General features: G+C 41.6%; 1 protein-coding gene across 7 annotated transcripts; it reads left to right on the top strand.

Moving 5' to 3' along the window:
* Positions 1-40,804: 40,804 nt before the first annotated feature.
* Positions 40,805-109,580, top strand: IKZF1 (IKAROS family zinc finger 1). 7 transcript variants are annotated; one of them, XM_075084336.1, is made up of 8 exons: positions 40,805-41,012; positions 54,174-54,227; positions 61,386-61,505; positions 91,038-91,298; positions 96,980-97,147; positions 99,161-99,286; positions 103,707-103,841; positions 108,077-109,580. In XM_075084336.1, exons 2-8 carry the CDS (start codon positions 54,188-54,190, stop codon positions 108,781-108,783), a joined length of 1,557 nt encoding a protein of 518 aa, XP_074940437.1. In that variant the 5' UTR covers positions 40,805-41,012; positions 54,174-54,187; the 3' UTR covers positions 108,784-109,580. The 7 variants fall into 7 exon arrangements, with proteins under 7 accessions (XP_074940437.1, XP_074940439.1, XP_074940435.1 ...); XM_075084334.1 differs by lacking the exon at positions 40,805-41,012 and adding an exon at positions 41,490-41,593; XM_075084338.1 differs by lacking the exon at positions 103,707-103,841.
* Positions 109,581-121,233: the final 11,653 nt, after the last annotated feature.

The following is a 121,233-nucleotide window of genomic DNA, read 5'->3' on the forward strand; positions in this document are numbered from 1 at the left end:
GTCTTTAAGAAATCCCAGTCCAAAAACTTTCAAAAGCAGTAGAGAAAAAACTATGAAATTCAATGGGCCCTTGATCAGTATCCCTAATTGTACTTTCTGAATCTTTTTCTACCTTAGGCAGTCTGGATGGGAACTTGGCTAGTGTATGACATCCTAGCGGTGCCTTTGCTGAGCACGGCATCGCCTTCTCTTAGGTGTGTGATTATCTATAGGCACCTTACAAACTTACATATATAGTATCTGTATGGAGCACAGTGCACACATACACATTTTTACTATATATATATAAACATATATAAAACTATACGTAGTGTAAAAAGTATATACTTTATACACTACATATATAAAAAATTATATAAACACACACTTCAGCTGTTTACTAAGGCATGCACAGATGCATGTCTCTGTCAAGTCCAACTCAGCAGCCTTCGAGCCTGGGAAATATTCTGCTCTTTTACAAGACTCTTCTTACAAAGATTTTTTTTTTTTTTCATCTTACACCATCCCCAGGGCTGTGAAAAAGTAGTGAGATTTTTTAATTCTGTTTTGGGGTTTTTTTTTGACACAGAGAGGTGTGTTTTCCTTTCCCCTTATACTCAGAAGGCAGTTTTACCTCACATTTCCAAAAAGTTGTAGTTTCATGCAGAGGCCAGGTGTGGAAATTTTTAACCTGAGGGATGAAAGTTTGAGCAAGCGGTTTAGGTGGGTGACTGAGAAGAGTGGGTTAGAGTGGAAATTATTGCACAACATTAACAGAGACACATAGGGGGATACCACTCCTGTAATAGACTGGTTTATTAATGAGAATATGTAACAGGGCATGCTGTACCCTTTCAGCATCTAAAAAAACCCTAACTTCCACTGAAACATAATCAGAGACCATTTTTTAACCTGGTGGGTACCCTTGTCATCTTCCTTCCTTTTTTTTTTTTTTTTTTTTTTTTGTTGTTGTTGTTGTTGTTGGCTAAAAGAGTGAGCAGTTTGGTGTCGCTTTTTTTAGTTAGGGAAGGAAATATGACATCCCCTACACCTGCGCAGAGCCAGGACTGGAGTCCCAGGGATTTCCCTGGGAGAGTTGAGTCTCTCCTCTCTGAGGTCTTTGGGCTCCTGGTGTTCAGAAGACACCAGGATATCATTCACAAAGCAATCCAACAGGGTAAAAACCCATGGTCCAGGTACCCTTTGGCTAGAGACACGTGAGGCAGAGCCTGTCACTGCACACTGGGGACAGCCAGGGCCACGTCTGGAGGGAGTGCCATTTTGGGTGGAATATGGATCTGAAAGGCAGATTTAGAAACTGATAAAGAGAATTGCCTGTCACTCGGGAGACAGGCAGACAACTTCTCGTCCTGCTTCTTTATAAGAAGACAGCAAATATGCTGGCTCTAGGATAAGCTCCCTCCTTTGGTAGAAATGGCAGGCCTCCCTCCTGCCTTTCTGCTATGCCATGACTGTCCAACTCACCCTGCAGGGCCCTGGCTTCCAGGGAGCTGTTGAGACAAGCACACAGCCATGACAGTGACATTTCACTGCTGCCACCTCTGGAGCAGTACCACAATCAGGGCACTGCGAGGCCACCTGGGCTCCCCTGCTGCCCTTGGGGGCAGCCATCTTGCAGCAGTCACAAATTCCATGCTGATATTCTCCCCTTGTGGGAGTCCCTGTAAAATGACATCAGGGCCCTGAGAGCACTAATGAGTTTTAATGGCCCTGAGCAGCCTCATCTGGGGTCTTCACCACCCCTGTGCCTACAGCCCAGGGGTCCATTACAGGCACCCAGCCTGCCCTGCGCTGCTGCCCCACAGCAAGCTCAGGCCTGTGGGGCCCAGCCTCCCTTTGTACCAGGCCCCAGCAAGGCTGCCCCTCAGAGCTCTCTGCCCGGAGGTCTGTGTCGGGCACAGCCACCACTGGGCGCTGGGTGGCCTCATCTTCCAAAGCTGCACAAAGCCAAGGTGCAGTTTGGGGGGCAGCAGGTGAGTCCCTGCCAGTCCTCGCTCAAGTGTGGTTGCACTGGAAAGCACAGGGTGGGAGGCTTCATCCCAAGCAGCACAGATCTTCAAGCTGTCCAAAGGTATGTGCTTTATATTGTTTTTTTTAAAGCATGGGGTTGTGAAAAGGTTGCTTAAAAGTTAAAATTAAAAAACAAAAAAGATTACACTGTAACAGATTTTTCCTTAAGGCTTTCCCTGAGTTAAGTTAATTTCAATTCTGCTTTTCTTGCCATTAAGTAAATGAGTTTGTGGCTTTTGATTTAATAATTATGTTTTATTGTAGCTGAGGCTGTCTAATATAATAGAGGATGGGTTGGGGTTTTTTTCTTCATCTGAACCCTGTGTTGTTCCTGGAGCCTTCTGCAGCAGTCGTGCCAGGGAAGTGCAGGGCAGCGCCGCCGTTTTCCAAAGAGGCAGCAATCACTGTCCCACATTCTACGAGTAATCATGCGTGCACTTACCTTCATCACGTTTGAGGTTTCTGTTAATTGCAATAATGTTGCTCGTTCCAGTAAATATGTACATAAGCAGGCCTAGCAAATGGCTAGATAATGCCCTTTTCTGATATTTCAACTTTGCTGGAGAGGAAGAGGTGAGGGAAAGGGGTAGCCCCGATGAGGCTGCAAGGTTGCCTATGGGAAGGGAGCTTTCCCAAGTGCTGGGGAAGCTTGATACTGGGACCCGTTGCTGCTCTCCTCCATCACATTATCAGCACAGCCAGGCTGAAAAGCCTTCCCGTGCCGTACAGTTGCTCCAGGAGAACCCTCCAGAGAGAAAGATTCAGCTGTGCCCCACATTTGACATAGCCTTCATCCCTCAATTGTAATTGCTTGTCTGCAAATTCCCTACTCAAGGAAGGTGCAGTAAGGGAAGATCGAGGTTTCAGAAGGACAGGAAATGAGCATGCTGATGGTCTGGGAAAAATTGCAACTGAAATGGTGAACCTTGAAAACTTTTAGAAAAAAGGTGGGGTTGGAAAATACAAAGACTGGGGGAAGAAGCGGAGATGAGGATAAAATGGCTGGTGACAGCAGGGGAACAGTAAAGGGAAGGGGCATAGAAGTGTACATGAGTCAAGGGGCAGAATGCAAATATCTGTCAGAGAAGAGAAGCAAGTGCCTGGGTGTATAAACAGGTAGGAAAGGATAGGTGTATAAGGGTATTAGGTAAAAATGTCTTTCTACTAAGAACAAAGCCGAATTTCCCTTGGCTTTATAAATAGGTAGTCTTGGGTTTGCGGAAAAAATAAGAAAAGCTAGGGAGAAACTTTTCTACTACTGGATTCATTGATAACCACTGGGTGCAGAGCTGGGTAAATACTAACCATCTGAAAATCCCACACACATTATCTAGAGACAATTCTACTCAAAAATGTGAGAGTCCCTCCCTTCTATTCCCCAAACCAAAACAGAAAAAAAACCCCAAACCCCAACCTCACTAAGCAGTCTGAAATATCATGAAGCTAGAGACAGGAACTGGTTTGGGGTTTTGTTTTGTCTTCTACTTTGGACATTAGCCTCAAGAGGTGGAGGAAAAGAATATCATACATATAAGAACTAAAAGTGGAAGAGACTTTGCTTCTGTCCCTGTAACCACCAAACTGGTATGAACTTCTATAGTAACTTGTGTACTTACCGTTCTGAACTCCACCTGCTGATATGAGCAGTGGGTTATTTGATTATCACCTTGCTATTTTTAAGTATTTGTTTTCATGAATCAAAGCAAAGGCTATTAGGGACGAAGTAGTCTTTTTTTCCTGTCATGTACTGTAGTTAGGAGCTGGAAAAAGAATTGTTCAGATAAACTGTATGACTAATACTTGGATGTAAGGTAGACTTACACTGTTGTGGCCTAAAGCCTTACCTCTTCTTCTTCAAAGACATGATTTTGAAATGGTGCTAAAAGATCCTCCTCAATAGAGGTCTGTCCTTATTTAGCATTATTACGTCCAGTTAAATATTCTGATTTATTTATGTTAGAACTTGATTTAATTATGATGTGGCCAACCAGCGGGAATGCTGTTGCTGACTTCAGTGGGCTTGAGATAGGCCCATTTGCTGGCAGGTAGATCAGGTACTTGAACCATGTCTGCATTGAAAACAGAGCCAAACTATGATACCAATCGACGAAGACGACTGCCCAGCTAGTTTCTCACTAAAGTCACAGAATTAGGGCAGTAAAATCCCTGGAACAGGTAGTCTGCTGCAAGCTGTGTACGGAAGAGCTATGGTTTGATATTGAGTGCGTAAAAAAGAATCAAACTAGTGGATTGTAGCTAGGTGCTAGAGAGTATATAGATAACTGCCTAGGATAGTACTTTCATGGAAAACTCAGTTATCTTTAAAGTAAATCCATCTTTGTAGCCAAATAAAGGAAAAGATAAAAAAGTACTGAAATTCTTCTTGCTTTCTGTTTCTTCTACTACTTCCCTTTTATATGGGAATTCGCTCACACTTACATTCACTTTCTTCCTCTTCTGTAAGCAACTTGATATCCCAGTGATCTGTTCATAGATATCTTATTTTCCAAGAAATTTCCTGCAAGTGAAGCAATTAAAATGAATCATCATAGTCTTCAGTTTGTAGATACCTAAAAGCACATGGAAAGGTTTCTCGTGTAAACTGGAGTTGATAGTTTAGAGCTTGATAGGAAAGGATCTAGTAAATGAATGTTCAATTATTTTTTATTTAGTTGCCATTGCGATTTCTCCCCAGCTTCGAGACGGAGGCTCCAAGTTGGGGAGACATCTTTTGACCCACATTTATTTCCCTAGTCCATTGAAAATGGAACATGGGATTAAGACAGCTTTAGATACAAATTGACCTACAGTCTGATCAATAAGGGACTTTCACCAGAGAAGCAGGCTCAAGTCCTCACAGATGGAGAAAACTTCCACATTCTGAGAGACTCCTGTAAGCATGTAGTTACAAGTAAGGTTGCTCACATTCTGCAGAGATACTTGGCTTAGATCCCTAATTCACAACTAGGTAGTGTATTAATGTACTCACTGAGCACAGGGAGAGGTTTCTCTTTGTAGGAAAAATGCCTAATCCTCTCCTAGCTGGGGCTGTACCTGCACTCCCCTCCTTGGCAGTTTTTGCATGCTCTAGCCAGCTGGGGGGTTCTGTGCTTGAGCACTTACCTTCTCTGCATTGTGTAGGGATGTTGAGTACCCAGGTCAGAGCAGTAAACTCCACTAGATTGCGAGGTGAATGATTCAGTGCCTTTGTTCTGCAAGACTAGCCTTTTGTCTGTATGTCCTAATTCTCCATCTAGGAATAGAAGTACTTTCCGGTGTCAGGTATTTTTCTGAAAGATCCTGATTCCTTCCTGAGGGCTTTCAAACAAAAACTAGACTACAGATGTAGGATAAATGTCCCAGACAGTGACTCATTCCAGTTAGGCACACAATGAGGAGTAGCTTGCAGTTCTAAATATCAGTCATTTGTATCTAGTAATGAATATTTCTAGTTTCAAGTTGACTAGTGTAAGGGCATCTGTGTTTAATTCTAGAGCAAAGAGAATCAAAGGGATGTAAAAGAATAAGAAAAAAAAGAGATATATTTAGCAATACCTCATTTGTGTTCATTTGACTATGAAAAAATTACATATTTATGCAAAGCACAAATGCCCAGGGCCACCCGGCTTCACAGCTGACCTAATCTGGCAGGGCTCCCTGTGAAGCTGTTCTGATAAGCACCTTGCCTTCACATGGGATGCAAGAAGAGATCATATGAGATTGAGCTGGTTTGCATCCCTCTGCACCAGAGCACCAAAGAAAGCCTGCAACTCAGCAGTTCCCTTCACGTCAGAGGAATCCTTGGTTGGAGTGGAGCCAGCAAAGTAGCTCTGTTGTGCTGTCTATCTGGCAAAAGAGAGGCCATGGCCGGAGAAGTGCTGTACAAAGAAGATTTCTCCCTACTAGCAGAGTCAGTTGAGCCCAGAGCAAGCTGTATGGACTCTGTGCACTGCACTTGGGACGTGTTGTGCGTGAGCACAGCTCTAGCTCTGCCTTGATTCAGTCAAGCTTGTGTACCCAATGCCACTGTAACCAAGTCAGCAAAATGTCAATCAACGCAGGCTGTACAGATCTGCCTGAAGTCCCAGGGGCAGCCAGAGCAAGCCTGCGCTATAGGCTGTGCTGTTGTTGCTGCACTGCTAGGCTGAAGCTGTCTTGGTTAGGTCAGTCCATGGTAAAGGGCTGTATCTCCACCTGCAAATGCAAACATGCCCTGCGAGCTGTTAGAGGGGCTGACCAGCTCCCTCATACCAGCAGATCAGTAGTTCCTCCCAGCTGTACTCTAGCACAACCTGACCAAAGGCCAGAGCCTGCACTGCAAAATCTCAGGTGTGCTGGAGACATATTGCTGTATCAGAATGAAGTGTACTCTTACATTTTCTTTTATTATCTCAAATTCAGTGTTGAAGAATTGTAAACTTCTTGGTTTATCTCTAAGATTTGGCTTTCTTCTCTGTCACTGTGTTTGTTCTTGGTAAATCATAGGAATAGAAGCTCTTGACAATGAACTTGTCCTTCCTAGTTTTTAAATACAAGTTTCCTCCAAATGCCTCTCTTTTTAAGATCGACTTGACCTAAGTTCAGAGCTCATAGTGAACAGTAGTTTTTTTCTCTCTGTATATATTGAACAGGGAGAGAATTAATGAGGAAAAGCCTAGCTAAAAGGCTCGCTGGGACTTTTATCGGAACACTATCTAAATTTTAATAGTAGAAATCTTTCAAAATCCTGCTACCTACTGAGATTTTCAGTACTTCCTTCTTTCAAACACCCTGATATATTTCTAGAAAAATCTTTCCCACTGTATTTTTCACATACGCTTCCTATTCCAAACTGAAAAGAATGCAGCATAGATTTCTTCTCGATAAGTGTGTGCGAAGGTAAGTTCCTTGGCCTCCATTTCAAGGAAATCTCTGCCTTTGTATAAAATCACGTTTTCAGGGTGCCATCTGCACTTTATCTCATAATTCCAGGAAGGGATGAGGTACACTTAAATGTGTGTGTTAAACTTTCAAAACTTTAACATGTAAGAGTGTCAGGCAGTTCTGTCAGTGAAAATTTGAGATTTTTCCACTTACAGAAAAATGCATTTTATCTGTAATCAAGTTTGATTTTTTCATCATTTAGATAAGTATTAATGATAACCAGAAGTAAAACCAAACAATTAAATTGATTCATATCTCAGCACTTGGAGTACTTGACCTGAATCCAGCAGACTCAAACCCTGTGGTCATGCCTTTGTCCTTGGTTAGACTTAGTTTTCATCCAGAGTTTCTTGGTGCCCTGTATTTATGATACAAGGGTGATAAGAACCTCTTCCTCTGATACTGACCTACCTCTGCAAAGCAGCTGTTTAAAATAGTTCTCTCACAGCATGTGATTTGAGGGGGAGAAAACAAAGAGTGCTTGAGAATTTGATTTCTCTTATTTAAAGAAGGCTTTGCTGTTGTTGAACTTATATATACATATATAAATTGAATTTCACAATGCTTCAGACAATATATTGGCTTTAAGGCACTGAAAAAATGTGATTTAATTCAAAGGGGGGTTCTGTTCATGAAATGAAATCATATTTCCCTTTTCCATTTGTTTTAGCATCCACCCTCTGCAGTACAGGGACAGTTTTCAATATTGTGATTTTCCTATTGTTAGCTCTCTCACTCAACAAAACTACCGTATGTGAGAACACTTACTGTAAAATAGAAGTTACTGAGCATCATCATAGTCAAGAATTAGGCATGCCTATATAACGAATGTCTCTTAGTGATCTGATGTTCATTACTGTTGCAATGGAGGAAATTACTATATTCCTTACTCAAAACATTCCTACGAAGTCAAGCTTGACTATCAACTGTACATTTATTCATGCAAAAGAAGCCTACAAAATGTAGGTGTTCCCCTTACATCAGCTTATATCCTGTTGACAACTCAAATGACACTAGGCCCATTTATTAGTTTCTAGTGGTTTAACTGACAACTTTTGGTCTCATAAAATGTACTATAAATACTATCTGTAGCACAGCTTTGCTGTTCAGTGGTACACCAAGTGTTCACATGGTTGAGAATGCTGTTTCCCAATGGGAAATGTGGCATTTGGCAAACGTTTATTCCAGTTTCCTTTGAGGATATGAGGGAAAGGTTTTACCAAAGTAATCCCTGAGTAAAAAACAAGCAACAAAATTATTAATACTGAAGCACTGGACTATGGAATGAATGCTAAAGTGCAAACTTTATTATACCTTAAAAGTAGATAGGGTGATTGCATACTTCTACCTCTACAGGGAAATACATGTTTGTTCTTTCCACACATGAGGTTGGTGGGAAAATTGCATGGGATTGATTTCATGAGTTTGGAAGTGCGCCCTGGTGTTCAGAATGACTTCACAGCCCCAACTCTGAACTCACTTGGCAGCATGGATGTAGGAACCTCTTGCTCCCAGTGAAGTCAGTCCTGCCAGTGGTTTCAACACAGAGAGTTTGGCTTGGAAAGGACAAGTTGTGATATAATGAAGTCCCACCGTGGGGTGAAGAAACCTGGATTTGTTTTCATCTGGAACAGGACAGTTTGTAGAGAGGGATGAAAAAACAGCCTGTGCACTTATTCCTCTTGGTTAATCTAGAGCTATGCTGCTCCTAGCTTGTCAGGAAAAGCAAGGAAATTAAGAAAGACTGTGAAGTGCAGATTTAGCCAAGGTAAGTTTAACACATTTGCTGATCTTTAATCTCACTTTTCCAGTACCTAAGCGTATCACGTTCCTCATCTGCAGAGAGTTTATAGTTGATCTTTTTTCTTCTTGGCCTCCTTCTTAAGGACATGAGGGTTATGGGGCTTTGCTCTTACATCACCTTAGGCAGATGGCAAACTGGTTGGTGACTTTCAGCTAAACTTGATATGACATACTCATCACAGGTATATTAAGTTCCTACCAGCCCTTCTAGAGAATTCATATCTGTGTGGAGAAAAAAGCCTAAACTGAGAGAAGGCGGAGAGAAGTTGGCCCCTGTCCAGCCTGATGGCAGAGGGCAGCCAGCGTGCTCATATCGCTGGGCTGCCAATATGTGTCACTCAGAGGCAGCCACCCAGCACGCTGCCTCCCTCTCGGCTAACTGTGCAAGGGATGTGGGAAAAGAGCAGGGGAGGGGAGAGTGAGAGAGAGGCACATGGGAAGGTCAAGGCAGCATATGGGGGGCTGGGGTTTTTAGGAGTGGGGCACATGAAGAATGGGGTATTTCATTCCAGAGGAAACAACGCTTCATACTCAAATACTTCTTTTTTTAACATCTAAACGAAACATTCTGTTTCTTTTTCACAGTTTTATTTTTTACATGACCTTTCCCTGCCCACGCTCATTAACCAAGCCTGTGACAGCATGGAGTTAGCAGTTTGGGTGGGCTGTACATTTTCTTTGGGAAGATATTAACCATCACTTAGAAAAATGAATTAAAACTCTTGTGTGAAGGTGCAGATTCAATGAACTGAAACAGTTAAATGCTGATCTCAGAATAAGAATTGAGACCACAAAACCATTTTTTCAGCCTCAGAATAATAGTCTCCCTGCTGAAGCAAACAGAAAATGTGTTGCCTGTGCAGATAAGAGAACCTTAGGGTACCTTTGAAACTGTGATTCAGCACACTGAAGTTACTACTGTTTTACAAGAAGGTGCTGACTCATTTACTAATAGCATGTCAATGGCAAAACAATCAAAAAGCGTCACTCTTCCTCCAGAAAAATTTTGACTTTACTCTCAGTAGTGAACATGTGCAAAGTAGGGCCAGAAATGGCTTTTGGGAAGGCAAATGATTCTGCGCTCTCCAAAGCTGACTGGCCCATGTTGGGAATCACAGACAACTTTCAGTAACAAATATGATCACTGGTAACAAGAGAGGTGCTGGTTCTTCTCTGGTTCTAGATGCTTGGTCTCTTGTAGTGTGATGAGGAAAGTCTTACTTTGAAGGGGATCGATCAAACCTTGAACATCACCCTGAAGAACCAGAGAGAAGACAGTCACAGACTGTTTCATGCTTTTTAAGGCAGACTGACAGGTTAGATCAATGACCAGCTTTTTTTTTTCCTTCTTCAGAGCAGCAAAGAGATAATGTCTGTCCCTGCAGAGACCTACTGAATTCAGTTAATGTCTTTAGCAATGTAGTTGCTAAGATTTTTTATGTGAGGCTAATACTTTTCCATCAAAAATAACATGCTAACTGAGAGTTAATTTTATTTAGATTTCCTAACGGTGGATGCACTAAAAATCAAGGAAATGCCAGTTAAACAGACTTTAGTATCTGGACAGTCAGTCCCAGTTGATGTAATGTTCAACATTGCACTCTGATTTTATCCGGGACAAGTGATACTGCACTTCCAGCACATGGCGACCCATGCTGCAAACCTCCAGTTTCTTCCACGCACGCCCAGATTGACTCCAGCTTCAGTAACGTGAGATGTTGTATGGAAACATGGGCTTACACTGTATGAACACACAGTGTACCTGCAAGTTTTGAGCTCAGTGTTCAAATTGGAAGGCAGTACTATGGAGTCCTCCCATCACCTGTGCCTTGCTTCCTGATTTCACACTTCCTCACAGGTTAAATACTTGTTCAGTAATTTTGAAGCCCTCCTGTGGCCTCTCTTTTACTAGAGAATTTAGTAGAATGGGTGCCAGAGCAGCACTGTAGAGAGATGCTGGCTCCACATTTCTGGGTTTGTAGACTTGGTGAGGGCACTTTCTTGAAACTGACATTGTGTCTATGTGAGACATCTGTGATTCAGTTTGTGTACAAGGATGTCACCCTAACTCTAGAAATTCTTTGGAGAGAAATGAGCTTACTTTTCTAGATAACTCTTTTGGCCAAAATGCTTCAAGAATCTGAAAGCAGAGACACTGGTTAAACTGGTATTGATATAACCTTCTCAGATTGCTCAAGATGGGAACAGATGGTGCAACTGCCCCATGCTCCTTCTCCAAGAGTTAAATACATCAAACCCAATTCTCTTTCTTGTAAATTAAACCAAAGCAGGGCAGGTATGGAAACCATGAGCAATGACCAACTTGCAAACGTCACTCTCATTCTTCCTCTAGACCAACATATGTGCCTCACATCCAGGAAAACTGTCTCCTCAGCAGACCTCAGCAGTGGATTCAAAGTGCTTGCTCTGCATCTCTCAGAGTAGGGACCAAACTTGCATTTTCTTTATTCTAGCTGAGCAAGTTATTTAATATGGGTAAAATGATCCTACTACTGCCATTTCTTCTTTTGTATAGGACTCACTGTACTAAGAGCTGGTGACCTAGAAGTAATATAAATTCCACCATGGCTTGGCAGGAGTGAAGTGGTTCACTGCTCAGAGGAACTGGGACTCTAGCAGTTGTATGGTGTGCCTGGAGATCAGGAGTTTGCCTGGAAGAAACAAAAGTACCTGTAGGGTTAGGCAGCTGTTGAGTGGAAGGGATACCAGTAGTGCATACATGCTGGATTTGTGTGCCCCAGTACCTCTTGTGAATCTAGCCCAAAGTTTTCCTACATTGCCCTGCCAAGTGCCTCAAGTCTAGCCAATTGAGAGATGAGAATCTATATCACTTTTTATGCTTTATGCTTTTTGCTTACGGTTCCCTGAAGGATTAATTAGTATGTAGCAATAATATCTCCTTGGTCTATTTACAGTACTTTTCATCAATAAAGCCCAACATTAGTTTTAGGGACACTAAGGCAAAAAGCAGATATTTGCCCAAATTCACACATCTAGTGAGGCTTAACACTAAGGGCAGCTCTGCTTTGTGTATTGACTTTTCTTTCCATGTGCCCCCAAAGTCTGACTTTGGAACTCAACACTTAAAATTCGCCTGTATTGCACATTCCTGAAGACTTGTACTAGCTAAAAATGATAAATACCACAAAATATTGCAGGGGAAAAAATCTCTCCATTGAAATTGGAAGGAACTTGGACAGCAAATTCATTGGAACAAGATTTTAATCCAAAATTTAAAAATGCATACTTTCCCATGAGTATGTATAAGATATATAATTGTAATTGAATGAGTGTATGGCGTTACACAGCCACATGATACAGTATATAATCACCTAATCCACTATAGGAAATACATAAGCAGAGGACAGTCTCCATTGGAAGTATTTCTCACTCAGGTATTTGCTAATACAGACATAGCGCTGCGCACACTCTCCTCTGCATTTGGTTTTCATAGGGTCTATTAAGAAACAAGACAATGGGAATTGTAGCCCTCCTCCATGTGCTCAGGATAGTCACAGAAATATTTAGTATTAAATCTGTGGCATTATGACTTAATGTGGGGGGAGGGGAGGTCAGGTTGATTTGGAGGTGCATCAATGTCCTCTTTCCATGACTTATTTTGAGAAAACTTGTTAAGCACTGATTTTTGAGTCTGACCTGTAGCTAATTCCTCAGGTGTATGGCTATAATGAAGCTTATTGCATCATGCCCTTGGTCTTATCTTCCTATGGCAAATTTACTTTTTTTAAAAAAATTCTTTGCCCATCATGTAGCATTTCAATATTGTCTCTTTAAATATGCGAGTCTGCTGTGGTTCTTAGGATTATTTTAATTTTGCTAGCTTTCAGGAACTGCTCTAAATATCTGCTAAAGCCTGATTATTTTTTTTTTTTTTTGGTCTGTGCCTTGAAAACAGTTAGTTACAGCTGTGTGGCTTCTGCACATTGTTTTTGTCATATAAAGACCTAAAGGTACAGTGCATTTTCTCCTCTAGTGATCTGCTAACTGGACTTTTCATTCTCTTTTCCTTTGGAAAGCTTCTGCCTCTGCTTCCTCCTGAAGATGCTTCCTCCCCACATCCCTGGCACATAGTTTCCCACTATGCCTTGTAGCATTCGATCCATCACAGGAGGCAGCAAAGTTGCTGTAGGAACAGGAGAAGCTGCTGCCAGGTACCCTGCTGTGGAGGATCTCTGTGGAGAGGGGGCTCTCTGTGGAGGAACCACAAGTGCTCATGGCTCCCTCTGTGCTGCACAAGGAGTACCGAAGGATGTAGCTGGATGGATAACCCAGATAAGTTTTATCTTTTTGGAGGAATATCTGTTTGAAGAATAACGTGGTGGCAATTCAGAATGTACCTCACCTTACTGAGCTGCTTTGGCTCATGCCTCATGGTTGAGTTTTGCTTTCCCTACTGTTTCACATGGTCTCTGTGTGACACTCACACAGGCAAAAATGAGGTGTTGCTCGCAAAGAATTTCCAGAGCAAGAGTAATGGGGGGTTTTGTTTCCTGGAGATTGATTTATAGTTGGTGTGACTCAGTCCTGATAAGATCAGCTTATAAGAGGGTAGCTGATCATGATTTCTGGTTGGTTTTTAATTTATGTTTTTTTAAAATAGGTCTATTTTTGACCCAGAGTGCTATTTTATGGCTTGCATTTGTTCCTAGAGAAGCCAGAATGTTATTGCAGTCAACAGCTGAAGGGTTAGATTTTAAATGATGAGTCTTCATAATCTGTTTATTGCACTGTCTTTGTCACACGGCTCACTGAGATGATACTGCCAATGTGCTCCTATACGTACTGTACCTATGCTTCAGAGAAAGTCTGTGTCTGAATGTCTCTGATCTGCAGATCACTGGACAGGCTTTCGCTTTCTACCTCAAGAAAAAGGGTTGCATTCGGAGACAAGGGTGTAGTCTCAAGCTATGTAGGACCAGTAGCTGGGTACTATTAAAATCCAGGCTAGGGCTTCTTCTTCACAGAATCACAGAATGGCAGGGGTTGGAAGGGACCTCTGGAGATCATCTTGTCCAACCCCCCTGCTTGAGCAGGCACACCTAGAGCAAGGGGCACAGGACCACATCCAGGCGGGTTTTGCATATTTCCAGGGAAGGAGACTCCACAGCCTCCCTGGGCAGCCTGTGCCCCTGCTCTGTCACTGTCTTTCTCTGTTGCTTCATGTAAGGCTATATGTATGAAGTAGGGGAGTTAAAGGTCCATGTATAATGATGAGAGGAGGACTCTCAGACTGGGAAAAGATTCAGTGAAGATAGTGCAGAACTTTGTTTCAGTGGGAGCACTTTTGGGCTGAGAGTAATATTGCTGGTATTGCTGCATTAGTTAGAGGTGAGAAATTAACCACAGCACTGCCACACATATATGCCAGGGTGCTGTAAACAACCAGTGCAGTCCTTTTTCTGGCAATGTATGTGGTGTCTGAGGAAGGTGGTTTAGGAGTGCTAGCATATGGGCTCTGTCAGCAGAGAGTGTTTCTGGTGCAGTTGGAGGATTTACAAAATAGTCAAAAGAATTCTGGGGAAAGTGGTTAAAAAAAAAAAAAATGTGGATTCCTGTTGCTGAGAGAAGATATTTTTGTGAAAAATGTCCATTTCTGGTGAATATTTGGAGCACAGAGTAAGTAGGAGGGAATGACTGAAAAAAGGAAAAGCACAACATATGAAAAATTCCAAAATTTTAAATCTGTTTTGAAAAAGCTTTGAGTTTATGGTGGGATATTTTTTTGGTTGCTTTGGGGTTTTTTATTAGTTCCTCAAGAGGAAAACAGTTTTCCCAGAAAGGTGTATAGCTGAGTGGTACTGTGAGAATTGGCATCAGTTATATGACAGGTGTCGTAAATGATGTTTAAGATATGCTTTAAAGAGCAATTTCAAATTTAGAGAAATATGTAGTTTTTGTTATAACTACCTTTTCCCTTTGGAGATAATAAAACATTGCATTAATAATTAAAAGACCATTCAGACATGCATAATGGTTCAAGTTTAAGAGTCACTCCATAGATGAGGGTGTACTCTGAAGTGTTTACAGTAAAACTGTTGATGCTTGGGAAGAACAACTTTTTCTGAGACAAGTCTGAATGTGCTCCCTACCCAGCAGGGTGCAATGCTCAATGTTCTCTTCTCCCACCTGCTGCCCACCCAGATTATGTGAGAAATGTTTGAGTGCCTTACTATATATAGTCACAACTTTATTCTCTCCTGCTGAGGTCAGTGGGAGGAGCTGAAACCGAAGTGGGGGAGGAAATGAGCCATGTGGGAGTGACTTGATGCATCCTGAACCTGGGAGGCACCGGGAAGAGATGGGTCAGCTTGGGCTGTCACATCCAGCAAACCTGTCAGTGGGAGTGCAAGGCAAAGCGATGGTGCAAAAATAAAAGGTGCTAATGCTTGTGTGGAGGTGGAGTGGGGCATTTGCTTTAGATGAGAAGCTTGAGCTGTGTGAGTGAAGCTGCAGGGGAAAAGTAGGACTGAAAGACACGGGTTAGAGGAAATTGTGAATATGCTTGCAGCTCCCCTTTGTGAGCTGGCAGAGCGTGTGCTGGGACCATCTCCATATGGGTTGTGCAGGAATGACGTAGAAAGAGTCATATATTCCAGTAGCCATATGTGATAGGAAAGTTCCCATGGCTGAAAGATTTGTCATGGTTGGGTTAATCTGTCACTTGCAATAGGCATTATTGTTGTAACATATATAGCTGACCAGATAATATTCCTAAACTCTGAGAACTTTCCTCCCCTCAAATTGAAATCTGGTAATGGAGAAAGGCACAAATTTCAAGTGAACAATGTGTTTCTTTTTTACCAGTTTTTTTTTTGTTTGCAGGTTGGTTTTTTTTTAACTAAGTAAGTTTTTTAAAAATTGAAAGTTTCTACCTGCACTAATGATTAATTCTTACCTGCGCTGAGGTCTCCTAGCTTGAAGGGCTGAGCAGTTCACAAAGAGGTGCAAAGGAGTCCCTGCTCTGAACAGCTCTCAGCCTCAGAGGCTCAGAGACAGATTCTGCATCTACTTTGGGGGGGGACTGAGTGGTGTGTTAATATTTTTTTTTAAATAAAGGGTTTAAATTAAAGACATATTAAACAGCGAAATTGCAGGGGAAAACTGACATAGCTTTGAATAGGAACTGCAATTTATTCTCCCTGTAGATGATAAGTTTGATGGCTAACAATGATCACTGAACAAGGATTAAAGAAAATTCTACATAACTTGGCACGTGCATTTCAAAAAATTCTTTCTCTTGGGTAGGTGAGATTCCTTCTGTGAGGAAGGAATGTGCATCATCTTAATTTTACAATGGGAAAATGCTTGTGGTCACAGAGGAAAAGATAAGTGAGGGACTGAATGCAGGTTTTCTTAGCTAAAAACCTTTCTTTGCTGGTTTCTCTTAGAATTCGAGGAACATTTTTTAGTTTATATATGAACCAGGCTCCACTGGGTTGGGTAGTACCCACTTCCAAGTCAAGGAATCTTAAGCAGCTTTAGGATATCAAACGGGCAAGATTTATGCGTCATTTGTATTTCAGAATGCATGTGACTAGTATATTCATTGGGTGAATTTTTCTTTCAAACTCAATGAATGAAAAACGGGTTAATGTATTGGACAAAACACTGTGTTTTGGAATTAAAAAAGAAAAAAGGAATAGTAGGGTGGAAAAGAGGAACTATTTTATTAGGCTGCAACTTGCATTCTTTATTTGGCATCTATTTAATTATCTCCTATTTCCTGACGATAGCGTAATGTCATCTCTTTTCCTGTTACCCAAGCACTTTGCAGAACATGTGTTGCATGCCTACTGGCAATCATGGAGAATTTGACATTCTCAGCTCCTTTTTACATGAATTGACCGCGGTTCTTTTTGATAATAACCCCACCACCACCAGCAGCAGAATCTCTCCCTTCCCATTGCTGCATTATACGCTGAAGAACAGTAGATGTTGTCTGCAACAAATTTTAAGGCTACAGATCCATTTGTGTGCACTTGGACTGAGCTACTGTCGTTGGCCATTACCCTTTTGGAAGTCAGAGTGCTTCTGGTGGTCCTGGGGGCATGGGACAGACTACGCTTTCCAGATGTTACGAGGAAACGACCCTGTTCCAACCTCGTCTGCAGGTGGGTTTTAAACATCAGATTTAGACAAGCTGTAAGGTCTTCTGCAATCACTGTAGGTGTCTCAGAGTTTCATGGGCAGTCTGGACAGGTTCTTTGTGTGAGACCAAGAGACATGTTCCCTAGCTCATGTCAGGCATATTTCCATATGTAAATATAATGCCGAGCTGACACCTGCTCTTAAACCTGCTGAGATGTGTTTCTCTTCACCCTGGAGACCCAATTACTTCCCAAGCACAGGTCCACCCGTGCTGGGCAGCAGGCAGGTCCCTCCATTCAGCAGACACAGATCTTGGAAACATCCCTAGCTCAGAACTGCTCCAACTCTCCCACCTTGTGCTTGGTTGCACTGTCTGTCCTGGGCCCTCAGTGAGGGACAGAGACACATTGTCACAAGATAATGCACCCATGCTCCTTTTCCACAGCTGTCTGTTTCTTGACTGGGAAAGCATGCCATTCTCAGAGCATCTGTCATCACCGCTGGCTTGGGCTGACATGGCCTCACCCCTGCATCATAGCATTTTGTTTCAAATGTCTGGGTTGTGCCACCATTGTGTGGATCCACTCCACAGGGACCTCTTTATGACACTTTCTTATAGGTAGTGACATCACTTCTGAGGTCAAAGGCAGGACTGCTGAAAATATTACCTCAATCTATCCCTTCGCTATCTTTTTTTCAGCGTGTGACCAAGCAGATGCTTAGTATCTCATCCTCTCATCTCAGCTTGTCATCATCTTTGATGTAACAGGGAAGATACAAGTATCTTATCATTGGTAACAATCAGTGACTTCTTTTCAATGATTGGTGGCTTTAGGTCAATGCAGGTTCATAGTCAACGTCAATATTTTCTGACAGATGCAAGTTTTCTGAGTTCAGTGACACATTTTCTTGCCCGGTTTGACATTTTGCAGTTCATTCTGCAGGGACTCCAGTGCAGGCCGTGAAGTGGTTAGATATCCTTTGTCACTTCCACTCCTGCCTTATGTCCAGGTGTTTTTCTTTCCATGTTTCATTATTTGTTCCACAGTGTATATACTGGATTGGGATTGTCGTGCAGGTGTTCCTTGCTGTTCTCTGTTTGTCTTTTTTTTTTTCATCTGGACTGAACTAGTAGCTATTAGGGTTTGGTTTGCAACTTCTTGATCAGTAAAGATGAGCTTGTTAGCTGGAGTTTCTCTAGAGTAAGGCTTGTTTCTTGTATGACCTTTAATTTTAGGAGGAGTCTTTCTGATGTCTTCAGCAATGCTGAGTGGAGATCTGTGTGAATGCTAGTGTCCTCAGGTATCTAACATAAGTAGCTAGTCTGCTTTTTTTAACTTTGGTTTTCAGGCTAAAATAACAAATCCCAAATCCTGTATTTCTCAGATGTCTAATTCTGCCAGCGGTCACTCAAGTGATCAAAACCAGCTACCAGGATTTCCTGCTTTTCAGGAACCAATATTGGCAGCGTTCACTACAAAACTGCTATGGTGGTTATTTAACTAACTGCCAGTAGGCCCTAAGTGAGATGCTGAAGACAACACTTCCTGTAAAGATGTTTTAAAGAATTAATATATGGCTATCAGATATTACTAAGCAGAGCAAGAAGCTGATGTACCCATAGCCATAGAAAACTGATATTTTATCTGAAATGTATAGAGCATCTATTAATCAGCAATGGTTCCTGAATTGCTAGTAAGTAGAATTTAACTATAATTAAATATACAGTGGGTTCTACTAAATTCCCCAAATTCTCCCTCGTTTAAGCTACTTTCAGGGGGGAATTGCGGTATGTTTTTACTTGGGTAAGTCCATACTTTTGTGTATGTAGATATTAATACATACCTTCTCACTTATGTTTCTTATTGAAGGAAGTGATTAGATGTAAGAAACACTTGCATGGGAATGGGGAGAATGACTTGTGATCTTGAGTGTTTTCCAGGCAGAATCCTAGGGAAAAAAAAAATTGTTATATTCCAAGATAATATCACTTTACAATATCACATTATGTATAAGCTAAACTAGCAAACCTCCTTTTACAATGCCATACATGCATATGTGGGTTTTTTTAATTAAACACCGTCCTGGATAAAAATGTTGCAAAGAAACAATTCTTCTGCCTTATGATAGTAGGGTTTGTAGGATTTGTCTTGTAACCTTGCTGCACATGAAATCTGCAGTGTTTCAAGGCACGGGCCTTAGCTGAGGGAGATTAATGTCATGATGATGAAGATGATAGAAATGGTCTCCTAACAGCATGTCCAGCCCTTGCAGCCAGGGTGGCTTTCACACATGAATCCTCCATTGGTTCCTAAATCAGCAAGTGGGTGTGAGTTTGAGATGATCTGGTCTAAGAATAGAGACTGAAGAACAAAAAATTCCTGTTCATCAGAGGTTTATGTCTCATCTGGAACATCTAGTGCTTCAGAGGGGGGAAATACTATGGCAATAAGGAGGTGGAGGAGGAGGGGTCTAGCTGCCTACGCTTTTCCCCATAAAAGTACACCAGCTGAGTGCAATGTTAGGAATGTGGGAGACCTGAATAAAAGAACCTCTCTTGTCCCTTTTGAACTGTCTAAGCATGGATCTTTGGCTCAAGCACCTATTGTATTGAACAGTGAGCAGCTGCTGCTGATTTGCAATTGAGAACCAAAATCTATTTAGAGAAATAATTGCTTTAGTTTCCAAGATGCTCCTGGAAATAAGATCTAAATTTCTCATTATAGTCTTACCTGGCAAAATACAGTATGTTCTAAACAATAATTAAAAATTCTTAAATTAAAAATTCTTAAAGAATGTGAGTTAGTCTTGCAGGTTTGTAATGGAGAAAAAAGTAGGAACAAACAATCCTCTTGTAACAGGGAGAATACTAATTTTGTCCTGTTCTCTCATAGGAGTGAGAAATGGAACACCTGCGCTCATCCTCTCCTAAGTAGTGCTTGGGACTGTATTTTGCACCTGGAGTATTTTTTCTAAAGAAAAAAAAAGGAGAGGAGAGGAGAGAAAAAGCAAAAAAGAAAGAGAAGGAATCTGGATATCTTTTTTTTCCCAGTCTATCCCACAGAATATGATGTAGAGTGCTGTCTTGCCAAAATTTATTCCAGTTAGCTAGTGCATTTGAGTAATTCTTTCTTAAATTGTGCCTTCTTAAATGGCTTTTAAGGGATAGTGCTTTTAAAATGCACACAAAATTACAAGTAACTTTTAGAAGTGTAGCCAGCTAGCATATTTCTTGCATCTTGCTATTAAGTGCCTTTTTTCCTTTCTTATGCTGATGATCTTCAGGATACTTTTGGCAGAACTGACAGCGTACACAATGGAGGAATACAGGTAAGGCCCTAAATACACAAAAAAATGTTCATATAAATATTGTCTTAGAGTCACTTCCTAAATACTATCTAATACTGGGAATCAGGACATTGGTTAAGAGGTTACTAATTCTGAGAATTCATCTCCTGCATTTTATAGTTAAGAATTTCTTCCCTTTTTTTGAACTTTACAACAAAGATTGTAACACTTGCAATCTCCCTTTTCAGTGTGGTAGCAGAACTAATAATCTTCTTTAAGGTAGTCCAGTTGAAAAACAAACTTTCGTTACATGGCACCCAAGTTTTGAACCAACCTTATTTACACTATCATTACTTTATCAAATAAAAATAGATGGCATGGCTTAGCATTTTAGGGTGTCACCTCCTACCTTACTTTTTCTTTTTTTTCCCCCTGTTCCTACTAGCTCAGATGGGCAAGAACTGAGAACTGGAGGATTAATTCATCACAACAAAAGACTTATTTCCAGGATTTTAATTTTGTTTGCACAGCTATCCTTTTGAAAGTCTTTATTTTTAAATTAAAATCCTACCGTGACTTCCTGACAATCCCGTCTTACACTGAGTGTTCACCTGACTTTTTCCAGAAGCATGGATCACTCACAGGTCTCATGGTTCTCAGCTGAAATGAAGCCTTGTGAGTGATTTTTAAAAAACACTGTTTTTGCTGAGTGAGTTAATAAATGTTCAGCCTTTATCTCTTAATCCACTGGCTGATGCCATGCAAAGATGTAAATATCAAGGAAGACCGCCAACTGGGCTTCTGCCTCACGAAGCGCAGTTGTTCTCTTTGCTGTTTATCACACAGGAGTAGTAAGAACCACTGTACCATCTTCCTCTTTGCAGTGAGACTCCTGATGTGCTACCAGCTGAACACTGGTGCTGGCAGGGGCCTTTGGGGGCTCCTATACCATAGAGGCTAACTGTGGAGAAAGAGTTAACATCTGCTGTCTGGATTCAGACATTGCTCTGGGATTCCTTCAAGTGCAAGGGGACTAATCCTGAAACCTTATTTCAAACAAACCATATCTTCTGAAGGCCAGAAAAATGCAGATAATCTCCAAGTAGACTAATGACATTGGAAAAACAGCCTCCCACTACAACACATCTGTTCCTGTGACACTGTCTTGGGGAAGGACAGTGACTATTCCTCTTTAGTAGTACAGCATCAATGTTGAGTGTCAGTGGAGCTGAAGAGCTGAAGAGATATAAACTGTGTTATATCACAAAGCATAATTAAGTTATTGGAAAAAGAGAGGGAGACAGAATAATTGATAGCATATTTTTATGGGCCATCTCAGTTATGAAATTTTTTTTCATGGCTTAAATGGTTGCCACCAATGCAGACAGATGAGGCAGATGGCTTACAGCCTGTTTTAAAAATTGCTGGAGAAGTACTTCCTTCTGTGAGTGAAACTAGTCTTCTCAAAGACTGGACAAACGAGCAGAAAATTTTTTGGATGCCTGATCAGTTTCCCACCATAGTAGTACCCAGGTCTCCTGTGCCTGAAAGATAGGAAAAGGAAAAATGTGCAGACAGTTATGGGGGAGCTTGTCCTGAACAGGGAAAATCTAAGGGAAACAGGGTCTTAAACTAGTGACAGGAAGGTAACCTACTGGCTCCCCGATCTCTGGTTGGGTTGAAAATCTGTGAGTCTATCAGGCATTAAACCTGTTCTGTAATTTTTTATTATTTCCCACACATGCACACTTCATTTTTCATATCTCAAACCATTGGAGCGTATTGGAGGGATGCCTGCAGGAGTGGTGAGTTACCTCAGATAACAGTAAGAAGGGTGGGTGATCAGCATCTCATAGGTTTGGGCCCTTCTACCAAGATTTCTATGATTGGAGGCAGAGAACAGGTGGAAACCACTTTCACCACAACCTGACATGGAGCGCTGACTGCTTTGAGTGATGCTGATAGGGGGCAGAAAGTGGCAAATCCACCCTGTGCCTCACAACTCTACTAGCAAAATTGCATCAGTTTACCTGTGAGCTAAGAAAGACTCAAGAGCAGTTAGTGATAAGCAAGGTGATCTATAATTACCCTAAGAACTAGTTTGAGACCATTATTACTGTTACAAAATGTAATAGCAGAATGGCATAAGCAGAATAGCAATACTACATCTCTAAATGGTTGCAGACTGCCTCTTCTGACAGCTGTGGTAGAAAATGGATCACCGGATGGTCATGAAATGAATATTTTCCCTAATCAGAATGGAGAGCTTTATTACCCTTATAATTACTTGTTTAGCAGTCACTTATTAATTTTTTTAAATCCATGAGTAATAAAATGGGTCTGTTTATTAAATAACATTTTAATTAGGAATCATTTTTAACATGTGCCAAGTTCTTAATGTTTTCTCCTATGCAATTACTTAGATAAATGCTTGTATTTCTGATAACTCCATTGACACCATCAGCCAAACTAAGCCTTCCCTGGTATACAGCTCATATTAAATAACAGGATCCAGATGCCTTAGCTCCCCCAAACAGCTAATTTTTAACATACTGCAATAGAATATTGCTTGTTTTACTAAATAGGTTTTACATACTCCTGATAGATGCTGTGTATTTACAGCTCATTTGAATTCAAATGTACTACTTTTGCTCAGCTAAATATCTTATTGACTGCCCTGGAAAGCTTACATTTAAACATTTTTTTTTAGGAAATTTCACATTTTCATTAAAACACACCTCAGAGGCAATGTTGACAAATTGTTCTGCAAATGTCTACTTACTATTTGGCCATGCATAAAACTGGTTTAAAACATTATGGATGTTGATGTAATGTCAAGTAAATATTTTAAGTGTTGATCTCAAAATGGAATAGTCATGATCATTCTGATGAAATGAAAATGCCTGTCTTTTGTCTCTCTCACAAAAGCTGAACTACTTTTTCGGTTTTGCTTTTTGCTACTGTTTTTTGAATGAGGATCAGCATCATCAGAGTGCCTGGCTGTTTGCACACAAAATATTGGCACAGCTTCTTCTCTTGTCCTGAGGCTGAAACCTTGCTCAGGTCAAGAATAGAGATGGCTGTCTTTTCACTAACATGGAACATGAGTAGATGAAGCACCCTGTGCTTGTTTGTGCAAGTAAAGCCCTATTTGGCCAGCTAATACACCTAATTTTGGCATAGGAATTAAGCTGATGAAGTATGAATTCTGGTAATAGCATGGGACTACAGATTCCTTGCACAGTGCCACCTGATTTTAGTAAGCCTTTGCTGATTTTTGTTCTCCAACAATTTTGCTCTTTAAATACGTATTTTCCACATGCTTCTCTGTTGCTTCCCTAGCTCTTCTGTACAGGTTTTAGGCTAAAACTTGCCATCATAAATAACAATACAAATTGTCTTATGAGTCTCATGTCAAACATGGGCTTGTATTTCAGTCCTTTGTTATTTTTAGGACTTTCAACCTTGTGTCCCAGAGCTATCTGGAATACTAGCCATTCCAAAGTCAATGCAATTTCACCAGAACAATTCAGCCACTGTGAGGCATCCCTATATAAGGCATGAAATATGTACCCTGCTTTTTCATTAAAACCTTCTCTTTGGAATTATTCAAGTGTGTGTTAGTTACTATTTCTCAGCAAACACTGGATGCATAAATCCTTGTTTACAAGTGTAAACCCAGTTTTGAAGGAAGACTGAAATGGGCTAAGGGTTCAAGCTGACTGTGAATGAGAAGCGCATTCTGTTCTGAAATGCATATTTCCCTTCACACACAGGAACAAAAGAAAGAAAAGAAGAAATTGTCCTTTCCTATGGAAAATGTCTACAGTATTTTTCACCATATGACATTATCAGTGATAAGAACATAATCTGTGAAAGATCTACATTTTTTTTTATTTATGGATTTTGGAGAGCTCTAAAGAGAGCAGTCTTAGCTCACTTGTATACCTCAGATTCTATACCTTCATCACTACGAGAACAGGACTTAAAAGACAAAGTAAAAACAAGTCTTTGATCACATCTCCAGGTAACAAAGAGACGTTGGAGAATGAGGCTTCTCAAAAATGTAAGAACCAGGTGAATTTAACTGAGGACTGGTCTGTAGACCCAATTGATGGCTTGTCTGCATGTCAGATAGATGAAGCAATTTGCAAAAATTGAGGGGGTTTCCTTGATTTTTTGATGCAGATTCTTATTCGTGCAGCTTGTTTCTTCTCTGCTTTCACTTGGGTTGGGTTCTAGCCAGTCTTGGGTGGTCAGTCTTATCCATATGACCTTGCTGAAGCTTTCTCTGCTTACGGTTGTATACCATACCTCGTAGTAGAAGCTCTAGACCCAATAAAATTACCTTTGATTCTCACAAAAGGATAATCCTTTGACTTGCACAACTTACAAGCAAAGCCTTGAATATATGGGTATTTCTGTGTAGTTTCTCCCAGTTTATCTCATGCTAAACTATGGTGGAATTGAATGTATGATTTTCATGTAGTTAGAAATGGGATTTGAGATCCATATCTGAATCCTGTGCCTTCTTTGACCTCATTGGAAATTCTCTCCAACACAAAGAGGTTGCAGTGATGAATTAAAATGACAGTTCAGAAGTTCCCTAGAGTGCTGGCAGGTTTGGAGGCTTTCTAAGTTGACTCAGAGGTTAATCAACGTTAGTTTTAGGGGAGAGCTGTAGTGTCACTTGAGTGCAAAAGCCACGGATGACTTGGGCAGTGTTGCTAAACTTCTCAGAACAGGATCCACCTAGGTCAGTGCACGAGGAGGGAAGCACCTCAGCTCTGCTCATGTTGACTAGCTTATGGTCCTTCTTTTAATCTGTCATATATATAACTCTAGCCTGCTGGGAAACACAAGCTGGTACTTGATAGTCACAGACCTGAAATCTCTTTTGGTAGTTTAGTTTTACCTTATGATATCTGCTTTTTTCTGACAAAACACAGCAGAAGTTCTTCCTCTCACCCTGCTTCCTGCTCTCCCCACACAAAGTTTTATCTGATAGTCCTTGTTACAGCTATAGGAGACCTGGGTTCAAGTTCCCCATCTGCCTGTAGGAAGGAGCCTATATTTGCCATAAGAGAACATTGCCAGTTGATTGAACTGCTGAGGTATTGACCAATTGGGGTAATGCTGTCTCTGTCTTGCCTGTTAAATCCTAACAGCTTTATACAAGTGAGGAAGAGGCTTGAAGCTAGGCCCTGTAGCTGAGTACTTTTCTTGACTCCACAGGAGTGCATTCACCCTCCACAGGAGGGATTCAGCTAGCAAGGAACACAAGTAAATCTGACTTTGCTCAGGCAAAGATAGATGTCTATGTGGATGCACAATCTGTGTGCATGGTCTAGCTGCTGGCTTGTGGGGTAAAACAGGGTGCTGACTTCACTGGGGAAACACAAACTGAGGGGCTGCCAGACTGAGGGGGCAGATGAGTCTTGGTCTGAGACTCTGGGTTGTTCTACAAACATACCTAAGCATGTAACGGCAACATAAATGTCAGTTTACAACCTTTTGTGCATCAGCTTCCTTGACAGTTGGACCTGAGGCTTGGACCCTGCCTGTATCTGAGCTTCTTCTTCCTCTCTGAAAAAGCCTCCTGATGTGAAGATTGCCTTATCAGGGCAACCTCAACTCGGCTGAGTGTTTGGAAATGTTCTTTAGACAAGATAAGTTTCCTTTTTACAAGGAGAAAAAAAAGAAGAAAAAAATTGAGGAACACTGGTGCACTAAGGATTAATAAAAGCATTTCTACTTAATCAGTTTTAAAGTCTAAGAGGCTTGCTAGCATGTCTAGATGTTCTGGTTTCAAGGAGAGAGGCAAACAATGCTTGTCAAACTTGACTCTGAAAAGACACTAGCTTTTTCCGTGGTGGTACTCCTCAGTTTCCATTGCACTGGCTTGTCCTATTTTAAATTTGTAATGAAAGAAAAAATTCTAAAGCTGGTAATCATGCGCCTTCCTTGTATAAAAACACATCTTGTTTTTATCATCAGTAACCTGTACTACACAAGAGCTCTGACACATACATTTCAGGATAGATTAGGAATTGCCTGCTGCATTTACATAACATTAAAATCACTGTCTAGATACACAAAATAAAATGAATACCTTCCTGATTCTCTAGTATGGGCTTGCATGAAAACGATTTTACCTTGCTTCCTTTTTTTTTTTTTTTTTTCAGAAATGCAACAGCCCCTCTCTTTATTTAGTATGTTGGAAGAGAAGGATTTGATAGCTGAATGAGGGGACACCTATGTAATTCATTTTTCTAGCAGACTTGGACAGCATGCTTACTGCATTTAAAAAAAAATGGGGGGAAAAGTGTTGCAAAAAAGCATATGGAGTGTATGACAGCCTGGCCCTATCTGACTCCCCATCATTCCTTGCAGCTGCCGGAAGCCAACCGCTCGTCTTTCCAAACCACAGGCTCATGTGGGTAATGATATGATTTCCTCTGTCTTGTGTTTTTTGTGTGTGCTTCAAGAAAAGTAAACCCCCCTAAAACTCTACACACCCAGTTAATCAAGACATTACTGTCTTCTCTCAACCTCCTGAAGTGATTCTTGCAGTGCTGGGACAAGCAGCTGGAGGCTTCGTCATGTGTCCCAAGCAGAGTGTCTGCCATCAGTCATGTTTTTCTTGATTGCTTTGGGCTTTGTCCTTTACCTCACTATTAAATAGTGCCCTCACCAACTGAAAAAAAGGAAGTGGTGTTCATATAATCTGGTTTCAGACTAGTATAAAATCATTAGTATTTCACTTTGTTGGGAAAATCATTCACATAGTACAAGAAAAAAATGCAAAATCAAGACTTTTTTCTTGCATTTATCATCACTGTTCTCTCTTGAGGACCTTTAAAATGCTGCCTGTATGTCTATAAATGTTGGAAACAATAGAAGTTTTAGCAAGAGAAGTCAGGCTACACTTATCTTGTTGGATGTATCTGTATACCAATTTCTTATGATGGGAAATAACATACAGTTTATTCTCCAAACAACCATCTTGTAGTCCCCATGAAGCCTTTCCTGCTATGTTATAACTGTAGATTTTGGTGCTTCTATGACTGTTGAAAACAGGCTGTTTGTTTTAACTTTAAGAAACAGTAATTCTGGTTTCCCACAAGGCCATAGGTGAGAACTTCGGAACAGTGAAGGAAAGGATAGAATCAGGAGCCATTTTCAATGAGGAGCAGCATGGGAGAGAGAACAAAGGTTCTTGTCTGAAAAATAAATTGCTGGATGGTAAGGCCCACTAAATGTCAGAACTTATATTTTGATAGGCAATGAGGGATTATAGGCCAGAAAGGACTAAAAAAACCCAGATCCCTTCCTTTTTTAAGTGATAGAATGAATATCTGATGGAGGTATCTAGGAAAAGATCTAATTTGGTCAAAGGGGCAGGCAAGCATAATGATCTCTGTAGCCATATTCTGAAAGAACGTGACTGCAGCTAGATGGTTTTGGCCGTGACTAGAAGAAGGAATACTGCAGTAATCCAGATACTTGGATTTAGCTGTTCTAACTGTTGGATGTATAGCTGAGATAATTTTTAGAAATGTTCTAAGATAGTTTTCAAGTATTGGCAATAGTATGAATGTGAAAAGCATGAGAGAGTTCTGAGTTGAGGATGAGGTTTTTGGGTGACAGTCTGAGTAAAGAGGCAGGATGCTGATTTGGTGTAGTATGATTCAGAAGGAGGTCACGGTCAGAACTGAAGGGAGAGGAATGACACCTGTTTTCACACTGTCGAACCTGGGCTTGGAGAAATATTCACAAAGACATGTTAAAGCCTGAAATTTCAGTTTGGATAGAAAATAACAGAAACCAGACAGGAAAGTCTGGTTGATAAATCTGTCGATAATCAACATGGAATTTTTAGCTGAAATTGTAATTGCAACAACACCTTGCATCTTCTTATTTTTTGGGGGATGGGGGAGAAGAAGATGTCTAGGACAGAACTCAGAAGCCTCCCCAGAAAAAAAATGGTTAAAGAACAAGAGGGGCTTCCAAAAAAGCGTGGTGAAGCTAGGAGGAGGACCGAGAATCAGGACTGGTTTTGAAGTCATCAAGAAAAAGGAGATTATGTAAAAGGATGCAAACAGGACAAGAAGGAAAAGAATAAGCAACTTCTGGCTCTGAAACTTTCTGGAAAGGGGTCGTTAGAGATTTTGACCAGAACAGCTGGGGATGGTGGGGAGAATATCACTATATCCTTGCCCATTCTGATAACACTTCACAGGCATCTGTTTTCGGCCACTGTATAAGACAGAATATTGGGTTAGATGGTCCTCTGGTCTGACCAAGTTCAGCTGTTCTTAATTTCAGTGGAGTAAAAGGTGCAGAAACTAGATTAGACACTTTAGGGTGGAAATGGAATACAGGAAATCTTATCGGTGCTTGCAGACAGTACGCTCAATGTATTCAGATATGAAGGGGAAATATAGGAGGTAACTGGACAGGCAAAGGAAGTCAAGGATGGGAGAGACTGCTGCAGAACTGGCATGGGAATGGGGGAGATGGGATTATACAGAAAAGTAACAAAGGGAGTGAGAATGGGTGTGAGGGAGATCAAAGGATGATAGGGTGGATGGGGTTACTGGGGAAACTGGAAGAATTAGAGGGAAATAATTCCAAAATTCCTATGCCTATGGGAGAGGTGAAGGAAAGTTGTAGGACATAAAGGAGGCAAAGTGGTGCTATTGGGAGTGTAGAGGTCATACTGGGCCGATTGGCAACTGTTACACCTTTGCAAATTGTGAACAGGAACAGTACAGTGAAGTGCAGTTGAAGTCATCTGTTAGTTTTCATGCTTTTTATTCATAACAGAGAAATTACGCATTCAATATAAGGAACGTTATGCACTTACAACTTACAGTGTTTTGGTCAAACAGCTGTACACAGAGGTGACCAGATACTTCAGTGGCTTCAGAATAGGTGAAGAAAGTGCAATTCCCTCAGTGCTTTCCCACTCACCCTGAGGACTGCCAGAGAGGATCCTCTTCCTATGCCCCCACCGCAGCAGCAGCAGCCAGCTTTCTCTCCACTCAGTCTGTACCTCCCTGGTCAGTGGGAGACTGGGCGCATAATTTGCTCAGCCCTGCACAGTCTCACTCAGAGCTCAGAAGTCCAGGGTATAAGAGGGATTGTCAAGTGCTGGAAGGTGTGTATTATATTTTGCTCTTCCACTGGAAAAAAGTATTTTGGGGGACTATTTCCCCCCCAAATGGCCTAAGTGATTCAGAAAGCCTGTGTCACCATACACTGGCCTTACTTTAGACAGTCTGAAAATTCCATCCTGGCAAAAAAAGGCAACCTAATGGCACACTAGTCCTAATCGAGAGCACCTTAATTGCCACACAGCAGTCAATCAAACCTATGTAAAATCCATTAAGATCTCAACTCACTAGGGGGATACAAATTTCAGTGTAGTAGCACAAATGTATCAGATGAACTGGAAGGTGTTTTCACCTGGTAATGCTAGAAATTGAAAATAGAGGTTTTCCCTCAAAAGCCAAACTCAGCAGACAGCTTCTGAATTTGGTGATGTATTACTGCAGAAGGAGAGATGAGAATCCTAACTGCAGCTCTTTAGAGGGTAAAAGTAGGTTTTTATTATTTTACTTAGTTATGCATTTATTCGTAAGATATATTACAAGGTGTGTATGTTCATGAATCTTTTTACTTCCCCCACTTTAATGTAGTTAGTAATCTTAAGTTACTCTATTTCTGTAAAGCATTTCTCTTCTTACATTTTCAAAATACAGTAATGCTTCTGATGTTTATTTCTTTTCCTAATTCTGCATGGAAAGAAAAACAGGAGCTGCCAGAATAACTATAAAGAGTTTTTGTTATTTTGTTTGGTTTTGCATATTTAGATAGTAATCTTAACTTTGTTTCCCTATGCATTTTTTTCCATGAAATATTACTATTCTCAGACTGGGATCTACTCAGCCAAATTCTCACTTAGTATAGATCAGACTAGCACTTTTGCAGCTGGCTAGTTTGCCTTATTGAAGTGTGGAATTTATTTAAGTGATGGAGTTTGGGAGTGGCAAGTCTGAGTTTTGTTTTTCATTCTTTACTAACAATAACCTGTAGCAGCAACCACAAGAACAATAAAGTGGCAGGAAAAGCTTTTGTAGTAAAGGATTTCTGCACGTGTTTGAAGTAAAAAAGAAAAAAAAAAAAAAAAAGATGAAAATTCCCAGATTCTGAAAATGCTGAGGTTCTGAAATAATGGTCAAATTCTCATTTCCTCTCTTATTTCAAAGTCAGGCTATCAGTTGCAACTGAACAATAGTTAGGATGCAGAGCTTGAAGATATATAAACACAAAACAGGTCCTAGGATTCCCTGGATGTTCGGACCAGTTGTTTAAACATACACTCAAATAAATACTCCAAGAAGTTAAAAATAACCAAAAAAGCACGCAGATGTATGTGGAATATTGACTGCTTCAGCTGAGTTCAGTAAGCACCATTGTTCTCTGGTTAGAAAACTGGGTCATATATGTGGATGTTTATTATATTAGCTCAGCAGATGTGAGTGATAGTATTTTCTGCATCTCATATTCAGCATTCTACATGTTCAGTCTGACTTTTTTTTAAAGCCCTGAGCCCCACAACTCTTGGAGGTAAGCAAGAAAAATGTTTTCATTTACTATATACCCAATTTTATCCAATTATGAGCCAAACTTTTCCTCTATGTAAGAATAAGTACTTATTGATTTAACAAGAAACAGGCATATTGATCCAAAGGGAAAATACACTGTACATGTTGATCAATATTTACCTTGCAGGACAAAAGATCCTGATATTCACTTCAAGGCATCAATATATACATATCACTGCATGTTTGTGTCATTAAGTCAGGTAACTGGGCTAGATTTCCATCTAACAGTATAAACTCTCTTAATGATTACTTTTCTAGTCAAATGTTAGTCTCTAAAGGGAAGAAGGAGTTAGAGAACCAGAAAAAGAATAATTGTTCACCTCCCTTGAGATAAATAATACTTTTCATTAAACTCAGCTGATGCCTATTAAAAGCCACCAGACTGATTATATAAAATAAGCAGTGAGAAGTCCTCCAAATTCCTCCTGAAAGTATTTACCTGTACCAAGATAAAATTGGAAATCTAAGCATATGTATCTAAAGATATTTAGGTGCCTAGCTTGTAATTAGTTCGATGTCAATGAACTTGTACAAGGAGCTGTTTCCTTTTAATTTCTAAAGACGGAGCGCATCTGAGTTCCCAGAACACCTTTAAAAATTCTGAGCAATCCAGGCATCACCGGCTCTTCTCTTTCAGCCTCGCTGCAGGCCAGGGGTTTCTTCTTGCTGGAATTCATTGACATAGAGCTAGCCATAAATTATACAAAGATAAACTAATTATAGAGTAATGGGGCAGTTGTGGTACGCATTTTTTTTCTCTGACATTTCTTTTCTGTCCCATAATAGCTCTAACACTGGGTTAATCATTTTTATTTAAATGTTTTCTTTATGGCTAATTTCACCCTAATATCACCCGTCTCCATCTTGAGTCTCCTGAGGCGCTCGCTACGAAGGACACACCCAGGGAAGGGGCAGGCATGGGACAAAGAGAAGCCATGACAGCTACACAGTTAATATGTATTCTTGATGTGATCAACTCCATGATGAAAATGTAAAATACGTGTTGCTTCAGACCAAAATAAATAATGCGGCCCTCCCAACCATTTAAACCCTCTAAAGAATATGCCTGAAAGCTGTAGATCCTTTCTGCCTGACTTTGCCCAGGTGAGGCCCTTCCTAAGCCTGCCCATAGCTGAAATTCATGTTTGAATTCTCATCACCTAGTGTCTCAGTCACCTCTCACCTTGTCTCTCACCCTTGGCAGAGACAACCCTAGCTATCCTGTCCTGCTCATGTCCATTCGAAATGCTGGAAACATCATTGCCTTAGCACATGGTTTGGGAGTTTGTATCTACTCCTGGCTCTCCATCTTCAGTTTAATTTAAGATTTACGTACTGTATTTCTGCTGGGAAGCTCTTGTATGCCTGACCACTTTTCCCAGCCTGCTCATTCTCTTTTCAAGTAGGCACTCTCTCTGGTTACTTGTGGGACTGGGAAGGATGTCTCTTTACGTACCATCCTGGCTACTTCATTTTCTCCCTTGAACCTGTTCATAGCTGTTAACCCTACAAACTTGATAACAACTACAGTAATGTTGCACTTCAAGCCCTGGCCTATTGATTTGCCTCATAATATCTCACCATTTCCTTGAGTTCCATGAGCTGTGCGTAGCTGTTGGTTATCTGTTGTCTGATTAAATATAGGTCATGAACTGTTTGCACACTCCCATACATGATGGAGTCCTAGACCCTGAATGGCATCTGCTTGTTTTCAGGTAATGCAAATAATAAAAATAATCTGATGTACAGCTTTTTAGAAGCCCACGTTGTAAAAGGCAGCTCACTTGCCAAATGGGCATGCCTGCACCTGGATGAAGGGAAGAGATACAATGTTCCCTACCTATGCTGTGCGTCTGCTGGAGTAAGCAGCTCTACACTGACAGGCAGCTGTGCTGGTATCTTCATGCTAGCATCAGTGTAGCTATTTGCCTTACAGCTCTTTGGGTTTACATGGCATGTTTTTGGTAGTGAGGGGAGCTGTGGGGATGCATTCTGTGAGCTGCCCCATGTTGGACAGAGCCAGTTCTAGCCAGCTCTAAGACAGACCTGCTGCTGGCCAAAGCTGAGCCCATCAGCAATGCTCGTGGCACCTCTGTGATAACATATTTAAGTAAGGGTAGAAAATGCTGCCCAGCAGCTGGGAGCAAATGTGAGAGAACCAGCCTGCAGACACCAAGGCCAGTGAAGAAGGAGGAGGAGGTGCTCCAGGCACTGGAGCAGAGATTTTCCTGCAGCCCATGGAGAAGACCATGGTGAGGCAGGCTGTCCCACTGAACCCCATGGAGGACCTCAGGGGAGCAGATACCCACCCTGCAGACCATGGAAGACCCTATGCCACAGGAGGTGCATGTGCCCTGAAGGAAGCTGCACCTCGTGGAGACCCCATGCTGGAGCAAGTTCCTGGCAGGAACTGCAGTCTGTGGAGAGAAGCCCATGCTGGAACAGGTTTTCTGGCAGGAACTGTGAATCTGTGGGGGACCCAAGCTGGTGTAGTCCATTCCTGAAAGACTGCAGCCCATGGGAAGTATCCATGCTCGATCATTTCTTAAGAACTGCAGCCTGTGGGAAGGACCCATGTTGGAGCAGTTCGTGAAGGTCTGTGTCCCATGGGAGGGACCCCTCACTGGAGCAGGGGAACAGTATGAGGAGGAAGGAGTGGCAGCAGAGATGAAGTGTTATGAGTTGACCACAAGCCCCATTCCCCGTCCTCCTGCACTGCTCAGGGAGGAGGTAGAAGAGTCAGGAGTGAAGTTGAGGGAAGGAGTTTTTTGGGGTTTATTTTATTTTTTATTTCTCACTATCCTATTCTGTTAGTAGTTGTCAACAAAGTAAATTCATTTCCCCAAGTTGAGTCTGTTTCACCCATCATGGTTGTTGGTGAGTGATCTCTGTGCCCTTATCTTGACCCATAAGCTTTTTCATCTTATTTTCTCCCCCTGTCCTGCCGAGGAAGGGGAGTGAGGAAGTGGCTTGGTGGGCACCTGGCAGCCAGCCAAGGTTAATCCACCACAGGCTCACAGCTGGCTTGTCATCTGGCCAGCTCAAAGTGAAGGCAGAGACGCTTCAGTCTGCCCTGTAGACATGCCCTTATAATGGATTCTTTTATCACACTTCCTGAAATTTTGAAGATCTTTATGGTGTCCTCTGAATACCCTTGTGAAATAAAAAGGGTTAACATTGCCGTTTTGTCCATACAACTAAGGTACAAAGAGACTGAATGGTTCACTCAAAACTGCACAGCAAACACTGTCCAAGCCTCTGCTTGTAAACTGCAGCACTGATCTCCAGACCTTGCTTTATTTCTGTGTTTGTTATAGAGGAAAGCTCCCCTTTGGACTCCTTCACAGAAAGTCTTAACTGCTATTAAACAAAAAAGGTTTCCAACAAGTGATAGAGATCACAACGGCACTCTGACCACAACGGCACTCTGACCACATACCTGTCATAATTAACTATGCGTAAAATAATCCAGAAAGGAGATGTACGCTCTCAGCAATATTGAAATGCATTGGAATAGAAAGGCAAAAAGATAAGGAATCTAGTTCACTTAAAATGGGTTTGTTTCTCCAGACTCAGGATATTTGGCACAAGTGTGCAGCAAAAATCAGAGGTTATAATTCATCACTAAGTATATGCAGGAATCTTAATGGACAGTCTCCTGAGCAAGGTGGGGCCTGTAGAAGATGGCAGACCTCATAGACACCGGTGTTGTTTTCTAGGGCCAAATGAGTGTACTTATTGTAAAGCTGAATTGAATTTTATTAATAGACATGTTCAGTGAAAGTAAATCTCTCACAAAATGAATACTAGATTCAGTAGAATGTGGATATTCTTGCCACCGTCTGGCAGTTCAGAAAGACCGTTATACGGTTCGCATAATCAAATGAAACAATTAAATGTTGAACACCATATTGCAAGTGTTTAGAGTTCTTCACTGAATAATTATGAGTAATAAATTAAATTGGAAAAAACAGGATTTGTTATTGAAGCTTTGGAAGCAGAGACGTTGGATAAATCCTTCAAGTGTTAGCAGTACTATTAGTAGCCTACTCTTTCTGCAAATCGAGCGTAACATATTTCTGAATCTTTCTCATCTGACTTCAGTAGAGCTTTGTGATTTGGAAAAAAAGCCAAGAGACTTTAAGGGATGGATTTAAAAGAAAATGAAAAAGCAAACCTCTATGACCAATACTTTGGTTCATTAAAACAACTTTCCATTGCTTCCTGCTTCTTAGTAGACAACACTGAAATGTCAGCAGACTTGTTTCATTTCACCTTTACCAGAAAATCAGACAGATATCTCCATTCAAGTTTCTTAACCTGTCCGTATCAATTTTTAGGGAGTAATCATAGGAGTAGTTGAGGAAGAGGATGAACTATCCATTTGCCAGTCAACTATCATTCTGAATTTCTAATGTCTTCCTTATCTTACTAAGTTGAGATTAAGGCCGTACAGAAATGGACCTCTATCTTTTTCCTATTTCCAGCTGCCTTCTCAGATGGGATTAATTTTGGCAGTAGTCTCTCAAGAGGAGTATTTGTCAGCTCTTACACAACTCTAATAGTGGAGAAGTGGCTGATTAACAGTGTGGATCTTGGAATAGATCCAGTATCTGACTAGGCTCAGGGACATCTTCATCGCTGCCTGGGTGGATTAGGTCCCAGCCACTGTGATCTTCAGTCTGTAGACAGACAGCCATAGCACCTCCATTATATAATAAATGTGAAAAAAAAATTAATTCTTTGGACCTCAGACGCAATGGATAGCACAAAGGAAGTGTGATAATCCCTCTTAGTTGAGCTTCTTTTGTATACATAGAAAAGTTTTACCACTCTTTTCCAAAAGGAAAATTACTTGAGAAATTTTAACTGAAGTATAGCTGTAGCTATACTTTATGAATTCACAAGTTTGGAAGGAATCAGTAACGGGAACTAACATGATAGGACATTTGTCTTTTTAAATTTATACATAAATTTAATGATCTCTGAAAAGCAGGTGATTGCCTTTCCTAATCACAGGCTCTTGAGATCATCTTGTCCAACCTCCCCCCGCCCAAGCAGGGCCAGTGAGACCGAGTTGTCCAGGACCAAGTCCAGCTGGGTTTTGAATATCTCACAGATGGAGACTCCACAACCTCTCTGGTAAACCTGTTCCAGTGTTTGAACACCCTCACAGTAAAAGAAGTACTTTCTTGTGTTCAGGTGAAATTTCCTGTGCGCGTTGTCTCTTGTTCTCTCAGTTAACGCCACTGAAGGCAGCCTGGCTTCCTCTTCTTCATTCACTCCCATCAAGTTTTTAGACACATTGATAAGATCCCCCCAGGCCTTCTTTTCTCTAGGCTGAACAGTCCCAGCTCTCCCAGCCTTTCCTCATAGGAGAGATGCTCCGGTCACTGCATCATCTTTGTTGCCCTGTGCTGGACTTGGCATGTTTTTCCTCATGTCTGATCAAAGGGTTCTGGAAACCTTATGGATATGTATCTGTCAGAAATGATTGTGGTCCTGTTCTGAGGCATTTTAAGTAAAAGAAACATCAATTTTAAATGTGTAACTCTGATTAAAGCATTTCTGTTCTCACTTTCAATGTTGGAAACCTTGAGTAACTATTGGTCTTCAGAAGATACCTCCAGAAGTAACTGGAAGTTGAATTTTGTGTATATTCTATGTAAAACTAGCAACAGAAAGGAAGCATAAACTAGACCTGTCACTTAAAATAGCTGAAGCAGCAAAACTTCTTTTTTTGCGTAGGCCATAGGGGGCATTTCAGAACAGAGCCAGAATTTTGGTTTCAGTTACACTAGACTAAATCCTACAGGCCATGTTTTCACATGAATAGTGATTGCTGGGTGATCTTCGAAGCAAGAAGTGTCGTTCCTGCAACTCTTTAATTGTATCGTAGCTGAGGCTGCTGCTGCTGTTGCTGTTGCTGTAGCGCCTTAGTCTTCTGTAGTCAGAAGTTTCTTATTGTAGAAGGAAATTGTGTCCTTCCCTCCTCCCCCAACACACAGATATTACTTTATGTAACCAAGTCCCTGACAAGACTGCTTAGTCTGTAATGTCCCGTTTTGCTAGATAGGCTAGGCAATTCATGCTGCCTGAGAAGACAACAGATTCCTTGGAACAGCTTGTAGTAAAGTGACACCTATTAACTAGCACCTCTGTGCACTATTTAAACATAACTAGCAATAATTACAGTGTGTCTACCCTCTGAACTAGAGTGGTGGTGTGGCTGGTTCCTAACTCCACCGTACTTGTCCTGTAGACAGACCCACTGGCCAGTTGTTCCACCGACAGGTTCTTCAGGTTACCAGAGCTGTCTGAGTGAAAATGCCAGAGATGATCCAGCAAAACAAGGAGATAACAGGCTGAATGCAAGTGAGGGGTCCTGGATTTGTCCTGGGTCCACATTTAGCTTTGGTCCAGATGTGATTACGAGCAGCAAGTTTTAGGAAGGACACTTTTCAACCAGTGATATGATGCAACGTGTGGGACTGATGATGTCTTTGGTACCCCTCTTCCCAAGTGTTTTGTGCATGGGTGCATGTATGTGAGCATGTGTACACCCATAACCAGAGTGTTTAATGCCACTAAAATCGTAAATACGTATAAACTTGAGACACTCCTTGCTGAATAGCATGTTATTCAACTTCATGGTTCAGCTTCAGTCAGTCACCAGTCATACAATAGGAACCTATCCTTGATGCCAAAAAAAGTCTGCATATTCAGTCTATTACATTCCCTTACTGTAAAATATTATTCTACCTTTTTTAAAAAAACAAACCCTCCTCTCCTTGCATTTACTATTCCCAAAACAGAAAGAAGCTAACAAAGGCACTGATGACAAACTGTTAATTCTTCTCTCTTTTCACCTACATACAGATTACAATCTTACCTATCTGATCAGCTGTCATGCACATTTCCCTGCGTTATTACAACAATTATTTATCTTGTGCTTCTGGTAGTGTCTAGAAGGCACTAAGAGGTTTTCTAGTAAGAAGCTCACAAAGAAAGAATTGAGAGGCTGAGATACAGAACACAGCGAGGAGGGCTTTCTAATTGTAAGCAGGTGACTCAAAACCTGTAGTACAGTAGAAGTCAGTGACAAATACATAGCCTGGGGAGAGCAAGGGACTTGTAGTTGAGTTCAAGAAGGTCAGTCAGTGAAGAAAAGTTTTGTGGGAAAAAAGCCTAGAGGCAATTACCTGAAAAGCTTACATGTAAATGAGAAACGAGAATGATGGGAGAGATCAAGTAAAGGACAGTGGAAGTGGATGCAAGGTAAGTTAGGAGGGAGGTGAGTAATAAATATGTTGCAACGGTGGCTGAGGAGCCAGCACAGCAATGCAAAGAGGAAAATGACATGAACAGATTGATGGGAAAGAAAGAAGATTTTGGTGGTGATATTTTGTATTTATATGTCAGCAGCGCAGGTGGTATTTCCCATGGCATGTAAGGAGAGGAAACCATGGACCTTCAAGACGCTTTTGAGGTAAAAGCGTCAGAGCTTTGCTAAAAGGTGACAGAGTTCTTTTCTGAAGGTAAAAAATCTGAGACCACAGTTTAATGGATCAAAAATTTTAAACAAAGGAAGATCTATTAAATGCTAGACATTATGTGGAATGGGAACAGTGATCTGTATTTCCTATGTTATATCCAAATAACTGCCAAAGTTAGTTTAGTGTGTTTAGTGTGAGGTCCATGGTATTCTCTTAAGCACTTCTGGCACTGCAAAGTATGAAGAGCCATCTGAGAGCAAAATAGCACTGTGGGGAAGGTCTCTTGGGATGAGGGGACTAGGTACGATAAGGATTGTGAAACAAAGCTGGTCACACTTAGTATTATAGTAGAGATGGTGGTTTGGGAGAGATTTCTGGCTGTACAAAACAACATCCATTACCCTTCTGTGCCTCTGGAAATTTACCACGCTTCAGGTCATAAATCTTCACTATCCTCATCTTGATCAGAACTCCCATTTTCCAAACTGAATGAGAACTACTCACCCAACAAGTTCATAATCCTGCAGGAAAACCTTCTGGACACTGCACCCAGGCCATTCTTTGAAGATTTAGGACTAGGACATAAATCTTGTGGTGGAAAGACAAGAGGAACACCTGCCTGGTGCACCCCCACTGTTGTAGAGGATATGCGTTTTCTGTGCTTAAAACTTTTTTGTTGGTTCTCCATTTGCAAAAGTTTTCTGCTGTATTTTTGTATTTAATTATCATCACCTGCCTGGTAATGGACTGAAGCAGCATGAATGTGGCATGCTGTCCATTTTGAGCATTCAGGTTGGTAAGACTGCTATAGGAAAGCAATAAATAGGGAACGGTAATAACAATTACTATTTGCATTTAAGAATGAATCTGAAGGAAACCATTCACTGTGCAGCCTTGTTAGATGCTTCCCACAATAGAACTGACAGCAGTGGAATAGTTTCTTTAGTAGATTTAGTCTGAGGTAATATTTAGCTGGCAACGAATGAGACAACTGTAAGGCCACGTGGGTTTTTTTTGCTATACATTGCTCTACCTTATATCTTTAAACCCACTTTGGCTCATCCAAAATTCCCATTAATGTCAGTGGAAACGCTGCAAGAGAAAGATTGCGGAATCTGTCTCCTCAGGCAAGTGCCAAATGTATCCCTGCAACTATACCATAACAGATCTGCTCGGAGGAGCTCTAGCCTTGGTAAGCATCGCTGGGACAGTGGAGCTCTCTCCAGGCCACTCACTGCTGCTCCCCCAGTAAGAAACTTGCTGTACACGAAAGCAGGCTGCCAGCGGTGAACTCAGTGCTGCCGTGACTATACCGCTAGCAATTCTCAAGGGTGTCAGCCATGGAAGGATCTTCACAACATCTTCTATGTCCTGAGAGCTCCTGTGAGCTCTTAACAAACCTCAGCGCAGCAAGTTGCAGAAGGTGCTTAACATCTCACAAGATTTGACTTCAGCAGGCTCAGCTCACCCATCCCCAGCAACTTGATTCTGGCCTTAAAACTCTTATCAAATGTTTATTGAGAAATCATGGCTTGCACAGTGTGAAATCTGCTTTTAAAAATATGTGCCAAATCAACTGCCCCCTGGTAGGCTGGGGCACACTCGGAGCAAGCAGCTCCTGAATGTGCCGTTCCTTGGTGGAGTACTGGTCCTTTTACTTCAAAGTACCTGGACGCACGTATCTGTGGAAAGCTGCTGCGTTCCCTTGAGTTCACCAGATTCCGCTTTCATCGAGGGGGCTGGTGAAGCTGTCCCTGCCTGTATTTCCCAGACTCGCTGAGGCAGAGCTCTTTGGGATTTCCTAGAGAAAGGTATACTAACTGCTAAGTGTATGCTGGCACCTTTTCGTGGGTCTGTCTTTCTTTCTTTCTTTCCTTCTTTCCTTCTTTCTTATGCAGGGGTGTGATTCTACTGATCAAATGCTCCTGCTTATCTTTATGCAAACCTGCTGGAAGATGTGGGGGTATTCTGGAATAAATAAGAGGGGAATTCAGCTCTGGGTTTCAACCCTATCAGATCCATAAGGTCTGCTTGCAAGTTGTAGTAACAGGAGGGTTCTGCATCTCTCTAAAGACCTCTGTAAAGTGAGAAAAACCCAAAAAATGGGAAGGACTAAGTATACCTAGTTCATCTCGAGTGTACCCAGGTATTATCCTAGCTCACGAAGCACACAGCAATCATGTCTGCAGAGCTTCTCCGAGGAAAGGTGCGCCTGGAATAAATCCCCAGGTAGAGCCTTGCCATTTCTGTTTTAAGAGTAGCCCAGCTTAGTGTTGGAGAGCTCATTTCATTGTACAGTATAAACTTTTAGTAAGTAGTAGACAATTTCTGTTCCAAAGTGCTTGCATTATGAGGCCCTGATCTTTCCAATGCTTACATGCTTGCTTAACTTTGCATGTCTGAATTGTCCCTTCTCAGGCAATGAGATTGCTCACGTGCATAAAGTTATTCATATGCCTAAATTTCTTCTAATGTGAGAGCGCAGATAAAGATAGGATGTGAGTAAAGGAAGTATCATTATCCTCATCTTGCAGATGAGGAACTGAAGCACAGCAAAAATGAGATCCTGATCCTCCACGGCGTGTATGTGCGCTTAATTCGTACGAGTAATTTCCGCCAGGTTAGCCGTGCCCTCTGGACTGGAGCGTAAGGTCTGGATTTCGGCGACTGGCTCCGCCACCGATTTCAAGTAAGTTGCTTCAGTTCCGATCCCGCGGCATTAGATTCAAGTGCTTAAAAAGCGTGGGTCACGCCTCGCATGGGCTGCGATGACCAGGCTGAGATAAAGGAGGATGCCTCGACCCCTTTAGCCTTAGCTCCGAGGCGTTACAGGTGGGCGCCGGCACCTGACGGCATGCGACACCCGGCCGCACCGCTGCCACAGGCTGTCGCCGGCCCTGTCGGGGGCCCGGGCGCTCCCGCCGCCGCATGAGCCCACACCCGGCAGCGCCCGCCGAGCCCGGCCCCTCTCCCGCGTCCCGGTAAAACACCTCGCCAGGTAAAACCCCTCGGCGGGGCCGCCGGCCGCCCCGCTGCCCGCCCGCCCACCCTGCCGGGCGCCGGCGGAGCGGAGCGGGCGCGGGTGCGGAGCGGAGCAGAGCGGGCGGCCGCGCCGGGCGGAGGGAGGGCGGGCGGGAGCGGCGGCGGCGGGGGAGGGACCGGGCGCGGAGCCGCCGCCCGCGGGGCAGCGCCGGCACATGGAGCGGCGCCGAGCCGCGCCGCCACAGCAGCCGCCCGCCGCCGGCCCCGGCCCCGGCCCCGGAGTAGCAGGTACGGCGGGGTAGGGGGTCTCTGGCGGGCAGGCGGGCGGGCACCTGCCCCGGCGCCGGGGGCGGGAGGGGGGTCAGCCCCGAGCGGCTGCCGCACGGGGGTGAGTGAGGAGGGTCCGCCCGGGGTCGGCGCTGCCGGGGAGAAGTTGCCGGGAGCCTAAAGTGGGAGACTCCGGAGCCCGACAGGCAGGTCCTCCCATCCCACCCCATCCCATCCTCCCCGTCCCACCCGTTTGATGGTTTTTTTTTTTTTTTTTTGTTAATATGAAAACGTTGCGCCGCACCGTGGGTGTCATCCAGGCGGTTTGGAGCGCTTCCTTAAAATTTCGGAGATGAGGAGCCTTGAGGGGCTGGTCATCGATCCAAAGCCGGGGGGAAGCGGGGGAAGCCGTGCCCCCGGACGGGAGCGGAGCCGTCTGGTCTCCCCTCCCCGAGCGGCCCCGGCACTTCGGTTCATTCAAAGCCCGAGCACAAATTGCCTGCGCCTGTAAATTGCGGGAAGGGGGGTGGTGGGAGGGGGTACGGAGGTTGTAAAGCCATTAGGAACTTGTAAAATTAGCAGCCCCTGGGCGCTTGAGGGGAACGGCGCTAGAGGAGAAGTTGCTGACTTCCGAATAGCGGTGCCACCAGAAGTTTTCCTCCTTGCGATCCAGCCTCTCACAGCTGGAGGTTTTCTTTCACCCTGCTCCGCAAAGTTACCCTCTCCCTGAAGGGACGGTTTCGCTCTCTAGTCCTTACTAAAGAAGATGCACGTAGTTAAAAACTGCGTGTGTGAAGAAACGACTTCCCACGGCAGCAGTCGATTCTAAGGAAACTTTTAACTTTGTGCTTCAAGAAACCTGATTACTTCTTGGATTACTTTTCTACTTTGGTCTAGAAGGTATGGTAACGCTGCCAGACGTCGTGCAAAGATTCTGCTTCCAAAATTGTTAAAAGTTAATAATACTGTGTTAGAAAAAATTTATAGCTTATGATTGCAAGATATCTCCAAAAAGTGATGTTTTGTGGAATGCAAGGGTTTTTAGACTGGTATGGCCATTGGCTTAAACTGTGTAAATTATTATAGAGGAATATAATGTTGTTTCTTTTTTTTCTTTTCCTCTGTTTTTTTTTTTCCTTGCGCTGAGTCTGCTTACACATATAAGTGCAAGTAGTGTTTTCAGAGGACTTTGTCTGGGGATCAGAAGTTAGAATGAGAGCTTCCTGACTAGGTATTTTTTCTTCTCAATAGCTAGATGCTACCAAGGTTACATCCATATGCATTTACTGTCCAGCCATCCAAAAAAATCCCCGAATGAAATAAACTAGGTATCTAATCCTGATTATATTTCATGCATTCACCTTAACAACCCATTTGCTAGATTTTAATAGTCTGGTTTTAAAACTGGAAGCTGTAATGCATTGTAAGGGCCAAATCCTTTAAAAGACACACTCTGTTAGCTTCAGTTGACTGCTCACATCAATTGTAACTCACATGCAGGCTGGAGTACCGTGTGGTATGACTCTCTATTAAACATTATAAATGATCATTGAAATGTAAAGAAAAAGCGTATTAATGTATTGCATTTAGAAACAAGTACTACATTTCCTTCCAAATACTTGTGAAGACTTTGTCAGAACTGACTAAGCAGGGGCATGTTCTGAGTGGCTTGCGGCACTGCTCTCTTGCCTTGCTGGTGAACAACATGGTTTAAGGTGTTCAGAGTCTTAGTGAAATAGAAAAATCAAAGATGAGATGGCTTTCTTATATGAAAATGTAGCTGCTTCTGAATTTTCCAAACTAAATTTTTGCCTTTGGGTAACTTTGTTTATTCTTCCTTCTCTTCTCTAATGAGGGGAATTGTAAGTCAGAAAAGTGAGAATGGTTTTGTTCATGTCCCCATGAAAAAGCCCGGTATCCCTCTTCGGGGTTTAATATCCATGCTTCTATTAACTTCATGCTACTATTTCGGCATACAGTAGTTCATACTATGTCCCTTTTCCAAAAGGTGTCATCACTTGCATGCAGAAGCTTCTTTCTAATATTTACATGCTCTGCTTTGATTTTACCTCATAAATGTTTTAAAACTGAAGAAAAAAATCAGGATATACTGCTTGAATGCCATATATTTCCTCCTCCCCCCCGCCCCAAGGTACCTCAATCTTCAGCAAAGCTCTACCAAGCTTAGTTTGATGGCTATTTGCCTTATTGCTTTATCAAACCCTTTGAAACTGCTGCATATGGACATGAGAAACTAAGTGTAGACCGAGTGCAAGACCAAGAACTCTTAAAATGATAACTGTCCTTATGATAGCTGTCCTTAGCAGAACTGCATGGGGGAAGTATCCAAAATGCTGCAAAGCTCTGCACTTTCCGTAGTTCATGTTTCTGTTATCCCAGACTTGCATCCAACCTTAAAGATTTTTCTCACAAATATCAATATTGGGGACTGTCCATGTGCTCCTCTGCTTTCCTTTTTCTTCTTTGAGTAAAGTAGCCTAAACTCAGAACTCGATATACTGCAAGACTAAACAACAACAACAAAAAAGAAATAGAAATAATATCCCTAACAAGAAAGTAAATTTAAGATAAAAAGCCAAGGCGAAGGCAGGTTTAGCCACTGAGTGAGAAGACTGATCAGAGTAAAGTCAATGGAAGTTCAATACTGGGCATCCTCAGGAGCCAGAATTTCAAACCTAATGCACTGATACCTGTAAGGGTCCTCTACCTCCTGGGTACAGCTTCCAGGGGAAGCAGCAGGAAGGCGGAGGCATAGGTTCAGTCAGGAAGGACTGTTGGACCCTGGTAATTGAAGAGGGATCACTAATCTCTCTGGCCCAATGCAATGATGGGAAGACAGGGCAGAGGACCCTTCTCTCTTTGCCCTTCATGATCCTAGTAACTGGAGAAGCTTAGATGCAGATCCCCTGTGCATCATTTATCCCAGCTGAGTATTTCTCAGGGTCGCTACTTAACTCCAGGTGAGCAGAGTGAGTTGGTGTGTTTTTAAGTAGGTCCCATACTCAGGAGTTGCAGCAGAGAGACAAGCTTGTCGTACACCTGTGACTTTCCACCTTGGCTCCTGGCTGCCAGTGCTCACTCCAGGAATGGGTCCGGTTGCATGTTTCCTTATAAAAGCCTGAATGACACCTTTGTCATTTGTGTTACACGTGCTGTACAATGAAAAAAATGCAATAGTCTCCATCTCAGCATTACTGTAGCAGTTTTCCTTTCCCTTGTGGACCTTAATACAAAAAACCTGGTCTGCTTGCCACTTCCACTGCATAGCAATGCAGAAATGTAAGTGGAGAATCAATCCACAGAGTTTTACAACAATGCAAAAATTGTTTCTCATCATTAAAACTGGATAACTCCAAAAGAGGACAAAAACATTTCCAGATATATTTTATTTGAGCTTAGGTACTCCTTACACTAACCCCACAGTCTTGCAGAAAGCAAGGAAATGGGTCCAGTCTGTATTTCAGCAACAGAAAACAAGGGCATAATGAATCATATGCTGTTCTGGCAGATAATTTTTGGCAATGTTTTCTTAAAAAGTCCAGAGGATATCAAAAGTCATGGATCACAGCCTAATTTTGTGGCTCTTTGTCAGGAAAAACTTCTATTGAAGACTTGTGGGATTTTTTTTTTATTCTTGTTTTATGTGCAAGAAGAGCTGGGTCCATACTGAATTTTATTGTTTTTCAGTCAAGAATCACATATGTACTTGATTACATTTTGACCAGTCGTTACATTCTACTGTTATTAAAAGTAATAGAATTAGACCAAAGAAAACATAGTAAAGTAGTAAAATGTAGCGCCGCCATAATGGGATCTTTGGAAAAAGTTGTCGTCCTTATGTGTGTAAGGCAGGATGCGCTGCTGGCACTGTAGTGGGCTCCCCCGGAATTCCCCTCCCAAGCGACAAACCCCATTTTTCTAGGAATTATAAAATCACACAGAAAGAAAGGTTTGGGAACGGTATTTTCTTCTCAGAATCCTTCCCTCCAAAAAAAGAGAGGGGAGGGAAGGAGGCTATGCTGTGGGACAAACACCGTTGAGTTAAATGGAGTTGCTAGATACCTTAGAAGGATACCGGGAATACATAATGCCAGTTGAGGGGTGGAAGGTAAGGGCTCTCATCGGTTTGGCTGGGACTATGATTCCCTGGGAAGCATTTTAAACGCTTGCAACTCAGTGCAAGAGTCAGAAGAGGAAAGACCTATTTTTTTCTGTATTTTTTTCTGTAATGCAAAGATTATTTCCCCCCCCACCCCGCCCTGCCCTCCGCTGGAGGGGAGCAGCATTTAGAGATGAGCATGAACTTCTGATGTGAGATAGGCAGCCTCGGTCTTGTCAGCTTTATGGCAATTTTTAAACAGGAGGCTACTTTAGATACTTTCCACTCATCCAAAGTGGCTGCAGGGCTTCTATCTCCCTAGTGGCTATCTAGCAAAATGGACTGACTTGGACAGGGAAGCTCCCTGCTTCCAAGCTCAACTGTGGTTTGTTGTCCCTACGTCTGTAATCTATACATAAACATAGCTACAACTTGGAGTCAACAAGAGTTTTGTTTGCTCCCTAAATTTAAACAGAATTGTGTGATGCATCTTTGTGAAAAGCCCAACAGCAACTGCCTCGCCCTTCTCCTTTAAGACACACCTTCCTCCATGCTTTAAACTGGTGAACAAAAAGAGATTGCAGGTTTTTTTGTACTGAGCAAGTCACTACAGACACAGTGTGGTGACTGCAAAGGTAGGTCCTAGTCCTGAAAGATACATGCATGTTCTTAGCTTTATTTGTACCGTTGCAAATTCATGGGGATCGGACAGTGCAGGTCTGGGACCTGCGTGGCATACTCGTGCTTCTTGTATAAATGCCTCAAAAGGCTGTTCAGACTGTGGTTTTTGAAGAGCAGCCACACTCAAATTGTCATATTTTTTTAAGCAATGGGAACTGTCCACTTCTTTAGCTTATTTTGAAGTGTATTTCATGTGAAAGATTTACGTTTCTTCTTCTGATCCCAGTTGCTCTGGCTTTCTCAGTAAAAGAGAAACTTGCTCTGTAAGATAGATCTGATTCCCCTCTGCATCACTTCATTTTTCCACTTGTGTCAACTCACTGAGAACAGTGAAGCAATTGCAATATAAAGCTGGAATTGTCCATAGTGGATTGGATCCAAAATATTTGCAAAAGCAGAGTGAGTTAACTGAAACATGTAGTGTGGAGAAACTTGCTAATCCATTTCAATTATAGTAATTTTAGGAGTCATTTTTAGGTTTATTTGGGGCGGGGGGAAATCACACAGATCTCTAATATGCTTATTCAGGCCGATAATGTCCTTTAATAATCCGTAACAGCTTGAACAGTTTGAAGGGAAATTAGGAAGCAGTTCTGTGATCATGAAGCAGAGTTATTGAAACCTCCTATAATTTGGACAAATGGACTACTGATATATTGTTGGGGATACTTGGCAATAACAGTTCTAGACATAAAGGGATCTTCTGTTTTGTCTGTTGCATATTTAGATATGCTGTGCTAAGGCCATCCTACGCTTTTTTAAACATATATGTAGAGATACAAGAAGTACAGTTTTACATCTGCTGCTTGCCTTCTCTCGAGTGGGAGTCCTGGAAGAATATCCCAGAGCTCAACTTGGCCACTTGAGAATGTGCTATGTTCTTAGATTGAGTGCCTTAATTTACACAGCTCACCTCTTTTTAGTCAGTTTATTTATATGATGGAAATGTGTGCATTTTCTTTGTCATGGTGAATTTATTCCACTTTTCTGCTTGATTTTTAGTGAATAAAGGTGGCAGAGTTTAATGAGTTAATAAAATGTGGCCTTAATTAGGAAAATTACCTTCATATTTTTCTCATGTTGTGGAAACAATTTATGACTCTGGTTGAAATTCAAAAACCTGAAGGAAGAACCTTTTTCATATGGGCAATGATATCAAGTCCAGTAATTTGCACACAAAGTCAATGAAAGAAGGGTTGGTTTTTTTTTAAATTATCTCCTTTAACAATAGACTGTTACATGAATATAGCTCAAGCACAGCAGAACGCTAAGAAGAGTACATATGGAAAACACATATGTGCATACAAGATGCACTTTTGATGATTTGTCAGTGCTTTGAAAAAGAATTCCCAAAGAACTGAGAATTATGTAGGATCTTTGTGACAACTTTTTTTATGCCCTCACAATTGTTCACTAACACGGAAATTAATTTTACATGTGCCAGACATATAAGTGTTTCACATCTGCACTGTTAGCAGAGTTCTTTTCTTAATATTGTGTGTTGTGTCTTGAATTACAGCGCTTCCTTCTTTTCACAGGCAGGAGCTCTCCATTGAAATTTGACTGTATGCTCATAATTGTATTGTCAATTCGTGTAGTTAACCAGAATTTACACTAGGCAGGAGTAGAGAAACGACTGAATAAACTAAACATCTCCCTAGACTTTCTAGAAAACGCTGAATATGGAATTAGCATAGAGGAAGAGAAATTGATCCACTTCATTTTAACCTTTTTTCTGTTTTAATGCACTCCTTTAAAAAGACCTGTTTTAAAACAGAAATGGAAGGACACCAAAGTGCTTTTTATGACTCTCAGTTTTTAGTTTTCAGAAAGGACCACCCCTTGTCTTTGTAGTTATTATTTACATTGAGCTGTGTGATGAGGCAGAAATTAAAAATAGAATTAAAATGGTTCTAAAGTAGAGCCATTGTGAAGTCTAGCATATTAAATTACAATAATAAAGCTAATTATCAGCTGCTTGCCGAGATATTGCATGCTTTTAATTAAAACTAGTTTGTAGGATTCTAGTAATTTTTTTCAAGTATTTCCACTGGTTGTGGGATACAAACTACCTTCTACCCGTGTTTAGCAGCCTTCCTATTGTGTGCTCAGTTGTATGTAGCGCATGTGTATGTGAAGTTAAAAGTCTATTAAAAAAAATAGGTCTTTTGTTTAAAAGGAAACTAAATGTTAAATACCTCTACAGGGGTATCTTTATTTGTCTCCTCTCTTGGTTGTTGGTTCAAACTCATTGACTTCAGTAGATGCAAGAGGCTTGGTTCTGCTAGGTCGAGACCCCCTGGTGCAATTAGAAATGCAGCTGTGTTATCGTTCTGCAGGTAGATGCAACTCCCAACTCAAAACGAAAAAGACCGATGACGCATACATGACAATATGTATGATTCCTAACCTGTTGTTAATGTGCAAATTCTCTTCTCAGGTATGTTAAGGACTGTAGGTGTTCAGCTGTACTCTGCTTTTCAGGGTGCAGCCTAGTTTTGCTTAATTTATTGAACTTCCCTTTGTATGTCGTGGGTAGTTGAATCTAGGACCCATTTCAGGACCTGTGCTTCACTTTAGGTTGTAAAGTGGGTTGGGGTTTTATGTTTTTGGCTGTTGGTTTGGATTTTTAGTTTGCTAAAGCTGCAGCCTATGTGATGAGGAGCCAATGAGACATGTCAAAGACCGCAAAGATGAGATGTGCTCACACACGAGCGCTCTGTTAGGGCCAGCTGCTCCAATGACCTGTGCGAGCGGTCCCTTTTCCTGCTGCGGGGCTGCTTGCACAAGCCCGGGTTGCGAAATCGGCCCTTTCCCCGTGCAAGGCTGTGGAAGCAAGGCTTGGGTTTGCGTCTTCGCTTGTTTGTTTTATCACAGTTAACATAGAGCTGCCACTGCTGAGGAACGCATGTTCCCCTCTCTTTTTATATTTGCAAAACCACCTGCAGAACACCAGGTCCCTTGTAGAAGGTTTCTTCCCCCGCCACTCCAGACTTTGTAAGCACTCATATTTTCTGCTCTGAGGTTTCATGGAAGAGTGTACCTGCCCCTGCAGGGTGCGCTCAAGGCAGAAGCGTTCCTTCAGGGACCATGCGCCTGGATGTGGTGTACGTCTGTGGACTCCTTGGAGCACCAGAAGCAGAGCTGTCTGTGGATGGAAGGACAGCTCTGCATTTAGGTGTGCTGGTGTAAGTCCAGAGTGGCTCCGCAACTGTCAAAATTTGTGATTTCATTTCCATACCATAAGAGAGGTCCCATTGTGCTGAGTGGGAAGCACGTGTTGTCCCAGAGAAGTCAGTACATATGTAGCTTGGGAAACAAAGAAAACAACAAAATAGCTACGCTCTGGCATTGGGTTAGGTCATTCCACTGAATTATATCAATGGCCCAATCTTGTGATCTTTTAACATCCTAAAGGGATCAGGGTTTGTAGGAGGACTGCTATGCTTACATGTTTGTTTGAATTGATAAAACACTGTATAAAGGCTAAGCATTCATTTTCTTGACAGGGAGGTTTACTTTTGAATTTGCATTGTAAAAGAAGAGATGAAATAATAAACCAAGACTTTAAAATAATTAATTTGCTGTATTCTGAAAGATTAGAAAATCTTGACCTTGCAGTGACTTCTTCCTATTTACACCTGGAATCCTAAAAGGTCCCAAATCTACTTCTGGTTGTAATTGACACCAGGTATGAACGAAGCAGTACCTCAGTGATTCACTGGGTTCTATTTTGATATGTTCTTAAGACATAGCACAAGCTATGTTGTAGAGGGAGTTGCAAGGAGGGAAATCAGTCACATGTAAATTCTTTTTTTTTTGGCTGAAGCTGATAACCTGGACAAATGCTGACTAATTTAAATCCAATTTTTTTGTGTCAGTTAGGTGCTTCCTTATTTTAAAAAAAATCAACATAGCCTTTCAGGTTTTTTGTGTGTTGATTTTTAATTAGCTTACGATTGCAACATTTGATTCTTTTCCCAAATAATTATGGTAGCTTCATCTGTGTATCTGGTATTTGGAGTCTGAAAAGGGAAACATACAGGTTAGAGTTCTGTATCTGAAAAGACTTGAAGAAATAGTTTTATCTATTTTGAAGGGAGCTTTGCAGCTTTTTCAATAAGGGACCAAACTTTGAAGCTATTTGGATTGCTAGATAGAAGAAATACCTATTATCACCTAGGTGCTGATCCCTTTCCTGCTATAAATGAGAGCTACACGCGTTCAGCATTTGATAGCAAGATTGCTTTAGTCAGCTGCCTACCCAGCTTTTGATTTCTAACTTCAGGCTCCTAAATTAGCTGCTAACCTAAATAGATGTGACTGCATTGAAGACAGTGGAACCATACACAGTTCTTATGCTAGTGATAAATACGATTCTGTAGATAAAACTTACAATGAAATATTGCAAAACAATCCTGTTTTTTTTTTTGCCAAAACAGAGAGTTATTTAGGATTTAATGTCATAAACATTTCTAAAACAGTGTTCTTTTAGATGCATCTTTGTTAAAGGTCTATTGATTTACAAATTGATATCAAGTAGATACTTTAGTGCATATCCTTATGTCCATACATAGGGCTGTCTTGCTTTCTGGGAAGTCAGCAACAACGTTTCTGGTGATTCTAGAGCAGAGAAGGAAAGGAAAGCAAAACAGGGCATAGTTTCCTATTCAGATACTTACCATATGAAAGGCAGAGAGGTAAATAGTACTCTTAGTGCTTAAAATTTAGTCCAAGACACATTATGCCCAAGACCAGTGTGAAAAACCTTTTAAGAGTCACAGAGCCAAAAGCAACGTGCTGCTGTCATTGCCGAATGGGGGGCAGGGGACTGTCATGTATTCTTTGCTGATACAGAGCCTAAGCTGAAATAAGCTGGGGTTCATTAGTATTTACCAGATACCACAGGATACTATACTGTTAGAGTGCAATTTTCTCCTGGGAGGGATTCAAAACACCATTTAGGATTTTTTAAAGGTCTTTTTTCTTTTTGCCTTTATCAATTTTCTTAGTGCTTGTGGATCTTAATCTGCTTTTAGGAACCATGCTTAATTGTTCTAAGTAATCATTGGGGGAGAAAATATTTCCCTCATCACTTTTCCACCAGCTCTATTTTCTTTCTGTGCTTCATCCCTGGGAAATGGATCAGCTTTGCAGAATGTCCTAAAATCACCTAATTCAAGGATAAACCCTGAAGTCATCTCTCTGAGAACTGAGAGCATCTGTTGCAGGACAGTCAGTCCTGAATCCAAACTCACAGAAAGCAAGCCTAGGAGTATTCCACTAAAAAACCAAACCAAACCCCAAAACCAAACTGTACCCTAGTTTACCTCTGCATTTAAGAATTCGGAAGTGTTTTCAAACTGAATTCTGCCTGATGGCAGCAAGAAGCAGGAAGGAGTACAGCTGAGAGGTGTGTTGCTTAAGTTGCAGAAATGCTGAACAGAAGGCATGTTATGCCAAAGGCAGGTAAATTCAGGAATACGAAAATAGAAGAAATTTTCTCCTTTGCCACCTCCTCCCCTCGTCGCTCCCAGTCCTGCTGAAGGCCTAGTGATAGTGAGAAAGCAGGTGTGGTTGGAATAAAGTGCGCTTCATGGGTGTGGCTCCCTTCTGGTGGGTATTTTCTTGGGATGTTTTCTTTGTTGGTTGGGGTTCACTGTACTCTGGAAAAATGTGTAGTAATCAACTGATTAATAGTAGCCAGGTGACCCTCAAAGGCAGTAATAGATGCATGGGCATTTATTTTTTTCTTCCTTTGTGTTTAGTCATGCTTGCAGAAGAAATAAGGGTCTATACCAAGCACTTTTACCATACCACCTGCCATAAATACACCATGTTTCCAGTAACTAACCAGGGTACCATTATAGGGTTTTCCCTCCTGCAAGAGAAGCTGCATTTCCCACTGACTACTTCATTAAAAATGGACCTAACGAAAGCTCTCTGGTCCCATAGGAACCGATGCAAATTGTTGAGCAGTAGGTGGCTTTTTGCGTTTTGCATGGCTGTAGTAATTTCTGAGAATTATATATAGACCTTAAACAAATTGCTTGTCTGGAATTAAAGTTTAAGAGCAGAATAAAGCAAGAAAGAGCGTTATTGGATATTAAACAGTGCTATGGTAAATGTGCAACAGGCAAAGGAATGCTCTGCAAGAATACGAAACTTTTTTGTGCAAACTGCATAGACCAAAATTGGTTCTCCACCTATCTGTCTGCAGTCCTGCAGTCTATGTGCTCTCTTTTTGCAAGTCTAGCATGGACGTGGTGAGGGAAGCCAGCTTTTGTGAGGGGGCCACAGCAGTATAGTGGATCTCAGATGTACTGATGGCATTCAGAAGCAAGTGAGGAGACCATAGAACTTATGAAATGAATAAATATGACAACAGCTATTACGCTTTCCCACTACAGCTTGTTGGGTAGCAGGTCGAAGATTTTTTGGGGAAAAAAAATTATGGCAGTTGGGCTAAAAAGGTTAGGATAAGGTTTGAACCTTTTCTGTAGGAAGTCAAGCCACATCCTCTGCTTCCAACCCTCAAGAAAACGCGTCTTCTTTCATTCCAGGAAACAAGGTTCATGGGGCAGGTATCATTACAAGGAACAGCAAGGAGCCAGCTCCTCTGCTTGGTAGGATGTGAAGCCAGCCACACAAGCTAAAGACGTGACCAAGCAAGCCACGGCTGAACAAAGAGCTTGTAGGCTTTTTGTTCCCTCCCCACCTGAGGCTACCTCAGCTGCTCATGCCATGCTTCAAGGTGGGGACCAGGTTGTGCTGGGACTACCTGCCCCACAGCACATCTGTTATCCAAGTGGCTACCAGCTGTCTGCAGCCAGCACTCGAGCCCTGGGACCTACAGGGTCCCCTTTCGACTGAAAACCTGAATCTTGTTTCTACCCCACTAACCCTCCACACGCTTCTCCCTGATGCTTGTGGTCACTGGTTGCTGGCTCCTCGGAAGATGGTGTGTCGCAAGCAGAGGGCAGGAGCTTCCCGGTATCGCTCACCATGCCGTGGAGCCAGCCATCTGTCAGCAAAACAGGAAGGCACGGGTTCCCTTTCCCTCCTGGGCTCGTTTCACTATTTTCGGGAGCTGTACTTCTCCCCCACGCAGCACCAGGCTGGTGCGGTCTGAAGGAAGGGCTCCCGGGCGAGCGAGGGGCCAAAGCCTGAAGCTGCTGCTCTGCCCATCTGCCGCGGCTGGAGGTGTATTCATTATTAATGGAGGTAGTGGCGGTTGCTGCTCAGATATGCAGCCCTGCCTGGGTAAATGAGACATTCTTCAGCAAATTGCTTCGTTTTTTGATTGCTGATTGTACGCGTGTCACCAAGCTGACTCAAGGTTCATCGATGCATGCTCAGTAAATTAGAAAGAACATAACTATGGATCAACCAAGAGAATGAATTCTGTGCCTACAATGACCCAGGGCCATTTAATTTTCTGCTTAATTTTGTTGCAGTCAGTTTGCATTTTGGGTTATTATGCAGTAGGAAATTAACAATAAATAACAAATTTGGTCCTCCTGTGCTTGTAATGATATTTTTATAAATCTTTGTAATGCTGTTTTTAAAAGGATCAAGGTCTGTGCCAGTCTGATACTCCAGAAAGTATGCAGGGAGGAAATAAAGAGAAAAAATACATTATTCTTCCCAGATAATCTTATAGTTAAATAGCAAAGGGGGTTTTTTCTTTCCCCTTCTTTCTCCTTCTCTCTGTGTGTGGGGCTAGGTTTTTTTTTCTTTTTCTGTGCGTGTATGTGTGTGTTATTTTGCATTAACTTAAGGCTCTTCCTCTCTTCTCAGATAACTTGAGGAAAATGGAAACAGATGAGGCTCAAGATATGTCCCAGGTTTCAGGTGAGGTCCTTAACGAATACTTCTACAAAGAAAAACCTAAATTCTTGCTCATCTTTCTGGCACAGTACAATGTTTTTTCTTGTTGTCAATAAAATTGCCTTGGGTCTTTTTTAAAACTAGGGTGGGAATTGAGCTACAATTAATGATATCACTTGATATCAAGGCCAACAGTGCATGGATTTTTTAAAAGGAACTGAGTAAATAAAGAGGTCAAGGGAATACAGAAGCATAGACGCAATTTTGCATTAAACCTGTGGTAGCGTATCCCTGAAGCGTAGTCAGGTGCATGTTTATACTCCTTCTTCTGGGAGCAAAATTCTGATTGTTACAATATAAATATAGAATAAACAAAGTTTACTGGGTGGGAGAGGGCAAATACTAGTTAAAAGCAAACAAACTGTTTACCATATAGGGTTATTTGACTTTTTCCAGAGCATTCAGTTTTACTTATGAACATGTAAGAGAAGAAAAAAGGACTGATTGACATGAGGCTTTACACTTGTAACTGGTTTTGTCCAAGGTGATAATATTTCAAAAAATTTTTAAACAGCAGAGAAGTTAGGTTTCTAAAATTTGCCCTGTAGTGGCACGGATAGGATTTTGCAGCCTTACCCTATATTGATATTTGGGGGGTTATTCTTAACTTCCTTGGAAACTGGTTCCTTAAAAGATTGGCCTAACAAGATAATACGTATTCATACCGTTGTGCCACTGCAGTTGAAAAGGTACAGGTTAGTCTCTTTCCTAGTTTCCCTAACATGCTGGCAGCTGCAACGGTTAATGGCTTTGAGTTTTCACTTTTAGTGTTCAGCCTGGAGCACGACAGCCCCATCACCGAGGGCGCTCCCGTCAGATACCTGGGCATGTGGCTCCTTCTTAAGAGGCAACTCTCGGGCACTGGCAGCTCAGGACCTGGAGGCCAGCTATAGGAGATCATGAAGGTCTGGGTGCAGTGTTGGTGGCTAGGTCACTGGGCTTTCCTGAAATATATGAACACAATTTTCTTTTTGTGTGGGTTTTTTTTTTCCCCCTCCCTCCTTTCTAAAAACATTGAGGAGTCTTCTCAAAACTTGGAACCAGAACTTTTAGTGTCACCTGAAAATTGAAATTCAAAGATATTTTTCTGTCTGAAAGAACAACAGTATAATAATCCTTCACGCCAACAGAAGATTATCAGTTATGTTTAGTATAAGGAAGTCATTCCAAGGCAGCCCTGTGGAGGTGTGTTGCACTCCCCTCCTTAGGTAACAATTTCTAAATTGTAACTGGATAAACTTACACATCAGTGTTTTGCTGCATGCTGAAACAATTTGTAAATGAAATAAAACCTGTCCAGTACATGCTGTGCTTGGAGCATGTGTGGCCCTAGCAGAAAAAGCAGTGGGGTACTAATAATCCTTTATGCAGACAAAGCGCTGTGGATCTGCTCAGAGCAGTGAGAGGCACCGTGATTTGAGCCCAGCTCCTCTGCCTGCTGCAGAAGCCCTTTCCTGCTTGCGTGAGCTCCTGGGAGCAGGAGCGCTGACCTCCTCTTCCTCTGCAGCAGCACAGGCTCCCCTGGATAGCCACACCTAACCTTTGTGGTATTTTTTGCAATGGCATTAATGTGAGCTCCACGCCTGCTACCTCTTACCAGGGCATTGCTTTTTTTATCTTTTGACATGGAGAGGAGCAGCGTAGGAGATGCTGCCTTGAGTTAAGGAGTGGATTAGAAGGTCACACAATTTGCCTTCCTTAAGGTCTGCCTCTCCCCTTGAGAGGGAAGATTTGCAAGAAACTTTGCCATTTTGAATGTTCATGTGTATGTACATATATGCATAATATATGTATAGCTATGTATATAATTTGTAGCTCTCAAAGTTTTCCAGGTTTTGAAACACTAGTACTTTCCCATGCCCATTAGCTTTTCTAGCAAATCATGCTGGTGAGAATAGCACTCTTCTGTGATGACAGAGGGTTCTTTAAAAAAAAACAACCCATCAGCGTAAGAGGAGTCTACCTCTAACAGGAGGTAGACCTACATAAACAGATTACAGGAAAAAAAAATCTTCTTTGAACTCTTCCTGCTGTTCCTGTCACTATCTGATACTTTCTGTGAGCAGAGGCTCTAAGTTATATTGGGTTGTTAGCTGGATCTGTGAACAACTGGCCAAAGAAGAACTTGCTAATTTACGTTCATTTATGATCTGAGTTGTGTGTGAACTCAGCCTTCTGGAAACAGGAGTTTGTCAGATTAGGTTCCACAGATACTGGGTCTTTGTAAGTTCTTACTAGACCTCAAAAGTAGAGGATCTGATGCTTCTTTCTCATAGACTGCTGAATCTGGAAAAGTTTCCCCCCTCTTCTCCTCCTGGGGTTCTACATGCTTCTAGGATACTTCCCTGCGTGATGAGGGAGCTCTACTATATTTTGGGAACCAGTTAGACAGTTGCACCATTTCAGGAGTGTGAGGTTGTCTTGTCCACTGAAAAACAGTTTTATTTATTTCTCCTGTTTTGTGAGTAACACTCATCAGGTGTAGCTTACTCTCTGAACCTATGGAGTTAGGTCACCTGGTTCACTAGCACACTTGGTTGGGTTTTTTTTTTGTTTTTTTTTTTTTCCTTAAATTAGTTTGGGGGGTTTCTTCCTTTCTTTTTTTTTTTTTTTTTAAACCCAGAAATCAAATAGGTCTCTAGAAACAGTCTTGTAACTCAGAAGCTGTGTTTTGGAGCCATGTGCTTTCTGCAGCTGTAGCTGACTCAGGTGTGGCAGGGGCGAGCCAGGCCAAGAGAGTATAAAACTAGTGTGAGCAATCCAAACCCTGCTTGTGCACAGGCATTCCCGCTTCTGGGAATCCAGGCATGGCTGGCTCCTAGAGGAACTGAAATACTGTGTGACTAGCACAGAATTCACACTTTTAATTTTTCTCCTGAAAGTGATATTTCATGAGGCAAGCAGTTGCAGTTCTGAAATGAGGAGAGAGCTGACATACATTTAACCAAACGGTATCCGGCACCCATACAGAAGTCAGAAAACACAGATAATATCTCACTTAACAAGCAGTATTTTTCCTGGCTCTTTTTTTTATATTTTTTTTCTCAGTTCTAAGGCCTAACAGTTAAGGAGGGTGGAAAACCAGTACAAATGTTCAAATTTTTTCACATCTAACATAAAAAGATCCCCCTAGCACCAACCAGACTGTGCCACGCTCTGCAAAAGCAGGAAGAAGTATTTTGCATTTGGTATTTTTGCTAGGTCCTGGGAAGGTGGAAATGAGTGTATCTTGGGCTGGTATCTCTCACCTGAGAGCCTGGCTCCTGTCTCAGAGCGACTCTTCTCATCACTGGAGGTTTAAGGTTCCACTAGTGAAAAGGGGATGTGAATTCGGTTGTGACTCTCATCCAGAAAATGTGTATGTTGCTTTTCTTGTATAACTTTTCCAGTGATTGTAGTGTTTCCATAGGAGACAACCCTCAGGTATTAAATGCTCCCAACATTAGTTTGTGAAAGTAGAGAGAATATTTCTGTAAAGAAATCCTGCCCCGGCTTTCTTTTTAAGAGTTGTAGCTCCAGCAGCACCATCCTCGCATGAACTGAATTGCTCCCAGAACTTAATGGAGATGTTAAAGAAACACCAGGCTATGGACTCTGGTAGGAATAAAGGATGCACAAAACCTTACTGGGCTGGGCACTTTGTTCCCTTCCTCTCTTTCCTCATGTCTTCAACTATATCGCTAGAGCAGAGATGAGGAAACTCAAGTAGAGAAGCTGGGGGTCTTACCAGGCACCATTGATAGGTTAGGCACCTCTCTGGCAATTTTCATACAGAAATGGCACTACTTGGAAACCTGAGACCATCTTTCAGAGCTTCAGGATGAACTGGGGGAATGTATAAACAGGCTGCAGTTGGAGTTATTTCCATTTATGACTTAACCAAGGGCACCACGAATCAGTGGCAGTGCCAGAAACGGAGCTTCAGCTCTACAGCTCCCCTGTCTTTTTTGTTTGACATGTCAGGTGGCTCTTTACAAAAATAAAAATAAAAAAGAAAGAAGACATTCCCCTGCCCCAAGGCTAGATTGCATTGTTTATGCTTCACTTCTTATTTTTGAGCAAAAATGTAAAATTGGAATGGAATAAATCTATGGTACTTTGCTCTGTTATGTGACATTTTAATAATTTACCCCAGTACTTGCCACTAGGGTTTTTTTGACTCCATCCCTTTGACCGGTTATTGTTGTGGACATGCCTATTAGAAATTAAATGGGAAACTGTTTCCATTTCTAAATTCATTGGCAAAAGGATGTTAGTGAGATTGCATATCTCTAAGCTTACCATGCAGTAGTGAACTTATCATAGTGTAACAATTTAGATGTAGTTAAGGCATGAAATACAAATATCATGCTCTAGAATCCAAGACACAGAGCTCAACAAATATACCTATTTTAAATCCACTATTTTTATCTTGCCTTTTTGCACGCAAGGATTTCTCCATCGTGTAACAGGAAGAAATCAAATGGCAGTAAATGAGTCATTAAAGCCAAGTTTACTAAGTTTTCTTAACTGCAGTCTCCTGCAAAGAGGGAAGCATACCAGACCTCCAGCTTCTGCCCCACCAAGTCTGTGAGGCTAGTCTGATTCAGGCCACCTGGGCAAACGGTTATTAAGTTAACAAGTAGAAGACTGATATCTGTTTAGTCAACCAAACAGTTGACCATAAACTGCAAAAGTACTGTTCTACTTAGAGGCTTCTATTCCAAAAGAGTGCTTTGAGTTATCTTCAAAGCATCCTACTTAGCGGGCTTGTTGTACAATGCTTAATTACGCACTAAGGAAGTTCTGATTTTGTTTGCTATCTGTTATCTCATGGGTCTGATATTATGTGTTTATATTGGTTTGTAGCCAGAAAAGCCTTCAGGTTTTTAGGGTAAGTGTTCTTCTGAGTCTAGACTAAGTCAAAGCTTCAGATTCTGTTGTTGTAACTGGGAGCACAATTGAAACTTTGGAAGATGCAGGTGGCTTTTGATTACTTTTTGACAAATTTTGCTTAACCTACGTGTGGTGTCAAGAGAGCTGATTCTGACAAGACTGCCTCTTACCCTTCAATTAAAGTTCTGTGGGGTTTTTTTGTTTGGTTTTTTTTTTTTTTTTTTTGGGGGGGGGAAGTGTTGAAAAAGCTGAAATATTTCAGCCATCTCTCCTCAACCATGCATCCTATCTGTAAGAGATACCTCAGCTTGGCAGGATGGGACTTGCATTGGAAAGTTGCTGGCAGTTCTGTAAGTTTCTTACATCCCACAATAATAGTGCAGGAAACTACAGGAATAACTAAATAAGGAGCTAACCAGTGAATGGCAAAAACTGTTTTAATGCACTTATTTCCTGCTTTTACTTTCCTCTGCTGTAAAATTCATAGTCCTTTGCTTCCATTTACACAGTCCATCTTCGTTCTTGCACTCGCATCCAGTGGGTGTGATTTTGCACATTTAAGAATACCCCACAGAAGCTGGAGATGTGCGGGACTTTATCTAGTCAGTCCCTCTGCCAGTGCAGGACTGTTCCTTCACTACCCTCAAGTCTCCTGGCTCCAGTTTTAGGTGGTTCCCACCACTCCTGCTCAGAGATTATTCCACAGTCTGATAGATGCATCATTAAGAAATGCAGTCACCCACTCGTTTCATTCATTTAAACCTAGATTTTTGCAAACAAGCAAAACCAGCTAATTTGGAAGATGACTTAGATGTACCTGTCACACACACCCCCACCCCCGCCGTCATGATCAGTACAGACCGGAAAGCACAATGCTTTGCTCCATCCAGGAGACTGGGAGGAAAACGGTTTCTTCTTTCAGATCAAATCCATAACTGGCATCACCAGACTTGTCACTTAAGTAAGCTATATTTGTTTTAGATTTTCTATTTCTGAGAAGTGATTTCAGAATTAATTAATGTTTATGTGTTAATGAGGGAATTCTCATTAGAAAAAACCACTAATTTGCTAGGCCTTTGTGCCATGAAATTACTGCCCTTGCTGGTGTGCCGAGTGCCACAGGATGTCTAATAGATTGCATCAGTGTAAATTGGTAACATCTCCATTTTGGAGACAAAGGTCTTATGTGAACATTACTGAGTTCAAATTCTGCTCTGGGCCTATTCCGTTCTTTGCTATTAATGCCAAGCCCAGCCTTTTAGTAATAGTCAATGAAACTAATCACTTAGATAATTCCTTTGGTAGTTGTTTCCAAGGCTTGCCTTTGTTACAGGTGCATGAAGTAATTTTAAAAGAAGCTCTGCAAGACAGGGATAGTACTGTGGGCAGGACATATATGCTGTGACTGAGACCTAAACCAAGAAACCTCACCATTTCTGGAAGTGTAATACTTAGCAAGAGAGCTGTTTTCCTTATGTATTGCATTTGGCACTAAACCAGTTCCAGAATACTTAGGCTAAAGTACCAGACTGTTTTCTTCTGCAAAACCTCGTGTTTTGTTTCCCTTTTACAAATAAGAGACCATAAACCCCTTGAAGTCCTGTTTTGAGTGACGTCTGCTAATTGTACATGTTTTAGAATGTCCCAGGAGCCACAGGCACTTAGTTACTGGTAGGCACAAGGACCAGCCAGAGCTGCATCTGTGGGTATTAGTGAAGTGTTCTGAAGACGTAGCTGAATTTTTAGTTGGAGATAAAATTTTATCTTTTGGGTAGTTCTGTTAGAGCCCGAAAGTACTTGTGGGTTAGACTTCACTATGTCATTGAAGCAAATACGGATGTGCTCTCAAGGAGCATTTGTGGAAGGAAGAAGAGTTTTTACAAAAGATGACCATTTGATAACCTGTGTAATCTGTCAGCCTACGCTGGCTAAACTGGATCTTCTGAGCATAGCAGCTGAAAAATATCTATGTGTTACAAATATCCAAAAGGGTAGGACTGATAACTGTTTATCCAGACTTCAGTAAATTTGGAAGAATGGCCATACATTCCTTCCATAAATAAAATTCCCCTGTATTCAGAGGAAGATTTCTCTGCAGAACAGCAGGTTTTCATCCTAAGAAGGTCATGCTTTTAGTAGTGTTTAGGTGTTTTGTTAAGTTTTATTTGCTTTGTTGTTCCTCTTATGGTCTGATTTGAAAATGAGGCTACTCCGATGACTCACTGATGCTACTTTCTTCACTACTAGGAAAGGAAAGTCCTCCAATTAGTGATGTCCCAGATGATGCAGATGAACCTATGCCTGTACCAGAGGACCTTTCAACTAGTACTGGAGGACAACAGAGTGCTAAGAATGAGAGAGTCTTGGGTAAGATGATGAGTCCACTCTGATAATATTAGTACATAATATAATACGCCAATAATGTTAAAGTACTATATAGCAAACTGGTATACAAGGAGGTCCTGTGCCTTTTCGTCGTGTTCAGCACAATTACTCAAGTGCTTAGTGGTTTTGTGTAACCTTCTCTTTGGGAAAGCCATTTTGAAGGACAGCAAGCCTTTTCATCCACAGAGAAGTTATAAAGATCCTACTCTTTATCTTATTTCTAAAGCATGACTGATTGCATGAAACTCTCCCCAGGAAAATTTGTTTTCATTCTGCATAGGAAGTGGAATTAAATATATAGTTCCAGGTCAAAATTATCTGAACTCAGATTTGATAAAAATTCAGTAAACTCTCAAGTATTTTTATTATTATTTTTATCATTAATTTGAATACTACCTTGAATGTTGTCTGCTATTCAGATTTCTCCAGAAATGCCTCATTAGAATACACATAGTATTCATATGTTTCCGACTCCAATATCTGATCTTCATTTACTCTTGATTTTTTTAACTGAAAGAACTTTAGAAAACACTTGAATTTTGTTCTTCAAGGTAAAAGTCCACAATTGATAAAGTCTGTTGGATTAAAATATCGTCCAGAGATAATTTTGCAAAGTGCTGATTCTTTTTCGGGATCCCACACTCCACACCAAGGACTAGCAATGCTGCTGACTACTGCATGCATCAGCTCACATGTAGTCCACTAAAAAAGACTAGATGATATTACCTGAGCACGATGCTTGTTTACTAGTTGGGGAAAAAAAGGGGGAAAAAGCACAATAACTCATAGAATGCTGTGATCCATGCCCTGTATGATAAAAATATTTCAGGAGAGGAGTAATGATCAAAATATGTTTGTTTATCCACAAATAAAAGTATTGCTCATCATTTTTACATTCACATTGTAAAAATAATGGTAAGGGTGGAAGACTTTACAAAAAGATTGCACATGCCTTTAAATGTTTATTGTCAAAGTAAGTTCAGTAAAGGATGGTAGATGGAGAGGGAGGCACAGGAGGCAAAATAACCAAGTCAAGGTAATACAGGAGGATGGTGTCAGCATTAGGAATGAGCCTACTCCCAAACTCCAGCCATAGCTAGTAGAGAATGCAGCATCTTACACATCTTCACTTTACTTAATACTTGATCCCCTTTTACCAAAAATGTGAGCAGAACATTCAGCTCCTACATGCCTGTTGACATACCTTATGAACAAATTAATTTGTAAAAAAGCTTTTTAATAATCTGATCACTTACCTAGCACTTTGTTTCTTGGTCCAAAGCTCTTTGAATAAAATCTTGCCTTTACAGCTTGTGTATCAACTCAGTAAAATGAGTTAAGCTTCCTTTTTCCCACAGAATACAAAATATTTAAGCCTTGATTAAAAAAAAAAAATTTAAAAAAACCCTTTGTTCAAACCCAAACACACACACAGGATTTTTGTTTGCATTGAATTTACTTCACCTCACAAATATCATACAGAACCAGCAAAGGTGAAATTTACATTTGCTGATGATGTAACGATTCTCCCAGTAGTTCAATTATATATCAATATAAATGCATATTAAAAGCTACTGTAATAAATGAAGGAGAGAATGTTATCTTTGGTACCCTAAATATGATAAGTTCCATCTGTTGTTCTCATTATTTTTACTTTGTGCACTCAGCCATAAATTAGATGTTCTATGTCCTGACTTCCAGATTTTTTCTACAGCCACTTGATCTACGCATAGCTCTTTGGTTTTGAAGGGTCACTTCTTGTAGTGAGACATTTACCATAGTCAACAGAAACAAAGACAATTCACAGTACTCTGTTTTATGGATGATCTTAACTGTAGGTAACAACTTCAGCACTTGCGATGTTTGTCTTTTCTGTAAAGCTGCATGCACTCTTACCTCTTCTACTGCTCCTTTTTCTAGTCCTAAACTAACTTTCTGATAACAGTATACTGAAAAAATTAATTCTTTTTTACAAAAAGGGTCTGAATACATGCCCCAAACGTATCGGGAACCATATGATTGCTATGCACATTCTGGATCATCATCAAAAGAAAATCTGTTAGGGATAAACCAATGCCGTAGAAGTGGTGTCTGGCCTATACGATCCCACAGATGTATTAGGGATGAAGGAGACCGTCTTTCTATGTAGGCCATGGCATGGCAGTGTAGACAGACTTGGCTTTCCGTGCAACAACGTTACCTCTAAGTCCTAAGATCTGTTTCTCACCTCTATTTACCACAAAACTTAGGTAGAAAAAAGATGATCTGAAAAAGTAGTTTGAAGAATGATAGATAGGCAGGAGGGTATTGTAAAGACCCACTGATATTATATATATATCTTGTAGCTGGGAGATAGACTGTGGCCTATGATAACTGACAGGCGATGCACATGAGCAGATACGACCAGGCAACAATTTTTCTCTGTATGACTTTCCTAATGTCACATCTGCTTCCTTCATCAAAAGGGAATCCCCTATGCACTTTGCTGTATTTCAACATATGATTTACAGTGCATTCCACTTAATCTGTAACGCCCTGAGAGATCAGCTGTCCATAGGGCATGCACTGAGGAAGGGTAATTTGAGTCAGACATTTATGGAAGAGGGTCACTAGGCTCTGGAGGACTTTTTTTACATGTAGTGTTATAGACGTAACAATGGAAATTGCAGGTTTGTTAAATGAAAAGCATAAGTATTTACTTCGTCTTACTAAAACTAGGTGAGAAATCTGTTTTTAATTTTAATCAGCCTGTGAGATAGAAATGTTCAAATGACCGTTTGCTTACTCAGATTTGTAGTAACACTTCATGAAACCTTTAACCCTGGAGTCAAAAGTTTAATTACCTTTTTCATCAATTTAGCATTTTAAAGGTCAAAGATTAGGGGAAATAAGCTATATTTAGAAAAGAAAGATAGGCTCTAGCTCCTCTGCATGTTTTCAGAAATCTCCTTTCTTGTTTCTTCCAACCCTAGACTGCGACTTGAACGTGGTGCTATAGACCTGATAGAGAGAACCATTTGAAACTTCTGTCCCACTCTGAGAATGAAGGAGTAGCAGACTTCAGAAGTTAAAGTACTCAGTTCACTTGCCAGATTTTATTGGGTGCCTTCAGATTTTGAGTGTCTCACTTAAAATGACTAGAGAGGGTGCAAATTTCATAAGGAAAGTGCCCAGAAGTTCATGAAATGTATGCTTTGACTTGTGTCCCTGGACAGAGGCACCCAAGACATGGCTTGCTTCTGACCAATGCAAAAATGATAAGCGGGTATGAAAGGTAATTTGTGGAAGTAAAGTCATCAACAGTTTCTAGTAATTGCCCCAAGCAGCACAGCAAAGCAGAAACATATTAAGAGACGTGTTCTGGTCACTGCTATATATCTTCATTTCCTTGATAATCTTACTATGTCTTTAATGTTGTAACTCTCAGAATGCCACTATGTGTTGAGCAGCTTCCTCCTGCAAACTTTTCTGCTGCTCTGTTCACTAGACTTCCTTCCTTCCTTGTCCTCTTCTCCACCCTGAATTCCCTTCTCACACTGATTTGGCACCCATAACTTGTTTATGATTTTATTTTTTTACTCTGCTCACCCACCTGCTCTACATTTAGTTTTTCTAGTAAGCACAGGGAATGTTTTCAGTCAAGCAAAGAGCTAGATTTTCACAGCTCTTTAAGGTACTAGAGACTCTGTTTTACTGTATCTCCTAAATATACTTTAGAAATTTTGATCTAAGTTATTTAGAAATACACATCCCACTGAAATTCCGTTCCACTAAGAATTAGTGCTTTGCAGCCTATTTTGGCTGGGCAGCCCTGTTTCTCATAGTAACCTGTAACACAGGAGCTGGTTTGAAATATCTTCTGCTGACTCTTACTGTTCCTGTTCAAGTTTCAGGTTAAATGTTGTGTGCACCTTTTGTGGATAATCAGTACTGAACATGCTGTATATGGTAGATCGTTGCAATTCAGGGCTGTTTCTGCCCTGGGACTGTATCCTAGTTCAAGTCACGTGTGGGAAGCTAATGATTCAGTGAGCTGTAGGTCAGACCCTCCTTCATGCAGAAAAAGCCATTCACTGCCGTGGTAGCATTTGCCTAGAAAGGCAAGCAGTACCTTCCTTTATCCACAACTGCCCATACTGTAGCTAGCTGTTGATGGGTAAAAAACAAAAAGCCATCTCATGGTTTTACTGGCCTCAGAAAGAGGCTGTGGGCTCACCGTTTCTGCACAGGCAGCTGTCTGATGCTGAAGATGACTGTTCAGACTTCCAACACAGAAATCAAGGATTTCTTACTGGAAAAAGTAATCACCACCATAGTTACAGATTACAGTCTGGACCTGGAATACATAATGCATACAGATATTACTCTTTCAGAGAGGAAGAGGTGGGTAGAACTCACCTCACAAAATTGGGTTGAAACTGTTGGACAACTGACAGAAGATGCCCAAAGTAACAAGGTAAGGTGATTCTAGACACCAAAAGAAGACAGATGAGATTTATATGAAGTTAGAAACTCTCTATTTTTTAAAAATAAAGGACACTAGTATGGGAAGAGTATTAAAAGGAAAGACTTTTTTGACATTTTTCTCCTCCAGTGGGAATTGTTGAGTGGCTGATGTTGCCTCCCTCTTGCAACCCTGTTATTGAAGCAAAAGCCTGTGTAGCTGCAGAGCCTCATGCCTGGAATCACTGGGATCCTGCCATTGCCTTCGAATCCTGGGGTCTTCCCTCCTGGCCATGGGCATTTAGAGGTGGTAACCTGCACAAGTAGCTAGTTACCGGTGCAGGCAAGTGTCCTCACTCTGAGCTTCAGTGCTTTATTTCCTTAAAAGGAGCTCAACCATTTGAAAGCATGGACACAAGCATTGCTGAGGGGCCACCAGGCCAACCACAACAGCTTGCCATTACATCAATTTGCTGCAACTCACAAATAGCTGGGTGGAGGCAGAGTAAAAGTGGGGAAAGGCTGCAGACGGAGGGGAGAAGGGAGAAAAGCCAAAAGGGGAAGTGCCCCACCCCAGCTTGCAAAATTAGTCCTGTTTCTTGAGACAGGTCCAGCTTGCTGCTGCCCTGGCACTGCTGTAGGCAGGGGAAAGGGGCTGGGGAAAAGGACCGCCAGAGCTAACCATCTTTGCGAACTCCTCCTGTAGGAGTTCAGTAGCTATGAAGGCAGCGTGTTGTGTCTGAGTAATAAAATGTGTGTCCTGCATGTATGCACATGGACACATAATCATTCAGAGAAGTAAAGTAAACTGGAGGGCTGTGTAATGTGTTTTACTTGCTCAGGTTTCAGGTGGACGTCTCTGTTGCTCAGAGGTGTGAAAGTGTGTAGGAGCTGATGAGCCTTTGAAAATAATTGCTGATAATTGCTGTCTTACCTGATGTAGCCCTACTGGCTCTGAGAGCAGAGAGAACATTTGTTTCAAGATTTGTTTGGGGAGCTTTACAAATTGTCTTTAACCCTCCACAATGAAACAGGGCTTGAAAGTCCAACTGAGGAGGCTTCTGAAGGAATTGAAAAACTTGTAACTATAATATTTTAGGAACTTTTAAAAATAGGGAAGTTGGGAATCTCCCCTCTTGTTTGGTCCAAAGTCCCTATTTCTAGTCCCAGAATACCATTCCCCAGTATGGACTGGTATTGCGTGCTCTGAGACCCTGCCTGCCAGTATGACGTGCCTGTTTTTAAGGGGAACGCAGGAGATATTTTTGTCAGGATTATTTTCATTTTGTATGCAAAACTCTTCTGGGAATTTGTATAGAGGAGGATGGGGGTAGTTTAGTGGGAAAGGCATGTAACAAACTTCATGAATGCCCTTACATATGCTGTATGAGATATATGGTATATACCAGCCTTCAAAGGTATGTTTTGCATGTGCATAATGTGAGAGCGTGCTAGAGTGAGGTGCAGAAGACCCAGGTATATGGGGCCATTGTGAAGCTGAGGAATTAGCCACGCTGCCAGAGACAAGCTCTGCTCAATGTAATGACCTAGGACTTAGCAAAATGTCCACGAATTTGCACAAGGCCAGTGGAAAACAGCCCTCTTACTGAAGGCAAATTCCTTTATCAAATTTAAAAATGCTTGCTGCAAGTAATGGAGGGTGAACATTTTCGAAACAAACTTGAAAGCAGTTTCTCGAAGGGAGGGTGAGCCAGTCTGGAGAGGAGAGTCGCCGCAGTCCCAGCGTAGGCTGCGCTGTATTAGCGCAGTTAACTCAGCCCGTGCAAAGCCAGGGCAGAGGCACTGTGTAAGCAGGCACATAAAAGTTTGTCCTCCGATGCAGCCAGAGTGCATGATAAAATCAAATCCATGAGAACAGAATTGATCTTAAAAGGGAGTTGTACTTTTCCAGTGATTTCTCTTTAGTTTTGTGAGTTTTTCCACTCCTGGCCCATTTGGTAGAAGTATGGTTTCTGTTGCCACTGTGTGGCAACATGACGTCGCAGTGGGTGGTGAAGCTATGAGTTTTTTTCCCTTATTTCTCCAGAGCTGTGGAGCTTGTGGAGCTGTGCCCAGTTTCATGGGTGCCTGCTGGGCACTGCTGTTTTGAGAGGGGAACATCAGTGCAAATACCAGGGAAAGCCTGGGAGCTGTGCAAGTTTTGTTTCTTTGGCGTTTGAGAAAGCAGCGAACGTTGTTTGAACTGGAGAGATGCAGTGTGTTTAGCTGTGTGGCTTTTAGGTACGGATACTGAGCCTGCTGATCTAATCTGCAGTTAGAGGAAGTTGTCTTTATCTGAGCAGAAGAGATGTGCCTCAGAGATAAGCCCCATTCTAGCTCGGGAGTTAAAATTATCTAGCAGGATCTCAGCCGTGGCTGCAGCACAACTCAGAAATACAGGGCTCTGGCTGGAAGGGGGGCATATTTTAAGCTAAAGAGGACCTCTATAACTGCAGCTTGCTAAACCTCAGGTTATTTTAAGGGAATGACTCTGCATCAAAAGGTTGTATGGACCTCCCAACACCAGCCATCCCTCTATTCTGTATTGTTTCTTGCTTGCCCTTTTGTGTAGGTTTGTTTTTTCCCTTGAGCAAGTTCTCGTTCAACCTGAGCTCTCTTCAGGAGCGCACCCTGAGTGAAAAGCTTAACCGCTGGACTGAGGTGCAGTATAAGGAGCACCAACCTCTACAGAGGCACTGTTCTGGAACAAGATGCTGTTTTGATTTTGTTCAACCTCTCGTCATGTTTCTGTGATTTCAACTCCCACTATGGGCCTCCCTGGGAGGAGGTGGTTCCCGGCTGCAGAGGACCTGCTCTCCCCTCAGGTGCAAGATCCTCAGGCTCTGTCCCACAGCAAACAGTGTCACTGTGGCTGCATCCCCTCATTAGAGATTTGCAGGGAAGGATTTGCAGCATGGCCATGCCACCACAGGTTTCCCCAGTGTAGAACAGGCCCTTTATGGTAAAGAGCAGGTATATGGAGGGAGCTCCTTTTTGGAGATGTACTCCTAAAGCTGGGTGCAAACACGACTCATTGCAGCAGGACAGAGATTTGTCCCCGACCCTTTCTCATTGAGCTCACTATGTGAGGTTTCTTGAAGCCTGAAAAGATGGTCTCTCTGGAAAAAGCTTTAGCCCACGTGCAGTAGGTAGGTATGCCATAGCAGCCAGTGCAGGCTCACCCACAGCTTGTCATTTACGGTGAAGAAATGTGACCACAACAAGCTGCTAACTTGTGATGGTGGAGCAAGCAGCACCCCAGGATTTTGGCCTCCAAAGACAACTTGTTGGAAACTCTGTCCTGCCTCATCTAGCTGCCTCCTTGAAAAAGCGAGCCAGCAGAGCAGCAGCTCAAAAGCCGGTTAGACCTGCAACCTGCAATGTGACGTGCTTTCTGCTGCTCCCTCCCTCTCCAGTAAGCTAATTCTGTGTTGTAAAGGTGCACGTGCAGGGAATCTAATTCCTGGTAAAGTAACCCATTTGGTGTGTGCTTCTCTTTGTTTTTTACACATTTTTCAGTTAGGAATAGTGCCTAGTTCTTGTATCCATTGCAGTTTAGGGACACATTTCCCAGAAGCATTTAGGTGTCTAAGTTATAGGCATAAGAAAAGATCCCAAGGAGGCAGTTTATGTGTCGTTCCACCATCAGCCATAGTAACACACCAGGCACCAAATGGGATTTTTGGAAGTGAGTAACTCCTACTTCTTTGATGTAAATATGATTTCAACCCTAACATGGCAAAATCCATACCTAAAAATGGGATTAAGAACCCTATTGAAGGTTTGCAGAGAATTAGTAAATGCAGAGCAAACACAGAATTACTCTCAATTTCCAACCAGAACGGGGATGATCCAAAAAGAAAAGTTAAGGTCCCTGTTTTTAGCTTTGGTTTTACCTTCCATTTCCCCCATTTCTCCTACTCCAAAGGTAGTCCTAAATTATCTCACACTTAAGAAGTGTAATAAATGTAGCAAAAGTGGAGAAATGTGCCAGAATTAATTCACTTCCACTCTTCCAAGCCACATATCAGAGTTTACAGACAAAAAAAAAAAAAAAAGAGAAGAGACTGAACAGTAAGGAGAACTTTCACATAAGCCAGGTTTTTTTTACCCTGGAAATGTTACTTCTGAGGAAGTGGCTCTTACCAGAGTTTTCAGTAACTTCTAGATTATTTTATGGAACAACACAAGAACCTGCCTGCTCCATGACCCCTCCTTTAAAAAAAAAAAAACCCACAACAAAACTTGAGAGCTTTAAACAGAATTGCTAATCCCTTCATATAACAGAGAGTATCCACACATGATTTTGCCCTCCCTGCTGATTAAGTAACGTAACAGAAATGTTTAATGCAATGGAAAGGTGGGTTTTAACTAAACTTGGTGACACTTTCAGCTTGTGTTGCAATTAATAGAAGAGGAAATATTCATTCTCCGTATTTCATCATTTAAAAGCATCCTGTATTTGTAAGAAGCTGTGATCAGCCAACATCCCTGCTATGGATTTGAACTTCCCAAATCTTTGGTGGGTTTTGTGTTTTGGGTTTTTTGTTTGTCTAAGCTAAGAGGTTTGTGTTCTGATTTTTAATCATGGCTTAGGGGGTTTTGTGAGGGAGATGAGACCCTTCTCATTCACAGTACTGCGCACCTCAGCATTATATGGACTGAGTTATTGAGCCTGTTTTTTCCTGCTGTGAATATGTGTTGCAATGCTCGGAAGCAGTGGCAGTGGTTGGTGTTGAAGTGGGATGGTTTCATTAGCACCGAAATGGCGACTGCTATCTAGGGAACACTACTGTTTCTGCACCCCGCATGCTGCATCTGGGTTTCGGAGATATCTTTCCGGGTCTTTCCATATGAGAATTTATTTTCAGGGGAGAACAACACATGCACATATAGCGTTCACTATGAAAAATTTATTTGCCTTATTGTGAGGTGGACTGCGACCCACTGCTCGGATTTTGTGCCCAGATTTGCAAAGGGAAAGAAACACCTATGTGGCCAAGGGAATTGTTGAATTGCCCCTGACCCCCAGCTGGCTGTATTCATAATTCAGGCTGTGAATGTCTGCCTCTCTCCCGAGCAGAGCACCCTTCCTGGTTTCCCCAGGCTGAAGCCATGAACAAAGAGGTGAGAACATCCCTTCCACACTGACATGGTGCCTTCCTTTCTGAGTTGAGGTTCATCCTTTTTCCTCCCAGAATCCAAATCATTTTGTAACTGACACCTCCTGTTGCTGGACTTTGGAGGGGAGATGGGGAAGCTGTGATGGGCAGCGTGGTTGCTGGGACTTCATCTGCTGCAGGTGTGGACCTACAACAATTTATCAAGAAGTCAAATGGGAACTAGGCTTTTCTGGGGAGGGGTTGAGTTTCCTGCCCATTTGTCCACATAATGGCAAGTAGAAATAAAAATGAGAAATGATAATTGTGCTAGCAAAACACTTCAGTGGCTTTGGAGCCCAACACATGTAAAAGATGAGGAAGGAATAATGGTAATGAGGCATTACCTCTGCTGTAGCAACATATTTGTTTAATCTTACCACCACAGTGCTAGCAGATCCTAATAAAATTGGTATCCTATCACAGGCTTATTGTGGTGTTAAGTGGAATTTTTTTTCTCCTTGCAAAACAGACTAGAGAAGTCTGATATTGTTTATTCTGTAATTACACATTAATGAGTCTGTATATTCGCTATACAGTGTAACCATTGCTAATAAGCTCTTTCTGTGTGCCATGCAAGAGACTAATTTATACAATGCATGATTTAGCCCTTGGTGTTAAGGAAACAATCAAAAAATATTTTTAATTTCTAAAACTTTTTGTAGTTCATTTCTTCTCTTTAATATTCCCTTTGAAGTTTGAAATGTATTGTCCAGCTAACAGGAGCCATTTATTACATATTCTCTCTTTTACATGTGTAAATGCATACACATACATGCACATACATACAAAGATATGACTGTCAGCACACATAAAATTATATGCCTGCAAAGTCAAATGCCCCTGTGTGTATGTCTGTGTAAAAAAATTAAAAAACAGCACACGTATGCAAAAGAGCATTTATCTTGAAAGCTGAGCTTTTCATTCTTTTTCAGAGGGAAAGAAAAGACCTATCAAACATATACTCTGCAAAATAAATGCATATCATTAAAAAATGGGTTTTTTTCAAACCTAAAAGAGGAAAAGGTTACTTCCTACTAATCTGTCTGTATCCCTATAAGAAACCTAAGCGTAAATTCCACTTGGGAAGTGGGCAGCAGCTGAGGAAGACCTGCTGGTACCCGTTGTGGCTTTTATTGTCTGTAGAGAGCTGCAGGGCTGAGGCGGCTCTGAAAGCAGACAGGGTCATGATACTAAAAGGACCACCAATTTGTTCATGAAGAAATGGGGAGCTGGGAAAAGGAGAGAGACACACGCACCCCCTCTCAATCCTTCCTGCTGGCGTTCCTTGCCCGAGGCAATGCCCCGCAGAGGCTCTCCTGCCTGCCGCTGCTGGCTAAGCAGCGGAGGGGCGCATGGGCTTTCAGGGTCCTCCCCTGCAGTTGATAAGTACTGTTCCTTCCCGTGTTTTATTCGCTTAATTTCTTACAGTGTTTTTCAGGTAGGGTCTGTAATGGAGAGTGAGGGATACGTTGATGAAATGTTTTTCCAGAAGATCCTTTTGTGGTCCTATACCAAACTTAGGATTGCACGGTGAAGCTTTGGGGGATGTCTGGTCCTCACAGCAGAGGGATAGATGGCTGACGTGCGGAAATAATCTAATGGAAAATGCAGATATAATATCTTGTATCTCTCAGTTGAGATACAGCTTTCCACTAAAAACTGATGTATGCCTAACTTGATAACTTTCTTAGAGATGTTTCAGTAGCTAACTGAATAACAAATACAAAAGCACGATTAAAAGAACCACTGTAACAGATGTAGTTATGGACCCTTCTGCTCTCCTGTCCCAGAAAGCAGCAGTGGTATTCAGGGAATCTCCTTATGCACATCTTGGGCAGCTACAGCTGAGTGCAAAATATAACCCCTCACAAAGGCCAGGTTAGTTGAGCAAAATTCAGTCCCCGGCCTTCCTGTGTGAGGACTGGTGTTTGCTGTGCAATGGTGGTTTTTTTCACCCCTCTTTTTTACCCTCAGTGAGACAGAACACAAATAGTTATATTAGTTGCATACTTCCTGAGAACACAGTGATCCACACATTCTGGGCTGCGGGTTGTGTTTTTCACATTCAGGCATAGGATGGGAGTTCATCAGATAGCAATGGGGAGCTCTAGCAAATAGCACATTTGCATCAGCAGAAACAAATTTCACAAGACTTGCTGGGAAGGTTTGCCACAGCATGCCACGGTCCTGCACTACTAACAGCCACTGCACATTCATTCGATAAAAAAGATGACAACAGAAAATGAAACTTTTAACGTTCTCTTCTACAAACACTTGAGAAGCATGTTACGCTGAAGGCATGAGCCTGTGGCTCACATCAGCTTCTTTGGGACTCCATGGCTCCTTTGAGGTAAAGGAATTTGAAGATGTGGATGAGCCATGCTTCATTTGTCCTGGCGGCAAGGAGAGCTCTCGGCACTGCTCTGATCCAGTTGATAATCCTGATATCTAATGTTCCCAAGAGTCCAAAGGCCTGCCAGTAGGTAACTGGGACCATTGGGATTTGAGTGCCTTATGTGCTCAGCAATATTCAGCCAGCACGATATTGTCTTTTTATGTTGGCAGAAGCAAATTTCCTTGAGATGCACTCCTCCAAATGAACAAAGTGTTATTTGTCAGTCCTATATTTTTGTCTCTGGTTGCTGACCAGCTTACCAGGTAAAGTTTAATTTTCTGAAGACTAAATCTGCACACTTGCTGCAGCCTCTGACAAACTTGCCTGTCTGTGACCTGGTTCAGCCTGTATAACCCAATAGCCCAAACTGTATTTCTGGGTATATATGTTCCTAGGTGGTGGAGTTAGCAGGATTTCATTTCCTTTCTTGACCTCCCACTATAATCCACAGTGCAGCATGGCCATGGCACAGATATCAATTTACTGTAGCTAATAAGAAATAGCAACTTCTGTAGAGCTGCCTTGCATTTTAACGGGGAAGATTTTTCACAATTTCCATTTGCCTCGCTCTTAGTCCAGCCATGCTCTCTGGGAAAGTTAGGTGCATTATGAATCCTGGATTGAGTAGTACTGATGTACTCTCTCTGGCTTGGTAGAAACAAGGTAGTTTCTTGTAGTTCAAGCAACTTGGTAGTTCAAGGGAAAAAAGAAGGTTTCCTAACATGTAATAGTCCATTAGGACACACATGTGGGTGTTTCTACACTCAGAATCCTTCGTGTTTGGTAAAAATGCAATGCAATTTCTGTTCAATATTTTAAAAAGTGCTTTAACATAAACTGGGCAGATGCTTTAAAAAGCAACAGAAGCATTCCTCCAAGTGAAAAGCACTTACACTGTCTAGGACACGCGACTAGGAGCAGAGAGGAAGTTTGACAGAAACTTTGCCTGCTAGACACTTTCAAATATTCCATAAATGCTGAGAGGGCAGGAAAAGCCAATGCTGATAGCATGAACAGATCATCAACCCTTATGGGAAGCCAAGTTTTGATCACTCTCTGAATGCCTGGCGCCAGTCTGCACAGCACAGATCTTCTTCTAGTTGTGTATAATTGCGTGCCCTCTGTCCATATTAGCTCTTATTGTTTATGCAAGACTGGGAAGGGGGTTGAATTAAGCTTTGGGTGTTCCTACTGCCATTTCTCTCCAATTGTTTAGTTGTTTTTTATCTATGAATTTGTGTTGTGGCACAGGGTTCCTGGAAAAGGGACACAGCTCTGTTGCTCTAGACGCTGCACCAACACCAACACCGTGCCCCAAAGAGCTTACAATCTAATTAAGGCTATATATACATGATTGATTAATTAAGCCTCACAACTCCTAGCTGAGGTAAGTGTGAGGTAGGGCACAATGAGATGTAAACAATTGTGCTGTGGAAATCTAAACCATAATAGTATTCTGGAGTCTAGAAAGCAAATTTGTTTTTCTAACAGCTGCAGCAAAATAGTCTTGTGTGTTCTTCCAGGGTGCCGTGGAATCGGTTTGGTTCAAAGTACTCAGCTTTGTTTTAAACAGTGTGCCTCTTTAGCTTGAAAGATGAGATAAAAAAAATATAAAATAGGTAAATGTAAATAAATGAAGGATTTGGTGATGGTACATGAGAGAATAAAATAAATATTTGCAGCGAATGATTAGATCATTTTGGGAATCAGGAAATAATTAATTTCCTGAATTCTAATTAGTCTAGAGCTTGGTATAGAGGAGAAATTCACTGTATTGCTTGGACTTTGGAAAACAGGGAAAGGCTGATTTCCAGCTCTGTGCCTGATTTGTACAGGCAGGAGTCCTGGGTCTTGCCAGTGCAATGAGTGGAATTACAGTCTGTTGCTGGCGTGACAGAGCAGTGAGTGAGGCTGGTGGGAGGGTGGGCAGCTGAGGATAAAGTTGGGATATAAGCCCAAATTTCAGGGAGTCAAATCCATACTCTTGTCCAGGCTTTTCTTTTTGATGAGGTGTTTCTGAAGATCTTTTGCATTACCAAAAAAGAAAAAACCTAGCAATGTTTTTGGAGTGAGATTTCACACCTCATAACTGAACATGTATGAGAAGCGCTACGAAGCTGAACTGGAGATGACACAGTTTTCAGTATTTAGTCATTTCCTACAAAAAAGAGGTACAGGCTTAGTCCCTCTCTTGTTTCCTTTCTCAGACCACTGATAACTTCTGCCATGCTGACTGCAGTGTGGCGGGAAATTAAAAACTGGTTTGGATATTTTAAACAGCTTTTGATTTTTTTTTTCTTGAGGTAGTTGCCTTTGGGATTTTTACATCTCTCTTGGCACAGAGTGGTAGCATGGGAAAAGGCCAGCTGAGGAAAAAATATCATTCCTTTCCTGCTTCTGCATCATTAGTCTGAGGAAGAAGCAGCCTAGTTTCTGACCTTCAGCAATCCCAGATAAAAAAGAGCTGGCTCCAAGAACTTGATATCCAGTATTTTATGGATGTAACTGAGGTTTATTAGACTGGACAATAATTCTACCTTTGTATAGTTCTGTAGGATACATCAGAGATTATGGGTAGCATTTTCACAAATGCCCAAGTGATGCAGCCTCTCAAGCTACAACTGCTGCCTGCCCCATGGTCCCCTATTCACTGTCTGTGGGACACATCGCAGGAGGGTGACTAGTGCATGGCCAGATTTCAGTGTCATGTGTTAGGACACTTGAGAGGCATGCACCCAGATATTGGAATCTCTCTAGATAGCAACATAGCTTTTGCGTTTCCCCATTAAAAGAAAAAAAAAGTCTTATCCCCATTAAAAAAGAATTGAAAAATGTGCAGATAGGGAAGTAAAAGCACATGATGGATTAAGTGCCTTTCCCATGGCCACACAGGAAGTCTGTGGCTGAGCTAGGAATTAAACCTAGATTTCTTCAGTCTGTATCCAGTGCCCTGACCCTCTTTGAGGCCATAAAATTTTGCTTGTTATCGAATTCTCAATAGGCTGAAGCAGAAGGCTACTGTTTGTGAGGAAGAGAATTATTAAAAGATAAGTACTATTTATAATTGGTGAGAAACTGAGAATAGTTCTGGACCAAGTGTTGCCCATTTCTATTGCTATTTAATGTTCTCTTTTTTTCCAAGTTTACATCAGCATAAAAATCCCCTTGTGGTATTGCTCCTTAACGAAGCAAACTACTCATGCCTTTCCTTATGGCTAGTAGAGGCCAATGCTTAGCTGTTTCCAGCTGTCCTGGTTTAACAATAAGTAGCATTATGGCTGGCTTGACAAGACAATGATAATATTTCTGCCTCTTTTGCTTGACATTTCTCATCCAAAATCAAACAGGAAAAAATGTGTCTGTTTGCTGTGGAAACATCCATCTCTTCCATTTGACTTGACATAGCATTGTTTCTTGAACAGCTGCATGACTGGTTTTTGTCTTTGGAAATGCTGAACTAAATCAAGAGTGTCTCCACTGAAGTTAAAACAACACCAGAATTAGTAAAGCCTTAAGAAGGCAGGTCATGCCCCTCAAACCCAAAATATACACCAGCCCTCTCTGTAACAGGTAGGACATGACAAGCCAGGCAAAACCTTCACAGTGGTCATAGTCCCTCTCGCATATGTGTACACAGGTATTAGGCAGCTTGGTCACCCTGCCATCCCTAGAAAAATAATGTGGTGTATAAACTATGCCACTGTGATCTAGAGGTATTGGTGCTATATCTGGAGGGAAGCGGAAGAGCAGTCAGAGCTGCAGGATGGGACACGCGGTACAGGACTCCAACAGTCATAACGTCTAAGGGACTGTTGCCATTTACAAGAGGAAACTGCTAGCTCCTTCCTACGCAGGTAAAGTCATCTCTTTTCTGTCCCTCATATTCCAAAATACATTAAATTTAGCTGAAGAACTAAACACTGATCAAATGGCCCAGAAGGTATTTCCTAATTCAGAGATAAATGGTAACGAAAATAGCTGAGCCTGTTGATATTCTCTGTGCAAGAGTGTTTCAAAGAAAGTGAAGCCTCACTAATACCCATTTCTTATCACCTCCTGACAGCCTCCTTTGTGGGGGAATAGCCACAAATGGTTTTGAACAAGCTCTTCCAACAGGGTAGTTTTCATGCAGTGGTGAACAAATAATTATACCGCAGTACACCTTTGTGTAACACTCCTGTCTTCCTTTACATGTGGGATTTCACCACTATCTTCCTGAGAAACTACAAAGTTCAGTTAGCCACCGGATAAGATAAAGACTGGAGCTTGACTCGAAAGGGATTAATAACTATTAGTGTTGTGGTATTTGTAGAGGGTCATTTCTCAAGTTTTAGCTTCCTACTCAGCCCTTTATCAGACAAATTCTTTCTGAAAAGTCCCTGAGAAATGGGAGAGTGTAAAAAGCTGGGTCCTGCTCTGTTCCTAAGGAGGATCATGTTCTGCTTCATATCTGTCTTGCCTGCAAATGGAGAAGAGAAAATTTTTCATGTGAATTTCAAATGTTTTCTGCTCTGGCCAAGTTTCATTCTGAATAGCAGGACAGAACGGTACATGATCTCAGTGGAAGGACTTCCTAAGCTGTCTGTTCCATCCGCTGGCAGCCGGGCAGGATTGCCCAGTTAGGCAATCCTTACTCTGCTTTAGCCAATTTCCTTCTGTACTCTTCCATCACTCTGTACCCTGTGTCTGCCTTTAGCAAATAAGACCATTGCCTAATCAAGCCTTCTCACCCTGAGGCTAGGCATTTTGAGGCCTTTTCTTCATGTTTGATTTCCATCTTTTCTTTCTGAGAGTGGTCTGAGGAGTCCCTCCTCTTGTGTGATATGAAGATAAGGAGTGGGGTGGTGGTTGGTTCAGGTTTGGCCAAATCCAGCCACACACAGAGCAGCACAGTTTGGTAACTGTCTTAAAGTAGGTGGGAAGGGGAATACAGGTCAAGTGGGTGAACGTTGGAGAGGAATAGTAATCTAGAAGATTGCTGCAGAGGCAGAAAATGCTAAACCTATATATTTTTTGCTTTAATTTTTTTTTCTGCTAAGCCACCAAGTATAATTCCTGGTCTGTGCTTCCCTTTCTGTCACTTCTCCATAATTCTTAGCATTTCAGTTGGGCTGCTGTCTCTCGGCTGCTTCCTCTTTTCCTGCTTTCCTATATTTCATTATTTGCCCTTCTTCCTCTTCGAGCGCTTTTACAACAGAGTGAGGAGGATGTGGAAACCCAGTTACAATATGACACACAAACTGCAGTGTCACAACTGCAGCTCTTCAGTTTCACCTCCGGGAGTGAGCAGAAGCAGGTCAGGGTGGAGAGGCAGGAGTGGGGGTCTGAGGGAATGAAGGGAGAGATTTGTAAATAGGGAAGAGAAATGACAGGAGGTCACAAACTTTCCTGCTCAGGAACTTGGGATAATGGCTTTCCACATATCTTAAGATAATCCCAAACTGAATCATTGCTGTGTCCTTGAATCCAAAGGAGAGATGGCAGTCTGTGCCAGTCTAAGGGTCTCCCACAATACTGCTGCCACATAGAAGATATAGCCCTGATGTGTTTCTGAACTTGCCTGTAGAGACATGAAGGCTGAGCAGACCTCTCGGCTTGTATTGTGTACAGCTAATAGCATTGCTCTTTCAACAAAACAAAACAAGCCAAACAAAAAAACCCACCACCAAAAAAAAAAAACCAATAAACACTCAAGGGAAAAAATATTCTTAGTGCCCATGTCTGTGTGTGAAGTAAACCTTTGGAAGATGCTGTGGATGAAAATGAAGAGATGCTGTAGCTTTCTTGAGATATGAGGCAGCTGGGAAAACTATCTTCCACAGGACTTTGCTCCAACTGCTTCCTAGGGCACCAGTTAATTAGAGGTGCTCCTCTTCTCTTCTCTTCTCTTCTCTTCTCTTCTCTTCTCTTCTCTTCTCTTCTCTTCTCTTCTCTTCTCTTCTCTTCTCTTCTCTTCTCTTCTCTTCTCTTCTCTCCTCTCCTCTCCTCTCCTCTCCTCTCTGATTTCTTTTTTAGGTTTTTTTTTATTTTTTTTTTGGTATGGGGTGTCCTAGAAGCCTTTCAAGTCAGTTGATCTAAATTTACATTGTAGCAACTGGTGTAGGACTTGCTCCAAACTTCTAGGCCATGACAGATGCTAAGGAGATAAACAGCTGTGGGTTGGGAGGAAATGGGTAATATGTCCAGACTGCTCTGTGTGTTTGTGGAAGGAGTTAGAGGAACAGTAGATAGAGGTTTCCTGTTAAGCTGGACAAGGGGGAAGCTGTGATGTTTCTCAGCTATGGCTGCGATTGGACTCAAGTTCAATAACATTCTCAGTGTGGGTTTGCTCTTTATCCACTCCCCATGAGAAGCTCAAGTTGTCTTAAAAGTCTTGAATACCACTAAAACTCAACGAGACTTAAGATCCCAAATGATTTAGATACTGCAAAATTACTCTCCACTGCTGCACAGTTGTTTGCAGTCTGTGTGGTGCTGCAGTGGAAGAAGGGTTTGATAGTCTCCCTCTGCTGCAGATTGGGAAGCAGTGCCTGAACTGGATCTGAGCTTTGAAATCAGAATATGCCAACACACGTCCTTTTGTTAACTACTTCTCCACTGATCAGTTTACAGGTCATGACAGAGTTTGTGAGGGGCTAACAAATGCCTGCCTGCATGTGCATGCTAAACAGAGGGTGGTCCTGATTTTCAGAGGTGACTGAATGCCCAGAATTCATGGAGCTTGAGACAGTGGTCTGATTTCTCCATGATCAGTGTTTTCCAGGCTGATCTCTTTTCTGACAATCTAGTTTCATTAGTGTCTGAAGTTGGAGAGCCCAAAAACATCAGTTGTTTTTGTAAAAATCTTTTGTTGATGGACAAATGTTAAAATAATTGGTAGGCATATTGAAATGAGTAGGAGAGTTTAGAGAAATTCAAGCAGTATTTGAATGCTGGTTAAACCATATTAGATTATTCTGTTCTATACCTCAGCCAGAAATGAAGGCCTTGATGGAAGAATTTCTGTGGTCTGAGTTATGTAGGTTTCTCCTGTCCTTGATGGTCAGTTTTGGGCTACTTATGACACTTTAGTCTAGAGTGGTGCTACTGGAGACCATTTAATTTAACAACTATTATTCTGAAAGCCTGTTCCCTTGAAGCTCTGCCAGCAGCCTGTTGGCTTGGATGCTTTGTTGAACTATCCATGTTAAGAAAACGGTTGCATTTTGATGTAAGATAGTGATATTCAGCATGGTGATTGTGACTGTTTGAAGATTGTGATCTTGACTGTGTTTCCAGTGAGTTTCAAACGTCGGATTACTCGTTCAAGAGAACAGCAAAATAATTTTACAACACCCCTTTACATTCACCAGCCTTAAGCATTGCTGAAGATTTGTTCAGAGTTTGAGGAGGCTGTACCTGAGTGGATTGCCATATTGGCCTTTCTCCTCTGGAGGCATGATGATACCTGCACCAGAGACCCAACTAAACCTCAGCTTGGAGTTCCCTTCCACAGCATAGTTCCTTTCTGATTTTGGAGTTACCCTTCTGGACAGGAATTGGGGCTTTGTAGTTTCAAATCACAACTGAGGTGTGCTTGCAGAGCAGAGCTAGGAAGTTCAGCTAGGATGCTGTACCTGATGTAATATCTTTGACATAGAGAAATTTCTTTAGCCTGAACTTCTGTCAGACTTTTCCCCACATCTTTCTGAGAAACTACAATTTTCTAGGTAATCTCTCCTTTTGGAGTCAGCTGTTGCCGAAAGCTAGTGAAATCTAGGTTTTTCTCTTAGCATTATGTTCAAAGAAAGACCCAAGGAAACAGTATACAGCTTTGCAATTGTTGCAAATCAATTGCAACATCAGGGATGACTTCTCATAGCACTAATATGGTTAAGGTTGGATTCTGTTCAAGGAAGGGAAGGAGGGCTTGTTTTTTCTGAGGTAAAAGCAAGGAAACAGCAGGCCCGAAAAATGGCCAAGGAAGAGAGGAAAGATGAGAAATGTTTTTGAAATGTGGGCTGAACTGAGTTTTCAGACTTTCAGCATAATCTAGGTCTCTGAGTGTTTGAGAGTCTCCCAGCATCATTTGCAGTTTGTTGCCATTTCAGCCCAGAGGACTGATTTACTGAGGGGGATTGCAGGTCCCTGTAGCAAAGTATTGGCTGCAATACACTGTGGGAAAGAATTAATTTTGTCCTGACATTTTTCTCCTCAGGAGCTATCTGGTATGTCCACATTTAGAGAATTTCTTTAGGATTTGTGTAGAACAATTTATGCCTCTTCCCCAGAAGATGTAGATTAGGATTTCCTTTCACTGGACTGTTGAGCACACTGTAATCAGGTAAACAGCAGTTTACATTGCGAAACCTTCTGGCACTATTTCTACAACTCCAAAAGAAAAAACTTCAATAGCCTTGGATGGATGCTTCTAGAAAAACAACTGAGCACTCAGGATTAACAGATCTAAAGCAGGCTACCTCAGGATTACGTTCTTTGCACAGTCCTGAGACACATAATCTACTTTATCACTCGTAAAGTGATGTCTACATTTGATCTGCTTTAGTCTAAAATAAACTTCCGATATCCCTGGGCATTTTTCCCTTGTCCACAAGGAAGGGGCCACAGCGGACTTTGCTCTGCAGTTTGTTTTCTGAGTAGGCAAGATGGTAAAATTGTCATAAAGTATTCCCTCTCAAGTGCTGAGATGGCTAGGTTCCTCTACATTCCATCCTCTGACCTCTTCTCGAAAGAGGAGACTGACAGTGCACAGCCTTGGCACAGCACACAGGCACCTCCCCAAGCCTAAACACAGCTGCTTGGTCTAATTTTAGACCTACTGACCCTTTGACAGCTGGGGAACTATGGACATTTGTGTAAAATAGCACTCAGGACATCAGCATGGTAACTAAACAGTCCCTGGTAAAAGTCCCCATATCCGTCTCGCTGACAGCGAAGGGACAGCACATTAATGTTCACATGGGTGGACTTGCGAGGGCCTGATCCTGAGCCAGGGTAGCTCTGTGCCACTCCAGGGACAAAATTAAAGTTGTGTAAGCATCTCACTGAGCTGGAGCATGAAAAGGGGAAGGTTTTCAAGGGCTAACTTTGCATTCAAGACAAGGCAAATGTAGGTGATCTGAAGCAATATACAAAACAGTTCATCTCCCTCTCTGTCTCTGTGCGCCCCAAGCACCACGCTGGCTGTATGACAAGCCTAGGAATTGTGTCCTCCCCTTCCTACTGAAGACCCAAGGACACTTCATTGCTCCCAAGTAGTAAGTTTCTTCTGCAGAGTAATGACTGCTGTCTTCAGCTGGTACAGGCTTGACCAATATTCTCTGTACGTGTTCAGATTTCACAAGGCTTTTTTTTTGGTCAGGCAGGCTTAAAATTCCCCTGCTAGCTACAGTTCGCATCATTTTTACGTAACTGATCACCTTAAGAGTGTAGCTGTGCTTTACTCTTATTTCTGCATTTATTAAGCTCTTTGCTTTGGCTAGGGATGCCCACAGTAACCCCTGGGTTTGCAGCAGTGTAAGGACAACTTCCAGCCATGACAGCATGGCTTCATGCAAGAACCTGCTTGTCTCTCCCATCTGTGAGGAGCTTCTTTGGTGTCCCTGTTAAATCTCAGTGTAGTTGGTCCTCTTCTCCAAAACGAAGATTAGTATCTTCGCAGGTGCACACTCTTTTCACGTTCTCCCGGGCTGCCACATGTGACCACCATTAGCTAGACTTTCGTTGCATTAGTTGAGGACAGGTTAACACTCATGAATTTCACCAAAGCATGCTTTGTGGAAGGATTAGAGAAGAAGGATGCCTTATAAATGTTAGATTGTCGTATATCTGAGGCTCTGCTTCTCTTGGGTAACTGTTGCTGTGAGGGGAAGTGCATAAGCCACAATGTTTGTGTCTATAGCATTTCTGGAGAAGGCAGCCTCACAGGTGCCAGATTCAGCACGTAAGCACATGTATCCACACAGATATACCTGTGTAAGCCAGGAATGTTTTCACATATGGTAGTGTTTTTACCTCACTGTTGCGTATTGTTACTTGAGGTCACTTTGTTTTTTAAAACTTTCTTGCTAAATGCCCTTTTTCTACTTCCTCATCCTTTAATGCCCACATTAAAAAAATCTTATGGAAGCAGAAGAGACAAAGACTTTGAGGATGAGAAGCTCTGTTCTTGCCATCATTTGTCAGCAAACCTTTCCCTCCAGTTTGAAAATCTTCCCAGCTTACTTCTTAAAACAGAAAAGTGTCAATAAAGCCTGTTACCAGCAAGCCTGCAGCAGTTCCCTTAGCTTCTCCATCATGCAGCCAGTAAAAGACACAGAGCACTCCGTATAGAGGAAGCATGGGTTACACATACATGTGGAACTTGAGAAATAGGTTTAGAATGGCTTTTCTTGATAATGCTCTTTCTCTTGTCTTTAAAACTTAGTTTTACTGATAATTCAGATCAAGAACATCAAGCACCCAGGTACTCAACAGTCCTTTGAAAAAATAACTTGAATCCAGTACAACATGTACCAGTGAGTAGCACAACAAAGACAATAAATATGAACGAGATCAGCCCCTTGGCTTGGTTACAGATCATTTCCTGCTGAAACACAAATTCAGAAAGATACATAAAAACCACCTAGCTTCAAGTGTGCGAGTAGATTTCAGGGGTGTTACCTGAATCTGTCTTTAACCTGTCTTTACTGGTGAATTAAAGGATTACCATAGGTAACTAACAGGAGGTTACTGGGAATCTGCACCATGGAACAAGAGGCACTTTTTGTAACAAGACAGGACATACTTTCTTTGTTGTTTAGTTCACTTGTCTGCATTCCCTATGTTTTGATCTCACTGCACCCCCCAGAAAACCGTGTCGACCTGTTTTGCAATGTGGTGAGCACAGCTCCCTGCTCCATGCAGGTGAAGCTGAGCCGTGCAGGCTGCCAGGCACTGGCAGGGGCTCTGGCATGCCGGGCACCTCCCCGCAGGCAGCAGCGGGGAGGAAGTGGCAACTGTGGGTGATGACATGGGTGGAGCTCCTCACACCCCTTGTCCCATGGGAGATAGCTTATCTGGGGACGCCTGTGTTTCTGGAATAATGTGCATTTGATTGAAAGCCAAAATTAGAGTAGGGAAGATATTGACTGCCAAGGGCTGATTGGCACTTGGAGTCAAAGGAGGGGCAGCATGGACCCCTCGGGGAGGATCTCCTTATCCGTTGGCACCAGTCTGCTCTACTTGCAGGTGTGCCCCAGCGGTTCCTGCTACTGCTCTTCTTTCTGTTATTTTTGTTTCCCTTTAAAAAGCCAGCTGAGAGCCTTCAGTTTTATCTGTAGCACCTCTTCGCCATGTTGCAGCCTGTGGTAAAGGCTTCAGCACCCTCGAACAGAACGATAAGGTGCCAGCACCGCGTTGCTGGGCTGCCTTGCCGGCCTCAGAGGTTCACCTCCCACTGCGCTAGTGGTCTCTGCCCTGTGACACAGTGAATGCCGGGTCCTGTTTTAACAGAAGCCCTACATAACAGCTTGTGCAACATGGGCTGCATACAGCCTTGATGTGTTTCCTTTTGTCCGTAGCAATTAAGTTGCTTTGTAGGCTCTAACTTTTTAGGCAATTCTGAGCTGCCTCTAACTTTTCAGCATTTCACACATGCAGACACCACAAATGCTTGTTCAGCTGGGCAATGCAGTGCTACATGTAGAAAGGAGCAGGCAAACCAGGCATTTTTAAGAGCACTTGGATGCACCTGCTTTTTCTATAGCTAAATAACTAGTCTGTTTGAATCAGTCCCACCTACGTTGCATTGTGTCTTCTGAATTTTACTGAAGAAGGGCTGAGGCCCTTGCATAACTATGGTTGCTCTGCCTAGACCTTTTGTTGGCCTTTTTTACATCTACACGATTCTTCATGTCACTTCAGAAGCTCATAAAGGAAAGATACTATTAAAGGAAACACAATTTAAGTTAAAGAAATGGTCTTTTTTGTTGTCAAACCTAGCCAGTGAATACTGATTTCTTAAATATTCTGTGGACAAACAGCTTGCTTGTGTGCCTTACATTTCTGAGAACGGCATCCTCCACCCGCTGTGCTCATATGTGGTGAGAACAGAGCTGATGCTACAGTAAATGACCATGATGTAAAAAGAAAAGTGGGAAGGTTTCGACTTCAGGTCATAGCCAAGTGCTAGAATTTGGTGTACTATAACAAAACAGGATAGCTGTTGTGTCTTATATCTGAAATAACAAGTGGAATTGCTGGCAATATTCTGTTTTGTGGTTTTTGCACCTATGTAAATAGGAAGACATCCTGGCTGCTTTTGTTGACACATGTTGGCGTGCTGAGGTGATTTATTTTGGCCTTAAAGTCTTTTTTCATCTTATTCTTACTTTTTAGCAACATTTTCATTAATTTGTTAGAAAGGGAGGTGTTAAAGGTTTTTTCCTCCTCACTATAACAGTGCTAATCCACTGTTCAAATCAGCCATGTATTGTTGCAGCTACATCTGTCTGCTGATTGGATAGTTATGGTACCTTCATGAAAAACTCTTTAAAGCTACTGCTTAAACATCACCTGACATCACCAAATCATTCTAACTTGTCTTGGAATAACAAATGAGCCATTCAAACAAAAAATTATGTGCACTGAATTTTTTGGAAGCAACTTGAAGAGAGGTCTTTTCCTTGCTGTTGGCAACAAAGCACGAGTAAGACATTGCATGGACCAAAAAATCAGATTATCATAGTTATGTTCAAAGAAAGGCTAAAGGATAACTTCTTAAAGGCATGTATATGCCACAAGATGCAGTTAAGTACCTACTGGGATAGAAGTAGGTAAAGATGCTCAAATTCCATTAAAAATCAAAGGGGGTTAGGGAACTATATTGTTAAAATGCCCCAGAAGCTTCAGTGTAATTTATCTTTCTCTGTTACTCTCTAAATTCCTTTGCTATCCAGGTCTTATGCTTTTCTCTTCTTTAAAAATCCCACCAGAAAAGAATATGATTTGGGAGGTGAATGCCTCCTTCCAAATGGGATTTTGGCCCAGGTACTTAAACCTGTGCTGGTGCCAAAGTCTCACAAAACTGAAAGGATTTTACATCTGGGAGGGAGTCCCATAGCTATAAGAGAAGGTAAATTGGCAATGGATTGAAAACAAATTACTAATTCTTCACATGTCTTTTTTTCCAGCTGCCTATTCTTCTGCCCTTTAAAAGCCACCCTCCACGTCCTGTTTCCCAGAAGGTCCATTTGGTTTCTCCTTTCTGTCCACCACTGACTCTCACTTATTGCAAAATGCCTCTCCTCCCACTCCACATTGCTCAGCTCCTTCCAGGGAAGGGTGACTCTGTCACCTCACCCTCCATCCTGCCTTCCCGACTGTCCCAGCATGAGTCTCATGCTGAGCCAGCTACACTGCTCTTCAGTGATAACTCATATCACCGCCCCTTTCCCCTTTGACATGTCAATTCTCTTTTTTCCAAAGGCTTACATAAACCACCTTTAACAGCAGAATACAGAACAGTCTTTGTAACAGAAATTTCAAATGCTCTTCAGAAAATCCTGCGTGAAGCTCCCAGTAAACATCAGAAAGCACAAGAGACCCACACAGTGCCCTGCTTTTGGGTAACATTTCCACACTCTGGGTAGGTAGAAAGGGAGCAGAGGAGAGCTGTCAGTTCAGTGACACTGGTGCACTCCACAATCCTTTCACAAAAAACCTCCCCTGGATTGTAATAATGTGTACAAAGAGAGTAAAATACAGAGCCTTTTAATGTCATCTCCAGCCAAATTGAAGTAAATTATTAATGAGTAATGTCTTAATGGTATTAGAAGAGCCAATGAGAAATTATTACCATGAATTGTTGTAGAGCTGATTAGTGTCTGCATGTATGTGTACACAGACATGGATGTGCACAGAAATTATGCCTACAAAGACTGTATTGAGTAACTGTTTGAGAAATCTTGTATAAATGCTAAGTATGTTGTTGATCAGTAGTGTATCTGAAAAGTCTGATTCCCAGGTATTTGTCACATCGTCAGTGCTCCAAGAGTGATATTCCCCACTATAGTAAGGGAGGGACAGGAACATCTCTCACAAAAGAAATAGAAAACGCTGTTGATTTTTATTTTCCGTCTAAGTCTCCAGAAAAAAATTGTATAGCCTGCCTTCCCATTTCTCATTCAGATTTAATAGAAGTCCTTAGTATTTCAACTGGAGAGATTTCTCTCTCCTGTTGTGTTTCCTACATCAGTGGTGCTTTCTTTCACTAGTTTTCATTTGGAAAACAAGTTTGCAAAAAATGCTAAGTTTGAACATGAAGAGATTTTGTTTGCTAATTAGAGCTATAAAATCTCCGTGGGGACTCAGGGTGAGGCAGGTGACCTCACGGTCCATCATCTTTCACTGGCAAGGTGAGCTCTGCACCTGAACCGAGCCCCTGCTGTGAGCTGCGCTGCTGAATGGATGCACTTGTAAGGGCATCCTGGATGCTTGGCCTTGTCTGCGTGGGGACATTCATTGAGCAGCACAGCTACGGCAGTCCAGGGGCATATCTGTGGAGAGCTTTAGTGAAGACTGACTGGATTAATATCCCTACCATTGCTTATGTCAAGTAATGAACTCCATCATTACTTGTTTCAGTGTGCCCCATAGCATGTTAATTGGCTACTCATAATATGCAGACTATAGTGTGTTTGTGCAGCTACTTTTGAGTAGATATATTGTGAGGACAAGCCTTAGAAATACAAAAAAAAAAAAAATATGCCAATGTACACAATAATATATATACAAAAGTGAACTCCCTCTTCTTCCATTGCATAGGAACAGCAGGCATGAGAAGAAAACAACGCAATTTCACTTTTTATAACTGCAGTGACTAGAAACAAGGACATATAAAGAAGAGATCTCTGGCACACAAAGAAGGCATGTTGGCAAAAAATAAATCCTAAGAGGAAGCTTGCCCTATAGGGGCCCGTGGTTTCCCTCAGGGCGGGAGAAGGCTGTGTTAGGTGCCCTGCTCCAACTGACACTTTTGAGACACTTTAACAAAAGTTCCTCTTGAGTTCAGCAGGAGTTAACCTGCAAGCAAGGGGAATACCCAAGAGAGGTTATGCATTTAGAAAACATGCTAAAACTTGTTGGATGCTTTGGAAGAAAAGGGCATTTTTACAGATGGGAATTGTTCTGGGCAGCTCAGGATTCCCCTGCCAACTGTCCTGCTGCTGTTCCTGCTTCATCCTAAACTGCTTGTGTTGCTTCTGTGATGATAGTTCTGTCTTTCTCCTAGGTACTTCTCTTATAGCAATAATGCCATCTTCTTTTAAATTTACTGCTAGCACTACCACAAACCAGCATCCTGTTTGCCTTCTTTCTTGCAGCTGCATACGGGGCAGAAGGCTTTAGGGACTTTCATGCAATAATTCCCAAATCTTTTTCCCGTAAGTATACTGCAAACTTAGCTCACTACAGAGCATTTCCATCTAGTTTCTACTTCTATGGTTTTTGTTTGTGTCATTTTGCTTCTCAGTAATGTCCGTTTGTCTGCATACACTACCAAAGGGCTTAAGTAGCCTGATCTTTTTGCTTTTTTTCACATGTATTTTGTTTTAACTTAACATAAAGCCTACTTCAAAAGCCACCTTCTCCAAATTCCTGGCAGGCAAGGAGCCTGTAATTGTTTCTATAAATATATGTACATTCAAATTATTATTCTTATAATTAAGAGAAAAAAAATGGGGTGTGAATTACGGAAAATCTGTCATATGCTCAAGCCAAATAGTCCTATTGCATCCATTCACTGTGGTGAAAGCAGCAGAATGGGGTTGTAGTCCACCAAATTTGCAGAACAGTGTAGATCACTTCTGTTTAGCCAGTCACACCAGCTTTGTAAATCAATATTTGGTTATTGATTTTTTTTCATATCTCTAAATTATTACCCTTTTTAGGGAATATATTTTAAAGGAAAAAATGCTCTTTATGATGTGCACTCATTCTGCCTGCATATGATTCCTATTAAAAATGTAAGATTTGAAAAATCATTAAAATGCCTAGATTGGTAGATTTTATAAAAGGTGTCCATTCAAGCAGTGTTCAGAAATGTGAACACCTTTACGCTCGACGTGTTTCCCACTAGGATTTTGAGTCAGATACTCTTGTCAGTCACATCCGTGCAATCCTTCGGTGACACCTGGGAGGCTGCAGGGTGTAGCAGAGAAGAGTTTGTCAAACCTTTCAGTTTCAAATGAATGTCAAGGTCTTTCATCTCTTGAGGTAATTATTGCTCATAGTTTAATTATGTCACTCCCACACCACCACTTATGAATAACACTACCAAGAAACTACTGTTCCACAAAAGGAAAAGACCTGGTCTTTACTGGGTGAAAGAGACCTCTTGTGTACTCAGCTAGCCACTAAAGTAAATGCTCTCCTTTTTGGGGAGGGGTGAGGTGACGGAAGAGGTTTTTCTCTGAAAGGAAGGTAAGATTTGGGGCAATGAAATGGTCTTTTTCAGCCTAATGAAAACCTTTTTTCTTCATCAAAATCACTGCATTAGAAAAAGGGAGAAATAACTGTAAAGATTATTTAGTCTACCCAAAATATCATACAGTCCTGTGGAGAGAAGAGGAATGAATACTGGCATTAACTGATCTGAATCTTGGCCCTTTTCGTTAATATTTAGCTTTGCTGTGTTCATATCAGATCAAATTTACCAACCTACATGTTATCACATGTAGTGAGGCTATGCCAAACTTATACCTGAATTATCCTTCTAGCTTCAAGCAATTGTCACCTATGGGATAATGACACAAAGGATTTACCCAAAACAGTTCTCCCACCTACCTTCGCTGATTTGACTGTTTTTAATAGGAGCTTATTGGCTGTAGAGCTCCTCTCCTCTTACTCAGTGATTCTAATCCTGCTGTCCTAAACCCACAATTCTCATTCCTATAATTTCCTGTAATGGTAGTTCTTGCTCTTGAATTCTTCCTTCCACCCTTCCCCACCCTAGTTTCTCTATCAGTGTTTGTACTCTTTGCTTTCCCATTGTCCTTGCTTACTGCAATAGAACTTCAGAGCAAATATTTGGATTCAGTGCAACCCTTGGGATCTTCCTGCCAGGTGGAGAATGTTGCATTTTCAGTTTATTTTCATCTATTGTCTTTGATGAGTTACTTTCACATTTTTTTGGACAAATCCATGTGAAGTGGATTCATTGTAAGTTTAATTCCAATTAGCCTAAATTGTCAAAATGAACGTTACAAAGGCAAAAATCTCAAAGTGACCTAGGAATAGTTTTGTAATGTTGTTTGGGTTCCCAGGTCCCTGGATGTCTTACTGATACTGTTCATTGCTCCATGTGTTACAAACTCATCGCACTGCCCACAGAAATGTAGTCGTGCTTGTAGCTTTTGTTATTCAGGTATATTGTACATGCTGTTTAGAAGTTATCTATCTCTGATGTTATTGTTTCTTTGCCACTGTGTTTATTCTGTAACAAAACTGAGTGGCATCCTGTATTGTTTTTTTCAGCCGGTAATATTAAAATAGAGACTCAGAGTGATGAAGAGAATGGGCGTGCCTGTGAAATGAATGGGGAAGAATGTGCGGAGGATTTACGAATGCTTGATACCTCGGGAGAGAAAATGAATGGCTCACACAATGGCCCAGGCAGCAAGGCTATGTCAGGAGTTGGAGGCATTCGACTTCCTAACGGAAAGCTAAAATGTGATATCTGTGGGATAATTTGCATCGGTCCCAATGTGCTCATGGTTCACAAACGAAGTCACACTGGTAAGGCCTGCCATAGTTTTTCCTTTAGTTTACAAGAATCGGCCTCATATTAGGAATGAAGGCTTATTTTCTGTGTCGTGCATGCTTCCTGTTGTAAGATAATGCAGCATCGGTGGGCATTTGGAACTTGGTTATTTTGTTACTCCATTTCAGACAGCACAAGAATTGAGATTTCTTCTTGATGGAAATCCACCTACCGGGCTAGAAATTGTGTAGTCAATTTGTTTGATTTGAAGCTGCATGAAAAATTCAAATTTAAAAAAAATAGGGTGAAGAAGTCTTGTTTGATTTCTAAGAAATTTCTAAGAATTGCTGAAGAAAACCCATTTGTGGATAACTCTAAAATTGACCCAGTTCTAATGTTTCCAACAATGCAACAAAGCTCATTATGGATCAGTGATTATGAAAGTGATAGACAAGATAAATGTAAAGGGAACTGTACCAGCAGTCTTAGTAGAAAAGGGGTTAATTTTATGTCAAATGTTTCATGAAGTAAAAACAAGTGTTGTCACTGGTCAAATCTGGACTAAAGGATTTCCATTGGGACACTAAAAGAGACCTGTAAAGATGTTGTGCTCCATGGCTTTTCGTTACACAGTGCTGTGAATCTTCTTGCCCCAATTTTCTAATTCTAAATAGTCTCAAAGAGAATTGAAGAGGCTGAAACAAAGGAAGAAGTAAAGACCAGGGTGAGTCTCATCTTACCTGATATAAGGTGTTTAAAAATTAGGCTTCCAATCTAAACTCTAAGGTCATCCATAGACGAAGCAGAAGAACTGAACTGTACTGCTGTGCTACACAAGTTACTTTGAAAATAAATAAATAAATAAATAAAGTATTTGTCATTTTTGAATGAATATTCAAATGAGGGGGAATTTTAAAGTATTTTTAAGGTTAGATGGTTAGGTTCCACTGGAATAGTCGTTGTAGTGAACACATAGATACTTTCTTCCTCTGCATCCCCCCAGTCATGCTTAAATCATTTCCCCAGAATTACTAAACACTGAGATTAGCAAAGTGTTTTCAGCACTTAATGGAGAGGATCCATGGGAAGACCCTGAGTGTGGTCCATCCCACCCAGCGCTGATGTCTGTAATTGTAACTGTGGCTGTTCAAGCTCTGCAAGGGTATGATCTGTTAGTGTACTGTGGGCTAGCACATTCAGAAGCAGTGCTGGTGACAGTTAGCAATGCTGTTACATTGCCTCTTCAAAGTACTCTTCAATTCCATACGATAAATCCCTCTGTCAGAGAAGAGCAGATGATTATCTTAATTGGAAAAGCCACAAATAGTTCTCAGAAGAGAGGCTGCAGCCTGCTTCCTAGATATAATAAAGCACTTATTGATGGATTGTTCCCTTTTTTAAAAACTGAATGTTAATGTGATCCTTTAAAAGTTAATAAAATGTATATGGAAAATTGGACGTGAGGCCTTTTAAGCAGACCCATGGGCTTGAAGGGGATGCTGTAGTACTTGAAACAAAATGCTGCAACTTAAAATGCATTTAGAAGTAGAAGTCTTTGTGCTTGTTTAAGAAGGCTGCTGTTTTATTAAAAGTACTCTGCTGCTGCTTCGGAGGAGCTGTTTTGGGTCCCTGAGGGTCAGAGGCTGTGTTTGCACGAGGGCTGAATGGCCTGGGTGGGGACACACCTGATTTTAGGCAGGTGGTGGGCAGAGCTGCCTTTGTTTCTAGTGCACTCTTGGTGCCTGGCAGGCTGTTTCCAGAGGATGCGCTGGGCTGCCCATTCCCTGTGGCAGCATCCCCGGGGGCCGCCTCACTGGTTTCCCTGGCACAGATCTCCAGCTGCCCCAAACCTCCGCCTGCCAAGGGTGCTCAGGGCACTACCACACAAAGGCTGTCACTCCAAGACTTCTCCTCCCTTTGCAGAGCCCTCCCCTTGCCAAGGAGACCCTCTTTTTAATCACAGAACATAGTTACAGCCTACAGTGGAAGCACCCCAGGAGCTGCATTTCGCCCAGCAGGACTCCCTTTTTTTACACTTAATAAAACTAAAGGGTGTGAAGTTGGACCCGAGCCCTTCCACAGAAAGAAAGCCTTCACTTTCCCTCCCACCTCGCCCTCAGCTCCTCTCCTGAGCAGCCTCTTCGGGTGAGCTCAGGGCTGGCAAGGGAGTGGAAGCTCAGAGCTGATAGTTTAAATTAAAGGGATGTCATGGGGAAACAGTGGTGACTGCTTTTCCTTTCAGCTGCACTGTGAAAATTAAAGTAGAAATGGGATATACTATTACAGACATTTAACTGACTACACCAAAGCCCATTTCAATACATGCCTGGTGAAGGAATAAGACTCGCAAATGAATTACTTTGCTGCTAATTCATGTAAAACCTGCATATGCAGTGAGGTTTCCTTAAATAAATATTGGATAAGTGAGCAAAAGTCTAGCACACTAAAGTGCCAAAATAAGATGACTGTCTGACCTGATAAAAGGCATAATTACTTTTAATGAATACACCTGCCAAATGGATATGCAGAGCAGCACCTGATATTTCTGCCCCCTCCTGTCTGCAAGCAGCTATACAGCACTGACAGCTTCCTAGAGCCTTACCTGTTGCTCCCAACTGCGGAGCGAATTCCACCACAGGTGCCCGACTCTCCTCACTCTCCTTCCCTGAGGCTTTCGGTACATTGAGTTTCTCCAGCTTGCTGCTAGCTTGCTTGGTGTTTAGGAAAAAGGGGATCTAGAAAGGAGAGAGAAACCCCCTCTTGCTCCCTGGTGCTGAGACCTCAGGGTATAGATTCAGGCTTCGCTTGCTCAGTGTGCACATATGTGTGCGTATGTATATATGTGCATATATATGTGTGTGTGCACAGGTATATATATTCCCTCCTTGTATGTACACTCCTTTAACTTAAGTCACCAGTGAGTTCACTTACGTCTTGTTAGCTGGGTCTGAATGTCTCAAATTTATTTAGAGAACTAAAAAAAAGAGCGCGCTACACACATCTCCGAGTATTAGGTGATTTTGTCATAATATTGTTTAAGAAATGAGAGATTTCAATTAAGATGATAAACATTCTTCACCGAATAAGTAGTTCAGAGCCTGTGCTCCCACTAAGACCTGAAAATCACTGCAATGGTGGTTGATTCAATTCAGGGTCCCATTGCAGTTTTTGTCCCTGGGCCCATATTCATCCATAGCCACACACCGTGTGGTGAAATCCGCCCAGGGTAGACATCTGCTGTTCGGAACTGGCAAGAAAATAACACACAAAGCTGACTGTTTAAACAAAAGTTGGGTTATGCATTTTTCCTTTGCGTCCAATTCCTTCCCCGTTTTGGGGGGGATAGCGTCATACCCAGTAACCTTCCATCAGCAACTGTCTCCATCCTGGCAGGGCTGGGAGCTTTGCTGGGCTCACGAGGCAGGCATCCCCACCCCGGTAGCTGCAGCAGGGATGACCAAGGGCCAGATGAGCTACACACAGTTTCAGGGTCTTTTGGTGGTGGGATCTTTTCCCTTGTACAGAAACGCTGAGTGCAGGTTCCCTTACATTTGATCCCACCATAAGTTTTATAGAAATATTTGGTATGCAGCAGTCTCATTTGAAATGCTCCATCTGTCTGTCTTCTCCACCCAGTGCAAGATTTCACCCTGTAATTGCAAGAGCTGTAGGCTGGAGATATATTTCATTCTTACTTTGCTATACATTTCATTCCTGGAGTACTTTTACAATCCTCGTTTTCTCCTCTTATGCTCCTCTGAGTAAAAATAACAGAAATGAATGCTAGAAAAGCTGTTTAGTAAGAATTAACCATTTCTTCTGAATTTGTGTCCCCCATGACAAACTGACTTCTTCATTACTGTTTCAGTCCATTTCTGAAAAATACCTTCCACGCTGAGTAACTGCCCCAAAGATTAAGAGGTAAAGCAGACAGACTCTTACCCATTTTCTTTTTCCCCTAACAACTGCTGTGCATGGCTTATGAAGTACATTGCAAAATCCTCTTAGGCTAATGCTGGCATTTTTGTGGGCCACCCCAGTTGAACCAGTTGCGAATATAGTTTAGATGAATAGAGTTACCTGATGGACAAAGAAAGTGAGCTCATTTGGCTTGACAGGGACTATGCTGACCTGCTTGAAGCTCTTTGACCAATGGAAATACCTTGCCATAAAGTAGATTTGTTTAACTGCTTGCTGAATGCTAAAGCTGCCAGCCCTGATAGTAGATTTTGCAGATTTTTGGGTTGTGACTGTCCTGCTGTCTAACTCATTTTCAGCTGTTCTACTGCATTACCCAAAAGTCAAAAATTATCATGCTGCACATATATGCGCATGTATGGATGTACAAGTTGGTCCTAGAGGTGCAAAATAATACACAACGGTTAAGTAAGAGAGAAGAAAGAAATTGTTTAACTTGTATTTTTTCCTTTATATTTTAACTTCAGCACTGAAATTTTAAATTCAAAAATATTGTTGTATAAAGAAAATCAAAACTAAGAACAGGTCAGGTCATCTCTGGGCTGTTTCTGATATTGTCAATGCATTATAATTACTATAGCTGTAATTATACTATACATTTATGCCTAAGAGTGACAGAATTCAGCAAATGAGCTTCAAAGGCTGGTTTGACTTAGTTGAGGTCTATGGAGAAATGGGCATGCAGGAGTGGCTCCTATTAGTGGAGTGCTCTCATGTATAAATTTTCCTTTACTCCTGTCTGGTACAACTGGAAACATATTTTATTTCCCACTGACTTAAGAAAAATCCTCATCTATCTTAAATTTTTTTTTAAAATAGCTAAGTGAATAAATGAGCATATCGATTTTAAACAGCACAAAAAACAAACAACGGCCATATTAATTTTTGCAAAGGCTAGTTGATTCTCTTCCTTGACAACAGGCACCAGTTTAGAGAAACCAACACTGTGTCTCTTCAAGCTTTATCCTGTGTCTGTCCAAAGCGTAGACCCGCAGAGCCCATTTGTGCTGCTCCTCCGTTCATGCCTGACCTAGAGAAGGGTTGGGACTTTGGCATGGAAGTACAGGGCTTCCTTTGCACTGTCTTAACTTATGTGATTTGAGTCTCTCTCTTTCTCTCTCTTTCTCTGTCTCTTTCCTGATTTGGCTGCTTAGGGACAGACAGGTAATGGAGAAGAAATTGAAAGGGAAAATACAGGGAAAATGTAAATGAAAAGAAGTTATTATAACTGTTATAATGAAGTGCCTTTCATTTAAATATAAGAATGTAACGCTGAAATGAACTTGTGATCCTGAAATGCATTTTTAATGAGTTTCCTTTTTATTTTGCTGCTTCAGTGGCATATTTTAAAGACCCTTTGAAAAAAGCCACATTAAAAACCCCACCAAATGCCACAACATGCAAAATTGGATATTGGTTTATTCCAAAACTGCTGATCAGGAAGAGTGGCTCTTCAACACAAAATGTTGCAGTCACTTTATTTAAATGAGTTTGAATTTGCATTGTGATGTGCCATTCTGATTTAGAAAAAAAAAATTAGATTTTCAGATCAAATTGACCCAGCCAGTGAAGCATTAAGAAACTGGCAGGTTTAGTCTGAAAGCCTCATGTTATATCAAACCTGCAGCCGGTGGAAGTCACAGAGCAGCAGTGAGAAAACAACTTTCTCACTGAAATCTTTCTCTTGTTACCACGTAAGATTTTTTTGTTCTCACTTATTTTCTCCTTCTCCCCATAGGAGAACGCCCTTTCCAGTGCAATCAGTGTGGAGCCTCCTTTACACAGAAGGGCAACCTTCTGCGCCACATAAAGTTGCACTCGGGTGAAAAGCCCTTCAAGTGTCACCTGTGTAACTACGCCTGCCGTCGCAGGGATGCCCTCACGGGACACCTGAGGACTCACTCGGGTAAGTGAAGGTGCGGGACTGTCCAGGGGCACTTGTCAACACACGCGCTGAGGAGACAGGGGCGTTCACAGCCACCAAGCCTGAGAGGTCATCTCGCCCTGGGGAGGCGAGTAGCCCCGTGTTGGGCTTAAGCAAGCTGTGAGCTGGCCACAGTGTTTTAGCAGCAAAGAAATTATTAAACTCATCTCACGCTCTTGATCCTTTGCCAGAAGAACTGGGTTTTTTCCCCATACTTCTTGGCTGATTAAAAGTTTCTGTATTAGGCTTTCATCTTACAAGCCTCATGTGAGTAATCCATTTCATGGAACTACAAACATGAATTAAAGCTGATGAATGTTTTAGGGTTTAGATGGCATTTATCTGCATATAAAGATAATATAAAGTCCAAACACAGTAGGTTTTATGTCACAAAGTCTCAAAAACCTCCAGTCTGGTAGTCATTCTCGACTACCAGGAGTGAATACAACCTACAGCATTTAGCAGCAGTTATTTGTTGCACCTTGTTATTACGAGTACTTAGAAAGGGTGAGGAGGAGAGAGAGGGTGGGAGAGAGAAAGATAATAATCTTCCAAAAGAGAGGACTCTGCTAGATTTTTTCAGTGGTTTGTCCTAACAGTAACATGGAGATCTGAATAAATATTTTTGAATAGCTGCTCTTTTCCATTACTACGAACATCTCGTTGTTTGCCAGAAGCCATAGTCACATACCTTCTGTGAAGCAAAACCAATTTAGCACCTTCAAAGTGCCTTTAAAAGCAGTGTTGTCTCATCTAGTTTCCCAAGCTCAGCTGGAAATGCAAATTGTTATTTGGATAGGAGACCTCCAAAACATGTTGCTGGGCCTGACACTGGTAACTTAACTTGCAAAAGTTGGCTTTGGGACTAAGTTCTGGGTAGCAGAAGGGGAGGTCTCAAAGTGACATTTTCATGTTGCAGGCAACTAAGGAAATTGTTCTCTAGCGCACACGTTAAATAATAAGATCCCCAGTGTCAGTCCCAGATGTCCAAAATAATTTCCACTTCTCCTATTGGGTCCTGGCCTGATTCAGGAAAGCACATCTTTAAAATACTCTTCTGCCTCCCTCTCCCTTACTGTTACTCATTTTCGTGGCTGCACAATTTTAAACATAATTTTTCATATACACATGGAATTACACCTAGACACTTTTGGCAAACTCTGAAGATTCCGTAGCTAAAGAGACAATGCATAAACTGTAGATTTTGATTAGTTCCTGCAATTGGCAAATTGACATCAATACATTGCAAAACAAGTTGGATGTTTGAGTCTGCTTTTCACCTGAGAATTTGTAAATAAAATTCAAAAATTAAGCTGTGTAGCCATCTAAAATAGTGAAATACATATAAGATGACATATAAGGTCTTGTCATGCTACGACAGAAAATTCAGGTCCAGAAGTCCAGAAAACCATATTGTTACTGCAAAATACCTGGAACTGCCTGCATCTGGACTGGTGTAGTACAGAAAAAAGTTTGTCATGCCATTTCTCTTGAGTTTCCAGAAGCAGAGGGCAAGAAAACATGTGAAATCTAATGTTGTCCTAAAAGGACTGAACCGGTTCTAGAGGTAACATCAGAACTGACATCCAGCCGTGGGCAGTTGTCTCTACCTACACCACCAGTTTGTCTGTTGGGAGCTAGGCTCCAAAGCAACTATGCTCAGACCTTTGAAAGTATCTCAGTTTCTAACTTGTGTAGATGCTGGTTTTGAAGATTTAATGTCTCAGTCCTTATCTGATGTGAATCATCTGAAATCAGCTTGCAGCACCCACAGAATTGGCCTGTTGATGTAAAGATATACAACTAGTTTTCCATTAGGTTGGGTTTTTTTGTTGCTTTTTTTTTTCTTTTTTCTTATATTGACAAAATCTTTCTTCGGTTCACCACAGCATAGGTTTATTTTTGGGGTGGGCTTTTTTTCCTGTTGTTCTTACCAGTATTGATAGGCTGTTGAATACCTTGTCTGATTCTGTCAATTAATTGTGTTTTCTCCAGTTGGAAAACCCCATAAATGTGGATACTGTGGTCGCAGCTATAAGCAGCGCAGTTCTTTGGAAGAACATAAAGAACGCTGTCATAACTACCTGCAAACCATGAATATCTCAGGCAGCCTTTATTCAGGTAATAAACACGTCCATTTGGGGATTAACGCTGTCCTATCATGTACGCAGACAAAGGGGTGCAAAAGGAACTGTAGTACCATTTGTGGCACCTTCTGCACTGCGGAAGCACACGCACACCCCATACATATGATATTGCACCTGGATTTATTCTATATTTGATAAATATTTGCCTGTTGTCTTGTTTCGTTTAGCCAAAGTAAAACTCAGGCGTGCAGCAAAACACTTGAAAGACCTGGAAAGTTTCAGCTCACCATCTCAGGACAGTATGACTACATCACCTCACCACTTTTCCCTTTTGCTTGGAGTCCTATATTGCAGTACTCTTGTGGATGTATTCTTAATAAAGACTTATCCTTTATATCGGCGGTCTAGGTAGGGCTGCAGAATCTTCTGCATTGCACATCTCCTGCCCTTCCCAGGCACAGCTTAAGGGGCTTGCTTGACCACTGGGACCAACTCATCTAGCAAGGATGAGCCATCTGTCTTTGACCTCACTCTTCCAAGCAAGAAATCATGAAGCCAGAGGCATTTAATTTAGCCAGTTTGACTAAGACAGTCCAGAAAGGCTAATAATTTGTTGACAGCTGCCTTCCCAACCTCCCCTTTAAGAGAAAACTGGGGGGTGGTGGGGAGCTGTTGTACTCCTGAGAGACTGGTCTTATGATGAAGGTCAAGCCTATTTCTTGGAGAATATCAAGTCTAAAACTATGCTTAGAAATAGAGCAAACAGATATTGACGTTTGAATTTTTTTTCCAACAAAGATGCTGAAGATCTAAATGGGATTGATAGCAGTGAATAGCCATACAAAATCCCCTTGTGTGTGCAGTTTAGATAGAGAATATAAGATCCAGCTTCTCTGGTGGAGTTTAAGCCCGTCCAGTAAGTTACATTTCTTGCATACCTTTTTGATCCTATCAGTGTATGTTATTTGGTTTGTCAAATGACAAAAATGGAAAGTTCTCTCTGACTTATTTGCAATGATGCCTCATTTAATATCTTATATCTGGACAGAACCTGAATATGTTTTTACATGCTGTCAAATAATGTAAAGTATATGCACATAATGATAGCAGTGAATACAGTTGAGATGCTTCTGGCAGACAGCATGTTAGAGCAGCGCCCCTTCTAATTTTATTGAGGGGCTGGAGAATGTATAAATAGAAAAGCTCTATGTAATATACAGTAGGCAGCAATGCTTATTCCTCAAAGAGATGATAGGATTTAGAAGCAAATATTCTGTCTTGGGATTTGAATTTTCAGTGTCTGGCACATGGATTTGAATGCCTGCAAACATGAAAATCTGTGTGAATGAGTAGCTGAACTACTACTAAAGTCTTAGTAAGCAAAAATACCCAGATGAAACTGGTGTCAAGAATCATTAATAAGAAGTAATACAATTCTAGGGATGGACTTTTGTTCATAGCAAATCGTGACAGGAGAGTTTACACCAGCTTAGGACTGAATATCTAATATCTCAGTGGGATGAAAACTTGGGGAATTCATGAATGCTATGGAAGAATTACCTCTGCCTTGCATATACTGAATGTATCATATAAATCTATATTTGATATAATAGAAGTGCTTTTGCAAATTAGAAAAAAAAAAAATTGAAGGTTTGGACCTTGTATCCAGCCAAAGACTTCACTCTTAAAAAAATGTAGTACTCAGTCAATAAATCAATTCTTCATGTTTCTAAAAAATGGAACTTTCCTGCCTTTTTCCTAGTATTTTGCATTCTAATCTATTCTACTTCACTGCAAACATATCATTTTGCCATGGTTACATTATTTCCCTTATAAACCCAAAGATGAAAATGTACAATGAAACAGCTGAGAATGAGTGGGTGTACGTCAGGGATTTTTAGTGCGTTCTACATTATATCTAGAAAAGCAGGTAGTTATACTACCACTGTTCTTATCATATTTCAGGGTGTGATATGGAGCTATTAGAGCCATAATTTGGGCCCTTTTTTTTCCCAGACTCAAAAAAGTTGGTACAACAATCTGCTAGGGCATCTGATTTGACATTCTGCTACAGCGGGATTGCTTTTTACTGCATTTAGAAAATATTTTGTGCAGTATACATAGAAAAAAGATCTGTTGAAAGGACCTAAACTGGTAGAAGCTTTCCATCAGCTTGTAAATCTAACCAATATAATTGAGAAAGTACTTAAATAAGGCAAAGATCCAGCAGAGAGGAGTAAGGAGGGGAACAAGAGATTGTATTTATATTTTGACTTCAGTTTGCTTTCTTTAAGAGAAGGAGATTAAGCATGAAATCAGGAACCTTCTGAATTTAATGGCAAAATTCTTATTTTAGTGGACTGGAACCTCACTGTCCGTGTGAAGTTCTTCTCTTAGAGATATTATATTTGAGTTGAGTGGAAGTGTGCTGAAGTCTTACCAGGCCTATCTAAAATAACAGAAGAAATAGTTTATGAAGTTTAAAAAGGGTCAGTTACCAATTCTTCAGTCACTTGTGAATTTTCATCTGGAAAGATAAAATTTCTTTTTTTTCAGTTCACAGACACCAAATTACCAGAAAATAGTTATCAGGTTGGTAGCAAATTTCAGGGGGTTTCATTTGCAAAGTTTGGAAATTATTAAAAGATTCAGTTTTCCCCTTTTTTTAAATAGCAGTTTTAGAAGTTAGAAAGTTGAACACATAATTTACCCTCTCTTGAATTGATTAGAAATGGAATGTTATTATATTCTAAACAGATGTTTCTTGATGATTTCAACTTTTAACTAAAAATTCAATCTTTTGTTTCCTTGTTGAATCGCTGCTTTAAAACATTGTCCGTAAGTCTCTTCCTGAAGTGCTATCTGGAAGCCTTAGCCAGCACAAGATGCTGGTGTGTGCTTGTTCAGTGATAGCTAGGTACCGTCAATGCCCTTTACTCTTCTGTACCTACATGACCAAATTCTGCTCATATCTTTCATTGGTCACAATCTTTAGTGTCTTATAGGCCTGGGGCATAATTCCATAAGACTCCCTGTCACTGTCACTGTCACTGTCACTGCAGTACGTGCCACTGCAGCAGGGACTCAAGAACCAGTGTTGTACTCTTCAGTTTGGTACTGGTGAGTGTTGTTGTCTAGGACACTTCACCTGCTCTTTCCAGTTATCCATCAGACCCTGATTTCGCATCTTTCAGGAACGGTGAAACTTTCACAATCATCCTTTTATGGTAGTGGTATGTTGCCAAAATAACATTGCATAGGAACAGCATGTGCTCAGCTATTGAGAAACACCCAGGTTTGGGTTCTGTGAACCAGTAAATCCAGTGATAAAATAAATTCTCAGCAGGCATAGAAGGTAAAATGTAGCAGAGTGGTGCACCTAACTGAAATAGCTTTCAGAGTCAAAGTCTAAAAATCATCTTTTGCTTCTCCCTTTAGTAGCAACTGACAGGTTCAGGAAAAATATCCATATCCCAGTAGCAAGTGAAAGTAAAATTAACCCCTTTCTCTCCTGCCTCTGGTCTGCCTTGCCAAAAAAAAAAAAAAAAAAAAAAAAAGACAACAAGAAAAAACCAAAACCCAGTTGCACTGTGATCTCGCCGCATATTGCCTTTTCTTTAGGTGTTGGAAGCCAGAAACACCTTTCCATACATTTTTCACGGTCATTGTTTTGACAGTGCATTTTCATACATCACTTCTGTTTCTGCAGGAAAGTACTGAAGTAAAATGTACTGAAGGTGAAATAGTCTCCCTTTCCTAGAGCCTCACAGCTAAGCTCCATTCTAATTCTACAGTGTCTCAGCAGCAGCAGGAGTCTGGGAAACAGGTCTGAGTACTGGAGATCAGTGCTCCACTGTAGATGTAACTTTAGCAACTTAAATTGTCATTTAAAGTCTAAAACTGCATCAAGGAAGTATAGAAATATTTACTAGGGGAAAAAAAAAGGGGTGGGGAGAAGGGTTGGCATAGCTTGCAAATACATCTTCCACCTCTGGAATTGAGAAGTTTGTCCATTTTTCCTGCTAAAGAAGCAATGGTCATACAGGTGGTTCCACTGGGAGAGGTGCAGAGGGACGGTGGCGGGTGACAGCGGGAGGGTGAAAAGATGAGCTGCTCCGTGTCCAGTGTAATGTTAGGACCTCATTCATTCACGGAAAAGCAGAGTGGCTGTAGGACAAGGGTGGCGTGACTACGATACATACAGGCAGACGCCTTGCAGTTGCAATCTGATTTTTTTATCCAAAACGAGGGAAACGTGATCAAATACATAGATTAATCAGCATGAGGGACTTTGTTACCAAAAGTCAGAATCGGCCTGTGTCTGCAGTGGTGAGCTCCTCCTTCTAGCCAGTTGGGAGCTAAAAGACATTAGCTGAAAAACAATAACCTGAAGACAATAGTTCCATTACAATGGAACAAGCATGCCTAACCCTTCTGATGTCATTTGATTTCAGTCATAAAAGAGGAAACTAACCAGAGTGAAATGGCTGAAGACCTGTGCAAGATAGGGTCAGAAAGATCCCTCGTGCTGGATAGACTAGCAAGTAACGTCGCCAAACGTAAGAGCTCTATGCCTCAGAAATTTGTTGGTAAGAGTTAAACGTTTGCTGTCTCCTAAAAAATAAAACAAAACAAAACCCAAAAAAAAACACCTCACAGGATTTTTACTTTTGCTTTATGATTTTACTTGTTTTACTAGATTAGCAATATCTACCTCTTTAGAAGCAAATACAGTGATGTGTTGGGGGAACCAAATATCTCCAGCATACATTTCTGCATATTTAATCTTCCAAATCTGGAGATCAATTTTAAGTCTTTTTCCTGTCTTTTTCTACTGCTTATGAACCAGATCATTGCAAGATCTGGACAGCTCTTGAAGTTGCCTTAAGAACCTGAATATAGGAATAGAAGTTTCCTATTGGGAAAGCATTTGACCACACTTTCAGGGTTATTTTATTAACTTCTTGGATGGCATCCAGATCTGGGCATATTGGTGTTTGTGAAAGCATTTGTGGATAGTTGAGCACAGGCTGGATAATATCCTTCACCCCTTCATAAAGTCTGTATACTTGTACAGCCCAAAATGATCATGGAAACAAATAAACCTAGGTCTGAGAATAATACCTGAATGAAAAGATCTTTGGGTATATTCTGTAAATGATGCAAAAAACTTCATGCCCTTTTGAACCTAGTAGTTTTTGTCATAACAATGAAAAAATGGAGGCTACACCTATATTGTTTTGTACGGTATGCCTGTACCAAGTAGTGGTTACATCAGCTTTGTAACAGTGAGACCCACAGACCATATTTTGTCAGCTACATAGAGTTAGTTTTAAATGAATAAAACCATGGGAGATGGAGGACAGCATATACTCATATCTAGTTAGATCCTTTCATAATTCTCTGCACATAATTTTTAATATTATTCTATAGGAGACAAACAGAGAAAACTGAAGTCTTTGAAACAAAACATACATTAAGAAGGTCTTCAGTCAAAAGTCAAGGCAAAAAAAGACCAATTTCTGGGACAGAACTTCCAAATATACCTTCTTCAATGAGGACACAAGGGTGAAAGGAAAATTAGTATTTCTGAGACAAGGAAAGGGGAATCTCAGCTACCTCAGGAGGTGCAACAAAAGGTTTGAAATGAAAGTCCAAGATTGCTTTCAAGTCCAAAGGGAACAATACCAGGGGGTAGTCAAGGATAAGAAATGCTTATGCTTCTAAAAGGACAAAAGTTGTAGTAGAGGTAGTTAGCAAAAATATATCAACTATCTGAGGCATACCTGATTCATTTAGACATTAGTAACTGATTGCAGTAGGCAAAATACTAATTCTAGGAAAGCTCCAGGAAGACCAGAACTGTTAAAATTTAAAAGGTATTAGCAAGTATCTTATATGCAACGTATCCGTGGGTGTGGACTAGCTTTTTTGTTCTCCTTTTCTCTCTTCACCCTGAGAGTAAAGACAGCCAGTTTAACTATGAGTTTTAGGAGGGCAGAGTTTCCTGTCAGTTAGTTATTCAGGGTGCGGTGTAGGAAGACAACCTACTGACAGCAGATATTTATGGAAATTTGCAAACCTTCAAAAGAACGAACTTTTTTGACACAAAAATGCCCCCAAATCCTTTCCTTTCCAATCCTCACCTGCTGCTTCATATAATAGGTACATTCCTGATTAACACAAGGTTGGTCCAGCTGGACAGGAGAGCTTTTGGGTAATAAAACATGTTTATTGCTCCTGTAGATTACCGTGTCGTCTCAATCCCCATGCTGAATTCCAGGGAGAAGGAGCAAATGTCATCCTTCACATAAAGAAAACTTGTTTTTCTCAAGGCTAAATTAATTACCTTTCAAAAGTGAGATTGTTACCCAAATTAAGCCAGTTACCTGTAAATCTCTCTGTATTCCAGACTGGAATAACTCCCAGACCCAAAAGCAGAACTGGGTCATCCAAACCAGAGAATAAGAACTGCAGGCAAGGTTGACACGTGTTTATCATGTTAAAATAGGCAGCAAAGAAAAGAGAAGGGTTAAAACCAAACCAAACAAAAAAAAAAAAAAAAAAAAAAAGAGAAAAAGGTGTCCACATGCACTGAGTTTATGTACCTGCTGCAGAACCCTGAGCAGTGCAAAGCTAAGTGCATTAGCAGTTTAATTTACTTATGCTCTAATAAACACAGAAATAAGCTATTATTTTTAATGAGTGCAAGTGTTACCTGCATTGCCTAGATATGGAAATGATACCTGCCTACCTCAAGTTTGTGTCTGTTTCAGACACTGCTTGGAAACAAGTTTTTCTTATGAGCAGTTGATCCTCTCAGTCCAAATACCAACCAGTTATGCTATGTGAAGCAAATACTACCCAAGAAACAGCTATTAAAATCATGCCTTCCGGATGCCCAAAATTTTGTGTATAATGAAGACCAGTCCCATTTTTCAGTGGAATACAGTGCCCATGGACTAGAAATTATTTTGACCTCATTTTTTTTCCCTCCTTGAGTCAAGGGGATACATTCATATTGTGAGAGTTTTTCTATATTTAGTTCGAGAGTCTTTCACAGCACCGATTTTGAATCTTAAGCCTCAAACTCGGTCTGAAAACTATAGCATTAGAAAGGGTGAATATGGAAGAAAAAAGAATGCACCCCAGTAGAGCAGTGCTCGAACTGGCAGAATAACAGGGAAAGGAACCAAGAGGAAGTAGCCGCTTGTGCAGCGCAGCTAGAAGGTGTCTGTACCCTACTTCCCTTATAGGAACTTACGCAAAGCTCAGAGTGTTTCTTTCTCTGCTTGCAGAGCATGGACAAACTAGTATGAAACCGTATCTTGTGGGAAATGTAGACAGCAGGACTTTCTACACTTCAGCCCCATCACTGCAATAGTGTCGTGCGAGAAGCTTTCTGGGCTCTTCACTGACTTTGAATAGTCAATTTGAGAGAAACTGGGTGGGAAATCGTTGATAAATTAATTTGCAGATCTGCTGGTGAATTTTCCATGCTCCTATTAGCATTTCTTTTAGACAAATTAGGACTTTCCAAGGTCTACCAGCAAATGTCATGTTGATTAGGAAATGGTGACAGCACCTCATAGAGATGTTTGTGGCTTTCAATGAATTTCCCAAGATCTGCAGAGCTAGAAGATCCATCTGGACTAATTGTAAAGATTATACAATCAACACAGTGTGTTAATGGTAGTCCCTAGGAACGTGTGGCAATGTTTTACCCCTTTGCATTTGCACAAATTTATTAGGGGCCTGATGATAATGTCAATGGTTTACACTGTTTGAAAAGACAGTTCAGGTTCATAAAATCAGCATCTGAGCATTTGAAATAGTTTCTCCCACTCCTAACTTTTACCTTCTATGTTTTGCTTAGTCTTATCTGTCCAGGAATTTTGAGAAATTGTAGTGAAACTCATCGTTCCATACTAGGGTATCCAGCTAGAGATACATTAGTAGAGTCTGATTTAAAAAAAAAAAGAGAGAGTCCCCCCCCTACTTTTGGCATCCCAAACCAGAGTTGAAGTTACAAGTAACCAGTAATCTTGCTCTATATAGGGCTTTTTACTTAGTAGGATAAATATATTCCTACTACAAATGCACTCATATTTTTTCCATGGTTCTTGGCTGCTCCTATAGTTGATAACTTTTTGACACAAAATTTCTAGGAACATGAGTAGCTTCTGGTAATGTGTCTAACATGACTTATTGAAAAAAAAAAAGGTGGGATGGGGAGGTGGCAATAAGAAAAGTAAAGTTTTTGTTGATTTTTCTCTGAAATGACATTTGACCACATTGCTGATGTGGGTTATTTGTAGGAAACTGAAGGTCTAAAGCTAAAACGTACAGTTTCCAGTCTAAACTTGTAATATTTTAGGGAAAAATACTGGTATTGCGCTTCATGCTCTGAAGCATGAAGGCCAGGCTCACTGTAACTGTGCTGGTACACTGCCTTCACTAACCACAAAGCATGCCTGGGCTCACTGTAGGAGGCAGATGAGGGAGTCCAGTTAGAAAGGAGAAAGAGAGGATGAAGCACTCAATCTGTAGCTCCCATGGGTGGCCGTGTAATTATTTCCAGAATCTGTTTTCATCCATTTGCTTTTCTAAAGACCTCAGATTATTTTGCAGGTTAAAAAAAAACCCGCCAACCAACCATTTTTCTGACCAGCTATATTAGAGAACTATGAATACCTCAGGTGAATTTCAGAGGTGGATTTGATGAACTCTAGTCTTCCATGTTGCTGTTTTATTAATCCATGACGTTCGGTTCCTTGATTATGCAGAAATCAACCCTCTAACTCCTGGCTGTTTTTCACTGCAGGTGAGAAATGTCTGCCCGATCTTCCATACGATGCCACCACCAACTATGAGAAGGAGAATGAGATAATGCAGACGCACGTTATAGACCAGGCCATTAATAATGCCATCAGTTACCTGGGGGCAGAGTCCTTGCGTCCCCTTGTCCAGACACCACCAGGTGGTTCTGAGGTGGTTCCGGTCATCAGCCCCATGTACCAGCTCCACAAACCTCTCGGGGACAATCAGGCTCGCTCCAACCATACAGCTCAGGACAGCACAGTGGAAAACTTGTTGCTGCTTTCCAAAGCCAAATCTGTCTCCTCTGAACGAGTTGCCTCTCCCAGCAACAGCTGCCAAGACTCAACAGATACAGAGAGCAATAACGAGGAACGCAGTGGTTTAATTTACCTGACAAACCACATAGGTCCCCATGCAAGAAATGGCATCTCTATAAAAGAAGAAAACAGGCAATATGATGTCCTGAGGGCAGGTACTGACAATTCCCAGGACGCTTTCAAAGTGATCAGCAGCAATGGGGAGCAAGTGAAAGTTTACAAGTGCGAACACTGTCGAGTCCTTTTCTTGGATCATGTGATGTATACGATCCATATGGGCTGCCACGGGTTCCGCGATCCTTTTGAATGCAACATGTGTGGCTACCATAGCCAGGACAGGTACGAATTCTCTTCCCACATAACTCGAGGGGAGCACCGTTTCCACATGAGTTAAAACTCCTCCGGCACAGATCTAGCCGCAACAGCTGCGTTACTGGAGCTGCACAAGCCACAACCGCGACAAAGCACAAGTCAGCTGGACAATAAAAGTAACAAGAGAATCAAGAGTTCAGCTGTCTTCTCCCACAACAAAAGATTTTTCCCTTTGGGAGCACGCATTCCAACTCAGTTTTCTAAAACGAGTACTAAAGTTTTTATTGAAAATGTTTGATCACCAAAAACCTTTAGTAATGTACGTAGGAGCTTTTGTAGTCACGTAGCTGAAAGACCTTCCCTCAACTGATGCTTCTTGCAAACCTCCCTTGCCAAAACTGTTAACCATGCACAGAATGCACCACACGGACAAGGATGCAACAGGCAGGAATGGCCGGGTTTTCTTTCTTAACACCCTAAGCACAGGGCTCTTACACCAGATGTATTTTTTTTTGACTTCCTGGTATTATTTGACTCTTTTGGGAAGATTAAACTCAACTAAAGATGGAGGGGCCCCATCTCAGATGACTTCACAGACAGCTGTGGTGGGATGGAACCCCTCCCAGTCAGAGGCTTCTGAGTTGCTTGGGCCGTAAAAAGTAGAACATTTCCACCTGCAAGGGTGCTGCTGGTATCGACATCACAGCATGCCTTGTTTGTGTCACTAGGCAGACGAGCAGGTATGTGAAGAAACACCCTTGTAATATATTCTGTGAAGTATAAATTGCAATTAATGTATAGAAAAAGGGCATTGTTGGCTCTCCTTTGAAAAAATGTTTTCTCTCCCTACCCAATAAAACCCCACTTTTTGTTAAGCAACTCCTCCTCTCTCTGCATAACAAGTTACAATATCCCTCCCTTACATATGAAAAAAAAAAATAATAATCCCATCTTGCTTGCACAGCAGATGTCCTCTTGTAGATTTTGTGGCTCTACTCATAAGTGTTGCACTTAATTATTTTTAAAGCAATGAGCTGAATTAAACCAGCCAGTCAAAATTTGTAGCCTTCTCCTTTTTCCTGGCACTTGCTGTTTAATGAGGGACCAAGCCCTGCAAAGGTGTTGAGAACCCTGACTTCCTATTCAACAAATCATTTCACCATGTGCTTTAAATTACTTTTACTTCAGTAGAACTAATTTTAAGGTTAAAAAAATGGTGTTTTGTTGAATGAAGACCAGAGACTGCAGCACTTCGCAGAGTGCAGTGAAGTCCACCAAGAGCTTTCTCCTTAGTGGGTTCTGCTGCAGATACTGTAACTTCAGTTAGCATAAAGACTTCCATGACAAATAGATTTTAACCCCAAACACAGCTGATATAAAAAATTACTTTTTTTTTTAAAGCTTCTACTTAGCTTCCTCTTCCAAATAGTTCATTCCTCTCCCTGAAAACCCTCGTACTTTAAGATTGGGCAAAAAAGAGATTTTTGCAGCTGCATGTCTGTCGTCGGTGCTGCAATACTTCCTGGGCAACATTCGTAAGAATAACCCATCTTATTAACTTAATGTATAAATACTTCCACTGTGCATAATATATGGATATTCTGCAATAAACACAATCATATAACCAACGGGACTAGCAGTCTTGTCATACAATTACACGTTCTCCATTCTCAAGTGCATGCAAGCACATATATTTATTGTAAAAGAAATTCGATGGAACCATGACCGCTTGTGCCTAGGCCAACTGGGCCTGATATGTGTAGCTATATTTGATATACATTTCCTATATACACATACTATTACAGGCAAGTAGAGTTCCTTCTTCTGCTTTCACTTTTGCAGGTGTAAGTCAGGAGCAACAACACTGAAGTTAGAGGAAAGACACTTATTAAATAATGAATTACAAATATATGCTTTTACAATCTCATGTCTTAGCTTTTCGTGCCAACTGTAAGACACTTACTTCATATGACACGTGGGCACAGAGGTGTTTTTAGATTGACAGTGCATGCGTGCATGCTGGTTTAGTAGCTTTGTCACCAGATGTGAATGCAGCGTATGAACGTCCATAGACTGACACATACACCCACAACAGTGAAAACAAATTAATAGTCCAAGTTAGGCAGGCTGGTACATACCAGATGGCAAATGACCCCCCCAAAAATGAGTAGTGTAAACTACAGGCCCAAAGGTGATCCCTCTCTCCCTCCATTATAACTCAGTTGCCTTGAGAGACATTATTGTGTGTTACCTTCCAGCCCGAGACACTGTGCAGGGGATGGGCACAAGGAATCATCGGCCACTTTCATGTCCCAACTATGATTTTCTCATCAATGCCTGCTATGCATTCAGCTTCAAGACAGACTCTACCTGGCAGCGAGCCATTACCAAACATTTTATACAGGAATGACCTGAAGAGGTCCTTCAAGATGGGAGCTTACAGTGATGATTTTCCTTTATTAGGTTGTTGGGTTGTTTGGTTTTTTTTTAATAAAGTTGAAATTAGTTCATTTTTACATAGCTGGTAGGGACACAGTCAGCTGTTTTTACCCCCTCCACTTTTGACAGATACTGACCAAGAAGGGCCAAAGTGATTTCCCAGCCCTGCTGCAATGTCCTGTGTGAAGTCAGATGTTGGCTGTACAGAAACATTCTGCTTTTATTGCTCTTAAACCTCTTTCCTACTGTTCTTAGAGTTAGGCTGCCCCATGCTATAATTTTTTTAAACCCTTCGTTTTAAGACACCCCAAGCCATGAAGGGGAGGGGGACAGAAGCTTACTCAGGTGGTTTTGTTTCTTTGCTTTTACTAAAATCCAGCACAAATAAAGCCACGTTCATTAACCATGTAAACAAGCATAGCTCCAGTGGAGTTTAAGACTGCCTTGAACTTAGCTTAAAAGTGATTTCCGCTTACTGGGTAGGTTCACTGCCTTTGCAGCATCTCTGTGCAAACATGCACGTCTATGAGTTTCTGTGTCACTTTTCTTGTTGACATGCACATGCCCGATCTGTGGTTTTGTGTATCATTAATATTTTATATACATATGTATATGTGTATATATATATAAAATGGTTCGTACGACATCATGATGCACTGTCAATCACAGTGGGTTTGTTTCCTGGGTCTGGAGTTTTCTTATTTATACTGTAACAGAATATGTTGATGTTGTTTATTAAAGAGCACAGTAGCCTAAAGAGCATATTAAGACACAGTGTATCACAGGGCATAGTCTAACGGCAGGAGCAAACAGAGTTCTCTGTTCACGAAGGGGCTTTTTTAGGTTTGCTTTTTTGCGGTGTTTTTTTTTTCTTTTTTGCACAAAATCATCTTCAATTTGTTTAGAAACAAGTGTTTCAATGATTTTATTTATGAAGATATGCAAGGATGGCATGAAAATAGGATGTTGTGTGTGTGTGTACATCAAAACAAACGGTGCCCTCAGAAAATTATTTCAGTGTAATCTCCCTTTTTCCCTTCTTTTGCTGTGGTGAACCCTAAAACAAGTAAATATGGTGAATGGCTTTAAGTTTATATCTGTTTTTAAAAAGTAAAAAATAACTGCTTCCCAGCCCTTCCCCAGACACTGCCAATAGAAAAGTTACGTTTACACACTTCTTTATTTTGCTGTGTTTTTATCTTGTAACTTTGTTCTTTCTTTGAAAACACTGTATTTAAAAAAAAAAAAAAAGCAAGGAGATTTCATTAAAATTTTATCTGCAAAGTGAGGCAAGAGAGCATGGTAAAAAACCCAAACCCATACCCCAGAACATTTCTGTCACTCTCCTAGTGGGTGCAGAATTCGTCCGGCGCAGCTGGAGGCCCTGCGTGGGGGGGTGGCTGCCTGTGCGCGCGCGGGCAGCGTGTGGCGAGGTGCAGGTGGGCAGCTGCGTGGGCAGCGAGGGAGCGCGGCGCGGCGCGCGTGGCCTCAGCCTCTGCTGCCGCGCGTGTAGCCCGCATCACGGTGAGCTCTTCCTTGCTGTCCTCGCAACCCATCTTCCGTGGCCAAAAAAAGGCCTGCTGCGGCAGTCACCCTGCACTCACCAGCTCCGCGAAGAAGCCTTGCTAAGCCAGCTCCAGCTGAAGATCAAGTCCTCAGTTGGCTAACTCCTCTCCAGAGCGTCCCTGGCCACAAAACTCACGCAGCCCCAGCGAGCAGCTGACTCTGAGAAGGTTTCTTCCTTTCCTGCCCTCTCCTCTTACCCTTCCCTCCCAGCAGCCAGCCGGAGCCATTACAGAACACAATTACTTCTGCATGTCGAGTCACGGTAATTCAAAATAAAACACTGAGAAATTATTTCTATGATTTGCCATAACAAAGGTGATTTCTCTGCAGGTGTCCCCGTTTCCTTCAGATTCCAGCACAGTAAATTTCACATCACATATTTAATGCAAACAAGAATCACTGTTTTACTTAGAAAAAGCACCATTTATAAAGTTTCAGAAATATTTCCATTTGTAAAACTGTATTATTATGAACAAAATGATTAAAAAAAAAACAACAGCAAAAAAACCCAAACACCAGACTCAAATGGTATTGCAAACAATTCTTTTACAGGTTCCCAAAAATCTAAATTTTCCTTACGTTACTCTGATACAATTTCATCATAAACCATGACTACTTTTTTATAAGAAGGAACCTTTTAACATCCTAATTCTTTTGTTCAGTATCATAGCTAGTTCTCTGCAAATGAAATGAACTACAGATTTCTGTTTCAGTGGGCGTCTCTCCTGCAAACTGAATATGGTCTGTTAAATAATAATAATAATCACAAAAATAGACCAAATATAATATTCTCAATCAGTGTTATTAAATCCTTGAACTAAAGTAGAGACATCTGCAGATTTAAATGCAAGTTTGTGTGCCTAAAAATCTATTCTGGGTATCTGCATTATGTTTCAAAGACTTTCTTAAAATCATCAGATTTATATTTTTTCCTCCTCCAATAGCTTGATTGATTTACATCAGAAACCGTTGTAGGTGCCACGATACAAATTGTTATACAGACACAAACATAGGACTACCAGGGGTGAGCGCTTTTAGCCTCAAGTCCCCGAACAGGCTTCCCAATGCATATATAAGCATCTAAACACCAAAACAGTCTTACGCTGTGGTCAGCAACCAATATTTTCTAGTCAGTCTTTGAAATCAAGAAATACACTAAAATGCACAAGATTCTTTTAGTAGATATCAAAATGAGAACTCGGAGCCAGACCTGGAGCACACAGATCTGATAATGTAACAATTTCCTTTTTTTTTTTTTTTTTTGGGGGGTGGGGGGTTGGGGTTGGTGTTGGGGGGGGAGGGGTGGGCAATCGCTCAACATCTTGTTTGGGGAAAAGGGCTTAGAAATGCTCATGACTTTGCCAATATACTGAGGACATTGCACCAGTTTTGTCATCTTGTGAGATGGTCAAAAATAAAGGAGGAGCTTCAAGTTTCAGCAGCAGCAGTGACAATTTGGAAGCTGAAAATGTTGCAACTGGAAAACCAAAATATTTGATTTCTGAAAAAAACTGTTCCTGCCTGTCTTCTGGGTCAGAGCTCCACAGCACAGCAGCTTCCCTGCTATCGGCCAGCCAGGTTGTGTCCACCTTCGCAAAACACAGTCAACTTCTTGTGTGGAAGAAAAAGGGTTCATGAGAACAGATTCTGGTCTGAATGTATTGTGAAAGTCGAAAATCCCTCAGATGTGGCACGTGGAAGGCAACAGAAGTCTTAATCTTAACAGGACATCCATTACCCCAGCTTCTCAATTTTCATTTTTGGTGCATCTTTTTTTTTGGTTACACGGACTTTGAATTTTCAGGGCTGCTGAACACGCAATTCTCATTAAAGTCACTGGCAGCTGCAGACACGCAGTGTTTCGGAAATCCTGCCATAATTGCCAGAAGATGGGTATTCAGAAAACAGAAAGGCCAAAAATTTGCAGAGTTTCACTGAAAATGGGATAGGCGCAAGTGAGAAATCCAAAGCTGGGCTTCAGACAGCAGGAGCCCATCACATTTAAAGAGTAAAAGGATGCAGCGAGTGTTGCTGAAACCCTGCTCTTGCTAAATGAACAGGTCCGTGTTAACTGCAGCGAGACTTTTGCTGCATTTAGCATTACCACATTTTATTTTTTTTATATATATATAGGCACACACTTTTCTTTTTTCGTATAAGGTAAGGTCTCACTGCTTTAAAGCCTGTCCCAGGACACAGAACAATTCCCAGTTTTATCTGTCCCGACCACACATATGAAACATGTGAGTGATAGAGGGCAGCTGCTGTTGCTGCCGCTGGTGGCGGCTGCAAATCACACAAACCAACGCCTTCCTGTCCCTTGGGAGAGAAGTGAAGGTTCTGGTTTATAAGCAGTTAGAGAAGAAAAGAAAAAAAAAAAAAGAAAAAAAAATCTACACCTTGCAGCAGACAGTGAGCCTGGGTCTGGCGGGGTGAGGAAGTTAATCAGCACCGAGCAGGCTGTTCGGGATGAGGCCAAACAGATGGCTCGTCTCTGAAACGGCAAAACGGGAAGCAGATGTGGCCACCGCTTCTCCCCATGCATAACTGGGAACCAGCCAGTTGGTGAGGAAATTTGCATAACAAGGATAATTTGGTATCAAAACTGTCCCTAGAAGTGATCTGAATGGATCTGGGCACAGTTGACAGTTTTCACTTCTTGTTTCCCACTCAATGTTCAACCAGATTAAATTTTAATTTTGAACCTACTGTTTGCCTGAGCTTGCTCTCAGCTATCTTCTAGGGAAACCTATGATGCAGGCAGGGACGACTTGGCGGGTCTCTGCTGACGCCTTCAGGGCCAAAACCTGGATATCTGTACAGTCAGTTGAAATTTTAGTGACTAATTTCAGCAGGCTCTGATTTTCAATTTAGAGTCCATAAACTTCATGTCATCCTATGAACAACCAGCAACACTGAGCCTGAACTAATATCCTTTATTTACATGCACCAAAACTCATAAAGCCTGGACATGGTTATGCTGCAAGCCTCGTCTAACACTCTTTGTAAGACCCTTACTACCAAGAGCAGAGCCAAGAGCCCCAGATGAGCCCAGCACCTCTCCCCGCTGCCCCAGGGGAGCGGGGCCTCCGACTGCAAAGCCTCACCAGCCCGTCAGAGCCTTTGCACCTGCCAGTGCTGCACAAAAAAAATTTACCAAAAAAAAGGGAAAATAACATGAATACTGAGGGGGCAGTTTAACATGTAGATATGATGAACCACAAGTAAAGGAGGGGTTTCTTTTTTTCCATTCCTCCCTATTTTGTTTCAAAGGACGTAGTGATGTCGATTTCACTACAGCTTTTACTTTATAGTGTTCCTGTTGCATTGACGAGGACTAAATACACTGCAGCCTTAATACATCATTAAAATTAAAGCAGAGATCCAAAGAGCTCATAACATTAAGGGATGTTCAAATCTGGATTCAAACGCTCCAGTTTTGTTTCTGTGATTGTTGTACTGTACAAAAAAGTACCTTGATCATCTTAGGGAGATTCCTGCGTGTAGCCATGGGAGAGAATATAAGCTCATTCTCTGTTGTGTTGGAGAAAAAGAAAAGAGAGAAAATACTCGCTGAACACATATATTTGCAGGCAGTAACAGAAGCCTTCTTATATGAATTTTAAATTTTTTTTAGCACAGCACATACGCAATTTACCTCCCCACCCCAGAAGTCCTACTCTGAAACATTCAGAAACTCTTCATTTTTGCATTGCATCCAGGCCCTTAGTTCTAGACTAATATTATATATAGTATTTTATTTGCATAGTCTAGCAAATGCACATGGGAAATGCACTTAACACACTTACACATGTATGTAGGGGGTTTTTTGGTCTCATTAAACATTGGTACAAATTAGAATGATTACTTCTGCTTTGGAAACATCTGTCTCGCTATCCCTTTGTAGACGTAAGCTGGCTGAGGCACAAACCAGTTTTCTAAGGTCTAATGCTGATATTATGATTATACCTGACAGCAGAATTTCTACTGCAGTAACCAGAGCAAAACTGAATAAGGCAAAACAACCAAGCTGCTGAAGAACACAGAGCACTAACAGACCCTGCAGTTCATGCACGTAAAGCATGCTGCTTCTCCCCACGTCACAACTACATTGCGTTCAACTGACCTTTAAAAAAAGATCGGATCCTGATCAGCAGAAAGACTGAAATACACAAGAAGAAATGCTAGAGTGGTTTTAGGAAGACAATGAAATGCACGTCTTAATAGACAAAGAGGTCTAAAATTAAGCATTTTCAACAGAATTCCAAAGCCCAAACCGGGAGAAGGAGACTACAGGCATCTGCCGGAGTTTTGTTAAATAGTTCTTGATAGGTGAGTCATAATTTGGTCACTGAAGGTAGGGGCAAATGTACCAGAAGTGATAGGAAGACCAGAAGGGAAATGAAGGGTGGTGGACGATTGGGTGGAAAAATTAACACATTGAGTTCAGCAGTGAATAAATTACTCTCTACCATAAGGGTTATTACCGCAGAATTAAGAAAAGCCAAAAAACAGTGCATTTCAGGGGAAAAAAAAATCTACCATTCTTAATAGTTGCATGCCTTTTATACTATGGAAGAATTGGCCTCTCCTCTTGATTATCCTTAAATCTAAAATCAAATTGTGACCTAAAGCTATTTTTTTTGTTTGGATTTTAGCAACTTCCTCCCCACCCCCCACCCAAATCCAGACAGCTAATGCAGGTGTTCTCACTATACATTAATTTTTCCTTTTTTCTTCAATACCTGACAAAACAGAGAATCACATAGTGTAAATCCTTCTTAACAATTCTTTTCATGTTGTCATTAATGTTAAAAATTTTTCCCTTTTCTTAATATCCCAGTCTCCAGGGTCACACAGTTCTGGAGAATATCCATTTTTATTTCAAATACAGGAGGTGTGTAGCTCTGTTGACTTGGGGGGGTGGGAGGTAAGATTACAATAAGTAGAAATTACTCTGTGCCGGAAAGGAATATCATTTCATACTATTACCTTCAAATTTATTCTACAGTTTCCAAAATCCAAGGTACAATTTCTGAAAAGCTGGTAAACAGCAGCACTACTGCGAAACTATTACATCCTTCCCCCTTCCCTGAAAGGGAAATTGTAGCACAAAAAAAAAAAAAGCCTAAATACCTTACGCAAGATCATGCAATGGGTTTTTGACAAAATCAGGATTGGTAGCCAGCTCTTCTAACACTTGCTTATTCTCCAGCTGCAGGCTAGGCTTCCTCTGCAGTGGGTAGTAGACTCGGGAATCCATATCTGCAGACCCTTGCACTAACTCTTAAGTGCTGTAAAAAGGCCACAGGTCTAAGAATTTAGGCTGTAGATTACATCGAAGTGTGTGTGTGTGTGTTTGTACACCATATGTGTATACACTATATGCGTGCCTAATTCAAAATGTTCAGTAATTTATATATTTTTAAACAACAGCTGCCAGTTTTCCTCCCACTTCTCTGTTACTGAAAAGATCTAATGATACCTAAATTTACAGAATATTTTGACCAAACATACAAAGATACATAATCCTTTCCATGGTCAGTGTTGCAGTTAGACAGCTTTTGCCTTGCAAATGTCTTTAAATGATGCACAGATAAAAAGGAAAACAATACTGGGAGAGGGGCCCTCTGTCTGACGGACAGCACTGCAGCGCCTCTCTCATTCTTCCTATGGACATGTAATGAGCTGATCAAAAAACAGTTTTATGGTAATCAACCGATTTAACAAACTGGGATGCTATTCTAAGCCTTAAAAACAGTGCAAAATCACTCTCTTTACCCTCCCAACTACCTCAGGAAAAATAAAAAAAAACCCCAACCAACCAAAAAACCAACAGAGCAATAGCCACGTGAAAATATTATGAGCCAAAGAAAAAGAAACCTATGATGGCTTTAGTTAGCAGGCTACTTTGCAACAGAAAACAGAAGGCTCACTGGAAACTTTGCACAAATACCAACGTGCAAAATAGAAACTTCAGATAAGCTGTGGAAAGAGGGTGGGATTTCCAGAAAATAGGGAAGGACTTGTTACACCCTCCTTGTCAAATTTTGCAGGATTACCACAGCTTCTCTGGAGAAACAGTCGATGCGGAGGGGGAAAGCTAAGAGCTTTCCTTTTGGTTCTGCTTCTCCTAAATAAACTGCTTGCCTAATTTCCTTTGCAATTAGAGAAATATTCAACTCAGAAACCCATCCTTTCCACATCTTACTCTGCTGCGTACATTTGCCACTGAGCCTCTGGCCACTTCCATAATTCTAAGTCATGAATATGATAATTATACCCCTACCTTCCTTTGGCTCAACCCCTAGGCTGCACTGATTGTAAGCGAGGTCAAGTCGCCGGGGCAGTGAGAGAGGGAGGTCGCTGCCATCCAGCAGCTCTGAGCAGAGCCTCTCCAAAAGGCGCGCAGGGACAGAGGGACAAGTCCCTGCGCTGTTTCACGCCACACCAACACGGGAAGTTACACAGCCCGCCTTTCTCAATGTTTTCTGAGGTCATCCTTGGAGCTTTTTCTGAAGAAGAGCAGAATAAATGTTTTGTCCTAGGTGGGCTGGCAGGGTCTTGCTTTCTGAGCTCTCCCATGGCCACTGCCTCCGGACACCACGTCACTCAGAGCCCTTCCCCAGCGTTCAGGCGCCCAGCATCTGCAGCCTGTGCTGTGCCCTGTGAAGCCCACCAGCTCCTCGAGTGTCCGAGCTGCCGCAGGGGCACGGGCTAAGCAGGAGGGAAGCAGGCAGCGCCCCAGCCCTGTCTCTTAGCCATCAGACAGCCACCTCAGGGGCATTCTTCTGCCTTCAGTCTGAACCAGGCACCTCGAGACACCCCATTTGCTCACGAGGGACGTAGGGAGCCCCACAGCACACCTTGGCACGTTTGCTAGCCTGTAGGGAGAAAGGAAATACCCAGAAGAAACAGACGCACAGGAGGTTCGGTGGCAGTGGAAAGGGGGAAGTAAATTTACACAAGACAAAACGATATTTGGGGGCCAGTAAAATACGAAAAATAATTTCCTCAGAAAATGGCACTTTGCTCGTTCTTGGCTTCTTTAAACTAAGCCTGCCTCTGCATCAGGAAAACACTGGGAGGAATGAAGGTAGACGTAAAAAACACTGGCTTTTGCAGTTAGCTTTCTAGAAAGATTAACTGCAGTTATACGAAAACCAAAAGACAGGAATAGTGCAAATGCCAGGGACAAAAAGTGGGCCTGGAAACAGCTCCTGCAAAGATGCATATTTCAGAGATGGGATTCCTATTTTTTTTCAGGTAGCCTCATATTAGTTTCAATTTTAACTATGCATCAGGAAAAAATAAAATAGGGATTTTGGAGAGACTTATGGAAGTCTTGGAAAACCACATGACAAATTCCTGGACCCCACAGCGTACCTTAGCCTGCTTCAGGCACAAAAATTAAGTGCAGGACCCAAGGGTGCACCCCTCTCCATTCACTAGGCAGGACAGCTGCGGTACATGGCATCACCCCAGATGCCAACAGGAGACTTCCCCAGCGGCCACCCCTAGCAAGAACCCAGTAGCAGCATGTTTAGACCCATCAGACAGAACATGCGAGAGATGTTATCGCCGTTTCTTCTCTCTTTCCTCAGACAACTGGACTTTACAGTGAATGCTCCCTTTGAAAATGGGAATTGCGGCAGCATATGGCTTTGCTGCCGCTCTGTGCCGTTGCCTTTCCAGGGATTTGCTGAGCGGCGCTGCCGTCTTGGGGACCGAATCTGTAGTCTGGTCACCTTCTGGTTCAACAAAAGGCATGGCTGAAGCAAGCTGCCTGACTCAAAGAGCGTACGCTTCCTGTTGTTGGCAGAAAGCGAGACTTCGTGCTGTTCCCCCTTGCTTCCTTTAAAAACAGTGCCAGGAATTGGTGTAAATTGCCCACAAAGCAGGGAAGTGAGAAACTGTAGGACTTGGGAAGATAGAGCAGCATCAGCCACCTATACCTAAACAAATACTATATCTATAGCTAAATACTCTTTTCTAGTGTTATCCATAATATCTACTATTCCTACACTAGATACACTACATCTATTATTACTTATATCTAAATACTATAAATATTACCTCTATATCTGAAGGCCATATCTAAATCAAAAGTAGTTTTTTTAATGAAATCAATCAACGATCACGGATGGCAGCAGCGATTTTCACTTGAAATGTGCTCAAGGGGCTGAAGTCTTCAGCAGCTCCAGAGAATTCTTCCTCCAGAGAAATCGGTCGAGTGGCTGCTTCAGCCATGAGAACTGCCTGCAATGCCGACCGCAGGCGGGCATGCCTTACGCCGCCCGGACAACTCCGTCGAACATCACCAGAGGGATCACCTGGAGAGGTAACTGATTGCCCAGCGCACAGGTGTTCTGCCTTTTGGGACTTCTGTCAGGTGGGTCAGGAGAAGGTCCCTGCGCCGCTGGGGTAAGAGTCGTGCCAGATTTCTGACCCTGTTACGACAGCACTAATGATTTTTACTGGCGAGGCGACACGAAGAGAGCAACAAATGCCATTTGCTATCAACCAA

The sequence above is a fragment of the Phalacrocorax aristotelis genome, chromosome 2, assembly GCF_949628215.1.
Source record: "Phalacrocorax aristotelis chromosome 2, bGulAri2.1, whole genome shotgun sequence".
NCBI lineage: Eukaryota > Metazoa > Chordata > Aves > Suliformes > Phalacrocoracidae > Phalacrocorax > Phalacrocorax aristotelis.

Coding starts and splice junctions, on each gene's coding strand:
- IKZF1 (XM_075084334.1), top strand. CDS start 41,521: ATGGAGCGGCGCCGAGCCGCGCCGCCACAGCAGCCGCCCGCCGCCGGC. Junction 41,594..54,173: donor CCCCGGCCCCGGAGTAGCAG/GTACGGCGGGGT, acceptor CTCTCTTCTCAG/ATAACTTGAGGAAAATGGAA. Junction 91,299..96,979: donor TCACAAACGAAGTCACACTG/GTAAGGCCTGCC, acceptor TTCTCCCCATAG/GAGAACGCCCTTTCCAGTGC.